At 42.3% G+C, this 144,179-nt stretch overlaps 1 protein-coding gene across 4 annotated transcripts; it reads left to right on the top strand.

The window, feature by feature from the left end:
* The first annotated feature begins 48,494 nt into the window (after nt 1–48,494).
* On the top strand, nt 48,495–143,275 carry PPARGC1B (PPARG coactivator 1 beta). 4 transcript variants are annotated; one of them, XM_044280707.1, is made up of 13 exons: nt 48,495–54,644; nt 54,742–55,989; nt 112,791–112,958; nt 114,012–114,206; nt 119,270–119,386; nt 119,663–120,719; nt 124,121–124,157; nt 125,102–125,166; nt 126,722–127,418; nt 129,901–129,979; nt 134,058–134,176; nt 134,268–134,422; nt 137,820–143,275. In XM_044280707.1, the coding sequence occupies exons 2-13, from the start codon at nt 55,918–55,920 to the stop codon at nt 137,921–137,923; spliced, it is 2,865 nt and encodes a 954-aa protein (XP_044136642.1). In that variant the 5' UTR covers nt 48,495–54,644; nt 54,742–55,917; the 3' UTR covers nt 137,924–143,275. The 4 variants fall into 4 exon arrangements, with proteins under 4 accessions (XP_044136642.1, XP_044136644.1, XP_044136641.1 ...); XM_044280709.1 differs by having other exon boundaries at nt 48,495–55,989; nt 125,105–125,166; XM_044280706.1 differs by having other exon boundaries at nt 48,495–55,989.
* Nucleotides 143,276–144,179: the final 904 nt, after the last annotated feature.

Genomic DNA, 144,179 nt, shown 5'->3' with positions numbered 1-144,179 from the left:
CAATAACTTTAATGACTCTAATTTGCAAATCATGATACTGCACTTCCTTTAAAGCTGAAAGTTCAGTGTATGTCAAAGTTTGCTTAAATGTTAAATCATGAGCATTTTTTGTTAGTTATCTCACCAGGCTGGAATTATATGTCCCTGAGTTGTCCTCTCTACTGAAATATTCTTAAAGGGTCACTGAGTTTTCAGTGGATGTTTGAAAGAGACATAGGAGAGAGAACGCAATATGTCAGTGCTTCTCTCTCCTCCTTCTAGGGATCGGTAGGTTGTCTCAGCTCTCAGACCTCCTAAAGTGTTTTCTGTGACATATCAAAAGTTTTTGGAAAACTCAATAACCTTTTAATGTTTGGTACACTTTGAAACTTTCATTTTATTGCACCAGTGCACGTAAATGGAAAAAAGGGAATTTAACTTTGCAAATAGTCTTGTCATAAGCCCCAGATGTTTTGGCCTGGTGATGCCCCTAGGGTGTACCAAGGGGTTAGAGCTTGCCCCCTGTGCTATTAACAGCTCATTTACATATTGCATAAAAACTGTTTTTTGGCAGACTGTAGCAATGGATTTAAATAAGAATGGTAGCTTTTTATTATACTTGATTTGATGTACAGAATCTTGCTGGCGGACTCTCTTTATAATAATTTACTGTTTTTTGTATACAGCTCCTATGTCTCCATGGTCAGAGGCTAAGACTATCCGGAGCCTTTGTTAAAATCATGCAACTTTTATTTCATCTTCTGAATAAAATTTGTACTACAACAGTGGTTCACCCATAACCTACTCGTTTCGGACTCCTTCCCGATTCCTTGTTCAGGGTATAATACTTAATACATGTGGAAACTATTTAAAAGCAAAAAGGGTTACACCCATGAACCAGACTCCTCTTATTTTGTGGTACGTAGAGAAAAACCTATCTGTTATTATAGAGAAGGAACACATGAGGCATCAGATGGAATTCATATTGTAGTGTGACTGAAGCACAAACAATGTGAACAGAGGCATTCGGATCAGAATCTGTCATTACAATAAAAGGACACATGAAGCATCAGATAAAATGAATAAAGCACAAGCAGCGTGAACAAGGACAAAAGGATCTAGATCTGTCATTACAATAAAGAAACATATGAGGCTTCCGATAAAATAGATGTTGTGGCTGAAAAGGGGCAGATAGAGACATGGGTAAAAGGACGTTTTAATACAATATAATTTAGAACCATCAGAAATCTACTCTCCAGAAGGCTTCTCGACTAAACGTCTTCTTATTATGATCTCCCCCTCTCAGGGGTTTATACACCCTTTCTATTCCACAGAATTTTCTGGGAGGGCGCTACATAGGGATTCCATACCGGGAGCGTATCATCGATTTAGCCCATACCATTTGATACAATGCACAAAAGGATTTGAGGATGAAAAAAATGAAAATCTCCTCCTACCAAACCCTATAGAAATTGGCTCCCCTAATTTGCAAGTAATATTTAGAATCAAAGCAAAAGGAATTATGTTTCAGAAGATATTCCACACGCTGTAAAACTCCTGTAACACAGCAGTAAAATGACAGTATTTTCTCATGTGATATTGTATAGCAACTAGGGCAGGATCACGAGTAGAGACTAATGACATCACATGAAACCCATTTGAATTTGTCAACCCCCAAAAAACGTTATTGAAGTTTTGCTATCTGAGATATCCAAGGACCCTTATTACCAACAGCTGTAACATGCTATCAATCCATAATGACATTATTGTCTGTGGCCATTTTTGGTAATGGTGCATCTGTGGTGACAATCTATGGGGACCTCCTAGTTTACCTCTTTAACCCTTTAAGTACCAAGTCTATTTTGCCATTAGAAAGATTGCCTAAGTTAAAGGGGTATTCCCATCACAGGCAATGGGGGCATATTGCAGTCAGCTGTACACAAGACATCACTGCTGAGGCCAGTGATTGGCTGCAGCGGTGACATGAATGCATAGAACATCAACACTGCATTCTGGAAAAAAAAAAAACTGGAGGGAGGATAGGAGAGCAGCACTGGAAGAGGCAAGGGAGAAAAGGGTAGGTATTGCTTCTTTTATTTTATCACAGTGCAGGTGCTGCCTGTAACGTGTTACTTTTATTCTGTGAATGTGTATGATTTAAATAATAGCATGTCATGTAGAAAAAAATATTTTTTGTCTGTTTCTGGATTCCTAGAGCCATAACTTTTTTATTTTTCCTCATCAACTAAATTATGATCAGAGTTCATTAGTGTTGATATAATAATAATTGAGTTTAGATGATTGCTCAGAAACATGCAGGAGTGGCTGGAGATCAAGTGCTCAGATCTGACTGTAAATGGCATACTGCAGCTTGCTATGTACAGTGATGCAAAGAAGCTGCAGAAGCAGTAAAAAAAAATGCCCCCCGAAGGTACTTATAGTTTTAAATGTAGTTCAGCAATGTGCTGGATGGTTTTTTAGTGCATAGTTATGAGACATGAAATATGGTACATGGCACAAAGTGATACAGATCACAAAGTGAGGAGTTACTCTTTAACTGAAATGCCCAGTTTGCACGGTTCATTTCAAACACTGATCACAACAGGTCTAAACATGAATAATGTTGTTTTACAAAGCTTTTTATTATGCCAAAAAATTGTTTGAGGGAGGAGAGGGATATAATTCTGCTTTCCATGTCCCACACAGAGAATAATATATCATATACCACTGAAAGTGCTGATACGTTAGACAGCTCACACAGTGTTCACTGAATATTTACTCTGAATACTTTCAAAATTACATTTACTATTCTGTTAACTAAATTTACAATTGCTCTTTTGTACATTTCCTAGTGATATTGCCTCCAATATCCAAGCTGTGAACTTGAATAACCCACTTATATTTGTCTGCTTTATTTATAGGCAACATGATGCCATATGTTTCAGTGTTTCTGAACTTGATATCCCCTGCACTGTTGAAGGATCACGTGGCGCACACCTTGGGCCTAGATTCCAATCTACTCCAGCTCATAGCTGACATAGATTTCATAGAAATCTGGCGTAAATGATAAATGAGGCAGTGGACCCTTCTTCACCCCACCCCCGCCACATCCACTTTTGAGAAAGTGGTGAGGGCAGAGTATAAACACCATTTGCCCTAGATTTACATGCAATGGCATTTTAAAAGACACTTTTTTACACCAGTTTCTTGCACGCAGGCCATAGAAAAAAAAAATATGTCTTTCTATATATACAGTACAGACCAAAAGTTTGGACACACCTTCTCATTCAAAGAGTTTTCTTTATTTTCATGACTATGAAAATTGTAGATTCACACTGAAGGCATCAAAACTATGAATTAACACATGTGGAATTATATACATAACAAAAAAGTGTGAAACAACTGAAAATATATCATATTCTAGGTTCTTCAAAGTAGCCACCTTTTGCTTTGATTACTGCTTTGCACACTCTTGGCATTCTCTTGATAAGCTTCAAGAGGTAGTCACCTGAAATGGTTTTCACTTCACAGGTGTGCCCTGTCAGGTTTAATAAGTGGGATTTCTTGCCTCATAAATGGGGTTGGGACCATCAGTTGCGTTGTGGAGAAGTCAGGTGGATACACAGCTGATAGTCCTACTGAATAGACTCTTAGAATTTGTATTATGGCAAGAAAAAAGCAGCTAAGTAAAGAAAAACGAGTGGCCATCAATACTTTAAGAAATGAAGGTCAGTCAGTCCGAAAAATTGGGAAAACTTTGAAAGTACAGTCACAAAAACCATCAAGCGCTACAAAGAAACTGGCTCACATGCGGACCGCCCCAGGAAAGTAAGACCAAGAGTCACCTCTGCTGGGAGGATAAGTTCATCCGAGTCACCAGCCTCAGAAATGGCAGGTTAACAGCAGCTCAGATTAGAGACCAGGTCAATGCCACACAGAGTTCTAGCAGCAGACACATCTCTAGAACAACTGTTAAGAGGAGACTGTGTGAATCAGGCCTTCATGGTAGAATATCTGCTAGGAAACCACTGCTAAGGACAGGCAACAAGCAGAAGAGACTTGTTTGGGCTAAAGAACACAAGGAATGGACATTAAACCAGTGGAAATCTGTGCTTTGGTCTGATGAGTTCAAATTTGATATTTTGGGTTCCAACCACCGTGTCTTTGTGCGACGCAGAAAAGGTGAACGGATGGACTCTACATGCCTGGTTCCAACCGTGAAGCATGGAGGAGGAGGTGTGATGGTATGGGGATGCTTTTCTGGTGACACTGTTGGGGATTTATTCAAAAATGAACCAGAATGGCTACCAAAGCATCTTGCAGCGGCATGCTATTCCATCCGGTTTGCGTTTAGTTGGACCATCATTTATTTTTCAACAGGACAATGACCCCAAACACATCTCCAGACTGTGTAAGGGCTATTTGACCATGAAGGAGAGTGATGGGGTGCTATGCCAGATGACCTGGCCTCCAAAGTCACCGGACCTGAACCCAATCGAGATGGTTTGGGGTGAGCTGGACCGCAGAGTGAAGGCAAAAGGGCCAACAAGTACTAAGCATCTCTGGGAACTCCTTCAAAACTGTTGGAAGACCATTTCAAGTGACTACCTCTTGAAGCTCATCAAGAGAATGCCAAGAGTGTGCAAAGCAGTAATCAAAGCAAAAGGTGGCTACTTTGAAGAACCTAGAATATGACATATTTTCAGTTGTTTCACACTTTTTTGTTATGTATATAATTCCACATATGTTATTTCATAGTTGTGATGCCTTCAGTGTGAATCTACAATTTTCATAGTCATGAAAATAAAGAAAACTCTTTGAATGAGAAGGTGTGTCCAAACTTTTGGTCTATACTGTATATATACACACACACACACACACACACACACATGTCTGTAATTTAAAGCTGTCAAGACACATAATAATGTGGGTTGTGTATGTAGTGCACAGACATGCTGGGTCTTCCAAAGTGGAAGACTACTCTTTGCTCAGGTTGATACAAGGGACCCCCTCTATTGACTCTGATCTGATTTTCATAATACAGTATTTCAATATAAACATTAAACACAGAAAATGCGCTAGCATAGGTCATCAGTATTTGATCAGTGGGGGTCCGACACCCGGGACCCCCACCGATCAGCTGTTTGGGAAGATACAGGCACTCATGTGAGAAGCGCTGCCTTCTTGCTGATTACCAAGCACATAGTATAGCAGCGGTGCTTGGTATTGTGCTCAGCACCATTTTTCATATGAACATAATGTCACGTGGCCAACCAGGAGTGTTGCTGCATTCTAAAACAGCTGATCAGCGTGGGTCTTGGGCGTCGGACCCCCACCCATCAGATATTGATGATCTATCCTTAAAAGGACAGTTACCACTTTAAAGGGGTTATTTAGACCTTTTCTACAGACCAGCCAGTGTGGCTGGTCCTGCAATCTTGCACTCGGAACCTGCAGAGCCAGTGGGGCAGCAAAGGAGGCAGAGCAAAGTGACAAGGGTCAAGTGAGAATGATTACCACTACAGGTCCGGCCACGATGGGGAGTCTGTAGAAAAGGTCCTCAAGGGTGAACAATCCCTTTAATGTTCTTCAAATTTTCATCTTCTCCCTAAAGTTATCTTGTAAGTAACAGCAAGAAGGCCAATGCAATACTTTAGAAGTGTCCTTCCTAAAGCTTTAGCATTTGCTTATGATTTATTTATAAGTACATAATGTTATTAGGAAGGTAATAGACAGTAATGGAAGTGACCTCATATATACCAGTGGGAAATAACTCAATACTTTGAGATCTTAAATCCTTAAAAAACGTATGCAAACGCAAGTACTAGATGACACAGGTAGGTTGACATAGTACCTGGGGCTCCTAAGGTAAAAATGTAAGAAAATAACTAAGAAAGATTTAGAGATATTTGTATCTCAAGCTGCAGCTGTTGTGTTGTGGCCACTAGCAGGTCACAACATGACCCTATCCTTTTTCATGAGTTGTGATGCAGGCAGCGCTACACTCCAGTGTTTGGCAGTGCAACACGCGTCTTGACCAAAGTCACTGTGTAGCCCTAGCCTAAGAGGTATATTGTGAAAGGGGATGGGTTTATCACGGTGACTTGCAGATAGCAACATAATCATATCCATCTTCAAGAGTCGGGATGTAAGCAACGCTACACTGCAGTCTTTGGCTCTGCAACATGTGTCTTGACCAAAGTCATTGTGTAGCCCTAGCCGAAAGGGTATATTTGGAAAGGGGTCGAGTTGCAGGCCACAAGTTGCAGCTATCGTGTTGCGGCGACTTGTAGGTGTCTCTACACAATGGAGGAGATTTATCAAAACTGGTGTAAAGGAAAACTGGCTTAGAGCCCATAGCAACCAATCAGATTCCACATTTCATTTTTAGAACTCTTTTTGAAAATGAAAGGTGGAGTCTGATTGTTTGCTATGGGCAACTAAGCAAGTTTTACTTTACATAAATTTTGTAATAAATCTCCCCCAGTGTCTTTGTGTAGCACTAGCCTTAAAAGGGTTGTCCCACAAAAAATATTCTACAGTTTTGAAACCAGCACCTGGATCTGAATTGTTTTATAATTGCATATAATTATTAAATTTCGTATAGCCGATGAGTTATTCAATAAAATGTATCTGTACAGCGCCACCTACTGTTTGTTTTTCTTATTTCTTTGTCCTGCTCACTGAGAAGGCCGCACATGCTCAGTTTCATCCTTCAGCTGCCTCCTGAGCTGTGATAGGGAGAGCATGGACAAACCCCCTGAGCTGCATCAGAAAAGACACTTCCCTTGAGCTTTTTAGCTTGATATAAATCTAGGAGAGCAATGAATGTAGAGATCTCTGGATCCATGTGAGGTACAGGGCTGGTTCTAACGTTGTTACAAAGAGGTTGTCGTGTACTATATGCAGAAGTGGATTGGCCATAGACCTTACATGGACATGTCCTGGTAGGCCGATGCCCTGGGGATGGTCCAACCCAACCACTCTTCTCTGCTGCTGGTTCGGTACATAATGATCTCTCAGCGGTAATTTACGCTTTGAGAATCAGAAACTCATGCATTCCACCAGCAACTGCACATGCCCTCCTGAATTCAACTGCCTTCTAAGCCCCCTGCTCCATATCTTACTCAGAGAAAACTGGAGGAGGACCGAAAATGGCATCTACTGATGGCCACAACAGAAGGACAGCTTTTGGTGCAATATATTGTGCTGCTCTGTGGTATATGGTTCTGTTGGGACGGTATTTTGTGCTTTGCTAGTGCTGACCCCGCCATTTGTTGCCATGCCTTGTCAGTTTGAACCCCCCCCTACAACATGGGGCCACTTTAAGTTCCCAATCTGCCCCTGGCTATATGATGTCTTATTTTCATTTTTTATATTAATCATGGGATAACTCCTTTAAGCAGTTCCTAGAATAAGGCAGTTTTTTTTTTATTGCATTTCAATATAGCAGACGAGAAATAATACTGTAATGTTTTCAGAAATGCAGACATATAAGGTTATTTCTTTAAAACACAAAAATGTAAGTGCAGCTAAAAACTCTGAGAAGGGCACAAATGGCTCAGCATAGATGCTGTTGACATAGGGTTCGCTAATCTTTATGGCAACAGTCCATGCCCTCTGTCAGCGTAGTCTGCGTTCAATGTGAATACTGTGTGAGATGCTTCTAATATCTCAAGTTTTCTTGCAATTCTGGTGAGTAGTAAAGATCATTTAGGAACATCATAGTCTATAACAGCAGTACAAATGCCGACATTCAAGTAATTGCTTCCAGTTTTGCTCTTCAATGCATGGACGTTCGAAGAGCAGCATTTCCAGTTCACACAAGCAGTTTGCAAGCAGTACCATTTCCAGTTCATAGAACCAGTTTGAAAGGCTGAGAACAGACCTCACCATGAATGGATCAGCCAAACTTATGTACTAAAGTGTAAAATTGTATTTTGTGAGGTAGATTTATCCAGTCATATCTGGAAATACAGGTTTGACTAGAGTTAAGGTGCCAACAGACATAGGATAATCCTATGCCAAACCATCACTGTGCCAAATATTCTAGATCAGCGCTCTCCAACCACCAGAGGAGCGGAGACGCCAGGCACATGCGCCCGACGTGCACGTCAGAGTGGTCAGAGTCAGTGGAGAAAGAGGGAGGGACGGAGGGACGGAATCCCTCCCTCCCTTGACGCGGCTGCCGCAGAGCCCAATAAAATGAGCAGGCTCTGACGCTGCCCGCACCACTGCCACCAATGAATGTGTGGCTAATATTAAAGTAGGAGGAGGGATGGGGGAGGGTTTACCACTGCGCCGTCTCAGATAGTTGTCCCCAACTATTAGAGTGTTGTCCAGTCCCCAGCCATTAGAGCTCTGGAAAGCAGCCGGCGCAGGTACCCGTCCCACACCCTGTCCCACACACTGCAAGATTATTAGCCTGCCTCAAGATAAAGGCAGGCAAAAAACATTTGGGGTTAATGTGACTCATTAACCGCAATGTTGCCAGTAGCCATAATTTGAGAAGATGGGATCACCTATTATTAATCTGAGGTACATGGTGCTGCTACATTAGTACCCCCATGTACCTCACATTAAAAGTAAGTGGCCCCAATCACCTCATCAAATAATGGGCAACATTGGGTTAACCATTAATGTGAGGTACACATGATGAGGTTACTTACTATTAATGTGAGGCACAGGCAGGTCCAAATTGATAAAACAATGTGCCTCATATTAACAGCAAGTTACTCCAGCGTGTACCTGATGCCATTAACCCCATCGTTATATAGTGTTATATATTTTAATATGCACCTTCAGTTTTGTTATGCGCGTGAATCAGTAAGCCCCGACCAGCACCCCCTAAGCCCTGCCCAAGAACCCCACCCCCCACCCCACCTGGTCCCTTGGAAAATTGTCTTGCATGAAACTGGTCCTTGGTGTAAAAAAGGTTGCGTTCCACTGGTCTAGATGATCAGGTGAGCCTTACTTGCAGTGTTATAAAGCCATTGGGGAAAAAATAAGTATGTGAAATATTTTTTGTGATATTCAGATTTCCACAAAGTCATGGAGATTTTGATGCAACCCCGTACTGATGGCTGGTGCTATGCTGCAGACTGAACATATTTAGACCACTGCTTAAGACACTTTCTGTAAAGTCAGAACATACAGCCAATTTGCTCTGTCCCCAAGTTCACATCTCTGTATTCAACATAGCCAGATACTGCTGCACATGGCAGGATCCCCATTGACTATCATGGGATCTGACAGGGATCTAGTGGCTTTCCAGCATAAATGCTGGCTTTAGGCTGGACAAATACCACTGAATGCAGCAGGATTTGTCCATCCAATAGCTGCCATTTATACCAGAAAGCCACAGAATTCTCTTTCGATCCTATTATAGTCAATGAGGATCCAGCGGTATGCGGCACTATCCATCTACTGTATGTCAGATATGGTTACTCCGGTAGTCTGTTCCAGATTACCTTTCGCTGAGATGAGAACCTACCCTAAGCTCCTTCCTCAACTTCTGTGTAGTGATCACCTTTATGGTTAGTGTCACTCACCTCCACTGCTAGCTAGCTACACGCAAGAATCTGCAGCATCTTACAGCTCACACTCAGGCACTCCTGCATTTGATCATGATGACCGGCAGAATTAAGTCACATGACCAAAAAGGTCCTGTGCATCTATACAACACCCTAGTGCAGCACATTTTAGGTACCTTTGCAGATGTTTCTCAGTGTTACCAGAATGGCCTTAGCACATTATTTTGCTGATGTTGCACATCAACCTAAAGGCACAATACACATGGTATATCAAACATGGATACAAGTTACATGGCACACTCAAAGGGGTTATCGAGCCCCTATAATGACCGCCCTAATGCCTGGGATAACCCCTTTAAAGAGGGCTTATAACCTCTCCTGACATGTCTGTTTACCAAATACTTGCATTTCTTATGTAACAACAATTTATGATGTGTCATTCCTTTATTATTCCTGCTAGAAGTTGTAAATTGATTACTAGCAGTTTGCAATGAAGGTCTGGATGGGTGTTAAATAGTCTGCTACTATCTAATCAGTGCTACCAGTGTCAGGCTGTGTGGGGAAACACTGCCAACTGGTAACACCCATCTGGACCTTCATTACAAAATACTAGTAATTCATTTATAAATTCTAGCAGGAATATTACAGGGATGGCACAACATAAAGTCATAAGAATTGATGATCCAGAATAGTTATTTTATGGGTAATGCAAGTCGTTACTAAAACAGACATGTCAGGAGAGGTTACAGGTTCTTTTTAAGTGCGGGGAAATATAATACCACATGCAAGAAACCATAAAATAACATCTGCATTACAAGCGTACTCTTCAGTAATTTGACAATTCAGCTTAGGTGTCTTTGCCACTGTAACATGTTCAAGGGTAACATTAACTATAAAGGATATACATTTTCTTGTAAGAGGGGGCGAACTTCATTTCAACCCCCTTACTTGATGAGGTGCAGTCAAATTGTCACATAAAATTGTGGATAAATAGGCAAGGTTCTTTCACAAATATCACAGACATTCGTTCAAGGTGGAGCACACTGGCAATTTCTTTTTATAATATGGCTTACCTCTAACCTTGTCCAACCCTTATTCATAGATGCCAACACACAGAGTGAGAATGTTCCTTTAGTGGATCCCACAACAGTAAGAATGTCTCCTTTGTTTTCCCCTCATAGTGGTGATGCCCCCATTGTGCCCACTCTATAGCCCCTTAGTGCCCACAGACAGTAACAAAGCCCACTTAGTGCCCCCACAGACAGTATAATATTTAGTGCCCTTCACACAATATGATGCCCCCTTTGTGGTCCCACAGTGTGATTCCCTTTTTGGCTCTCCAAAATAATATAATGCCCCCTTAGTGTTTACTCACACAGTATGAGTTCCCCCTTTGATGCCCCTGAGTGCTCCACACACAGTAGAATGCTCTCTAAGGGTACTTTCACACTAGCGTTGTTTGAATACGGCGTTCAATTCCGACACCGGAACTTCCCAGCCGGATCCGGAAAAACGTGTGAAAACGGATTACATTTGAATTCTGATCAGGATTTTGATCACAATGAAAAAATGCATTGGAAAAAACAGATCCGCCGTTTATGGACTTTAACTTTTTTTTTCACATTTTACGGTTTTAACATGCAAAAGCCGAATCCGGTTTGGCAGTTTGGCGTTAATGCAAGTCAATGGGAAAAAGACCGGATCCGGCGTTCAATCAAAGTGTTCAGGATTTTTGGCTGGAGGTAAAAATACAACATGCTACAGTTTTCTCAAAAAGACTGAACTGAAGACATCCTGATGCATCCTGAACGGATTACTCTCCATTCAGAATACATGGGGATAAAACTGATCAGTTATTTTCCGGATTTGAGCCCCTAGGACGGAACTCGGCGCCGGAAAAGAAAAACGCTAGTGTGAAAGTACCCTTTGTAACACCTCACAATATTATTCACCTTTAAATGCTCCTACACAGTGTATCGTCTCCTTAACTGTCCCCTGCACAGTGTGATGTCCTCTTACGTTGCCCACACACAGTATAATGTCCCCAGAAGTGCACCCTCACTGTATGAGGCCCCTTTAAAGGGATTCTGTCATCTGGGACTTTGACGGCATATCGCTAGGTTATGACATCAAAGATGATGATCAAAGGTCAGCTCCCACTTCTGAGACTTGCACTGCTCTGCAGAATGGCCCCTGAAAGTGAAGGAGACTTCATGCGTGACCAGAGATAGCCGAGCCAGGTGGCTCAGCAGCCCAACAGAAATGACAGAGGGGCGGCCATGCATGTGAAGATGCACTCTGCTTACTTCGGGGGTCCCATTCTGGAGAAGAGACACCAATCTGACATTGGTGGCATATCTATGCCACCAATGTGTCAGATGAGACCCCCTAGTACCTTTATATTGAATACTCATCGATCTCACATCCCTAGAGAGAGCACAGAAGGTCTTGGTCTGTCCTGACTGAGGCTAGGTGCAGCAGGTGCAATGATAGCACTGCATCATCACGCCAACACTGGCGGCAGGAGAATGGTGGCTAGTGCCAGTGCTACACAGCTTCATCACTAACCTGTGCTGCTTTAGAATGATAGCCACCCCAAGGATAAAAAGACATCCAATTTAATAAAATAAAGGACAAATTAAATAAATCATCTATATTTCATAAAGCACCAGCTGCGGTCCCCCGCAAGGTTTCACCCTAGGCGCTGGACCTCCATTGCCTGGTGTAAGATATGACCCTGACCCTTAATATTGTGTCATCCAGTGTTATCTTATTTGCAGTATACTGTATATACTGTATTTCAACACCCTGGCATTTTCTTTATTATGCTTTGGATTATTTTTTATTTAAATAATTAGTTATTATACAATATAATTACTTCTGCATCCCTATAGGTAACTCTAACTCTAAAAAATGAATGAATGAATGAATGAATGATAGCAAGCTTCTGAAACATCACTTCTCCATTTACTTTAATACATTGCATGGCTGTGTAACAAAATAGTACATAAAGTGGCTTTTACTTGCTCGGGATGTATAGGTTTTGTGAGTGATATCCCCCTTACAATGAAGGGGTTTTATAAATTAATAAGTAGTACCTATATATAGCTGACTTGTTTTAGAATAACTTGTTCTTGGCAATCGTTTGTTGCCTTTATCTTAGGAGCGTTCAATATTCCATAAACCTTTCTGCAAAGTAATATATTTGCTAGGTTTATGCTCCTGGTCTGTTGGTGACTCAGTAATACAATGTGTTGCTAGGTGAAAGGGTTGCTAGTGAAAGCATTGGATTGAAAGCCATTCATTAGCAAACTACTTTTGATTTCTTTGCTGTTGTGAAAGATAGAAATAAAAAAAAAACAAAAAAAAAAAAAACACACTGCTGGGTATAACTGACACTCACCATTCTATGGCAAGGATCTGTAGCAGTAAATGGTATATGCTTATATGTCTGTATGTATGGAAGGGTTATGCAGTACTTTTTCTAACTTTAAAATGAATCCAAACCTTTGCTAATTGTGCATGTCTCTTAAAATGTTGCATGTTGTTTAGATATATGCTGGAAAATAGTGCATATGCTATATATAAATGACTTTTGTCTTTCACTTTACGGACTGTCATACATGACTTTGACTTAAAATCTTTTTTATTGTAAAGGCGATGTCAATTGGCATAGCTTTGCATAATATGAATAAATGACTTTCACCATTTTCTAGACATGGTGACGGCTCTGAGATGTCATAGAGGAGTTTTCTAAGGATATATTCACACACAGCCGATTTGTTTCTGCAACTGAAAGTCAGTTACATGAGTTTTTCTGCAGCAAGAATATGCTGTTGATTTCTGCAAACCCCATTCATATTAATCAGACCATTGCAGACATTTCTGCAGCAAATCTCCCGCATGTGTATATGCCCTATAGAGTATGGACATCCCTGCACTGATTTTTGTTTTTTTATTATTATTGTTCTTTTGCTTCCTAAATGTAAAACTAAAGAACTTTCTAAATATTACTTAATAATTTTATACCATTATTGCAGGGTGAGTGTAACACTTTCACATTCAAATCTGACATTGATCCCACATCACACTACTCCTGTTTCTGAGTGCTCTCTCTCTCTCTCTCTGCTCTCCCCCTCCCTTCTCTTATGTTAAAGAGAATCTGTCAGCTCCTAAATAGCATCAGTAAGCATCATATAGTGCAGTGATTGCTGATTCCGATTATGTAATTTGTATGAGGATACTCACCCCCATTCCCCCAGTGTGCTCCAACAAACAAGCTGCAAATGCATTAAGGGGACTCACAGAGTTTTCTAAATTATGTTTGCGAGCTCCTTAAGCCCCTGTCAAGCACATTAGGGTAATGGGTGTGCAATGCTTACTGTAGTTTGGCAGCTACCTTTTCAGTTAACAGCAGGGAAGGAAGGAGCTTGTTACATAGTAACATAGTTTGTAGGGCTGAAAAAAGACATTTGTCCATCCAGTTCGGCCTGTTATCCTGCAAGTTGATCCAGAGGAAGGCAAAAACCCTGTGAGATAGAAGACAATTTTCCTTCCCAACTCCAATCAGGCAATCAGAATAACTCCCTGGATCAACGACCCCTCTCTAGAAGCTATAGCCTGTAATATTATTACACTCCAGAAATACATCCAAGCCCCTCTTGAATTCCTTTATTGTACTCACCATCACCACCTCCTCAGGCAGAGAGTTCCATAGTCTCACTGCTCTTACCGTAAAGAATCCTCTTCTATGTTTGTGTACAAACCTCCTTTCCTCCAGACGCAGAGGATGTCCCCTCGTCAGAGTCACAGTTTTGGGGATAAATAGATGATGGGATAGATCTCTGTACTGACCCCTGATATATTTATACATAGTAATTAGATCTCCCCTCAGTTGTCTTTTTTTTAAACTGAATAACCCTAATATTGATAATCTTTCAGGGTACCGTAGTCCCCCCGTTCCAGTTATTACTTTAGTTGCCCTCCTCTGAACTCTCTCCAGCTCTGCTATGTCTGCCTTGTTCACAGGAGCCCAGAACTGTACACAGTACTCCATGTGTGGTCTGACTAGTGATTTGTAAAGTGGCAGGACTATGTTCTCATAACTGGCATCTATCCCCCTTTTGATACAACCCATTATCTTATTGGCCTTGGCAGCAGCTGCCTGACACTGGTTTCTACAGTTAAGTCTGCTGTCCACTAAAAGTATTTTTCCATGTCAGTGTTACCCAGTTTTTTACCATTTAGTATGTACTGGTGACTTGCATTATTCCTTCCCATGTGCATAAACTTACATTTGTCAGTGTTAAACCTAATTTGCCACTTTTCTGCCCAAGCCTCCAATCTATCCAGATCCCTCTGTAGCAGTATACTGTCCTCTTCGTGTTAATTACTTTACACAGTTTAGTGCCATCTGCTAAAATGTATATTTTACTGTGCAGCCCCTCTACAAGATCCTTATTAAATATATTGAAGATTGAAGAGAATAGGGCCCCATAATAATTGATGGCTCCCTGCTTCACCATTGCATTCAACTGTCTCTGCATCCTCAGGATGCAGACACAGTTGAAATCGGGACATGCCTCAGCCATCCAAATTCTGGGACGGTCCTGCTGGATCCGGGACGGTTGGGAGGATATACCATGTAGTTCAGTTATGTGCTGCATCCAGCATTTATATTATTTTCATTATTCTGCTCTTGTAATGCAGCAGAACAATGAAAATTGCTAATGCTGGTGTGAAGCCGGCCTAGTTTCTATGGCATACAAACAATATATTTGTGTTGCTTTTACACATTTCTTTAGATATGGCACAAGTCCTATAAAATGTTTTTTTTAGACAATTACGAAATAAAACTTTTTGTTTGACAGACTCCGCTTACATGATCTACCGGTATTTGTCAGGGCCCTTGCTTGAATAACATCTATAAGATCTAGCCTACATAACACAAACATAATTCATTCACATCTCAGATTTCAGACCTTAATTAGAGCAGTGCTTAACAGATGACAAAAGTTGTATTATTACTAGGAATTGACAGAAGCAACTTGCCAGGTGCACATATAGTAGCCAAGAAACATGCTTCCTGCTGTCTCCTACATATTACATAACAGAGAGCTTGTATATCATGGAGTAGAATATAGGATTACAATAAGCATTCAACTATATAATATCTGCTATACATAGAAAAAACTCTTGCTTTGCTGTATGTAAAGGTTTTCTTTTGCTTTCTTGCTTTCTTTTTCTCCAGCTTTTTCCATTAATGGCTGTAATATGGCCGCATATTAGCATCTGCACTATAGCCAAAACATCTTGACTCGTAGTACTAGTGAAGCATGAAGCTTCATTTAATAAATGTCAGTAATGCACATTGCTTGGACTTAGTCACATGTCTTGTGTAAAGTGTAAAAGTCAGCTTAGACCTTCTATCTAGTCCAGGGGTGGACTGGGAACTTAAAGTCGCCCTGGAAAAAAATACTAAAAGTGTCCCCGTTTTGTAGATGGGTCCAAATTGATGTTGTGGCAATACCATGTTGTGGCACATTATACAGTCCTGATCAAAAGTTTAAGACCACTTAAAAAATGGCAAAAAATCATATTTAGCATCGCTGGATCTTAACAAGGTTCCAAGTAGAGCTTCAACATGCAAAAAGGAGAAATGGGAGTGAGACAAAACATTTTTTGAGCATTCAATTTATTGAAAACAACGACTAAACCGAAACAGGCTGTTTTTCAGCTGGTCAAAAGTTTAGGACCACACCTCCAAAAGAACCCTAAAACCCCCCAAAAACAGAAATCCAACTTCCAAACATGAACTCAGTAATGAGTAGCTCCGCCGTTATTGTTTATCACTTCCAAAATTTGTTTCGGCATGCTTGATGCAAGCGTTTCCATGAGGTGAGTGGGAACATTTCTCCAAGTGGTGAAGACGGCCGCACGAAGGCCATCTACTGTCTGGAACTGTTGTCCATTTTTGTAAACTTCCCTTGCCATCCATCCCCAAAGGTTCTCAATTGGATTTAGATCAGGGGAACACGCAGGATGGGCCAAAAGAGTGATGTTATTCTCCTGGAAGAAGTCCCTTGTCCTGCGGGCATTGTGTACTGTAGCGTTGTCCTGTTGAAAAACCCAGTCGTTACCACACAGACGAGGGCCCTCAGTCATGAGGAATGCTCTCTGCAACATCTGGACATAGCCAGCGGCCGTTTGACGCCCCTGCACTTCCTGAAGCTCCATTGTTCCACTGAAGGAAAAAGCACCCCAGACCATTATGGAGCCCCCTCCACTGTGGCGTGTAGAAAACATCTCAGGTGGGATCTGCTTGTCATGCCAGTAATGTTGGAAACCATCAGGACCATCAAGGTTAAATTTTTTGTCGTCAGAGAATAAAACTTTCTTCCACCTTTGAATGTCCCATGTTTGATGCTCTCTTGCAAAGTCCAAACGAGCAGTTCTGTGGCGTTCAAGGAGACGAGGTCTTTGAAGACGTTTTTAGTTTTTGAAGCCCTTCAGTCTCAGATGCCGTCTGATGGTTATAGGGCTGTAGTCAGCACCAGTAAGGGCCTTAATTTGGGTCGAGGATCGTCCAGTGTCTTGACGGACAGCCAATTAAATCCTCCGGCTCTGTACTGATGAATTTTTTTTGGGTCTTCCACTTGACTTTTTTGTTCCATAACCCTCAGGATCATTTAAGAAATTCCAAATGACTGTCTTACTGCGTCCCACCTCAGCAGCGATGGCGTGCTGTGAGAGACCCTGCTTATGCAGTTCAACAACCCGACCACGTTCAAAAAGGGAGAGTTTTTTTTGCCTTTGCCATCACAACGTGTGACTACCTGACAGAAAATGACAATGAATCCACATCTTTGCACAGATTTGGCCTTTTAAAGGCATGTGGTCCTAAAATTTGGATCAGCTGAAAAACAGCCTGTTTCAGTTTAATCGTTATTTTTAATTAATTGAATGCTCAAAAAATGTTTTGTCTCACTCTCATTTCTTCTTGTTGCATGTTGAAGCTCTACTTGGAACCTTGTTAAGATCCAACAATGTAAAATATGATGTTTTGCAAATTTTTAAGTGGTCTTAAACTTTTGATCAGGACTGTATCACCCCAGCAGAGCCATAAACCACAGTCCATCACAAAATACTGCCAGCAGCCCAAAATACATCCCCAAAAACTTCCACTGACCGGCCGTGATGAGGGCTCAGGTGGCCCCCTGGGCATTGGCTCACCGGGAAATTTCCGTGTAAGGTCTATGGCCAATCCGCCCCTGACCTAGCCCCTAGTTTTATTTACCTGCTGCATAAATATCCAATATTCTTTAACTAGACCACCTCCAATGAAAAACGCTTGAGCACCATGAACTGCATACAGAATAATCACTGCATTAGATCGTGTGCTATCCAGCTATCTCCTATCATGGGCTGGAGCCAGCCTGTCCCTTTACGATGATAAAATAAATTGATTTTTGCACTAAGTTTGAGCTATAATTCAGTCCACACTGTAATTCTCCTGAATGTGATGTGAATGAATAATAAGAGCATATGAGTCAAAACTCCCTTGTAATAATACACATTCTATTCAGGAGTGGCATGCAGGCTGTTTACACACTGTCTACCGGGCACAGACCTCCCCAATGGGCAGTCGTCCATACCGCACGGTTAATCTGATGATTTTTGTGAGATAAGCAAGTATTTCACTGGTACTGTATACTCCTGTGTAATATAATGGGCATTTTTCATTTTTGAATGATTAATTATTGCGGCATCATTGAGGGTCATTTTAGCAGCAACCCATCATAGTGTCTACCATTCTATGAATTTACTGGAAAGACTGAGTGCTAATAGTGAAGAATTTTGTTATTTCACAATAACCATGAACTGATTCACTTTGCTTTTTGGATATTGGACTAAATTGCTGATTAATTTGTGCTACTTTTGGTTACTTTTCTAGACTAAGTTTATTTACCTTTTTTGTTCCTAATGAACTTTGCTGTTGTGTTGACACAAGGGAACTTTATTGGGTCTCCAATTACAGTTAGGGCTCATTCACACGAACATGTGCTGCCCGTTGCCATATTGCGGACTGCATTTTCGGCTCAGCAATACACGGGCACCCTTCCGTGTGCATTCCGCATCTGTGGACTCATTCACTTCAATGGGTCCGCAAATCCGGAGATGCGGAACGGTACAGAATGGAAGCACGGAACGGAACACTACAGAAGCACTACGCAGTGCTTTCTGGGGTTCCGTTTCATGCCTCCGCACCGCAAAAAGAAAGAACTTGCTCTATCTTTTTGCGGAACGGACAGATCGCAAACCCATTCAAGTCAATAGGTCTGCAATCCCCATGCGCCTGCCCCATGGAAGGTACCCGTGCATTGCAGACCGCAATTTGCGGTCCACAGCAGGGGCACAGGCTTCACACGGTCGTGTGAACAAGCCCTTACTCAAATCGTGTTTTTGCATAGTTTGATGTATACGATCTGATTATTCATCTCTTTAGGACTTTAATTGGTATTATTACATGGTTGGTTGGATTCATATATCTGAAAGTTATTCTGTAATGCTTTTTTGTTTGTGAAAATTTGTTAAAAGGTTAGTCCTTTCTGGACATCTATGGCATAACCACAGGATGTGCCACAAATGTCCAATTGATGTGGCTCCCACCATTTCCTGTTTCAAGAACCGGCCCATTGTACGCCCCCGGGAAAGGAAAAGAGGCTGTCTCCTCTGCATTTCTGGCAAGACAGCGATTTAGAGCTGCAACTGTGCCAAGAAGAGACATATCCCTCCTTGTGTGGTACCTGGATAGACATCACTAAAAGCCACGGCAGGTGTCCACTTGCAGTTCAGCTCCATGGGGCTAAACCTTGAGGGGGTCTGAGGCATATAAAGTGAAAAATCATAAAATAAACCTTTATGGCTTCTGCTGTGGAATGCCTATAATATGTTCCACCAGTTAAAGCCAGATAGTGACACATGTAATCTGTTTTTATTTTCTGATTGTAGATTTTTTATGGGGCAGCCATCTTGCTTGAGCTGTTCTTAACAGCATTTAGAAACAATGGAAAGGAGGGAACCTCATTGACTATTAGATAGTTTTCTAAGAATGCTCTGTGACCTCTAGCAGATAGGCTTGGAAAACCACCTACTGTGAATGGTAGCATAATAATGAAAAGTGATCAGTACAGACCAAGACGTGGTGCCTATTATAAGGCTTAGTGAACATATGAAATCTGCACGATTTTAGGATTTTGTTTAATTATAGTGACATGGAAAATTAAAAATAAACAAAATTATTAAAAATAGATAAAAACTTCATTTAGACTATAGGTTATTTTTCTGATGGCGCATTCTATAAGTTAAGGCCTCTTTCACATGGGCGAGATTTCCGCGCGGGTGCAATGCGTGAGGTGAACGCAATGCACCCGCACTGAATCCGGACCCATTCATTTCTATGGGGCTGTGCACACGAGTGGTGATTTTCACGCATCACTTCTGTGTTGCGGGAAAATCGCAGCATGCTCTATTTTGTGCGTTTTTCACGCAACGCAGGCCCCATAGAAGTGAATGGGGTTGTGTGAAAATCGCAAGCATCCGCAAGCAAGTGCGGATGCGGTGCAATTTTCACGCATGGTTGCTGGGAGATGATCGGGATGGGGACCCGATCATTATATTATTTTCCCTTATAACATGGTTATAAGGGAAAATAATAGCATTCCTAATACAGAATGCTAAGTAAATTAGGGATGGAGGGGCTAAAAAAAATTATAATAATTTAACTCACCTTAATCCACTTGTTCGCACAGCCCGGCTTCTCTTCTGTCTTCTTCTTTGCTGATCTGTGAGGAAAAGGACCTGTGGTGACGGTCACTGCGCGCATCACATGATCCATCACCCTGGTGGTGGATCTGTGGTGGACCATGTGATGAGCGCAGTGATGTCATCAAAGGTCCTTTACCCAGGTCCTGAAGAAAGAAGAAAGAAGAGAAGTGGGGCTGCGCAAACAAGTGGATTAAGGTGAGTTAAATTATTATTTTCTTAACCCCTCCAGCCAACATGGTTATAAGGGAAAATAATAGCATTCTTAATACAGAATGCTATTATTTTCCCTTATAACCATGTTAGAAGGGAAAATAATTACATCTACACAACCTTGAACCCAAACCTGAACTTCAGTGAAGAAGTTTGGGTCTGGGTACCACATTCAGTTTTTTATCACGCGCGTGCAAAATGCATTGCACCTGCGCGATAAAAACTGAACAACGGAATGCAATCGCAGTCAAATCTGACTGAAATTGCGTACCTACTCACGCGGGTTTGCTGCAATGCACCCGGGACGCATCCTGAACCAAAACGTGACGCTCGTGTGAAAGAGGCCTAATGGTTCACTGAGTACCATTTCATGTGTTTGTTCTATTCATGGTCAATTTAAGGCTATGTAGACTAAGTTATTGTGTGGGTCGACTATCCCACTGTAGGCAGGATAGCATAAAGACTTGGTTGGAGTAATGTACTTTTGTGCCATCACCTTTTATGCATGATTTGAAGTGCCGTGCACAGTTTTTAATAGGTATATACTTTGGTAAAGATTATGTTTCATTGGTATTTTTTTTTCCTGAGATTCCCTAAATTCTTTGAAATTATAAGATTTTTTTGCTTGATCTTCCTATTAACATTGTATTTGTATAGCCGGTAACACATTATGAGGATGCAGTAATTCAGTATTAGATTGTGCAGCCTGCACTCTACAAAGGATGGCTCGGGCACACAGAGTACCTGTCTAGTAGACTTTACAATCTCCTTTAGATGACTACAGGACTGGTAAATAGACTGGCTTGCTTAAGGTCAGAGCAGCTGCTTTATTAGTATTGTTCTCAAACATTCTGCAGAACTGAAGAATGCTGCCAGTGTCAGAGTGGCAAGATTAGAGACAAAATGTCTTAATAAACATTAATTGAGCTTAAAATCAGTGAAGTGCACAGCCAAGTAAACATGGCAAACACAGTAAAATGGACTTCCAAATTAAGTGATCAAACAGTTGACTGCGGGTAGGGTGGTAGACAGAGATTAGGAAAGAGATGTACGGGGGTGCAGCACTGTGGAGAGCTTTGTGGGTGAGGACAAGCAGTTTAAATTGGATTCTATAGTGTACGGGTAGCCAGTGCAATGACTGGCACAGGGCGGAGGCATCAGAGTACTGGTCGGACAGATAGGTGACCCTGGCTGCTGCATTATGAATAGATTGGAGAGGGGAAAGTCTGGTGAAGGGGAGGCCATTAAATAGTGAGTTGCAGTAATCGAGGCGTTAATGGAACAGGGAAACAATGAGAACTTTTGTTGTTTCTATAGTGAGAAAGGGGCGGATTCTGGAGATGTTTTTGAGTCCAGACGACATGAGCGGGAGAGAGATGGAATATAGGCTGTGAAAGAAAGATCAGTGTCAAATGTCACCCCGAGACAGTGGGCGTGCTGCCTAGAAGTGATGATGGTGTCGCACACTGAGAGGGAGATATCAGGTTTGGGTAGGTTAGTAGATGGAGAGAACATGTCACGATCCCTCCCGTGACAGAGGTTAGAAGATCTGAGAGACTTGCATTACGTGAGGTTATCTGACAGTCTCTCGGTTTTCACTTTGCAGTGTTTTTGCTGGCATGACCACACTTCTTGTCTCAGGTGTAGCTTGTGGTCATTACTGCTCCTCTATTTAGTCTGGACTCATACTTCTTACCATGCGGTTGATATTATCTGCCTGGAGTTGGAAGAGCTGGTGTTTTTTTCCTCTTCTGAGTTCCTGCTCATCCATTTCTATTGAAAATAAGTGTATTTACCTTTGTATTTTGTTGTCCCCTTTTGCTCATTGTTTTCCTAGGCCCCAGGGAGACGCTGGTTCGTTCACCTGGGATGGGCTTTTTAGGGTTTCTAGGGCCTAGGTTTACGGTATATGAATATTCCCACCTTCAGGGTCTATTCATACTGACAGGAGTCAGGACTAGGCTTAGGGTTTCCTAGGTGGTGACCTTTTCCTTTCCCAAGCTGTGAGGCCTAGTTTTGGGTCATTTTCCTTCTGTTGTTATTCTGGTGTTCCTCCCCTCCCCCTACATTGTGACAGAACACAAGAAGTTCAGTTTTTGAACGGTTTAGTTTCAGATAAAGAGAGGACATAATGTTAGAGATGGCAGAAAGACAGTCATTGGTGTTCCATAGTACAGCAGGGGTGATGTCCGGGAATGAAGTATATAGTTTTGTTTCATCGGCATAGAGATGGTACTGGAAACCAAATCTGCTGATGGTCTGTCCAATTGTGGCTGTGTACAGAGAGAAGAGAAGAGAGCCTAGGACCAAACCCTGAGGAACAGCGAGAGGTAAAGAAGTGGATCATGAGGCGAGAGTAGACCAGACGCTCCAAGAGTTTAGAGATGAAAGAAATATTGGAAACTGGTCTGTAGTTAGTTGTGCAGGATGGGTCGAGAGATGTTTTCTTTATTTTTTATAATGGAGTAATGATAGAGTGTTTGAAAGAGGAGGGGAAGATACCAGAAGAGAGAGAGGTTGAAGAGTTTTGTTAGGTGACACAGCCACTATACATTGGATGGAGCATTTTTGTTCTGTACACTGTTTTGTTTCTGGCTAAAACAGCTATTTTGTGTGGGCATAAGACCCTGGCAAATCTATATTGATGACCTTTCCTGAGGATAAGTCATAAATATCTATATACTGGAAAAGGCCATATTACACTGCCTGTGTTTTAGACCAATTATTAGGAATTCTCTTTCCCAATAATAAGCTGCATAATTTTACTGCAGATCAACCAACAAGCAAGCAAACACTCGTTTGTTGACTGATTGAATATTTTATGCAGCATAAAAGATGCTTGAATATTGGCAGCACATCACCCTGTGTACTCAGCAATGTGCTGCCGATAATCTAAACAACTGAATGGAGACGGAACATTTGCAATATACTTTACATTGGCCAGTGTAATAGCCCATTTAAAATAAGCGTCAATCAACGCTTTTACCATTGTTTGGCACTTGTCAGAGCCCTTAGGGGGGTATTGGGTAGGCAGATCGTCTGCCAAATCATCGCTAACAAGCGTTCATAGTAACCGATTACCTGATGAATGAGAAAACTCGGCCTATCCCAATCTTTCAACAGGGTTAAAAATCGCAATTTACCTGCGGCAGATCGTGGTGTCTAATCACAATATGCTGCCAGCAAATAATGATTAAGTATAGGGACGAGCGATGGCATTAGTTATCACTCCTACCATTACTGTGGAGGAGATCACTGCATGTAATAGCAGCTGTCTCCTCCACCAGCACGCATGCGATTGACGGAAAGGAATGCTTCCTTCCCGACAACTGCATAATCTGGCTGTCTAATACAGCCTTTAAAGTAAACCAATTATAACACTCTCCACAAACACTATTCAACAAATGTACCCAGATGCTGGTTCCTGCCTGGGCAGATGACAGAGATGCACAGTACGAAACATAACCAAGTTGTACTTGAGTCCAAGGTATCCTCCCACCTTTCACCCTTAACCCACGCAAAGAGGTATGGGCTTTATCAGTCACATACATTCTGGTTGTATTCCGCAGGACAGTCCCTATTAGATGGTAGCGTGCTGGGTTACAGACATTGTTTAAATCTGGATTGGTAACGAGCAGGTAATATCACGTCCAAATTTAGTATCAGAGGATGCAGTCGAAAGAGCAAGCTAAGGTTGGTACAAAGAATATCTAAGATCAGTAAAGCAAAGTCAAACATACAAACACCACAGAATGGAAACAGGAAAGTACCAGGAAACTAACCACGGGGCTTCCTGGAGTGGTCCCCCCATAAAAGGACCCTGGAAGCTGATTTCATACTTCAGCTTGAACCACACACATCCCATAGCAGAACTATGGTGTTACCATACTGATGAGAGGCCACAGCTCCAGATGTGCCAACACATGAAGGGTGGTAGCTTGTTGGCGCATGGCTGACACCAACAGCAATCAAAGTTGTTACGTTATCTAAAAGTACATTGTGAAAATGAACCATAAACTCTGATTGGGTGCCACGGGTCACTACTGTAGGATGATTTCTGGCGTGTGGCAGTATACACTGTATGGGCAGACTAAGTAGATGAATACAGCAGCTGTGGCATGGAAGGTGTAATCATTTAAGACTGGATCAATATAGCTCTTGGCTACAGTGTCCATGATGAAGTAGAGTAAATGTTGCAGGTTATGAGTGCTCATTTGTAAGTCTGTAACATAATCTTCCACACAGTACACAACAACAGAGCTCCTCGGGCCCCCGTTTCAGAAAGGAGTGGGCAGGCAGCCGCTGTTGAGTGATGTCACCAGCTGTGCCTGTCTGCCCCATACACTAGACTGCGCTGATTACAGTAGTCAGCGGAGAAAGGTTGTAGTCTGAAAATCACTGGAACATCTACCACCATGGCTACCATCAGGATTGCACTAGTGGCTAAAAGCCACAAGTGAGATCCTATTAAAGATGTTTGGGCTGAATATATGCTCATTACATTTATCAGGCTGACTAATACGTTTTCTGTTTAGCGTGGTCCAAACAGGCAATTGTTGAACAGTGCTGGAGTTTTAGTCCATTAATTTGTTTTGACTGTGGTGCTACATAATTCACAGGGACTTAAAACAGATGTGTAGGCCATGTCGGACGAGGGTGCCTAGGGCCCACAAGAAGAGTACATTCAGGGAGCCCACTGTACAGCTACATGAAATATTACCTAACCCCCGCTAGCAAATCCCTCAAACTGTGGCAAATACTGGGGGAGAGTTATCAAAAGTGGTGTAAAGGAAAACTGGTTTAGTTACTCATTTTCAAAAGGAGCTCTGAAAAATTAAAGGCAGAATCTGATTGGTTGCTATGAGCAACTAAGCCAGTTTTCCTTTACACCAGTTTTGATAAATCTCCTCTATTTTTTCAGTAGTAGTCTTCTTCTTAGATTGTCCCTCAAACTCTTCTGTAGTGTAGCCCCTGCCAGTATGTGTGCAGTTCTCTGCACAGTGCTTGGTGCCAAAGATGCCCAAGGGGGCATAGCTACTTTATTCTGGGGATTGATGGTGGCTCTAGTAGTCGCATATGCTAGGGTATGACCGTATGACAAATCCTAGTAATATACCATAACCTGTATTGGTGTTGAAGCCCCTTTAGCCCCAAGATCATGCCTCATTTAAAGGCACTCAGTATTTCAAACATACCGACCTGAAAAGTTGTGCTCATTGCACTTTATAACTGTTTCACTGATTTCATTAGAATATTAGAACTTCAGTAATAATTCATGCACATTCACCTGCCCCAGGAAGGCTCACAAAGCACGATTCTTCATAAGCATTAGTCCCTGGAGAGCGTCGTTCCACCTGTTCATGTTAGCTGGTACTGCACCAGCTGGGATCTCTTCCTGAACAGTCAAACATTATTTTAATTGGAGTAGCAATAAGCAGCTGGTATACACCAAAGCACACCCTAGCTGCGTTACGGATGCAGTGCATACATTATCCATAATAATAAAGGATCATTCGCATTTTGCATTGTGGTGAAACACACCAGAAAGCCTTGTTTAATAGATGCAGTTGTGATATGATTTTGCTGTATCACATGTTCCAATTCAGAATACATGTAGCAGGTGAATATTGAGATTTTTCCATTCCAAAAATGTACATGGTGACGGATCTGTTTGCTCGGACACAAAAGAAAATGGACCCGTCCCCCATTGACTTACAATGGTTTTAGAGACGATCTGTCATGACTATTTTAGAGATAATACAACCGGATCCGAACGAATGCAGTCGGTTGTATTATCATGACGAAAGCACTTTTGCTGACCCATATGGGATTCAGCAAAAATGCAGATGTAAAAGTATCCCAAATAGGACTAGTCAGCTTTTCTGACATGTTTTCTGTAGTACATTGTTGCATTGCCCATAAAAAAGCTATTCTGGAGCACCATTATACCTCTTTTATTAGTAACATAGTAACATAGTTTATAAGGCAGAAAAAAGACATCCGTCCATCCAGTTCGGCCTGTTATCCTGCAACCCCTCTCTAGTAGCTATAGCCTGTAATATTATTATACTCCAGAAATACATCCAGGCCCCTCTTGAATTCCTTTATTGTGCTCACCATCACCACCTCCTCAGGCAGAGAGTTCCATAGTCTCCCTGCTCTTACCGTAAAGAATCCTCTTCTATGTTTGTGTACAACCCTTCTTTCCTCCAGACGCAGAGGATGTCCCCTTGTCACAGTCACAGTTCTGGGGATAAATAGATGATGGGATAGATCTCTGTACTGACCCCTGATATATTTATACATAGTAATTAGATCCCCCCTCAGTCGTCTTTTTTCTAAAGTGAATAACCCTAATGTTGATAATCTTTCAGGGTACTGTAGTCCCCCCATTCCAGTTATTACTTTAGTTGCACTCCTCTGTACCCTCTCCAGCTCTGCTATGTCTGCCTTGTTCACAGGAGCCCAGAACTGTACACCGTATTCCATGTGTGGTCTGACCAGTGATATGTAAAGTGGTAGTACTATGTTCTCATCACGTCAGTTGTCATCCGTTTGAGCCACTTCCGTCTTAGATACATTTTTTTAGACGGAAACAAAAGTACTGCATGCAGGACTTTTTTCCCCGTCTAGAAAAACGGATCTCAGATGGAAATGGCTCAAATGGATGACAACTGATGCAATAGGTTCCGTTTTTTTTTCTCTCTCTTCCTCTGATGGATCAGAAGAACAGAAAGCTAAACGGTGATGTGTATGCACCCTAAGACTGTTTTGACTTCACCGAGTCCTCTAGAAGGTCAAGTGTTCTTTAAAGGGGCTCTCTGCTCCATGACATTCATAATGATATAATAATGACATAAAAGAACCAGACAACCCTTGAAAATCCTCTTCCAGAGGCATAATGGCTGAAAAGGCTAAAAATAAGGTCCTTTGTAGAGCATCGCACAATAGATAGCATTACATAAACAATAATCGTGTTGGCACTTAAGACTGTATAGAATGGGTTAAACCTTCCTTCTATTTGTAATTTGTCAACTACAAAGGTTAAGGTTTTGTAACCCATCATTGCTGATGTCCTTGCGACAGCACATGTCAAAAGCAGGCCTGTCAACAGGTCTTCGTAAATTCTCCTGGTGGTATTGCCATAACATAGGAGAGGAAGTGACAGCTTTTCCAAGAGGACTGAGAAATGGGACAGGTGGTTGGAGTCAGAAGGTCAAATTAAAAGAAAATAAGAAGGAACTAAGTACAAGTCCAGAAGTAATAATGAAAGAAACATATTGAGCCTATCGGATTATCTACACCAGCATGCAGAAAGTCTTAGACGCTGTGCTTGTCACACCTCTGTCTTACTACATAGGACTGGGCAGATGGAGCAGGTTAGCAGGTCTGTGGGCCACTGTCACATTACCCCCTGCTGTGATAAACTGTTACAGAAGCGGCTTTGTGCTATGAACAAGACAGGTTCAACTAAACCTACTGGCAGTACAACACCAACGGCCAGCCACCAGCACAATGGGCTGTCAAAGGCTGCAGACACTTGAGACATACTATCAGTTACTTTCTTATTAGTTTAAGAAGGCAGTTTCTCAGCATAAGCTATTGTCACTTGCACATTATTCGCAGTAGGTGTCAAAATACACCCATGCGATTGTGTGAAAGATTTTTATTGTGTGCAGTCCAAGCCACATGCCGAAAGAATGAGGGAGATTTCCATTCACATAGACTGAATGGAAAAGCGGCTGTATCATTTAGGGCTATGTACGGTACATTCTAAAAATGAATAATCAGCATTTTGGATAGAGTGGCCATATACATTGGTCTAAAGGCCCCCATACACATTAGTGTATTGTCAGCTGAACACACCAAGAACAGCAGGTTTGGACGATAATCTAATGTGTTGGGGAGCTCCCAACTCCAAAAAAAATCACGGAAAAAAGATACAAAACATCCTGCACGATATGATAGTAAATATGCAGATGTGCATGGCTACATTTATAAAATCACGGAAAATAATGCACCAAAACAATTGCTGAAAACATAACATATGGACTAAGCCCTCACTCTAATGATAAAATCTGAGGTTTAGAGTAGGACCTGCCTGACCTGAGACCACCGTGGCACTGGGTAGGTGGGCACAGATGTGTTTTGATCAAAATATATTGGCTAAGGGTCTCAGATTTTATCATTAGGCCTCTTTCACACGGGCGTCATGTTTTTTGCCCGGATAAGAGGCGGGTGCGTTGCGGGAAAATGCACGATTTTTCCGCGCGAGTGCAAAACATTGTCATGCGTTTTGCACTCGCGTGAGAAAAGTCGCGCATGTTTGGTACCCAGACCCGAACTGCTTGGGATTGATGTTCTGTAGATTGTATTATTTTCCCTTATAACATGGTTATAAGGGAAAATAATAGCATTCTGACTACATAATGCATAGTATAATAGTGCTGGAAGGGTTAAAAATAATAAAAAAGTTAACTCACCTTCTCCTCTTGTTAGCGTAGATCCCGGTCTGTTCTTTAGCTGTGGACTGAATGACCTGAGGTGACGTCAGATCACATGCTCCAATCACATGGTCCATCACCGTGGTGATGGAGCATGTGATCTGACGTCATCAAAGGTCCTTTAGCCACAGCTAAAGAACAGACCGGCATCTACGCTAACAAGAGGAGAAGGTGAGTTAACTTTTTTATTATTTTTAACCCTTCCAGCACTATTATACTATGCATTCTGTAGTCAGAATGCTATTATTTTCCCTTATAACCATGTTATAAGGGAAAATAATACAGTGAATAGACTGTCACCTAGAACCCATGCGTGAAAATCGCACCGCATCCGCACTTGCTTGCGGATGCATGCGATTTTCACGCAACCCCATTCATTTCTATAGGGCCTGCGTTACGTGAAAAACGCACAAAGAGGAGCATGCTGCGATTTTCACGCAACGCACAAGTGATGCGTGAAAATCACCGCTCGTGTGCACGGTCCCATAGAAATGAATGGGTCAGGATTCAGTGCGGGTGCAGTGCGTTCACCGCACGCATCGCACCCGCACGGAAAACTCGCCCGTGTGAAAGGGGCCTTAGAGTGAGGGCTTAGTCCATATATAATATGGACTTAAAAGTGTATGGCCGTGTCTGAGAAATGATTGTTCACCAGATCATTGTTCAACTGCTGTTCAACCATCAACCAACTTCTGTCTAATGTGTATGGCCACCTTATTACTTTCCTTGTGGTCGTGGCAACCAGGGGAGCGTCCCTGCCCTGCCTAACTACCCTCTTCCCTAAGCGGTTAGAGTTGTGCCGCAACCGCGCCGTAGTGGGGACGCCTGAAAGAGGGCAAAAGACACACTGGTTAGCAGGAATAATTTATTACAACATAACTCACAAAACCAAACTTTGGAAAGCCATAGACATCTCAGTTGTGGGATGAGGTACATAACGACTAAAACACGCGGAGCGCCAACGCCCTAACTTCTGGATGACATGCGCTGGCACCTGATTCTTAGAGGCCGCGGACGCGGCACCTATGCGAAATGAGTGTCCTGAGATCGCAGCTGGATCACCGCCCAAACTGGCCACTAAGGAGCGTACATGGGACACGAACTGGTGAGTAGTGAGTGGCATCACTCCAAATGGCAGTAAAGGACTATCCGGCCCGTGCCCAGTTAACGCTGACTGCAACTGACGGAAGACTGCAACGGGGCACCACTGATGAGTCGTGGGGAAAAAGGACACCGGAACTGGGGGACCCGTCTGCGAGGTTTTGGAAGTCCTGAGTAGTAGCACGTAACCCTCGGTGCACTGAACCAACTGGCTGACCGTGAGAAACCTGCCACTACCAGGAGAACAAGTGAACTCCCCAGGTCTTAAGAGCCATAGAAGGCTAAATAAATGGCGGATTTAAGCACCAGGCTAGGCAAGGCCCCAAAAGGGCTCCTATCCAGGACGTCGGACAAGTTGCGGAAAAGGAGCACGGTGACAGCTTGTCTGCGCACTTGGCCTCCAGATCCACATCTGCCCAGACCCCTCAATGCAGCTTTGACGGCATGTATGGAAAAAACCGATGCCCGTTCGGGATGACTGACCGAAAGGAAATGCTGCACCCCCGACAAGTATGTCTTCACTGTGTTATGGGATAGCCTAAGCTCTGCGTGGCAGTGGCCAATGAAAGCAAGAATATACTCCACGAAACTGGACTCCCCCTGAGGACACTCCTGCTGAAACCTACAAAATGCCCTCCACCCGGTGTTATATGCCCTGGTCGTGTTTTGTGAAAGGGACTTGGCTATTAAGGCGTGGGCCGTCTCAAGGTGTCTGGTCACATTAGTATTAATGACTCGTGGGGAGGGACGGTAGCGCCCACGACATCTGCCTCTGGCATGACCTGCAAGAAAAGGGAGAAATTAGCCCTAGATAAGGCGTCAGCAGCCACGTTTTGTGAGCCTGGTATATGCGTGCTACAGACACGGAAATGATAATGAAGTGAGAGTTGAACCAAACGTCTCAAGAGACACATGACATGCAAGGATTTAGACAACCCACTATTCAAAACGTCAACCACCGCAGCGTTATCAGTAATAAACAAGACAGAGCGATTTACCCAGGTACTGCCCCACACATGGGCGGCTACCACGATGGGATACAGTTCGAACAGTGCTGAGGTTTGTAGGAAACCTGGGATCTGTCTCACCTCAGCCGGCCATTCGTCTGCGACCCAGTGGGTGCCAAAAATAGCAGCAAACCCTGAACTAGCAGCCGCATCAGAAAACACTATCAGGGATTGGCTGGACAACTCAGGGATAAACAAAGACACCCCATTCCATTGGCAAAGAAAATGGTCCCACATGTGAAGGTCTGCCAAGGCCTGACTGTCCAGACGCACTGGGCTGTCTTGTTCCGGGGCCATGGCAAGAAGCACCAGCAACCGGGAGATGAATGACCTGCCTTGCGGAATGATGCGCATGGCGAAATTCAACATGCCCAGTAGCGACTGTAAGTCCGCCTTGGTGACCACCGTTGTGACAGCAAACCTGTGGATGACCTCCCTAATCCTAACTAACTTGTCTGACGGCAACCTGGCTAACATGTCCTGCGAGTCAAGCTCAATGCCCAGGAAGGTGATGACTGTGGACGGGCCTTCGACTTTCTTGGGTGAGACTGGTACACCTAGCTGGGAGAAACACCTCAGTAACCCCTGCCACATTCTCATCCACAGACGCCTCGACAATGTCCGATGCGTGCGACATCACAGCGGTTTGGCAGACTACGGAAAGACCACCGCGGGGAGTTAGTAAACAATGCAACCTGAACGTGAGACAGTGCATGAGACACGACCCAGCTAGTACGGCCTCTTCACCCCCTACCCCCGCATGTACCCCTACTACCTTGCCGACGGCCACAACCTCAGGATGTAAGTAAGACAGACTAGGACCTAGAAGCAAAACAATAAGCATCAACTCTGGATGTGCACGCAAAGCAAATAACCAAGCGAATAAGTAAGACATGAAGACGTGGTAGTGAACCTAGTGAGCAGCCGGTAGGGGGAGGCCAGCCGACGGCTAACACCCGTTCCCCCTGACCGACCTAAGTGTAATCGGATCCCTGCCTATCTATGCGGCATGGCGGCCCGTGCCAGACTTTAATGCAGGTGAGGGGCGGGGCCACCGCGCCGCCCACGCCCCCCAAAGACAACCACGTGGGGAGCGCGAAACTCCCTGGCATCGTGGGACGGCGCGGGGGAATTCTCTCTGCTCGGTGGCCTCCGCCCCACACGAACACCGGACGTGAGCCACGTGGGGAGCACGCGCGACTCCCTGATAGAGCGCCCGGTGCAGGGAAGCCCTTCGGTGTCCATAGCCGACCCACCCGCCGGCCGGGCGCTTCTATCACGTGGGGAGCAGCGCAGCTCCCTGGCATGAACCGGTAAGGGGGGGGAGCCCAGACTAACGTGGGCCCCGCCCCCACCGGTCAGTGAAATGTTGCCACGTGGGGGGCCGTGCCGTTCCCAGGCAGAGCGCCCAGTGCGGGGGAGCCCCCCATAGCCTAAGGGGCTGACCCTCCGCCGGCTGGACACTCCACCACGTGGGGACACGGCGCAACCCCCTGACATAGAGCCGGGCAGGGGGAGGCTCTAACATCAAAGCCCCGCCCCCCGCCGGAAAATAAGCGTGCCACGAGGGGGGCAGCACTGCTCCCAGGCAGAGCGCCCAGAGCGGGGGACCCCCATTGCCTAAGGGCTGACCCTCCGCCGGCTGGGCGCTCCACCACGTGGGGACCCAGCGCAACCCCCTGACACATAGGCGGGCAGGGGAGGCCCGAACCATCCTGGCTCCGCCCCCCGCCGGACAAACGAGTATGCCACGTGGGAGGCCGCCCTGCTCCCAAGCTGAGCGCACAGTGCGGGGGAGCCCCCCTTTGCTTAAGGGGCTGGCCCGCCGCCGGCTGTGCGCTCCGCCACGTGGGGAGTCAGTGCGGCCTCCTGACACATTACCAGAGCGGAGAGCTCCCCGGCGTGCACCGCCCCCGGCTGCAAGCGGTCTCACCGGCACTCCGAGGTGGGGAGGAGAAGAGCTCCCCTCTGGTCACAAGACTGTCCGGAGCACGGGGTCCCCACTCACCAAGGGGCTGACCGTGCTGACCGGACCCAAATGCTCCTCACCCTCGCCTACAGGATCGATGCCAGGTACGTGCTCTATCAGGGAAAGCTGAACGACGTACAAGGTGGGAGGGGCGCTAGCCGTTGAAGTAGGCAGCCCAGCCCCTCCCACAAATCCAGGCCAATGAATCGGCCTTAGGCCTCTTTCACACGACAGTATGTCCATTTCAGTGTTTTGCGGTCCGTTTTTCACGGATCCGTTGTTCCGTTTTTTGCTTCCGTTGTGGTTCCGTTTCCGTTCCGTTGTTCCGTTCCGTTTTTCCGTATGGCAAATACAGTATACAGTAATTTCATATTAAAAATTGGGCTGGGCATAACATTTTCAATAGATGGTTCCGCAAAAAACGGAACGGATACGGAAGACATACGGATGCATTTCCGTATGCATTCCGTTTTTTTGCGGACCCATAGACTTTAATGGAGCCACGGAACGTGATTTGCGGCCAAATATAGGACATGTTCTATCTTTAAACGGAACGGAAAAACGGAAATACGGAAACGGAATGCACACGGAGTACATTCCGTTTTTTTTGCGGAACCATTGAAATGAATGGTTCCGTATACGGACCGTATACGGACCGCAAAAAACGGCCCGCAAAACGGAAAAAAAAAATGGTCGTGTGAAAGAGGCCTTACACATGTGCCACTTTTGCAGTCTGTAAGTCTGATGGTGCCAAAGGATGGACTTACTAGTTGGTGACAATGCAGCATATTTTGCGACAAATTTACCAAATTGGCACAACTGGCATCATGGGCCATTGCCAATAGGCCTTACAGGGAAATTTCCAGGTGGGCCAATGCCCAAGGGGCCCCAATCCCTCTCCTTTGCTGCAGGGCAGGTACTTAGGCTACTTTCACACTAGCGTTCGTCGGTCCGCTCGTGAGCTCCGTTTGAAGGGGCTCACGAGCGGACCCAAACGCAGCCGTCCAGCCCTGATGCAGTCTGAATGGAGCGGATCCGCTCAGACTGCATCAGTCTGGCGGCGTTCAGCCTCCGCTCCGCTCGCCTCCGCACGGACAGGCGGAAAGCTGAACGCTGCTTGCAGCGTTCGGGTGTCCGCCTGGCCGTACGGAGGCGTGCGGATCCGTGCGGATCCGTCCAGACTTACAATGTAAGTCAATGGGGACGGATCCGTTTGAAGATGCCACAATGTGGCTCAATCTTCAAGCGGATCCGTCCCCCATTGACTTTACATTGAAAGTCTGGACGGATCCGTCCTAGGCTATTTTCACACTTAGCTTTTTTTTTTCCATTTTAATGCAGACAGATCCGTTCTGAACGGAGCCTCCGTCTGCATTATTATGAGCGGATCCGTTCAGAACGGATCCGCCCGAACGCTAGTGTGAAAGTAGCCTAAATGAGCTCTCAGCGGTAATTAACCCTGTGAGAATCCGGAAACTCATGTAACCCACCAGCGATCACACATGCCCTCTGAATTCAACTGTTGTAGCCCGCATCTGATGGCACTGGGGGAGCTGATGGCACAGAGGACTGATGGCACTGGAGGGAGCAGATGGCACAGAGGACTGATAGCACTGGGGGAGTTGATGGCATGGAGGGGGCTGATGGCGCTGAGGACTGATGGCACGGGGCTGATGATGGCATGGGGGGGCGGATGAGTTTGTATAAAGGAAAATGTTATTTTAATTTGATTTTTCTTATTAGAGTAATCGATTAATTGTTGAAATAATCGATAGAATAATGGTACCAATAAAAACTACAGTTCGTTCTGCAAAAAACAAGCCCTCATAGAGCTCTCTAGACTGAAATATAAAAAAGTTATGGCTGTCAGAAAATGGCAATTCTAAGAAAATGTTTATTTTTTTTCAAAGGTTTTTTATTTTTTTAAAGTAATTAAACAAAATAAAATTCAATTTTATCCCACAAAGATATTTTTTCTCGATTTCCATTGTAAATCAAATGGTGGCATTAAAAATGCATCTTGTCCTGCAAAAAATAAGCCTACATATGAACGGAAAAATAAAAAAGTTATGACTATTGGAATGTGGGAAGGAAAAATAAAAATGCAAAAATGAAATTAAGCCTGGTCTTTAAGGGGTTAAAGAGTCTATTAAACCCTACTGGTTGATCATTCTGATTAAAACAGATCAGTGTATATATATCGATGATGTGGTATAAATTTCTTCAGTCTTGGAATACCCTAAATTTATATACACTACATGGGCAAAAGTATTGGCACACATCTTAATCACTGAATTCAGGTGTCTCACTCCGTCCCATTTCCACAGGTGTATAAAATCCAACACCTAGCTATGCAGTTTACCAACACCTAGCTATGCAGTTTGCCTTTACAATCATTTGTGAAACAATGGCTGGTTCTAATGAGTTCACAGAATTTGAGTATGGTACTGTAATAGGATGCTACCATTGCAACAAGTCAGTTCATGAGATTACTTCCCTCGTAGATACTCCTCTATCAACTGTGTTGTATTATTGCAAAATGGAAGCATTTAGGAACCACGGCCACTCAGCCATGGAGTGGCAGCCCACGTAAGATTACATGAATTGTTGATCGAGCACCAAACTCCTCGGGTGCCCTGATGCTCAAGTAGGTAAAAAGAAGAAGAAGTTCTGCATCGGCGCAAATCCACCAGTGTGACCAGTCTTAATTATTTTAGTTTTTAATTGGAAACAACGCGTTTCGGGGATGAAACACTCCCCTTCATCAGGTTACATATATACATAGCAAGTGTTACATTATTTATAGGTGAATAACTCCAGAAAAACCGCCAAAAACGATGTACCTGGGTAAGATTGATGGCCTGACCGTCAAAAAAACATTAGGAGCAAGGACCTGCTGGTGACCCTCTAAAACATTAGGGGTGAGGGTCTGCTGCTGAGCTGACCCTCTAAAACCTTAGAAGTGAAGGCAGCCTAATAAGCATGTTGATACGATGGAGGAGGAGAACGAGAAAAGGAAGATTGAAACATATACCCTTTTTTGTGATGGAAGGGGTGCATGGGAATAAAGTGTATTCAATACACCATAAAAGCCACATTTAAAGTGCCTTTATGTTTAGCCACTTTTCTCTGGTTGAGTGGAGAAGTCAGGGGCAATCTAGGCCTTGTTCATTTTGATAAGAGTCAACCTGCCAGCATTTTCAGTTCACAGGCGGATGCGCTTATCAGTTATTATGCCCCCAGCAGCACTAAATAACCGCTCTGACAAAACGCTGGCGGCAGGGCAGGCCAGCACCTCCAAGGCGTAGAGCGCCAGTTCGTGCCACGTGTCCAGCTTTGACACCCAATAGTTGGAAGGCACAGGGGGATCCCAGAGGATGCTGACATGGTCTGCTACGTACTCCACCATCTTCCAAAACGTTGCCCTCCTTGTGACACTAGGCCGTGCATCAGGGTGAGGGTGCTGGCGGGGTGTCATGAAACTGTTGCAGGCCTTGGAGAGTGTTGCCCTGCCTCTGTTGGAACTGCTGTGTGTTCCCCCCGTCTCCCCTCCTCGGTTGCCCAAGGAATTATGGACTCTGCCGCCAGTGTTATCAGCTGGAAAGTTATGGAGCAATTTTTCCACAAGGACCTTCTGGTATTGCACCATTTTGCTAGTCCTCTCCACCACAGGAATGAGAGATGAGAAGTTCTCTTTGTAGCGGGGGTTGAGAAGGGTGAACAACCAGTAATCGATGTTGGCCAAAATGTGTATAACGCAAGTGTCATGGGAAAGGCAGCATAACATAAAGTCAGCCATATGTGCAGAGTCCCAAAAGACAAGACTTCGCTGTCCCCATCAGGAGGATGACTTTTAATCTCCTCATCCTCTTCCTCCTCTTCAGCCCATCCACGCTGAACAGATGGAATACACCTGCTATGAGTACTTCCCTCTGTAGCAACCGCCTTGTGCTCCTCCTTATCATCATCCAATTCGCTCTGAGAAGAGGAACTGAGGGTGGTCTGGCTATCATCCTGTGTACTGTCTTCCCCCATTTCTACCTCTTCCACATGCAAAGCTCCCGCCTTCATTGTGAGCAGCGAGTGTTTCAGTAGACACAGAAGTGGGATGTTATGCTGATAATAGGGGCTTCGCTGCTTACCATCTTTGTTGATTCCTCAAAGTTGCGTAAAACCTCACAGAGGTCAGACATCCATGCCCACTCGTCTCTTGTGAATAGCGGAAGCTGACTGGAAAGGTGACGACCATGTTGCAGCTGGTCTCTGCTGCTCACAAAGCCTGGCCAACATGTGGAACGTGGAGTTCCAGCGCGTGCTCACGTCGCACAACAGTCGGTGAGCTGGCAATTGCAAGCGCTGCTGCAGCATTGTTGCCAGACCGGCGGCAGCTGTAGATGACTTTCAGAAATGGGCACACACGCAGTGCATCTTCACCAGTAGCTCAGGCAAATTAAGGTATGTTTTGAGAAACCACTGAACTGAACCACTAAGTTGAACACGTGGGCTAGGCATGGTATGTGTGTGAGCTTGCCGAGCTCCAAAGCCGACACCAAGTTACGGCCATTATCAGACACAACCATGCCTGGTTGGAGACTGAGTGTCGAGAGCCACAGCTCAGTCTGGTGCCTTATATGCCACAGCTCTGCGGCAGTGTGCTGTTTATCACCTAAGTAAATTAGTTTCAGCAGGCCTGTTGCCGCTTCCCCACTGCAGTGCTACACTGCTTCCAGCTACTGACTGATGGCTGACTGGTGCTGCAAGATGAGAATTCAGAGGTGGAAGTGGAGGAGGAGAAGGGGTGGTTGCATCCACTAATGTAGGTGGTGGCGGAAATCCTAACAGAAGTAGGGCCCGCAGTCCTTGGCGTCAGTAGCACCTGTGCCATCCCAGGGTACAACTCGCTCCCGGCCTCCACAACGTTGAGCAAGTGTGCCGTCAGGAAAATGTAGCGTCCCTGGCCAAAAGGACTGGTCCATGTGTCAGTCGTTAAGTGGACCTTCCCAATAACTGGGTTGGTCAGGGCATGGGTGATGTTACGGGACACATGCTGGTATAAGGCGGGATGGCACACCGGGAAAAATAGTGGCAACTGGGGACTGAGTAACGAGGGACGGCCGCCGCCATCAGGCTGCAGAAAGCCTCAGTATCCACAAGCCTAAATGGCAAAATTTCCAGGACCAGCAATTTGGAAAGGTGGGCATTTAGTGCTATGGCATGTGAGTGGGTATTTGCGCTTTCGTTCAAAGGCCTGGGGTATAGACATCTGTACGCTGCGCTGGGACACAGAAGTGGATGTGCTAGCTGATGGTGCTTGGGAAGATCCAGGTGCAGGGTGGGAGGCAAGGCCTGCGTCTTAGACAGGGGATTGGCCAGCACGTAACACGGGGGAAGAGGAGGCAGTGGTGTGACCAGCAAACACTGATTGTGGACCTAGGTGTTTGGCCCACCTATTAGGGTGCTTTAATGCCTGTGGTGGATCATGCTGGTTGTGGTGAGGTTGCTAGTGTTCACGCCCCTGCTCATTTTGGTACGGCACAGGTTGCAAATGACAATTCTTTTATTGTCCGCACTTTCCTCCAAAAAGCGCCAGACTGTGGAACACCTTCACCTTGGCAAGGGAGATTGCCACAAGGGGATGCTCCGGGGAACAGTTGCATGCCTGTTTGGTGTGGCCCACTTCTCCCTTTCGCCACCCCACTGCCTCTTCCAGCCTGTTGTGGTGCTGCGGATGCCTCCCCCTCTGTACTTCTGTCCTCGCTCGGCTTGCCACCTTCCCAGGTTGGGTCAGTAATTTCATCGTCCACCACCTCCCCTTCCACTTCCTCACTCTGGTCATCCTCTTGACTTGTTGACCTAACAAGAACCTTATTTATTGACAACTTGCGGGGAGGAGACTTGGGCATCGCACTCGAGCACACGCAGTGTTCAGCCGAACACCGCGATGTGCCGAGCATCACTATGCTTGAGTCAAAATGGTGTTTGGCAGAGCATGCTCGCCCAACACTAGTTACATGGTTTGCCTCTGGCATTAACATCACTAAAAAAGACTAGCAAAAGCTTTATGACATGGATATTTATGGGCGAGCAGCTGCATGCAAGCCTTACATTACCAAGCACTATGGCAAACATTGGATGGAGTAGTGGGCTGTGCAAATGCCAGGAGAACGTTACCTGCCTGACTGCATTGTGCCAACTGAAAAGTTTGATGTAGGAGGGATAATGCTATGGAGTTGTTTTTCACAGGTTGGCCTAGGCTCCTTAGTTCTAGTGAAGGAAAATCTTAGGGGGGAGATTTATCAAACTGGTGTAAAGTAGAACACGCTCAGTTGCCCATAGCGACCAATCAGATTCCACCTTTTATTTTCCAGAGGAGCTGTGAAAAATTAAAGGTGGAATTTGATTGGTTGCTGTTGGCATCTAAGCCAGTTCTACTTTATACCAGTTTGATAAATCTCCCCTTTAATGCTTCAGCATGCCCAGACATTTTGAACAATTTTATACTTTCAACTTTGTGGGAACAGTTTAGAATACTTTCACACTGGCGTTTTGGCTTTCCGTTTGTGAGATCCGTTTAGGGCTCTCACAGGCGGTCTAAAGCGGATCAGATTTGTCCTAATGCATTTTGAATGGAAAAGGATCCGCTCAGAATGCCTCAGTTTGCCTCCTTTCATTCTCCATTCCGCTTTGGAGGCGGACACCAAAACGCTGCAAGCAGCGTTTTGGTGTCCGTCCGACGAAACAGAGCCAAACGGATCCGTTCTGACACACAATGTAAGTCAAAGGGACCGGATCAGTTTTCTGTGACACAATAGACTTTCAATGGTGTTCAAGACGAATCCGTCTTGGCTATATAAAGATAGTACAAACGGATCCGTTCTGAACCGATGCAGACGTTTACATTATCTGATTATTGCATTGGTCAAAATTCCCACAGACATACTGTAAAATCTTGTAGAAAGCCTTCCCAGAAGAGTGAAAGCTGTGTTACCTGCAACTCCATATTGATGCCCATGGATTTAGAATGGGATGTCATAAAAGCTCCTTTAGGTGTAATGTTGTAGGCATTGCAATACTTTTGTCCAATTAGTATATTTTACTAGCAGAGTGTAAAGGGTGAACAAAAAGTTTTAGGGGGGAAAAAAAAGACATAAAATGCAATCATTAAAGTGTAGGATTGAGGATAATGGGGGAGATTTATCAAACTGTGTAAAGTAGAACTGGCTTTGTTGCCCATTGCAACCAATCAGATTCCACCTTTCCTTTTTTCAAAGGAGCTCTGAAAAATGAAAGGAGGAATCTGATTGGTTGCTATGGCAGCTGGGCCAGTTTACACCAGTTTGATAAATCTCCCCCAATGTTTCCTCTAATATCCCCTTCGCATGCCCAGGCTTTCCAACTGCACAAATTGTTACAAGAAGCCAGTCTGGTATGTCTCCTGCACTATACATAAAAGCACCACACAAACCCCATCGGAGGAAAAGATTGTCATTTTGGGACAATTCCTTTTACATCTGGTTGATAATTCTACCCTGCAGACAGCAGGCCACGTTTCCTGATGACAGAAAGGCCTTACTGCAACGTGACGTTCATCTCTGGCTGCTGCAATGTGACAGAGGACTGTCACCTCTTCTCTCACTGGGTCACCATAGAAACCTACAGCGTCATAATGACATCATGGGATTTCTGCTTTCGTGTGGTAAATGGGTGAATCACAAGGAGATGCTAGCTGCAAATGAGATCACTGCTATCAGTCAGTAATACGTAACACAGATGCCATCACTGCGTCCTTCATAACATTATGAAAAAGAGAAAAACAAAAGTTAGAAACATAGTAAACTAAGACAACCAAATGAATGGAATTGTACACAGGATGCTTAAAAAATTGCTGACAGATGCGGAAATCTCACATTTCTTTAATCCGACATTTAATCGTTCAGAAAGTCTGATAATCCCATGTAGTATCATGTGGATTACAAAGAACTAATTAGGAAATTCCTGGGGTAAGATTTTTGTGCTACCATTTTATTTAGGCCTCATGCACACGACCGTTGTGTGCACCCGTGGCCGTTGTGCCGTTTTCCGTTTTTTTCTGCGGCTCCATTGACTTTCAATGGGGCCGTAGAAAACTCGGCTTGTGCACCGTTTTTACACCGTGCCCGTGACCCGTGTTTCGAGGCCGTGAAAAAAATATAACCTGTCCTATTTTTTTCACGGCCAACGGTTCACGGGCCCATTCAAGTCAATGGGTCCGTGAAAATCACGGATGCACACAAGATTGTCATCCGTGTCCGTGATCCGTGTCCGTGATCCGTGTCCGTGATCCGTGTCCGTTTTTTCCTATCATTTCAATGGCAAACTTGACTTAGATTTTTTTTTCATCTTTCATGTCCGTGGATCCTCCAAAAATCACGGCAGACCCACGGAAGAAAAAACGGGCACGGATCACGGTACAACGGAACCACGTTTTGCGGGACGTTAAAAAATACGTTCGTGTGCATGAGGCCTAAAGGTAAGATGGCTCTCTACCCATACCTATGCCCTTCTGATAATGCAGAATTTGCACCGATCAGCCATAACATTAAAACTCCTGAAAGGTAAGGTGAATACCTGCTCTTGGCAGATAATGCTTCCCCCCAGCTGGCATAGGGAGTCTTACAGGTAATGCTCCCTGGGAAAAAAGAATGTATAGGCCGCCCAGAGTGTTTAGCTTGGGGGACACATACACCCTTAGGGGTTAGGGGTTTTGGGGTGCTTTGTCTTTCTCTCCCGTCCCCCCTTCCCTGCTTTATACTTGACAGGTAAATCTACCTCAGGAGAATTCCATCACAGAAGATGACTGGTTTAATCTGGCTAGAAGTGGTGCTAGCTGAAGATTTCAGGTCCCTGCTGATTGGTTGCCATCGGTTGCTGGGGGAGAAATCCAAGCTGTTGATTTGTTGATGTTGTTAAAGGCGGGAACCTGACCCCTTTATATTGTGGCATTTGGCTGAGCTGGGGTGCCAGCATGAAGAGGACCTGATCTGCGCCCGCCCTCCCTCACTCCCTAAAATAATATTATTTTCACTGTTGCATGCTTTATTAGTGTGATTTATCACTCAGCAATAGCTAAGTGGAGTGTGGTTTTTAACCCCTTCCCGACATATGACGTAATAGTACGTCATGGCGGCAGGTGCGTGCCCGATCATTGCAGGGGCCTGGCAGTCCCTGGTAGCCGGTCCCCTGCTGTATCTGCCGGCATTGCTGTACAATCCATTAACCCCTTCTATGCCGCGGTCAGCGCTGACTGCAGCATAGAAGGAATTTGGGGTAGGTGAGGGAGCCCATAGGGTCCCCGCGCTGCTGTGGCGGGAACCCGATGCGTGAGAAGGCAGCCTGATGCCGTGCAGAGGCTGCCCAATGCCTTGCACGGGATCGGGACCTGCCTTCTATGAGAGCCCAGGAGATCCAGCCTCAGGCTGGCTCTCCTAGGCAACCTGTTAGTGTATTACTCTGTGTAATACACTAACAGGCAATGCATTACAATACAGATGTATTGTAATGCATTGCAGAGGGGATCAGACCCCCCCCCCCCCCCCCCCAAAAAAAAAAAAAAAGTCCCAGAGTGGGACAGAAATAAAGTTTAAAAAAAAAATTATGTTTCAATCAAAAAAAGAAAAAAAACACCCCTTTCCCCTGATTTTATATTTAAAAAAAAGAAAGCACACACATATTAGGTATCGCCACGTCCGTAACGACAGCCTCTATAAATATATCACATGATCCACCCCGTCCGATAAACACCGTAAAAAAATAAAACAAAAAATGTTTAATAAAAAGCCATTTTTGTCACCTTACATCACAAAAAGTTCAACACCAAGCGATCAAAAAGGCGTATGGCCCCCAAAATGGTACAAATAAAACCATCACCTCATCCTGCAAAAAAAGAGCCCCCACTTAAGACAACAAAAAATAAAAAAAACTAGCTCTCAGAACATGGAGACACTAAAACATCATTTTTTTGTTTCAAAAATGCAATTATTGTGTTAAAGTAAAATAAATAAAAAATGCCGCTCTGTCCCTATTGACTATAATGGGGACGGGGGCGGAGCTCCGGTGCAGCGCGGCAGTGCGCGGTGAGAGGCCGCCGGACTAAAAAGTCAGACATTCAGTACTTTTAATCCGGCGGCCTCTTGTCGTGCACTGCCATGCTGCGCCGGAGCCCCCGCCCCCTCCCCATTATAGTCAATACATTACTTAACCCCTCAGGTGAATACAGTAAAGCGACCAAGCGATCAAAAAGGCGTATGTCCCCCCAAAATGGTACCAATCAAACCGTCATCTCATCATGCAAAATTTGAACCCCTACCTAAGACAATCGGTCAAAAAATATAAAAAACTATGGCTCTCAGACTATGGCGACACTAAAACATAATTTTTTTGTTTAAAAAATGCTATTATTGTGTAAAACTTAAATAAATAAGAAAAAGTATACATATTAAGTATTGCCACGTCCGTAACAACCTGCTCTATAACAATATTATGTGACCTAACCTCTCATGTGAACGCTGTAAAAATAAATAAATAAAAACTGTGCCAAAACAACTAATTTTTGGGGTCACCTTGCCTCATAAAGTGTAATAATGAATGATCAAAAAATCATATGTACCCCAAAATGGTACCAATAAAAACGTCAACTCTTTCTATTATATAACTACTCCTGTCTGTATACATGTCATATACATGAGGTTCTGCAGCAGCTGAGGTGTTATATAGAACCTTTATAATGTACCGTGTAATGTATTATATACCTACTCCTGTCTGTATACATGTCATATTCATGAGGTTCTGCAGCAGCTGAAGTGTTATATAGAACATTTATAATGTACCGTGTAATGTATTATATAACTACTCCTGTCTGTATACATGTCATATACATGAGGTTCTGCAGCAGCTGAAGTGTTATATAGAACATTTATAATGTACCGTGTAATGTATTATATAACTACTCCTGTCTGTATACATGTCATATACATGATGTTCTGCAGCAGCTGAGGTGTTATATGGAACATTTATAATGTACCGTGTAATGTATTATATAACTACTCCTGTCTGTATACATGTCATATACATGAGGTTCTGCAGCAGCTGAAGTGTTATATAGAACATTTATAATGTACCATGTAATGTATTATATAACTACTCCTGTCTGTATACATGTCATATACATGAGGTTCTGCAGCAGCTGAGGTGTTATATAGAACATTTATAATGTACCGTGTAATGTATTATATAACTACTCCTGTCTGTATACATGTCATATTCATGAGGTTCTGCAGCAGCTGAAGTGTTATATAGAACATTTATAATGTACCGTGTAATGTATTATATAACTACTCCTGTCTGTATACATGTCATATACATGAGGTTCTGCAGCAGCTGAAGTGTTATATAGAACATTTATAATGTACCGTGTAATGTATTATATAACTACTCCTGTCTGTATACATGTCATATATATGAGGTTCTGCAGCAGCTGATGTGTTATATGGAACCTTTATGATGTACCATGTAATGTATTATATAACTACTCCTGTCTGTATACATGTCATATATATGAGGTTCTGCAGCAGCTGAAGTGTTATATAGAACATTTATAATGTACCGTGTAATGTATTATATAACTACTCCTGTCTGTATACATGTCATATATATGAGGTTCTGCAGCAGCTGATGTGTTATATGGAACCTTTATGATGTACCATGTAATGTATTATATAACTACTCCTGTCTGTATATAAACACGCCCCCAAGAACCATACTCTGTGTTTTAAAAATAGATTCAGACAATAGATGCACTACAAACATTTTATTTAGGGGGGTTTATATGTGCTGACTTTGGACTTAAGGAAAGCAAAATTCCAGGTAACCAATTTTCCCTTTTCGTCATTTTCACACAAGAAGGGATTTGGATAGATAGCAAAGGGTGGGTACTTCAGCATAGGACTGCACTTAGTACACCCGTGCCAAAGACTGAGCTCTTAGCATCGATATCCAGCCGATAATGCTTCACAAAAGTTGATGGCGTAGACCAGGAAGCTGCATTAAAAATATCCGTTACTGAGACTTGTGCTTGCTCCGCCTATGATGCTGCTGTGGATCTTGTCGATTGGGCTCTAAGCGGAAACGGAGAGACATCACCCTCTAAGGAATAAGATTTCATAATTATGGCTTTAATCTATCTTGCGAGTGTGTATTTAGATGCTTTCTGCCCTTTTCTTGGTCCAGCAAACAAAATAAATAGATTTTCAACAGCTCTAAATTCTTCTATTCTTTGAAGATACATTTCAATAGCTCTTTTGACATCTAAGGTGTGTAGGAAAGCTTGGTCTTCATTGGAAGATTCTGAAAAGAATACCGGAAGGAAAGATTCTCTATTCATATTAGAAGAAGATGGCACTTTGGGCAAGAAGGATGGCATGGTCCGCAAAAGTACTCAATCTGGCAGAAATGTCAGATAGGGATATTTAAAAGACATAGCCTGTAATTATCCAAGTCTTTTTGCAGATGTAATGGCGACCAGGAATAATACTTTACAGGAGAGCCATTTTAGTTCAGCTTGTGCCAACAGTTCAAAACGAGGACCTGTCAGTTTTTTTTATTACCAGAGATAAGTCCCAGACAGGTATAGGGTCTCTAATTGCCGGTTTTAACCTTTTTGCTGCTTTAAAGAATATGAATATTAACAGATGATGTACAAACGCGTTATCGCGTTGATTGCTGTCATATGGACTCTCAATATATTTGGTTTGAGACCTTTCTGGAAGCTGTCTTGAAGGAATTGGAGAATGGAAGAAAACACTAATGTCTGTACAATTAGACTCCGTCAGCCAGGATGTAATTTTTTTCCATATCTTTGCATATTTAATATTTTTAGAGTCTTTACGAGCACAGAGACTCAGAGAGACCTTTTTCTTCTAATCTGGACCTTTCAGTCTCCAAGCTATAAGATGAAGTCTGTTCAGGTTTTGGTGATATAGCCCATTTTGTAATAACAGATCGGGAACCAGCAAAAGTTTCCAATACTCTCCCTTCGACAAATGAAGTAGAAGAGGGAACCAAGCCCTTCGGGGCAAAAATGGGGCTATTAGTATAGCCAGAGGCTTTTTCACTAGGATCTTCTGTAGAACTGATATGCATTGCTCTTAAGTCTAGAAGATACATTTCTGCCCAGGCAAAGCTCTCCTTGCATAACCACAGAAGGGTTTGACTTCTTGCCCCTCCTTGTTTGTTCAGGTAAAATACAGAAGGAATATTTTTCGACTGAATCATCACAGATTTTCCCATCAGATCTGCTTGAAAATGACGTAGAGCAAGCTTGACTGCTTTTAGTTATCTGAAATTTGACGACTGTTGATTCTCCAGAGTGGACCACCAACCCAGAATCTACTTGAAGATGAGCTCCCCACCCTAGGGCAGAAGCATCTGTGGTAACTACTATAGGCGAAGAGAACCAAAACATTTTCCTCCTAGATACATTTTTGTTCTGTAACCACCTGAGATTTTGAACTGTGGATTCTCTTAATCTGACCAGGGCTCCCAAGTTTTGATGAGTGTAATGCCAGACTTGAAACATGTCTTGTTGGAGATCTCTCATATCAATTCTTGCCCAGGGAACAGCATCTATCACTGCAGTTATGAATTAGGTGACCAAGAGTCTTCATCACCCTGAGGACTGAAGGTATTGGAGAAGAAATTTGAGCTTTTACTTCTTTCTTTAGAGAATTGATCTTCAGTAGAGTTAAGTAAAGGGTCATGGCACATATATCTTTATGGAATCCCAGAAACAGCTTGGAAGTGGTAGGGTGGGTGTTTACATTTTTCCAGTTGATCAGGAACGTTAATGATTGGAGAAGGTTGGTGACCACCTGAAAATGAGACTTTAACAGGCCCTCGGATGGAGCTACTATGAGCCAGTTTTCTAGATATGGGAACACTTGTAAGGCCTAGAGACGAAGACTTGCCACTGCTACGACTGCACTCTTTGTGAATATCCTGGGCGTGGAAGAGAGAACGAAAGGTAGTGCTTTCAACTGAAAATGTCCTATTTTGCCATTCTTAAGAATGGCCACTCTCAGGAATTTTAATTGAAGCTCACAGGTCCTCCAGCCTCCACATACAGTTTTACTCCAGGTTTCCATAACAACCAAGCCATTTATCTTCATTGCTGTAGGAGAGCTTTAAAAAACTACTCCTGTCTGTATACATGTCATATACATGATGTTCTGCAGCAGCTGAGGTGTTATATATAACCTTTATAATGTACCATGTAATGTTTTATATAACTACTCCTGTCTGTATACATGTCATATACATGATGTTCTGCAGCAGCTGAGGTGTTATATGGACCTTTATAATGTACCATGTAATGTTTTATATAACTACTCCTGTCTGTATACATGTCATATATATGAGGTTCTGCAGCAGCTGAGGTGTTATATAGGACCTTTATAATGTACCGTGTAATGTATTATATAACTACTCCTGTCTGTATACATGTCATATACATGATGTTATGCAGCAGCTGAGGTGTTATATATGACCTTTATGATGTACCATGTAATGTATTATATAACTACTCCTGTCTGTATACATGTCATATACACAATGTTCTGCAGCAGCTGAGGTGTTATATGGACCTTTATAATGTACCATGTAATGTATTATATAACTACTCCAGTCTGTATACACGTCATACATATGAGGTTCTGCAGCAGCTGAGGTGTTATATAGAAGCTTTATAATGTACCGTGTAATGTATTATATAACTACTCCTGTCTGCATACATGTCATATACATGATGTTCTGCAGCAGCTGAGGTGTTATATGGAACCTTTATGATGTACCATGTAATGCATTATATAACTACTCCTGTCTGTATACATGTCATATACATGATGTTCTGCAGCAGCTGAGGTGTTATATATAACCTTTATAATGTACCATGTAATGTTTTATATAACTACTCCTGTCTGTATACATGTCATATACATGATGTTCTGCAGCAGCTGAGGTGTTATATGGACCTTTATAATGTACCATGTAATGTTTTATATAACTACTCCTGTCTGTATACATGTCATATATATGAGGTTCTGCAGCAGCTGAGGTGTTATATAGAACCTTTATAATGTACCGTGTAATGTATTATATAACTACTCCTGTCGGTATACATTTCATATACATTATGTTCTGCAGCAGCTGAGGTGTTATATATAACCTTTATAATGTACCATGTAATGTTTTATATAACTACTCCTGTCTGCATACATGTCATATACATGATGTTCTGCAGCAGCTGAGGTGTTATATAGAAGCTTTAAAATGTACCGTGTAATGTATTATATAACTACTCCTGTCTGTATACATGTCATATACATGAGGTTCTGCAGCAGCTGAGGTGTTATATAGAAGCTTTATAATGTACCGTGTAATGTATTATATAACTACTCCTGTCTGTATACATGTCATATATATGATGTTCTGCAGCAGCTGAGGTGTTATATGGAACCTTTATAATGTACCGTGTAATGTATTATATAACTACTCCTGTCTGTATACATGTCATATATATGATGTTCTGCAGCAGCTGAGGTGTTATATATAACCTTTATGATGTACCATGTAATGTATTATATAACTACTCCTGTCTGTATACATGTCATATACATGATGTTCTGCAGCAGCTGAGGTGTTATATGGACCTTTATAATGTACCATGTAATGTATTATATAACTACTCCAGTCTGTATACATGTCATACATATGAGGTTCTGCAGCAGCTGAGGTGTTATATAGAACCTTTATAATGTACCATGTAATGTATTATATAACTACTCTTGTCTGTATACACGTCATATACATGAGGTTCTGCAGCAGCTGAGGTGTTATATAGAAACTTAATATAATGTACCATGTAATGTATTATATAACTACTCCTGTCTGTATACATGTCATATATATGAGGTTCTGCAGCAGCTGAGGTGTTATATAGAAGCTTTATAATGTACCATGTATTATATAACTACTCCAGTCTGTATACATGTCATACATATGAGGTTCTGCAGCAGCTGAGGTGTTATATAGAAGCTTTATAATGTACCATGTAATGTATTATATAACTACTCCTGTCTGTATACATGTCATATACATGAGGTTCTGCAGCAGCTGAGGTGTTATATAGACACCTTTATAATGTATCATGTAATGTATTATATAACTACTCCTGTCTGTATACATGTCATACATATGAGGTTCTGCAGCAGCTGAGGTGTTATATATAACCGTTATAATGTACCATGTGATGTATTATATAACTACTTCTGTCTGTATACATGTCACATACATGATGTTCTGCAGCAGCTGAGGTGTTATATGGAACCTTTATAATGTACCATGTAATGTATTATATAACTACTCCTGTCTGTATACATGTCATATACATGAGGTTCTGCAGCAGCTGAGGTGTTATATATAACCTTTATAATGTACCGTGTAATGTATTAGATAACTACTCCTGTCTGTATACATGTCATATTCATGATGTTCTGCAGCAGCTGAGGTGTTATATGGACCTTTATAATGTACCATGTAATGTATTATATAACTACTCCAGTCTGTATACACGTCATACATATGAGGTTCTGCAGCAGCTGAGGTGTTATATAGAAGCTTTATAATGTACCGTGTAATGTATTATATAACTACTCCTGTCTGCATACATGTCATATACATGATGTTCTGCAGCAGCTGAGGTGTTATATGGAACCTTTATGATGTACCATGTAATGCATTATATAACTACTCCTGTCTGTATACATGTCATATACATGATGTTCTGCAGCAGCTGAGGTGTTATATATAACCTTTATAATGTACCATGTAATGTTTTATATAACTACTCCTGTCTGTATACATGTCATATACATGATGTTCTGCAGCAGCTGAGGTGTTATATGGACCTTTATAATGTACCATGTAATGTTTTATATAACTACTCCTGTCTGTATACATGTCATATATATGAGGTTCTGCAGCAGCTGAGGTGTTATATAGAACCTTTATAATGTACCGTGTAATGTATTATATAACTACTCCTGTCGGTATACATTTCATATACATTATGTTCTGCAGCAGCTGAGGTGTTATATATAACCTTTATAATGTACCATGTAATGTTTTATATAACTACTCCTGTCTGCATACATGTCATATACATGATGTTCTGCAGCAGCTGAGGTGTTATATAGAAGCTTTATAATGTACCGTGTAATGTATTATATAACTACTCCTGTCTGTATACATGTCATATACATGAGGTTCTGCAGCAGCTGAGGTGTTATATAGAAGCTTTATAATGTACCGTGTAATGTATTATATAACTACTCCTGTCTGTATACATGTCATATATATGATGTTCTGCAGCAGCTGAGGTGTTATATGGAACCTTTATAATGTACCGTGTAATGTATTATATAACTACTCCTGTCTGTATACATGTCATATATATGATGTTCTGCAGCAGCTGAGGTGTTATATATAACCTTTATGATGTACCATGTAATGTATTATATAACTACTCCTGTCTGTATACATGTCATATACATGATGTTCTGCAGCAGCTGAGGTGTTATATGGACCTTTATAATGTACCATGTAATGTATTATATAACTACTCCAGTCTGTATACATGTCATACATATGAGGTTCTGCAGCAGCTGAGGTGTTATATAGAACCTTTATAATGTACCATGTAATGTATTATATAACTACTCTTGTCTGTATACACGTCATATACATGAGGTTCTGCAGCAGCTGAGGTGTTATATAGAAACTTAATATAATGTACCATGTAATGTATTATATAACTACTCCTGTCTGTATACATGTCATATATATGAGGTTCTGCAGCAGCTGAGGTGTTATATAGAAGCTTTATAATGTACCATGTATTATATAACTACTCCAGTCTGTATACATGTCATACATATGAGGTTCTGCAGCAGCTGAGGTGTTATATAGAAGCTTTATAATGTACCATGTAATGTATTATATAACTACTCCTGTCTGTATACATGTCATATACATGAGGTTCTGCAGCAGCTGAGGTGTTATATAGACACCTTTATAATGTATCATGTAATGTATTATATAACTACTCCTGTCTGTATACATGTCATACATATGAGGTTCTGCAGCAGCTGAGGTGTTATATATAACCGTTATAATGTACCATGTGATGTATTATATAACTACTTCTGTCTGTATACATGTCACATACATGATGTTCTGCAGCAGCTGAGGTGTTATATGGAACCTTTATAATGTACCATGTAATGTATTATATAACTACTCCTGTCTGTATACATGTCATATACATGAGGTTCTGCAGCAGCTGAGGTGTTATATATAACCTTTATAATGTACCGTGTAATGTATTAGATAACTACTCCTGTCTGTATACATGTCATATTCATGATGTTCTGCAGCAGCTGAGGTTTTATATAGACACCTTTATAATGTACCATGTAATGTATTATATAACTACTCCTGTCTGTATACATGTCATATACATGAGGTTCTGCAGCAGCTGAGGTGTTATATAGACACCTTTATAATGTACTATGTAATGTATTATATAACTACTCCTGTCTGTATACATGTCATATACATGATGTTCTGCAGTAGCTGAGGTGTTATATAGAAGCTTTATAATGTACCGTGTAATGTATTATATAACTACTCCTGTCTGCATACATGTCATATACATGATGTTCTGCAGCAGCTGAGGTGTTATATGGAACCTTTATAATGTACCATGTAATGTATTATATAACTACTCCTGTCTGTATACATGTCATATACATGATGTTCTGCAGCAGCTGAGGTGTTATATGGAACCTTTATGATGTACCATGTAATGTATTATATAACTACTCCTGTCTGTATATATGTCATATACATGAGGTTCTGCAGCAGCTGAGGTGTTATATAGAACCTTTATAATGTACCATGTAATGTTTTATATAACTACTCCTGTCTGTATACACGTCATACATATGATGTTCTGCAGCAGCTGAGGTGTTATATAGAACCTTTATAATGTACCATGTATTATATAACTACTGTCTGTATACATGTCATATACATGATGTTCTGCAGCAGCTGAGGTGTTATATAGAAGCTTTATACTGTACCATGTAATGTATTATATAACTACTCCTGTCTGCATACATGTCATATATATGAGGTTCTGCAGCAGCTGAGGTGGTATATGGAACCTTTATAATGTACCATGTAATGTATTATATAACTACTCCTGTCTGTATACATGTCATATACATGATGTTCTGCAGCAGCTGAGGTGTTATATAGAAGCTTTATACTGTACCATGTAATGTATTATATAACTACTCCTGTCTGCATACATGTCATATATATGAGGTTCTGCAGCAGCTGAGGTGGTATATGGAACCTTTATAATGTACCATGTAATGTATTATATAACTACTCCTGTCTGTATACATGTCATATACATGATGTTCTGCAGCAGCTGAGGTGTTATATAGAAGCTTTATAATGTACCGTGTAATGTATTATATAACTACTCCTGTCTGCATACATGTCATATATATGAGGTTCTGCAGCAGCTGAGGTGGTATATAGGACCTTTATAATGTACCGTGTAATGTATTATATAACTACTCCTGTCTGTATACATGTCATATATATGAGGTTCTGCAGCAGCTGAGGTGTTATATAGGACCTTTATAATGTACCGTGTAATGTATTATATAACTACTCCTGTCTGCATACATGTCATATACATGATGTTCTGCAGCAGCTGAGGTGTTATATAGAAGCTTTATAATGTACCGTGTAATGTATTATATAACTACTCCTGTCTGCATACATGTCATATACATGATGTTCTGCAGCAGCTGAGGTGTTATATATAATCTTTATAATGTACCATGTAATGTTTTATATAACTACTCCTGTCTGCATACATGTCATATACATGATGTTCTGCAGCAGCTGAGGTGTTATATGGAACCTTTATAATGTACCATGTAATGTATTATATAACTACTCCTGTCTGTATACATGTCATATACATGATGTTCTGCAGCAGCTGAGGTGTTATATGGACCTTTATAATGTACCATGTGATGTATTATATAACTACTTCTGTCTGTATACATGTCACATACATGATGTTCTGCAGCAGCTGAGGTGTTATATAGAACATTTATAATGTACCGTGTAATGTATTATATAACTACTCCTGTCTGTGTACATGTCATATACATGATGTTCTGCAGCAGCTGAGGTGTTATATAGAACCTTTATAATGTACCATGTAATGTATTATATAACTACTCCTGTCTGTATACATGTCATATACATGATGTTCTGCAGCAGCTGAGGTGTTATATGGAACCTTTATGATGTACCATGTAATGTATTATATAACTACTTCTGTCTGTATACATGTCATATACATGAGGTTCTCCAGCAGCTGAGGTGTTATATAGAAGCTTTATAATGTACCATGTAATGTATTATATAACTACTCCTGTCTGTATACATTTCATATACATTATGTTCTGCAGCAGCTGAGGTGTTATATGGAACCTTTATGATGTACCATGTAATGTATTATATAACTACTCCAGTCTGTATACATGTCATATACATGAGGTTCTCCAGCAGCTGAGGTGTTATATAGAAGCTTTATAATGTACCATGTAATGTATTATATAACTACTCCTGTCTGTATACATGTCATATACATGATGTTCTGCAGCAGCTGAGGCGTTATATAGAGGCTTTATAATGTACCATGTAATGTATTATATAACTACTCCTGTCTGTATACACGTCATATATATGAGGTTCTGCAGTAGCTGAGGTGTTATATAGAAGCTTTATAATGTACCATGTATTATATAACTACTCCTGTCTGTATACATGTCATACATATGAGGTTCTGCAGCAGCTGAGGTGTTATATAGAAGCTTTATAATGTACTATGTAATGTATTATATAACTACTCCTGTCTGTATACATGTCATATACATGATGTTCTGCAGCAGCTGAGGTGTTATATATAACCTTTATAATGTACTATGTAATGTATTATATAACTACTCCTGTCTGTATACATATCATATATATATGAGGTTCTGCAGCAGCTGAGGTGTTATATATAACCTTTATAATGTACTATGTTCTGTATTATATAACTACTCCTGTCTGTATACATGTCATATACATGAGGTTCTGCAGCAGCTGAAGTGTTATATAGAACCTTTATAATGTACTATGTAATGTATTATATAACTACTCCTGTCTGTATACATATCATATATATATGAGGTTCTGCAGCAGCTGAGGTGTTATATATAACCTTTATAATGTACTATGTTCTGTATTATATAACTACTCCTGTCTGTATACATGTCATATACATGAGGTTCTGCAGCAGCTGAGGTGTCATATAGAACCTTTATAATGTACCATGTAATGTATTATATAACTACTCCTGTCTGTATACATGTCATATACATGAGGTTCTGCAGCAGCTGAGGTGTTAGTGACTATATAATGTGTTGTGTAATGTATTATATAACTACTCTTGTCTGTATACATGTCATATACATGAGGTTCTGCAGCAGCTGAGGTGTTATAGATAATCTTTATAATGTGCCATGTATTATATAACTACTCCTGTCTGTATACATGTCATATACATGAGGTTCTGCAGCAGCTGAGGTGTTAGTGACGATATAATGTGTTGTGTAATGTATTATATAACTACTCCTGTCTGTATACATGTCATATACATGAGGTTCTGCAGCAGCTGAGGTGTTATATAGAACCTTTCTAATGTACCATGTAATGTATTATATAACTACTCCTGTCTGTATACACGTCATATATATGAGGTTCTGCAGCAGCTGAGGTGTTATATAGAACCTTTCTAATGTACCATGTAATGTATTATATAACTACTCTTGTCTGTATACATGTCATATACATGAGGTTCTGCAGCAGCTGAGGTGTTATATAGAACCTTTCTAATGTACCATGTAATGTATTATATAACTACTCCTGTCTGTATACACGTCATATATATGAGGTTCTGCAGCAGCTGAGGTGTTATATAGAACCTTTCTAATGTACCGTGTAATGTATTATATAACTACTCCTGTCTGTATACATGTCATATATATGAGGTTCTGCAGCAGCTGAGGTGTTATATAGAAGCTTTATAATGTACCATGTATTATATAACTACTCCTGTCTGTATACATGTCATATACATGAGGTTCTGCAGCAGCTGAGGTGTTAGTGACTATATAATGTGTTGTGTAATGTATTATATAACTACTCCTGTCTGTATACATGTCATATACATGATGTTCTGCAGCAGCTGAGGTGTTAGTGACTATATAATGTGTTGTGTAATGTAATATATGTAAGAAGTTCTGCTGTTATGTAACTGCTCGGTCCTTCCCGTCACGTCTAAGAGGTTGTGCAGCAGCTTCGGTGTTGGGGGCTCGTTCTCGTTAGGTAACGGCAGTGCCAAGTAATGTGGGGCAAAGGTGGCACAGTGGCAGTGTCCACCCCCAGGAGCGGCGCTGTCAGGCGGCTGTGTCCTCCCCTTTGCCGGGTCCCCCTCCCTCTCCTCCTCCTTCTTCACACTCAGCTCTCTCCTCTCAGGCTGGAAGCTGCACTCGCTGAAAATGGCGGACTGCAGCACACTGCTGGATGAAGCGCTGGAGTCATTCGTGTTCAGCTACCTGACTGACAGCCCGGTAAGAGCAGCCTGCACTGGGCACAGATGTGGGGGACTGGCACTTGTTGTTGTCTCTAGTGACAGGTCAGGTCCCCTCATTTTTTGCAGACACCCCATTTTGTGCACCCTGAGCTGCTGCATGGGTATATTTTACAAGTTGGCACTTTTTACCCTTTACAGCAGGTGCAGTGCACCCCACTCTTGGTGCGTGGTATGCACCAGTGCCCCCCACATGCCGGGAGTGCACCATGCTCTGCTAGTACCCACACCTGCCAGGCAGTCACCCCAGTGCCCACTTCTTCCCCGTCCAGCGCTCCCCGCAGCACGTGTGCCCCTCTCCTGCCCCGCATTGTCCGCATAGGCTGTCAACTCCATTCATTCCCGACACGTGGTGGGCACGGAGCCCTGGCTGTAGTGTGCCCTAATGGCACCGGTTACCCATGCGGTGTGAGCAAGATGTAACATGCGGCGCTGGAGGGGGCGTGTAGCCGGTCTCTGCCTATAGGAGCCTATCATATGATTCACTTTCGTAATCCTGTGCCCATGTGGCGTGCACGGATTGTGTGGTGCCAGGCGGCATCCTGGGCACGGATTACGCGAGTATCCAGATACATAATGACAGCAGGATGTGTGGCTGCTACTGATACTATGTGTAAGAAGCCAGCTCCGCTTACTTCCTTTCTGTGGGCACTGTGCCAGTCTATAGATAGTGGGTCATTACTATCGCTCATGATATAAGACCTAGTGTGATTGATCCGCACCTATATTCCCACATGTGCCATGGCTAACCATGCCAGTGACAGACTTTGTTTCTAGATAGTGACCTGTCACAGTCGCCTTATTCTACATACCATTCTATTCATGTGCCTGGAAGATATTACACAAGCCGTGTGTATGTGATCTGCAGACCCTGACAAGTTTCCAGTCACTGTGTAGGTGCAGCAGAGCTGGATTTGTCATTTGGTGCAGCTCATCAGGACGTCCGCCATCTGTTTACATAGGGTTGCTGAGTGACAGTGTCAGCCCTGCTACATCTGCCTGCCCCACAAGACTTGGCGCCCTGCAGAGGCGACCTTGCTGTAGAGAGATGTGTGCCCGGGCACACATGTTCTGTGTAGGATTCTCTGCAGCAGGACGTCTGTGCACTCAGTTTCATAACCGTGCCGCAGAGTAGTGCTTACAAAACAGAGCTGATCTGGGCGTGATGGTGGCGCTGCCCGCTCCAGGCTGGTATTACGGGCAGTCAAATCCTGCTCTTATTGACATTGCTAATGGATGGAGATGTGATTGCATGAATCATCTCCAGTCTGCAGCGGCAGGTAGCATCTTACTCCATGTAGACTGATCAGGCTGCCTGCACACTATAGGATGGCACGGAAGCAGTGCCAGGCGGGCTCAAACTCCGAGAAATGAACACATTTTAGTTATGCCCCATCTGTATGGGACTCATTATAGACATTGCATCTTCTCAGTAAATATGTACACCCTGTCAGTGCCCTCCTTTACCCCAATCTTGTGCCCACAATTCATGCAGCATTTACCCCTCGCTGTTGAATTGGGCATACTGTTGTAATTTCACTGGATCCATTTGGACCTCTCCAGTTTGATGTTTTTGTATTAGATTGACACTCAGAACTTCCATAGGCATCAATAGAGAAACCCACCCAAAGGATTTAGGAGACGGAAGCAAATACCTAAGGGCCTCTTTCACACGGGCAAGATTTCCGCGCGGCTGCAATCCGTGAGGTGAACGCATTGCACCCGCACTGAATCCGGACCCATTCATTTCTATAGGGCTGTGCACATGAGCGGTGATTTTCACGCATCACTTGTGCGTTGCGTGAAAATCGCTGTATGCTCTATTTTGTTCGTTTTTTACGCAACGCAGGCCCCATAGAAGTGAATGGGGAAGTGTGAAAATCGCAAGCAAGTGCGGATGCGGTGTGATTTTCACGCACGGTTGCTAGGTGACGATCGGGATGAGGACCCAATCATTATTATTTTCCCTTAAAACATGGTTATAAGGGAAAATAATAGCATTCTGAATACAGAATGCTTAGTACAATAGGGCTGGAGGGGTAAAAAAATAAAATATATATAATTTAACTCACCTTAATCCACTTGTTCAGGCAGCCCTGCTTCTCTTCTTCTTTGCTGTGCAGGAGGAAAAGGACCTGTGGTGACAACTGTGCTCATCACATGGTCCGTCACATGATCCGTCACCATGGTGATTTATCATGTGATGGACCATGTGATGAGCGCAGTGATGTCATCAAAGGTCCTTTACCCAGGTCCTGAAGAAAGAAGAGAAGCCCGGCTGCGCGAACAAGTGGATTAAGGTGAGTTAAATTATTTGTAATTTTTTTTTAACCCCCCTCCATCCCTATTTTACTAAGCATTCTGTAGTCAGAATGCTATTATTTTCCGTTATAACCATGTTATAAGGGAAAATAATACAATCTACACAACACCTAACCCAAACCTGCACTTCTGTGAAGAAGTTCGGGTTTGGGTACCAAACATGCCGATTTTTCTCACGCACGTGCAAAACGCATTAAAATGTTTTGCACTCGCACTGAAAAATTGCGCATTTTCCCGCGACGCACCCGCATCTTATCCGGCCCAAATCCATGACGCCCATGTGAAAAAGGCCTAAGTGCTGAAACGGCAGATCTACCATAATATTGTCCTGAATAGGCGGAATCTTCCACTTAATGCCAAATTTGCTCAAATGATTGCCTAGCAAGTATATCGTTGGATAATAATGACCCAAGAGCTGACACCTTTGGCCGTGGGTCAGGGCAAAACTAGATCCACCATTTGTTCCTCATCATGAGAGAGCCTGCATCAGCTCACAGTTGTGTGAATTGTGGATGCTAGCCCCCTCCAAGTAACATGGAGGGTGAGGGTAGGTTCACACCTCCATTTACCACATCCAGCATAGTTCACTGGATCCCACCGCCTTTCGGCCAGGCATAAGGCATTCCATGCTCCGTTTTTTTTTTTTATGTGTGGTCAAAAACCTGCATTTCCCATTATAGTCAATGGGTTCTGGTGGTGACTGGATCCGGTGAACTCTGGCAGGCGGTTCTCTGCCGGATCGGTGAGGTTGGAACCTACCCTAATTTAAGTTGTTTCTGTACCATCTGTTTCCTAGCTAGTATACAGTAGTTATATAGATATTCCTAGGGTCAAAATACTAACGCATGAGGGGAATTATTGAGGGCAGTTTCGTGCCGAAATTTGCACGAAGTGTATCAACTGTCTCCTGTTGTATCATAAATGTGGTTCATCTTCATTTTGCTTTTCCAGGACTTTTATAAATTGATGGTCTGTCTTTAGGGTAGGTCATGAATATGTGATCGGCAGTTTTCTGACTCCTTGAGTAGCTCCGGCACCAGAACTACACAGGTCTGTCTAGCTGGGTACTGCAACCTGCTCTGGTTTACTTTAATGGGAGCCACATTGCAGTACCAGCTGTGTCCACAACAGAGGAAGCTCCGGTACTGGAGCTACTGCCGAACAGCCGACCGGCAGGGGTGCGGAATGTCAGAACCTCACCGGATCATTGGTGGCCTATTCACCCATATAAAAGTCTAGGGCAGTGTTTCCCCACCAGCGTGCCTCCAGCTGTTGTAAAACTACAACTCCCAGCATGCCTGGACAGCCTTTGGCTGTCCGGGCATGCTGGGAGTTGTAGTTTTACAACAGCTGGAGGCACACTGGTTGGGAAACACTGGTCTAGGGAAACCCATTTAAGGGCAGTTTCACACTAGCTCTAGGGATCCGTCAGACTGTATCCAGCCGGGAAGAGCCTGCTGTATCCCAGCATTGTTCGAAGGTTGAAAGTCCCCTTCCAGCCCCTTTAACTATAATGGATAGCGGCGGAGATCCGGCCGCAACCTGGCAAATACACAGAGCCTTCCGGATCCGTAGCGCTAGTGTGAAACTAGCCCAAGTCTGAAGGTACTTCCACATTAGCGGCAGCCTTCTCCGGCAGGTGAATAGCCTGCCGGATCCATGCTGCCACTAGTACGACATGTTGTAAGTTTTATTCCGGCTGCCTCTCCGCATGCTTGCCGTGCTGTGACCGGACCTCCAGTCTACCCCCATTATAGTGAATGGGGCCAGAGCGGACTTAGGCTAGGTTTACACGACTGTCGCGCGACAATGTTTATAATGATAGTCTATGGTGTCGCACTGCAACATGCGACATGCTGCGACTGCGACACGACAATCTAAAAAAAAAACACATTCGAGATGGATTTTTCTGCGACAATCGTTTCGCGGTCGCAGCATGTCGCATGTTGCAGTATGACACATAGACTACCATTATAAAAATTGTCGCGCGACATTGGTGCAAAATGTCACTCGAAAAATGTTGCAGTGTAGTTGTGCCCTATCTGTCAATGTCGTCGTGTAGACCTAGCCTAACACTTTTGTCTTGAGCTATTACTCTACTTTTTGCACCACCTCTTTAATGGAGTAAGAATGCCAGAGTTTATAAGCAAATAAACTCAAAACTCATAAAGCCCTATTTTGCTACTTTTTGAAGCGAGGATTCTGTAGTGCAGAAGCGCAGAATTGCTAAATGTGCGTTCACATGGAAGCTTGATTTGAATGAATGGACAGTACAGAACAAATCACTTTTAATCACCACTGAGATTTGGTGAGGAAACAATTGGCAAGCAAGAAATGTCACAATGTCTCCCAGATTACACAATCTTTTGTGTCTGCTTCTAGTATCAAGGACCTAAGACTCCCTCCCTCCATTCAACAATTATGGTGAGCAAAGGTTGTGAAGTATACATCTCAAAGACCAGTAGTACTATGAACACATACTGCAAAATGAAATGGAGCTTAGCAGGCCATTGCCTGTGGTGTTTGTGACAAGTTTGCTTAAAGGGGTTGTCTGGTTTGAAGAGAAAACTGGACAACTCAGGGGATCAATCTGTAAAAAAGAATAGATGACTACTTACCTGACAAATCCCGTGCCGCTGCTTCGGTTTTCCTGGTAGCCAATCTTAGGTCTCTTCACTGAAGAGTCCAGTGATTGGCTGCTGCAGTCACACGTTGTCAATGTGGAGCGGTAGCATGGGATCTGTCATGTAAAGTAATCATCTATTCCTTATGACGGGTCAATCCCTTGAGTTGTCTGGCTTCCTATTGAAACTGGACAACCCCTTTAAAGGCATCTTAAATGGCTGTTCCCACAAAAAGTATTCTACAGTTTTTAAACTGGCACCTGGATCTGAATACATTTCTAATTGTATGTAATAAAAAATGTAGCATAGCCACCGAGCTATTCAATAAAATATATCTGTATAGTGCCACCTGCTGTTTGTTCGGTTTCTTATTTCTTTGTCTTGCTCACTGAGATGGCCGCACATGCTCAGTTTCATCCTTCAGCTGCTTCCTGAGCTGTGATAGGGAGATCATGGACACGCCCCCCTGAGCTGTCATAGGGAGAGCATGGACACGCCCCCTTAGCTGCAGCAGAAAAGACACTCCCCTTGAGCTGTCAGCGTGATATAAATCTAGCAGATCAATAAATGAGGTGATCTCTGGATCCATACCAAGTACAGGACTGGTTCTAGATTGTCATGTACTATATGATGTGTGATTATCATTTTTTACATTAATCTTGGGATAACCCCTTTAAGGTAGGGTGACCATATTTTTGTTCTAAAAAGGGAAGACACTTGGGGAGGGAAGCGTTCATTAGTAATAGTGCCCCCCCCCCCTCCTTCCCATTTGAGAATCCCAGTCATTTTTGGTAACTTATAAATCCTGTTCAGAACATTTTTTTTTAGGTCCCAGAAGGAGGACTTGTCCTGGAAAAAGAAGATTTATGGTCATCCTGTCCTAAGGCGCTTTTAACACGTGCCAATGATCCGCCATAAGAAACGCTAATTCTGACTAGTTGTCTGTCCTCCATTGTGTTTTGGGTCCAGGCAAAATCGGCACCAGTTGACTTGTATAGCGTCAATTGGTGCTTATTTTGGGCTGAAAGGGCACTTATTGGATAAGGTGGAATAAAAATGTGGCCATTTGAGCCACAGGTGTTAGACTATGTTAGCGCGGTGTGTCCAGCAATTTCCATATGTGCCGTCTATTGTGTAGGCCCGAAGCATGTCCTTTATTGCTTCTCAGCCCTACCGGCTGCAGCCACATGAAATGAGATTAGAAATCGAGTGGAAATATAACCCGGTATGTTAATCCCCTCACTGGTCTGGCTGAATGAATGTTGCAAAAGTGATTAAATAGTCTAAGCCGCCTGGTAAAATGTTACCCAGAGTACATGTGTGCTACTGCCTAGGTGCAGAAGGTGAAAGTCTATGTGGTCTCTGATGCAACTGCTGGTAAGGCATCCGGGAGCAGTCACATGCTCTGCTGTTGTAAATTATAAATGGAAGGCGTATGCCCTGACTGCCGCTGACGTCCCTCATTACTGCCTCACCGGCCCCCTTTACTCCCGCCCCTCCTTACTACTCTCTGCTGAGTGAATGGAGGCTGGTGAGCAAAGTCTGCTTGACACATGTAACATGAAGGACATGGCTCCGAGCAATGTGTTTCCTCCTGGATGTCTCTTCCTCTCTAACACGTGCTCCCTGCTGGAGAATAAGGGCTCATTTAGTGCCGCGTTTGTAGGCCGCAGCTTACAACTGCTACGCAGAATCTGTCCAGTTTATCACTACTCATTTTAACGGTACTTTCACACTAGCGTTTTTCTTTTCCGGCATAGAGTTCTGTCCTAGGGGCTCAATTCCGGAAAAGAACTGATCATTTTTATCCTAATGCATTCTGAATCCGTTCAGGATGCATCAGGATGTCTTCAGTTCAGTCTTTTTGCCTTATCAGGACGGAGATAATACCGCAGCATTCTGCGGTTTTATCTCCATCCAAAATTTCGGAACACTGGAAGGAATGCCGGTTCCGGCATTTTTTTCCATTGACGTGCATTAATGCCGGATTCAGCCACGAGTGTTCCAGCAAAACAGATCGGCATTGCGGTCTGCACATGCTCAGACCGCAAAAAATGTGAAAATAAATAAATGCCGGATCTGTTTTTCCGGGAGATGGATCCAGCATTTCAATGCATTTGTCAGACGGATCAGGATCCTGATCCGTCTGACAAATGCCATCAGTTTGCATGCGTTTTGACAGATCCGGAATCCTCGGCCGCAAGTGTGAAAGTACCCTAACTTGGACAATAACTGTTACTGAATATGAGAAAAGAACTATGCTCCAGAAGAAATTCTATAAAAGCGTTTTACAACCTCTAGTTTACTACATTTGTGCTAACATTCAGTTTGCTTACGGGACCATTTCTTTCACTTATATGGCAGTATCTTGCGGGTTAATTAATGCGTTTACACCGGCAATTCATGGTAGTCGCCCAGAGGCCATTAAAATCCAATTTGGACCCTTGGCATGGAGTAAAACGCTGATGATTTCAGATGGTTCTCGAATGGAAATCTACTTTGCTAACCTTCAGTGCTCGTTGTAATTTACCTTGGTGGCATAGAGTTCATTAAGAACTGATTAACCAGTGCATATTCCAGAGTGCGGGCCGCGCATTTATCAGGATATAGATACCACCGTGCTAGGCATTTGGGCGGTATGTCAAGCCTTTTTAATTACTTTACGAGAAGGGTAGTGATAATGCAGACCTGCAGGCGCTAGTTAACCTGTTACAGAATTGGTGTAAGCCGTGTAAGTCTGCTGAAGGGATTTACATTGTGTTTTAGAAATCTCTTTGCAGTTTATTAGTGGGAGGCTGGGGCTCCAGGGCTTATTATTCAGCCTATTAATGGTTACTCTACTTCTCAGAAGTGGTTTCAGCAGGTTATATGGAGAGGTGGCTATGGTTGACATTGCCAGGATCCGCACTGGGATGGTCTCTCTAGGATGCAGATTTGTGTAAGACCTCTTTCACACGACCGTATGGCTTTTTCAGTGTTTTGCGGTCCGTTTTAAACGGATCCGTTGTTCCGTTTTTTGTTTCCGTTGTGTTTCTGTTTCAGTTCCGTTTTTTTCTGTTCCATGGCATATACAGTATACAGTAATTTCCTAGAAAAAATTGGGCTGGGCATAACATTTTCAATAGATGGCTCCGCAAAAAAACGGAACGGATACGGAAGACATACGGATGCATTTCCGTATGTGTTCCATTTTTTTTGCGGACCCATTGACTTGAATGGAGCCACGGAACGTGATTTGCGGGCAATAATAGGACATGTTCTATCTTTTAACGGAACGGAAATACGGAATGCATACGGAGTACATTCAGTTTTTTTTGCGGAACCATTGAAATTAATGGTTCCATATACGGACCGTATACGGAACGCAAAAAAAGCCCCGCAAAACGGAAAAAAAAAACTGTCGTGTGAAAGAGGCCTAAGGTGGGGTTCACATAAACCCGGTGGGGAGAAACTGATGTCAGAATTGATCTCATGGTTTTTGATGGGATCATTCATGGCATCTGGTACATCAGTTGGATGTCTCCTAAGGCTTGTTCACACTGCCGTCACAACCTTCCGACAACTGGACAAAAAACGCTGTGTGGAGCGGTATTTTCTTAGCATATTTGCTGGATTGCGGCCGGATCACTGATAGACCCCATTAAAGATAATGGGGTCAACGGCGCTCCAACAGGCTATTCCATGCCGAAACAGCCTGCCTAACTCCAGACAGAAAAAACACTGCACGCAGGGTTTTTCTTTCAGGAGATGGATGTTGGGTTGGGGCACTAAAGGGCACTGCACATATGTCATTTAGGCAAAGCAAACAATAAAAATCAACCTCCTGGACACAATAGATCTGTGTGCCCAGCCTAATATCTAAATTTGTATACAAGAACCATATCACAGGGCATTGTGCATGCTTATGGTGGAATATAAGCAACAAAACATGACGGAAGTTCTTTCTAAGGGTGGTTTCGCATCATGTTTTATGCCTCCGTTTAACGTATACGTTAGAAGAAAAGGATACAAAAACTCAGCGCACCATGTCCAAAGTATACTTTTTTTTTTGTAATGAAACTCTATGGTGAAGGATGCCACTGTATGGCATCAGTCTGAGGCATCCGTTTAATGTAAATGTTAAAAAGATGGGAACCAAGTCCTCTTTCACATGAGCGATACGGATTGTGTCAGGATCTATTCAGAAAAAAACCTGATATTTTTTCATGAAAGTTCAATCCATTTTTCTCTGCAATTGCTTTCAGCGGATTGCATGTATTTTTCACGTGTGTGTGATGAAGAAAATCTTACAAATTGGAATCAAAATTTCCTAGCCACCATCAGTGAAAGCGCATTGCATCCGAATACGTTCTATTTTTTAATGCGTGAAAAATGCACATGCAGGAGATGATGCGTGAAAAACGGCGCTCATGTACTGTATATAGACCCTTTGAAATGAATAGGTCATGATTCAGTCCCCATGCTGTGGGATCACTACACATATCGCATATGGACGGAGAAATTAGCATAAAGTTGGGAACTGGCCGGCACGTTGTAGGATGTGCCCGCTGCTGCCACATTTCTTCCCTGTACAGGCAGAAAAAATAAGTAATTTTCACCCTCTCCATGTCGTTGGCAGCACCCCCAGCCTCCTGCTGTTTGCTTCACAGAATGTGACAAAACTGCTGAGATTTATTAGACGTCTGAACTGATAGGAATTGCCACATTTTCCTGGGCGCTTCAGTAATTAGAACCAGTCACTAAACTGTACACTGGGATGCCCTGTCACATGTTCTAATAAGCGTATGTAATGGCTCCCTCTGGGCCAAAGCTTAGGTGATCCACAGACGTGGAAAAAATAGTTTTTAAGATGATGGCAAACTACAGGCTAATTACTACTGGTGATTCCACCCACGTGACGGGCGTCAGAGACTGTGATAACTTTATCAAGCAGCGACCGAACCTTGGATGCCGTGTTTCTCTTTCCTGGAGACATCACCATCTCCAGGAAAGGTCTTGATAGGCTGTTGACTACTAGATTACTAGCTCCAGCATTTGTCCTTATGTCTGCACATTTTAATCAGTGGCCCTGCAAGGGCTGAAAATTTCTTGGAAGACCTGAGCCTTGGAAATTACAAGCTGATGCCTTCACAACCAACTCCTTGACATTTGAGCAAATGTGTTCTTTCCAACGCTGGAAGGCGGGGAGTGAACGTGGAGAAGAAGGAACGATTTTGAACTCTTCAGAGACTTTCCGAATGTTCTGAAACAACCTTTGGTAACATAATTGGAATTGGCTAAGAGCTGGAAAGGATTTGTAACATTTGCTGCAATGTCTGAACTTTGCCACTAGTGACAATGAAACCCGCTGTCGAGGCATTTTACGAAAGTTATATTTGCTAATATATTAGATTCCATTTGGTTACGGTAATGGAGCAACCTTTGTTAATTTGCCTCTTTTTTGGGCTATTGCAAAGGTCACATGGGTAGTGTACAGTGCCATTCAGAGATTTAAGCCTCTTGGTGGCGCTGTCTTTCAGTACTACCGTAATTATTACTAACATAAGAGTGTACCCATTCACTGCAGACAATATGGAGGCATCTACTTTGTGCTAAAATCCAATTTCCTGTGAGAATGTCGTGGCAAGGTTTGAGAAAGGGCTCATGCACACGACCGTGTTTTTTGTCCACATTTTTTTCGGGTTGGATGTGGACCCATTCACTTCACTGTGTGCTGTCTGCACCTGAATGTCTGTTCCGCTCCCCCGCAAAAAAATAGAACATGTCCGATAACTTGTCCACTTTACGGACAAGTATAGGACTGATCTATAGATGGCAAGACATTACACTCCGCAAAATACGGAATGCACACGGCCGGTATCCATGTTTTGCAGACTGCAAAAAATGGCTACTGCTGCGTTCTGTTCCTTCATAGAAGCAGTAAACCAAAAGCATAATGGGTGTCAGTAAGATTCCGTCATAGTGTCCATAATTTTACAGCGAAAAATGGCGCTGCAGGGTGCACTGCCTTACGTGCAGATAAGCCTTAGGCTGCTTTCACATGGTCATATTTCCTGACGTGGTCATGGCTGGTGAAGTGTAATGCTGTGAGTTCCAGCCCTACCACTCTGTGTCTGCTGCCCCATACCCATGCACCGCCACCATCTGACTGCAAGACCGTAGACCCGCGGTCGGGCTGGAACTGACAGTATCATGGATAACTAGCCTCGGTACAGGCACCACACAGCGCCATGTCATAGCAGCCTAAGGCCGATTACCATCTCAACCAGGAAATCGTATAGCAGTCATTTATATATTGAAATAGGTGTGTCAGACTTTTACGCTTTGTCTCCTAGTTGCTGCCTCTTTAGCATTGTCTCGGTTTAGGTTTGACAGGACACGGTGTAATTCTAAACTGACTGGATTAATATAGCCATAAACACAAAAGCGGGTTTCTGGGTGCAGCCACACGTCCCATCTTTAATATTTTGGGCACTGTATGTGCCTTAGGTAAATCTGTAGCAGGCTCCTTCCCCTCCACACGCTGTGTATATCAGGAAGTACAGCCATCTCTTTGTATTGTTCCTATAAACACTGCAAAATGGAGACTCTGCAGGGCCGTGCTGCAGCACTGACATGTCTCCCATCCTGCCTGCCAGAGGAGCGTGTGACTCCTTCCTAACATTGCAGAGCTATATTGGGCTAACAAATGCTACATTTCCAGACGTGACGAGCGTAACAGGACCCATGGCAATCGTCACCCAGTTTACTACAGACTGTGAAGCAAATCAATCCTGTTAGACGCTACATCTCCCACTCTGGTTCCCCCTCATCTTATCTACTTGCCAGTGATATGTTAGTTCTGACCGAAGCATGAACCAGCGGGCCCTAGATGAACAACGCTAACGTAAATTGAAATGGGAAGATGGATATCCTCCATATATCGTAATGGCTTCATGTGCACAACTGGTGTCTCGTTTAGGACAAGTCCAACCCTTATCAGATGGCTTTCTGTGGTAACGGTCCACTCCTATCCACACAAGGCAGATCTGTCCTAATCCACATGATTAGTTCCGCACAATGCCGCCATTCGCTTTAATAAATCGTATTATTTGTAGTAGTATTTGTGAATGCCATCTGGCAGCATGGATGTCCAGGGTTTGTCAGATGTACACCATGTTCCTCTATGAAGAAGACTGCAGCCATAACCCTTTCATTCCCGGGAACTATTCATGTGGTGAATGAAGGTCAGAAAAGCGAGACATTGATGTTGGTATGTGAGGAAGCGATCAGTTTATTCACTGCTTATCTGGTAATCGATCTCATAAAACCCAGGGACGAACCTGTTCTGCTGCCATGTTAACCTTATTGCTCCCTTCCACACAAGAAATCTAATAATCTCACGTGCTGTGTTTGACTTCTTGGCCCCTAAAGGCTCTAGGCACTGGGAACGACCTTGGTTAAGTAAAATATAGGTTATTCATTGAAAGCACAAGGGCAGCCAAGCATTTAACGAGATTGGTTCCCAGTATCCCCCCTGGAGACCCTCGGTGCTTTTTCATTTCCTGCAGATCATTAATGAAGACTTAAAAGGGTGTCACAGGCGAGAGCACAGGTGCTGCTGGAGCAGAGCGGCCTGATTTACCTGTTAGGTAGATGAGCTGCGTATGCAAAGCAGGCGTCCTGACCGTCTGCTAATGGTGGTGGTCATAGGAGGAAGTAGTACTGCACGTACATTGTGTGTGTTCTTCACGCATCCGCAGCAGGCAAACCACACTGAGCTCTATGGATTATTATACTGTATCTGAGAAAAAGCTGCTGCTGTTCTAATTCTATCCCACGCCTCCTCGCTCACATGAGTCCCCATCCTACACGCACATTTTTAGAAGCTGCAGCTCCAAACGTGAGCTGTGCCTATTGTGATATCCTGCGCAAGCTTGATGTCTGGATACGGTCAGCATAGCCTGCGTTAAAGAGGTTGGCCCATCTCGCACTTTGGCATATCTCTAGATCCCACTTCTATGATCCTCATCTGTTTCTAGAACAGGCCCCCAAAGCGAAAGAGAGTGCACCGAGCGAAGAGCTCTCAGTTCACTTCTATGGGAGTTCCAAAAAAAGCCAAGCGAGTGCACTCTCCTTTGCTTTGGGTGCCCAGATCTAGAGATAGGCCACCAAAGTGTGAGATGGGTCAACCCCTTTAAATTAATGTTGCATATTGTCATGGTGCTTTTTACCATCCTGCTCTTTGGCAGGGTCATGACGCAAATTAACGGGACATCAGTGTTTTAAAGTTGTGTAATGATTTATAAGACATTAGAGCAATGACTTGATCACCTTAGATATGACTACATAACCATGATCGGAAATGGTCTACCATCCAAACGTACAGGCCTTGTGGAATCAGAATCTAGTCTCCAGGGATATGGAGTCAGTATCACTTATCCGCATACAGAATCATTGTTTATGGGCAGCAGACCACTGTTAACACAGCACGATTTGCTGCCCAGAAACAATGATTTTTGTGTTCTCATAAACTATTGTTTAACCCAATGCAATTATCTTCTGGTCCGCTATTTGTTTATTTCCTCTCTGCCATGGACTTGATCATGTCCTCTGCTGCAGCCAATAAATGGATTCAGTGGTGATGTGAACCAGTTATTGATGACAGCGGAGCAGATGATCATACTGGGCCGGACCGGAAGATGGACACACAGCAGGACCGAAGTGGCAGTAAGCAGGTAAGAATAATTCTTTCCATAGCGGAGGCAGGCTACAGGCACCCATGAAAAGTAACTTGGTAAACAGCACAGGGGAGAACACAGAAGAGGTGAGAACTGATTATCTATCACCACTAGAACACCCAGCTTATCACTATTTATAGTATAAGGACTGGGGAGAACACAGGAGAGGGGAGAACTGATTATCACCACTAGAACACCCTGCTTATCAATATTTATAGTATAAGGACTGGGGAGAACACAGGAGAGGGGAGAACTGATTATCACCACTAGAACACCCTGCTTATCACTATTAATAGTATAAGGACTGGGGAGAACACAGGAGAAGGGAGAACTGATTATCACCACTAGAACACCCTGCTTATCACTATTTATAGTATAAGGACTGGGGAGAACACAGGAGAGGGGAGAACTGATTATCACCACTAGAACACCCTGCTTATTACTATTTATAGTATAAGGACTGGGGAGAGCACATGGGAGGTGAGAACTGATTATCTATCACCACTAGATCACCCTGCTTATTACTATTTATAGTATAAGGACTGGGGAGAGCACAGGGGAGGTGAGAACTGATTATCTATCACCACTAGATCACCCTGCTTATTACTATTTATAGTATAAGGACAGTAGAGAACACAGGAGAAGTTAGGGCTGATTATCTATCACCACTTGAACACCCTGTGTATCACTATTTATAGTATAAGGACTGGGGAGAACACAGGGGAGGTGAGAACTGATTATCTATCACCACTAGAGCAACCATGCTTATCACTGATTATAGTATAAGGACGGGGAGAACACAGGAGAGGTTAGGACTGATTATCACTAATGTATTAGCATTTTCTGCCACTTTCATGTTTAGAAATGTAGGGGTGAATAAAATCCAGACATCATCTTGCATTATTTGCTTTTCTTTTTGTACATGCAGTTTTTGCAGTAAAAATGCCAGCCTGACATTAGCAGGAAGTCTATGGAAAATATTAACTACAAGGCAGTGTTTTTTTTCCAAGTGGCTTATTTTTGTGTCTTTGGATTTTACAAAAATAATTTAAAATGTATGAAAAAAACTGAAACGGGAACGTCAACCACTCAAAAATGCCTTCCACACACTATACTTTTTTTTTTATAAGTGGTCTGCCGTATACGAAAGAGCTATTTGCTGTGCTTTCCTATGCAGTTGAAAGAAAAGGTATTCTGTCACATACCACTTCGATGGACTCTCTTTTAGCCTCTGATGGGTGGGGACACATGGGAGCGCACTCCATAGAAGCCAATTAATAGGTGAAGAGTTATGTTTTTTGGCAGCTTTTTTGTTTTTTTCTCCCCAATTCCCCTCTTTCTATGTATGTAAAGTCCCATTTTACAGGTATGGAGCCCTATGTGGATGGGGTCCTCCTGAGGTAAGTTGTACCGGCGTACGAGCCGGATTCCCTAATCTGCCCTTTGTTGCTAGGGGCATTTGTGGTTGCATTTATGGCCTGGAAGACTTAACAACTCTGATTTGTTTATTGGGCTAACAGTGGGAAGGAGTCCCCTTTTATAAACCCAGTCCCGTGGAGCTACATGTCAGTTTAGGTGCAGAAGAGCTGTAAAACCGTTTGCCGCCCACACTCCCTGTTTTCTAATCGTGATGTGTATTGTAGGGGTGTTGCGGCCTAACTTTTTCTTGGTATATGACATCAGTATGAACTTGTTTTTAATTATTTATGTAAAGGATAGATTTATTAATATTTTTATTTTAGTTGTTTACTTGTTTATTTAACCCTAAATAAACACTGCTGCCAATTTTATCCAAGTATCTGGTGTTTTTTATTTTTATTAATTAATGCTTTATTAGTGTCTACTATTTATTTAATGGGAGTTGTGCTGTCATGAAGCCACACGGATATGCTTGACATATCCGCCAATTGCTTGCAGTGGCTCATATTTACTAATACTAGAAAGTGTCCTATTTTCCTTTTCCTATTCTGCCGTCACCATTTTCCGACAAAGGGCGTGATTAGGGAGGGGACAGGACCAGTGGGCTCGGCACATGTATCTTCAGTTATGGGAAGAAAGGGATGCAAATGAGCTCTTAACAAGTTCTGCCTCTAATTCCCTCCAAATGTAAGGCAGCTACCCTATAAGTCAATATTGGACCCTTTAAATAGGAGTTAAATAAGCTAGCAGCTCATCTGCCAGGGGCGGATTGGACATAGACCCTACAGGGAAATTTCCCAAGGAGCCACCCAAGTCCTTCTCTCTGCGGCTGGCCGGGTACATAATGAGCCCTCAACAGTAATTAACACTGTGAGAATCGGGTACTCATCTAACTGGCTAGGGACCGCACATACCCTCTTGAGTTCAACTGCTGTGGCACGCACCTCACAACCTAAGCCCCCTGCTCTACAGCTAACTGGAGGAGGAGGTCAGAAGATGGTAGCTATTGATGGCCACTACAGAAAGCCAGCTTTTGGGGCAGAATTTATAGGATAGCTGCATTACATCTGGTGGCATTAGAGGCAGAACTTGTTAAGAGCTCATTTGCATCCCTACCTCCTAGAGTTCCACAGGAGCGTGGATGGCCTATAAGTCTCCTCACGCCAATTTAGGCGATCACTCCCCAATCTTCATTTATGGGAGAAATTTACGGCAGCTCCAAGCTGCTGTAGATTTCTGTTTAGATGCACAGACTGGCAGTGGGTGTGCCTAATTTATGACAAGGCCTGCGCCATATCATAAATTAGGACTATCATCTGGCAGCGTAGTGGAGATGATAGAATTAGGAGCATCATCTATCAGCGTAGGGAGATCATAGAACGGTGTAAAATGGTAGGCTATGATAAATTCCCAACTCCCCTGCTCCCCCAGAGATGTTATACTGTACCAGATTTATCCCAAAACTGGTGCTGGGTAATACATTTGGTGCACCTACAGACCTCTTTCTTATGAAGTTCAGTTCCGCTGATTTAGTATTTTTGTCCTCTTCTGCAAATACACACAGAGTCACTCAGAACAAAGCACAGGACAGCATTTCCCCTGTAAAACCCCCAGTGCAGAGATCTTGGGACCTAAGGAGGGTGTGAGTGAATGCTTCCTTGTATGTGGTTTGAAAGAGCGCTAGGCCAGAATTTCCAGATTTAGATTGCGTTCCATTGCTGGCTAAAGTGCTGTGTGACAAGTCTTGTGACTCTGTATCAGACTGGAATGCATGAGAGGGGTTGTAAGGCGCTGCCTCTTCTCTTTATTACTGTGTTCAGCTGGGAGAGGGTTTTTTGCCATTTCCTTTTAAAGACAAGATTCCAAACAAAACCCTCCTGATGTTCTTTGGGAGGGCGACTACTCGCATCCTTCTGCTCACTTCTTTTGTAGCAGAATTGCAACTTAACCTCTGAGTTACTTGAAGTAGACAATTGCAGCCTCCATGACGCACAATCCGGCTATTGTTCTGTAGGCTTCTCTCTGGCATGTGACAGCCTATTCTATCCCACTGCAGAGATATAATATGCAAGCCATGCGGAGCTGCATGGACGTCAGCCCCTGACACTGATGTGCAGCAGCGTTTTGCATAGAAATGAAAGCAGTGCTGCAGTGTGCTCCTTAAGGACACTATGTGCAGTCCATTCCATCCCGGGTCTGATATAGTGATTTGCACACATTTCTTCTCGTTATAGATGGCATCAGTTACATGGTGTCAGTTGCATCAGTGAGGCTTTGATGTCCATGATAGTAGGCCTAAGACAAACTGCTGACATACGCCATGAATCGTAAAGCCCAACTGGTTAGGACCTAGTACAAGATGTTACAGGCATGTGTTTGTCCTCCTGGATAGTAACGTTGCCATGTTATTACATCACAGGGTAGAAACATTGGGGCAGATTACGAATCCTAACTAGATAGTCTAAAAATGCCACAGTGACTTATACTGGATGCTACATTTGGTGCACCTTTACTGTGAAGTTTAGGTTTATATCACCTATTAGTTGGCTTACTTTGCGCCAGAATTTTGGTCTAAAATCACGACCATAGCCAAAAAGTGCCTTAATTTGCAGACGCACTCCCACAAAAGTGTTTATTCTCTGACCTGTTGGAAAGGTACATGATGTAAACTGTAGTGAAGGCAATCTTCTTACCAGTGACTGTATTTGTGATTTATAACCCCCCTCCTGAACCTCAGCTGTGTCATGTGACCAACACTTTGATCTGCATCTGACACAGGGCAGAAAGTCAGTTACTTTGCTATTTATTCCTATGAGTCTGAGAGTGAGGATCCCATAGGAATACATAGAGCAACTGGCTTCCGGTCCACATACGATGCTTTGTTATTTGGAAAGTCTGTGACACAGCTGAGTATCTGAAGGGAGGTTATAACTCACAAATATAGTCACTGGTAAAAAGAATTACCTTCACTATAGATTACATCATGTACCTTTCTAACAGGTCAGAGAATAACACTTCTTGTGGGAGTGCTTCATTAAAGTGGCGCCTGGCATGTGTTTCCAGAATTGTGGCTCACTTCTAACCAGAAGTTTTTCACATTTTCTTTACTAGATCTCGCCTGTTAATTCAGGCTGTATGACCTATAAGCCAGAAGCTATTTATGATAGTACTATTTGATGCCCATTTCTGCACCAGCTGACCATATGACTGGTAAGACATCACAACTGCCACGATGTATATAACCAGTGTCGGACTGGGATGCCTAGGGCCCACCAGTAAAATTTATTTTGGGGGCCCACCATATGGAAACATTAAAATATAATAAATAATCTAGCAAGTTTTTTATATGAAAATAGGCTGGTTGAGGTGCTGTACATTGAATATATGTATGTAGTGCAGTAAGTTTACTGTGTTATGTTCCACTTGTGCAGGGGGTGGGAGACTAGGGGCCCACCTTGCTCAGGGGCCCACTGAGGGATTCCCCTGTACCCCTGTGGGCCAGTCCAAGCCTGTATATAACACATTAGCGTCTGCAGTTAAATCACCCACACAATAAGAAGCAAGATTGATTGCAAGCTGAGCGTATTCCGACGTCATTTTAGCATCCTCGCTCTAAACATAGTCCATGCCTTGAATGCTGAAACCTAGTGTGATACCACAGCCTCTGCTTCACTGGTCAGTTAAATGAATAGTAAATCCTATTCCCGGAGGACGTACGTCTCACGGCTTAATGTGCGTTACTTTCTGTGGTTATATGACTGTCTTGCTTCTGTCAGGTGCATGTTATGAATGAAGATGGGCACAGGCTGCTATCTCTTATCTCTCCCTAATAGCTTTGTTATGTGGTGTGTCCATGGTGCCCAGGTGGATGAAGCTCGAGCTGTCAGCGTGACAGATTTATGTGTAGGTGATGGTGAAGACATCTGGACTAATGAGAGGATAACCTTTAAACCTCTTCTACTTAGGGGTACATGAGGACTGCTAGTAAAAGTCCCAAATGATCTCTAGTTGGATTGTGGAGGCATCAGATGTTTATTGCTCCACACACCTCTTTCCTTATGCATAATCCAGTCACTATGTAAATGTGGCTTATAATGTATCTGCTGAGTCTCTTTCTATGGTCTGTCCAAGAAAATAAAATAAAAAAATCTTTAAATCTACTCAGCATAAAAAAGACATATCTACCTCACTGTTCTCTTTCGGAGGCTGCCTGGTCCACCTTTCTCCTGTTTCTGTCAGGACATCGTTACTGTAGCAAGTAGAAAGCAGCCAGGGAGATATGGGATGTCAGTGAGGTAGAGCATAACGTCATGATGGGATGTTATATATAATATTTTTTTTCCCCTGGTCAACATGTTTTTTTAACGATTATTACTTTGGGAAGGAAGTGGGGCGCTAGTTCTCATTGAAGAGACCCATCAGGTGTGTAGAGACTTCTACAGGCAACGCTCCATGGAAAAAAGTAACAAATTATCCTAACCAGGTACTCTTCCAAAAGGCAGTGCGGCACATCTGTGGACAGTAGTCTCTTCCATGAGAACCAGTACACCCACACATCTCATCTAGCCAACCAGTACTCTCAACTGTTTGAGGGCCAAGAAACCCGAATCAGCTGTCTCTAGATGACTTGATCTTTCTTTTGGAGGAATCTCTGGTTTGGCAGCTCCAACTGTTAACATCCAGATGGACCTTTATTGCTAATGTCTAGCAATTCATTCATAACTTGCATAACTAGCAGGAATAATAAAGGAATGGGACATTGTAGAGTCATAAGAGTAGATGCCCCAGAAATATTATTACAAAGGGGATGCAATTGTTTCTGAACCAGATATTTTAGGAGAGGTTATAGGCCCTCCTTAACTCTTTTGTTTAACTCACTTGTTCGAACAATTGAGGGAAGACCCCTCCATCCTGCCCAGTGGCACATGCTATATACTATAGTCTCGTGCTAATCTCACGGTGTGCCCATAGGTATTGCTTAATATGCATCCAGCATTTGCGGTTCTACTCCCTGCCTGCTGCTATAGTCGGCTGGCTACGCTATCTGGAAACAGGATGCACACAGCCCTTAATGGATTCCATTTCTGGATATCTATCACTCCAGGGACCGCTACTGATTCATGCAGGTGAAATAAGTCGTTTTATTCCATTACACACTGACTAATCATCTGCAGGAATAAAGAATCTCCTGAACCTGCTTTCCACTAGGTTCATCCTTCCTTCTATGTTGTAGTACTTGCTAGTATCATACTGAATTATAGAGGTAGCTACCATAGAGCTTGAAAAGTACCTGGAAATACATGACCAAGGAGTTACAGAGGGACTTTTCCTCTACTACTCTCTCGTCTACTGCTGCCAGTATAAACTAGTGCTAGCATTCAACTCCTAGACCAGTAGGATTAAAAAAGATGTGCTTGTATGTCAGGAAAGTGCTTGATGAATACTGTTCATGTGTCCATGGCCTTCCATTGATAGACAGACGCCAAAGAGTGTCCTTTTGGCCTTTGACTTGGTAAATATCAGTATACCACAAAAAAAAGTATAAGCTATGGGCGACAGATGCCATTGCATATGGCTGCCATCAATTTAATGGGTACAGCATGAGCTTTTCAATAAGTTGCCATGACAGATCTGTTAAATGGATGCCATATTAGCGTATCAGTGATGGATGTCAGAGCCTCTGGGAGTTTTTCGCGATGCACACGCTAAACGGAAAAAAAAAACTTGGTGTGAACAGCTCCATGGATGTGCCCAAGTAATGGCAATGTTACAGGCGATTTGCCCCGAAGTGGATAGGATTGCTAGTATGTAAGGCCTGCAGGACCACCAAACGTGATGGCCACATGGGATCACGATGCCTGTGTTGGTTTATTCCACCCCTCTTTTTTGTGGTTGATTGGTTTTATCTGTAAGTTTCTCCCGAGGTCAGTGTAGCGGTCTGGACTGGCAAGCAGCAACCCCCCGGGATTCGTCTTTTTGGCAGGAAGAGTCCTCTGTTTAGGTCCGTGCTTCAGCACAGCCAGGGTCCATTTGAAGAGAAGATCCGGAGCAGCCCCCTCCCTTATAGTCGTGATATTACTATCACAAAGTTATATTTATTAAATGTTTATTGCTAACCCAGCCTTTATTTATTCAGTCTATCTTGTGTTGGTGTGTTAATGTCATTCCAGTTAGGCAGGCGTCAGATTCCGACTAGAGGTCATATATTTACTATGTGGGTGAAAGGGGATCCTGTTCAGGTAGACTGTATCATCTTCTACTATAGGACTGTATAGCCATGTTTGATACAGGTGTTACAGTAAGGCCTCTTGCACACAAACATTATCGGTCCCCAATGCACGGGCAACGTCGGTGCGGTGGCCGGGACGGATCGAGACCAACTTGAATGGGTCCATCATCCGTCCGCACCGCAAAAAAATAGAACAAGTTGTATTTTTTTGCGGTTCGGAGACGGACAGAAACACATCGGAAGCACTCCGTAGTGCTTCCATGGGGTTCCGATCCGTGCTTCCGTTCTGCATCTCTGTGATTGCGGGCCCATTCAAATGCTGGCCACAATGCGGCCACGAGCACACAACGTTCGTGTGCAAGAGGCCTAAGCCAGAGTGCACGTGCTAGAACACGTCTCTTTCATGCTCTTTACGTAGGTACTTGTGACTAGGCAAAATCTACATTTAAAAAACCTCGTTGTTCATTGTGATTGAACAGCATTCTTGGTGAACAAATTGTCCAAGGTGGGGAGAGGCAGAAAATTGTGAAAGACCCAATCCTCACCCGCCATTCCAGTGCTGCCTCTTAGGTGAACTCTGCCGATGATCTGCCTTTGTACCAGTATGAGCGCCGCAGCCAATCACTTGCCTCAGCGGTCTTGTGGTGCATATGGGGGTGATTTGTTCGATTTTTTTAGGTATATATTGGTTCTTTAATTACTTTATACCATACCCTCCCTACCCCCAACTATTTTATTTCCATAGCAAGAATATTCCTTTATATTCCAGTTTTCCCGAGTGGATGACGGTGCTCCGTAGATATACCGTACAATGTTATTTGCTCATGTCAGAGACACCATTGCTGCTTTCAGACCCATTGACTTTAAACAGTAGCCACTCTATTAGAAAACTTTGGCTTATATAACTGGTGGCGGCTGTTTATTTGCAGTCAGGGGGGAGGCATTGATGTGTGGCACAAAGCTATTAAGTAAGTCTGTTATCATACCCCAGATTCTGAAGAGAGCAGCACAAGATGTCTTATGCACCCAGTAACTCTCTTCTATGTCTTCTACGGCTTGATCCTCACATCTTCATTCTTGTCCACCTGCTACATTTTGATGCTTTAGAGCCAGGTTGTAGCTTTCCATTGCTTATGTCTTCATAAGACGCTCTGTTATACACAATATTGCGCTGTCTTCTGATTTCTTTGTTGAGATGCGAATACAAATACCACATTGTAAGTTTATTCATTTATGATTTGGCATTTAGTTTTATAGGTATCACTTCAATGATCTTTGTTTTTTATGTTGGAAAGAACTAATGCAAGACTCCAGCTGGTTACCAATATGGTCCAAATGCAACCAAAAAATATAATTTGGCCCTTACATTTTTAGAGCCAAAGGCACTCAGGTAGTTCTGCTTTTCTTTTTAGCATAAAGCCCTGCTGTATTGCCAGATTTAAGACATATCATTCTGCTACCTCAGCCATCCTGAAGAGAGCTCAACAGCTTGCTATATACTATGTTATTATGGAGCTCAAGGTAAAACAGTATGCAGTAGGCACTTGTGTGCCCTCTAATGGCAGCTGCAGGTAGCCAGAACTTAGGGCACATCCTTTTCTGTAAACACTAAGGTCGTGCAGTGGACTTTGTCCATGGATTTCTATGCAGATTCAGCCTCACATTGTTTTCAGTGGGAGTCCATACTGCCATTAATGCGGCCATGGATTGTTTCCACGCTTTGCCAATAAATGACCTTCCCTTTGTTTGAGCCGTTTCTATATGGGAACCCTTGTGGGATTCCACTCGTGGTTTAGCCCTATTGAATGAGGCTAAAGCCGCGGGCGAATCCACTGCATGCAAATTGCAAAAGAGCGGCAGATTTTTCCAGTGGAAAAATCCATCATGTGAACTTGGCCTTGGGTGAGTCAGTTAGTCATTGTACAGAAATCTAGTATAAATGCTGGGGTTGGGCAGGCCGCAGTTTACTTTAAGTTCTTTCTTTATTTTACTTTTTTTTTTTTTTCTGTAATTATGTTGATTTTTTTTGCTGGGACCTGTGGAGCTCCGGTTATTTTTAGTTTTTGGGTTATTTTTTGCCTGTGATATCATTTCGGTGGGAGTCTTTTGACCAGATCTCGACTAGAGCTAATGTTCTCTATAATGTATGGTAAAGTGAACCTGTAGACATGAAGAAATTAAAGGTAGTCTGTCAGCAGTTTTGACCAGGTGGACAGCAGGTCAAACATACCTTTATGGATGCTTTTATTATCAGCAGCACTTTGAAAGGGAACTTTCATTCCAGCATGCACTGCATCCAGAAGGTGTTCCCTCATGATGAAGTGGTCTCCGCAGTGTACTGACCCACAGCCCTTCCCCTCTGATGGATGTAGCGACCAGCAGGAGACCAGTTCAGCCATCACTGAGGGGCTTTGAAGCAGCTCACTTTGGCATGAGGGACCACCTTCTGGGCACTTGTGGAAGTGGTGTGCACCCAGTGGTTCTGCTAATAAAAATAGAAAAAACAACAACATATTTTTACCAGCAGTCCACAGCTACCACCAGCAGTTTTTGCAGTGTCAGAACTGCTGACAGATTCTCTTTTAGAAGATCTTAGATCCTCCATAGTAAATCCATGTAAATCACTATGCAGGGATGGCCAACCTGTGGCTCTCGAGCTGTTGTAAAACTAAAAGTCCCACCATGTCCTTCTGTAGGCTGATAGCTGTAGGCACTCTGGGCATGCTGGGAGTTGTAGTTTTGCAACAGCTGGAGAGCCTCAGGTTGTATGAATATTAATGATGGCTACCCCTCAAATACACCATCGAACAAGATGCTTTTAATGCAATGACATCACACAAGCATGTGAAATAGTTTTCACTGGGAATACCATTTATTTTTTCCATTCATTTGTTTCCAGCTTGAGCCAAATTGGATGTTTAAATCTCTGTGGGAATATTCAGTCTTGGCAGCGTTAAGACAAAATTACTCTCAAATTGTGTATCGTGCTGTACTGGTTATTGGTGCTTAGCTTAACATGTGAGCTAATTGTTTTGATAGCAAAATGTTCTGGTATGTAACAGGCAGTGACACACGGAGACACTAGATATCCTGGCTGCTTACAAATGGCACCAAGGATGTTTGCAGGGCAAGTGACATTTCGTTTGTGCAGCCCTATCTTTGCTAATACTCAAGGTGGAGTGGAATTCAAGCTGTTAGTCGGCTATTTTACACTGCCCCCTGGTGGGTGTATTTGCATGTACAGTACTTTATACTGCTGGTCTACTGTAAACTGGTCATTTTGATGTCACAAATCTAATTCCTAAAATCCTATAGTAATGTTTTTTCAAAGTTTGGAACGTGAGCTTTTATTATTGAGGTGTTTTTTTTCTGAAAGGTATCATCCATCAATCACGTGCGCACATTTTTACTTATTTAAGATGTAGGATCTTACCTGGTAGGGCAAGTGAGAGAAAGATGTCTTCACCGGGGTCAAATGTTGCTGAATTTCAAGCTACAGTTACAATAGGCACTTTTTAAATGAAACCTGTCTTTTAGTGTAAAGGCACAAACAGTCAAAGCCAACACGTTTTAAAGGGAACCTGTCACCAGGATTTTGTGTATAGAGCTGAGGACATGGGTTGCTAGATGGCGGCTAGCACATCTGCAATACCCAGTCCCCATAGCTCTGTGTGCTTTTATTGTGTAAAAAAAGCGATTTGATACATATGCAAAATAACCTGAGATGAGTCCTGTCCTGAGATGAGTCCCCTCTCAGGTTAACTTTCATATGTATCAAATCTGTTTTTTTACACAATAAAAGCACACAGAGCTATGGGGACTGGATATTGCGGATGTGCTAGCGGTCATCTAGCAACCCCTGTCCCCAGCTCTATACACAAAATCCCGGTGACAGGTTCCCTTTAAGCTTTATGGATGGTTTGGGATGAAGTTCTGACTAATTCCTTGTGGAGACGCAGCCTAGCCAAGTTTGCTTATCTTGATTCCAAGGAATAACTGTATCTTGCCAAGTGTTAACGAACTTTTTACAGTTAATCAATTACAGTTCTCTAAAGGTTGTGCTACAGGTTCTGTTTGGAGAATGGGTACCTTCCCTTCTTCTTTCTGTTGGTCTCTTGAATCAGGAATGTACAAAGACAGGCTAGGCAAGATCCAAGAAGGCAGTTAGTATTGCATCACAAGTTCTTCAAGCATGTCGAGACTCATAAAGTTTACATTTACTTTTAGAACATATTAGCTGTACTCCTGCTTGCCATAATCTCTGGCATCTTTCTAGGTTCACATCTCCGTTCTGCATTTTGGTAGTCTGTTCCAATAGAGGAGCAGACTAGCGAAATTACCGTATCTGCTAGCTGGGCACCACCAGATCCGGCCCACTGTTCTACTACTTGGACACACCAGCTAGATCACGTTGACTCCAGCAACAATGATTTTGTAGTCAAAAGTGCCTTAGAACAGTGTTTCCCAACCAGTGTGCCTCCAGCTGTTGCAAAACTACAACTCCCAGCATGCCCTGACAGCCTTTGGCTGTGTGGGCATGCTGGGAGTTGTAGTTTTGCAACAGCTGGAGGCACACTGGTTGGGAAACACTGCCTTAGAACGCATTTGGTAGACAACTGTTAAAGATGTATTCCCATCTTGTTGTGAGGATCTGCCATAACATTATCGGACAAAGAATAGAAGATAGAATAGAAGAAGAATAGATCATACATTGAGATTTCAGCAGTACAGTGGTGGGTGCTCCTGGCTACGTGCTGTGCTTGTCCCTGCAGCACAGCTCCACTTAGGTGAATAAGGCTGTGCTGTAGCTTCAGCACAATGCTTGGCCAGCAGTGTTACAGGGAAGATGCTGCAGTACTTAAAGGGGATGTTAAATTATTCACAAGATATACTGTATTATCGATGAGGGCAGCACCACTAGAACCTCCACTAATCACGAGACCTAGTTCCAGTGGTGGTTGAGCATGTGTTCAGATTCTATGTACACAGCTTGAAGCTCCCCATCTAGTGATAGACTGGGGGCCACCAACAATCTGATATTTAAGACCCATTATGGGGTTAGCTGATGATTGTGAGACAACTCTTTTTAACTAGCACCGTAGCCCCTTCAGTGTAAGAATTGATGGGGATCCTCGGAGATGACCTGTAACAAAAAAAACCTGCATGCAATTAGTATTTGTCCAGCCGAAACTCTGCATTTAGCAGAAACTCTGCATTATGGGCTGGATCACCACCAGACCTCATTACAATGAATGGAGATCCAGCGGTAAACTAGACAATCCGACACATTGGGTGAACTGGCGGTGTGAAGGTGGTCTCAGTGATGGCATACCCTTTTGATATTTATCTTTTTCTGCATCTTCTGCTCTGACGTTTTGTTTTTGGAGACTGAAGGTAAAGCTAGAAGCACTGACCTAGAAGACTCCACACTGATCCTTACTTCTCTCTCTAAGATGGGCACAGAGTATAAACTAGAAGGGTGCGCTCTTTTCTCAAATGGACTTAGGCTACTTTGACACTTGCTTTTTTGCCTGATCCAGCAGGGATCAGCAATAACACTTGTTGTATTATCTTTAACATACCCAAGACGGATCCGTCATGAACTCCATTTAAGTTTTGTCCCCATTGTCAATGAAAAAGCCCCTATGACGGAACTCAATACCGGAAAACTTTAACGCTAGTGTGAAAGTAGACTTTCTTAGAAATGTGTTTGCCTCATCTCTGGACAAAACAGAATTGCACCATCTTCAATAGAAACTAGAACTGAAAGGAGTTATTCCACAAATGTCATACTTTTTTCTTATTTGGACTTTCGGTGGGTGGGCAGCCCCTGCTTCTCCCTGGAGGGCTTACAATTAGCTTTTGTTAACCCCTTCCTCCCCTGTATACAAAGTAGTCCCTGACATATAGCCCCAGAGATACATATGATATGTAATGCCCTTCTACAATATCCAGAAACAGAGCTACCGGTATATATTTCTATGACTTTAGAAGTAAGGATGAATGAAAGGTGTCTGGACTGCTTCATTTGCTTCTCTGAGATCACTACGCTAGCACTGAGAGGAGGGATGGAGCAGGCAAGCTACGGTAGTATGTTAGTCCACCACTGAATGCAGGAGAAGATGGACCAGAAGGATGAACAGCTGGGGGCGCTACCAAATAGAGAAAAATGTAGCATATACAAATGGTTGGCGCCATTTCCTATAGTGTGCAAGCACGACCACCTCTGCTGGATGGCAGGGTGGTCATAACCCCTGGATATGAATAGTGTATAATGTGATACAAAAATAAATAGAGCCAGCAAAGAAGACAATATGGACAATCACAATACATTAGTAAGTGCCTTTTATTAACTTTTTCTACATGATAAATGCCACTTTCTGAAGTGAGACAACCCCTTTAAGGTTTTTGCTAACTTTAACTTGTATTTTGTCCAGAACACAAGGCTACAGTAGGCACACACTTGCCAAAATTAACCCTGAAAGACTGTAAAATGTATCCTAACTTGAAATATCAGGATTTCTTCATGACTGAGGGGTTACGACTGCCGCTGGAACCGATGATGAGACAGGAGGGGTGTCTAAGACTACCTCAGACTCTCTGTATATACTGGAGCTGAGCTGTCACCATTGTATTACCAGTATTTCCCACTGTTAGCTCTCCTGACATGCTTGTTGTGAAATAACAATGCTAGAGCACTTGTTCTTAGAACTGTCTTCTACTGTTACTCCGTTATTCCTCCTAGAAATTTGTGAATAAAGTGATAAATAGGCGTTGATAGTTGGGGGTTTACGTATCCCTACACATGACGGTGTCAGACTGTAGACTTACTGTATATCTCTTTGACTAGAGGGATGGTCATGTCCATGTCAATTTTTTCAGAAATATATTCTGGAGGAATAACAGAGGAATGGCACAATACACTGAAAATTGTTTCAGAATTATTTAATGGGGAATGAAAGTATTTCCTCAAACAGACATAGCAGTAGAACAGACGGGTCCTTTTTATAGCAAAATGGAAGGCTAGAACTTAGATCTGTGCTAGCATGTCTTCAAGATGACTTACAAGGCCGTCTCAAGAGCAACGCACAATTGATCTCCTGTAGTGGTAACAGGAAGGAGAATTGGAAGTTAATGTATGCGGAAGCCTATCTGTTTCCCAGCACCCAGTGACAATCCCGCGATAATGAGCCATGTAGACTATCATATGGCTGCCTCCAGGTTTGGTGAGGTCTGATGTATCTGGATTTTGGCACACACAGCATCCTTCATTTCTCATACGTCATAGCATTTTCAAGGATCTGGCCTGAATTCCCTAGGATGCCTTTCACTAAGACTTTCTACAGCGTGGAGATGTGGTTGTGAGGAGCTCCTCTCAGATGTAGACTCCATGCTCCGTCTGCCCTCCTTACCTTTGATAATAATGCAAAGCAGCAGATCTTAGTGATTTCCTTTTACAGTATAGCTTGGCTGCTGGCGAGCACAAGGGATGTCTGCATTCCTGCTCCTTGCCTTGTTTGGTCCTCCTTCTTATCCCCTCTGCTTTCTCTTCTTGGTCCAGCCTCATCTTCTTAGACTGAAAACTCTCTAGTAGAAATACTTTCTTTTTTTTCTTTTTCTTTCTTTTTTCTTTTTCTTTTCTTTTTCTTTTTGTGCAAAATATTTTGTTGTGCCCGCCATACATGATGTTGTAGGCTCTGGCGGCAGAGTATGGTGATAAATAGCAGGCTGCTGTGGATCAATATGAAAAATGATGTATATTCCAGTCTCATAAATCAACAATGGCTTTGTGGGTCACATGGAGAATTGGGATGGAAAATAGCACAATACAGCCTTGAAGTGCAAGGCTTTATATTATTGTAACTGAGCTCTTTATAGCAGGCATATGGTTTAGTAATGGAGGTATTCTATGGACTTCACGGAGGTGTGGTACATAGTACAGAATTGCAAGGATTCCATGTGCCATCATACATGGGCCCTAAGGATGGACATGACTAATTACCTGAATTATTATTAATTTGACCGCAAAAATCGCCATCTTGGTGACCTGCTCTGTGGTAGTGCACACTTTCTGCTGCATGTTCATCACATGAAGGGGTTATCCAGGCAGAGCTTCACCCCTTGTACTGCACGTGCACCAGACAGTGGCGATCGCAAGGTCTTTTGGGTCAGTCATGAATAAGTCTACTTTCACACTGGCTTTTTGGTTTCCGTTTCTGAGATCCGTTCAGGGCTCTCACAAGCGGTCCAAAACGGATCAGTTTTTGCCTAATGCATTCTGAATGGATAAGGATCCGCTCAGAATGCATCAGTTTGGCTTGGTTCCGTCTCCGTTCCGCTCTGGAGGTGGACACCAAAACGCTGCTTGACGAAACTGAGCCAAACGGATCCGTCCTGGCACACAATGTAAGTCAACGGGGGACCGATCCGTTTTCACTGACACAATCTGGCACAATAGAAAACTGATCCGTCCTCCATTGACTTTCAGTGGTGTTCGAGACAGATCCGTCTTGGCTATGTTACAGATAATACAAACGGATCCGTTCTGAACGGATGCATGCGGTTGTATTATCTGAACGGATCCATCTGTGCAGATCCATGATGGATCCTCACCAAACGCGAGTGTGAAAGTAACCTAAGTCTACACGCCTCGCCTTGTCAGTGAAAGAGGTGGGGGCATGGCATGTGCAATAGCAGCACCCTCGTTGCACCCAGGGGCTAATTTACATATGATTAAAAAGCAGTTTTCTCTGTAGTAAGCAAAATAGAAGTAGAATATTAGATTCAGCCGACAAGGCCTCATCGGACATGTACGCTGGTTTTATTAAGATGGATTTGATGACAGATGCCGGTTTATTATTAGAGCGCACCGAGCACATTTACTGCCATACAGTAATTTCCGTAAGTCCTATATGTTTTTCACAGTGCGTAGTCTCTTAAGATGTATTGTAGACCAAAGAAAAAGAACCTAGAAAAAAGGAAACGCAAGCTTGATTTTCTTCATCTACTCAGGTTCTTGCGTTTTACAGAGGCTGACTGGCCCACCGGATCCCACCGAGTCTGTCTGGCTGGATGTGGTGTGCAAACAGCAGTGTGTGCACAGTAAACAGGATTTGTGCCCTTTGTATACAGTGTAGACATATATCTGTTTGGTGGAAACAAACCCCAATGAATTATGAATATGTAGAGTGCATAATCACTAAGGTTCAGCCGGTCCCTGAACAGTTACAACACGAGTAATGTGGGTGCAAGTCCTGTCTGACAAGTGTGCATACCAAACATTATACATAACAAATACAGACATGTAGATCATATAACTGCTGAGGGGCTATGTGCCAAGTCTTCTGGAATCACCATTCGTGTAAAAGATATATATACATTTACTTCTTAATCAAGTTTTGATCTTGTTTTGAATGTAAAGCCAGGTGTGGAGAGACGTTCTGTAGGATCTGCCCTTTAGGGTCCATTCACATGTCCGTGGTGTATTGGGGATCCACACATTGCCGGCACTAAATAGAGAAGTCCTATTCTTGTCCGCAGCTGCTCTATTTTCTTGAGGAGCTGCGGACCGGAAGTTCGGGGCTGCGCTCCGGAAATACGGATGCGGAAAGCACATAGTGTGCTGTCTGCATCCATTCCATCCCCATAGAGAATGAATGGGTCCGCACCCGTTCTGCACAATTGCGGAACGGATGCAGACCATACTTTGCGGACGTGTGAATGGAGCCTTAGGGTTTATGCACATAGTAGTTTCCACACCTGCGGATTTTGGCCAGCTCCTCCTGCTCTATAACATGCTGCCTTCAGCTCAGACACCATGTTCAACCTGACAGGTTTTGCAGTGCTCCTTTTACTCTGTGGTTTACAAGATATATTTGTAAGGATTAGGCCTCAAGCACACGACCGCTTTTTTGATCCGCATCCGAGCCTCAGTTTTGGCGGCTTGGATGCGGACCCATTCACTTCAATGGGGCCACAAAAGATGCGGACAGCACTCCGTGTGCTGTCCGCATCTGTTGCTCCATTCCGTGGTCCGCAAAAAAACATAAACTGTCCTATTGTCCGTTTTGCGGACAAGAATAGGCAGTTATATCAATGGTTGTCCGTGCCGTTAAGCAAATTGCGGAACGCATACGGACGCCATCTGTGTTTTGCAGATCCTCAATTTGCAGACCACAAAACACACAACAGTCGTGTGCATGAGGCCTTTCATGCTAGCGTTTTTGCTGGATCCGGCAGGGTTCAGCAAAACGCTTCCGTTCAGATAATACAAGCATCTGCATCTGTTATGAGCGGATCCGGTTGTATTATGTTTAACATAGCCAAGACGGATCATGAACTCCATTGAAAGTCAGTTGAAGACGTATCCGTTTTTCTATTGTGTCTATTGTGTCATTGACTTGCATTGTGGGTCATGACGGATCCGTCTTGCTCCGCATCCCAGGATGGAAAGCAAACCGCAGCATGCAGCGGTTTGCTCTCCGGTATGAGAACGTAATGCATTTTGGAACATTCTTTTCTGTTCAGTTACGTTTTGTCCTTATTGACAATGAATGGGGACAAAACGGAAGCATTTTTTTCGGTATTGAGACCCTATGGCAGATCTAAATACCGGATAGAAACGCTAGTGTAAAAGTAGCCTTAGTTCACTTCATTTTTAGCTTTCCGTTCTTCTGATCCTTCAGAAGAAGAGAGAGAAATAAAACAGGATCCTGTAAACAAAACGGACCCTGTTGCATCAGTTATGCATAGGATTGCAACGTATCAATTTTTTGACAAGATCCAGTAAAAAAAATGCGGATCCTGTTGCATAAGTTGTCATCCGTTTGAGCCATTGCCGTCTGAGATCCGTTTTTTTAGATGATAACAAAAGTACTGCATGCAGGACTTTTTTCCCCGTCTAAAAAACTGATCTCAGACGGACATGGCTCAAACGGATGACAACTTTTGCAACAGGATCCGTTTTTTTACAGGATCCTGTTTTTTTCTTCTCTCCCTCTCTTCTTCTGACGGAACAGATAGAACGTAAAGCTAAACGGTGATGTGAATGCACCCCAACCTGTGTAGCCTGGCAGATGGATTGTGGTACATTGCATATAAAAATGGTGTAGGTATAGATAACTGTAGATGTGACATTTTCTACAACTTCTCTACATCAATATAGTCTCTTCTGCTGAACGCCTACTTAGATGCACAGATATTACTTATACTGGGGGCACTGTGTACAGATCTTCGTATTCTTTCCTATGGTATAGAGCTTTCAATCGTGTTCTTTCATCCCAGGCCTTGAGACGAAGCAGCCTGCGGCAATGCAGGTTTTCTTGAGGGAGGTGACGGAGCTGTCCTCCGCATGCGCTTCATCGGGCAGCGATAATAAATGAGCTGGCTATATTTAGACAGGCTGCGTGTAGTATGGTCACGTGCCTGTCAGCACATTTTACTATACAGTGTATACAATCTCACCCCTGCCCACCCTTGCTGCCTTCTCCATGCATCTTCTGATAGACATTTATGATTGTGTCAGTAGAACGTTAAGTGAAGGACACAAGGTTCTTCCAAGAAGTAGATGAATGCCATTCCCGTTGAGCAGCTTGGCCCGTCATGGAGTTGTACCTCTTTATTTATAGGGAACCCCCAGTGGACTTTATTGATTTTCAGCTCACACTATTGTGCTGGAACTGGCTGATTGTCTTGTGCCTACATAAAATGTTGCCAGCGTTAACAGTTAACATATGCTTAGTTATTTTTGGAGATGCAAGATTGTAATTGAGCATCATCGCCTTCCCAGCATGCCTTTTCATTGCAACCTTTGGGTTAACAAGGATGAATTATTCCCTATCAATCACACTGTCATCCTGCAGTACTTGGGTAGAGGATGCTGCGGCAGCTCATGAGGATTCCCTAGTGAAGCTTGCAGGCCAGCTCTGTAGAAGTAGATATGTCCATTAGAATTTGTAGATTGATAACGAAGAACACAATCACATGCACGGTATAAAACACAGCCAAGATGTTCTGAGCTGGAGCTAGTCTTGTGCGAGTGTCATCTGCTCCATCTGTGGAGAACCGTTATCATTTATTGAAGATGAGATCACATATCAAAATATCAGCAGTCATCTGAAACCACCATGCCTCGGTCGGAGAGTCCCGTTTCATGTGAGATCTGGCTCTTCATGACTAACGTGCTGTCTCAACAAAGGAAGCAGGGACAATGACAGAACAAGGATAATATGATAGATGGGGTGACGACCACAGGAATGGAGAACGTGGTTTAATTCTGTAGCATCAAGTATTGTAGGAGAGAACAACCAGCAAGGAGAAATGTTCAGAGTTGGGGATTTGTGGTGGAAAATGCATGGCGTATTAGAGTAGCATTACTGTAATACGCCAGTAGAAATCTCATCCACATGCTGCAGAGAACATGGTAGTTTATGTTGCAGATTTTCCCAGCGGTATTTAGCTTCTGCAAAGCATAGGGTGAAATCAATGACAAATACCTGACACAATCCGCAAGCATCCGCAGCAGATTTTATGGAGTTTACGTCCTGCGTGGAGGTAGCCTTAGACTTCTAGTTTAGTTTAGTAGTAATAGATACATTATTATAATTAGGATGCATAACTACTAGATGGGAGTCTATACTAATATACTAATTGTCCTCCACGAGCACATTATCTCAGCTTTTTTTCAAAGATGATTGCATATAGAGAGGAATTGGCAATTCACTAATGGAGAACGTCCACCAATGAATGAATCAATGGAGCGTCTAGTCTAATATGTCTGGTAGGTCAACGGGCATCCTTTGCAATTGGCTGTAATGTGGGGATAGGGCCATTAGACTAGACTGTGGGACACTGGGGACAGGGACTGATGGGATGGAGAACTGTGTTCTTTGCCCTGAGGCATATTTTGGTTATAAAAAAAGCAATGGGGAAAAAAAAGAAAAACTTCTGTTTTTTGTTCACATACGTTTTCGAGGAATATGTAGACTTCAATTGCCTGCAAAATCGGGCTTTGTTTCTTTGCTTGTTTTATAATTTGTCACCTTGAACCTTTAACAGTGGTTTAGCAGGTTCTGATATTTCCAAGTGAGGCATATTTTGATCTCATTAATTTTGTACTGCTATAGGCATTCTTCTGGTATATAAGTGATGCTGATAGCGCTATCTGAAGGACAATGCAAGGTCTGCCAATTCCACTGCCGTTTTTCTCTAGGGTTCTCAGTTAACTGCAGATGATAGTATGGTGATGATATGGTGTATAACTAGTGTAAATATGTGATATCTAAAGCTACAGTTCTCTTAACTTGTGGTTTTACAGATTTTCTTCGTATTTAACCATTCCTTGTGATTGAGACGCTCAGCTTATGTACGATATGTGGTCTACAGTATGAACAAGTCATCAGTGCCACTGTCTGGTACTTTATGAAAACCAAAAGAGAACAAAATGGAAGTGGATCAGATTGAAACATCAAGGCCTCTGCGATGTTGAGCATAGAGTCTTTGTGGAGTGAGCTCGGCTTTCAGTCTCTTCAAGAAAAGGACAATAAGGAAAATTGGTTTGAAGAATCTGCAGCAATAGATGTAAGAGAGTCACTTCTGACCTCTTTTTTTTTTTCTTTTTCCTTTTTTTTAAGCCACTCTGCTCTGAAAGTACTCACTTTTCCGCGTCCATTAAACTGAGCAGATAGTATGGACATTGTGTAACTTGAAGCCAGCTCTTTCAGCACTGCTCTTTTTCATTTTGAGCCATCCCTTTGAATACACATTTTTTTCCATCTCTAAGTACAGAAATACATTAGTACCTTACAAATACATACTTACATACAAATAATTTAGAGAGATGTTGAGAATATGCAGTATCTATATATGTCAAACCACTACAGATGGTAAGCTCCTGATGGCAGCATTCCATCTTGGCAGTCAAGTACTGAGATGGTAATAGTTTGCACATTAGTATATTGTTGAGATATTTGTATCTGCTACATGATTTGAAAAAACATGATTTAAAAAAAATAATGCTGCACAGTAAATACGTACATAGATGAAAATCAGTCTTAAAGGAGAAGCTTTGTTGATTGGCAAGGTCTCCTAGGTTCCTGGAGGAGCAACTGTTATAGTATCCACAGAAAGGGGAATGGTTCTGTCAGGTGCCAGGAGCAATAGAGATCATCCCAACACCCTCCAATGATGTTCCCATTTGATATCTAGAATTCAATTTCTCGTTGTCTATTACATCAGTATCGGTAAGTGCATTACCTACAAAAATAGCAAATCTATTCAATAATCTGATCGATTCAAGCCGAATAATCTCTGGACCTAGGTGACCTTTTCAGAGCAATTAGTCATATTTTGCTTGATATGTGGTCAGCATTTCCTCACCACAACACAGAAGTCTGCTTGTTTTCATAGGATCATGATTTTTTGCTTGCTTGGGTCCTGTAGCAGCTTGATGTGAATTCAAAGTGACTTGCTATAAGATGCCCAGACCGCCAGTCTTCTGTGCTCGCCGCTTTTCATTGACACATTTCAATTTAAAGTGGTTTCTCAATTAAATATTTTTAGCATCCAATTCCATACATGTGAGGGAATCATTATCTAATAACCTTTTTCTAGGAGCCTAATGTAGAAAAGTAATTTCTGGAGATGGTGGAAGCACCTAGTCGCCACATACGACTTGTGGGAAATAAAAAGAATGCTGATTGCTCTACCTGTAAGCTTCCATCAGAAGATATATATATAGATAGATATTGCTCTCCATGCTGCACCTGCATAGCACATGGTTCTACTAGCATACTTACCAACGTTTAGGTTGGTAAAATCGGGGCATTCCCTAGAAATGCCCACTTATTGTTAGCTCGGCCCAGAAAAGCCAGAATTTGCTAGGACTATGCGCCAGGGCTAGTTAAAAGGCATCTGTCAGTGGATTTGTACCTATGAAACGTGTTGACCTGTTGCATGTGCACTTGGCAGCTGTATATATATATATATATATATATATATGCCGCAGTGGTCATATTCACACGTGTAGCTGACTAAGGACGCTCTATACTACTGAAATGCGTAGGTTCTGTACTGTTTCCTTTGATGTTGGCTTATACCCCCTTCTTTTATTGCACGGCAGCATGCACCGTTCTTGTCAGGGATCATATGTCTATTCAGTAGTCTTTTACCAAATTATATAGATATATAAAAAAATAATTGGTACTGACCAGTGTTCCCTCTAAGCTGCGCGGGTGCATGGCTGCGCAGCAATTATAGTACCCCCGCTCACAAGTTTTTAAAGTCCGCTCAGCGCTTTCCCTACTGGCAAAATGCCCACATTTATTTCTCCTACGTCCTACTCTTACAGGACATTCTGTGTAAGGTTCAGAGGCTCGCCGCCTACCCCATATTGCCGACCTACTGATGCCTCCTCCTCCTTTTTACGACCGGAAGAGGAGGACTGAGCACGCAGCAGCAGGGTGAGGTAACATGAAGGCGGCGGTGCCATCTTAGAGGCTAGAGTGAGTCTTGTTGTAACGTAAAAACGCACTGGCAGTATTGCTGTTTTTTCCCATCTCCCTCCCAGAAAGAGTTAATAAAAGTTAATCAGAAAGTTATGTGTACCCCAAAATGGCGCCATCAAAAACTACAACTTGTCCCGCAAAAAACAAGCATTCATAAAGCTATATAGATGGCAAAATAAAAAAGGTATAGCTCTTGGAACGCAACGATGAAAAAAAGGAAGAAAAACGCTTGGTCAGTAAGGCCCAAATCAGGCCTGTCACTAAAGGGTTAATATAGATGGAGCCTGCTAGTGAAATACTTCAGGCAGCTAGTTTTGGTTGGTTTGTAATCCAGGAGAAGAATGGTGCTTGGTTTAACAAGGGCAAACTAGAAATGACTGGCTAGGCTCCAGGGGTGACCTCAAGGAGATACATGCTAGGCTTGTTACGTTTGGAACAGTACTGTGTAGGGTCACGGTCTGCAAAGGGATTCTCATTGTTCTTGACATTGAACTTGTAGAGATCTGAGCTCTGAATTTAGGACTGTGACTGTAGGTGGGGTAATGTTAAAATCAGTTTTGGGATTATGATACTCCATCCGTAGAGGTGTGTCTGTGGCGTGCCTGGTCATTGCGCCAGACCAGGCATGCTCAACCTGCTGTAAAACTACAACTCCCACAATGCCCTGCTGTAGGCTGTTCGGGCATGCTGGGAGTTGTAGTTTTGCAACAGCTAGAGGGCCGCAGGTTGAGCATGCCTGCGCTAGACCCTCCATCATGGCAACGTAGAGCTGAATATAGCAAAAATGCAATGTATCGGCCATCAAGTGGCCTTTCTCAAGCCTGCTCGGAATGGATTTTATGTTGAGGTATGTTCACATGTAAAAATCCATGTATGTACATGCTGTCCTTTTACATATAAGACATTCAGCCAGAGAAACGTTTTTAATGCATTATTTTTCGGGTGTATACTCCTGGAAACAGTCACCTGTATGTAAGCATATGTCCCACAATCTCCTGTAAAGGTGTGTAGGATGTGTAGGAGTAGACGTGTGATGAAAGCGCAGTTCCCGTTTTGTAACCCTTCCTTTTGTTCCTCTGGGGGAGAGGACAGCTGCACATGCAGCAGCCTGAGAAATGGAGTGTGTCATACACCACACACCCACTCCAGCCTGAGAAAGGAAGTTCTTCTCAAATGACTAGTTTCTAGGCTGTGCAGATTCTGAATATCCTTTATCGTACCTTTTTTCTTCTTCTTGTGATGTCTTATATATAGCACATGCCCCTGCCAAATGTGCAGGCTTGGGATAATATCGAGGAAATAATTGATGCATTTAATGTGGCAGTAGAAGTTGTAGTACTGTATGACATTGGTGATTTATTTTTAAGGCATGATATTTTCTGAGTCACAGAATTGATCAGTAAGCGCTTCTTGATATGCTGAGGGTTAAATGTTACAGCTGTTGTTCAGCTCCAGTTGTTTTACAGAACTCCTTTCAGGATTTATTTTTAAGAGGATATCGATGTTATCTCATCTCAAGGGCAGACGTGATATTGACTGGTTTCACTGTGGCAGGAAGGAAACCCATGACCAAATGCCAGTGATTTGAGACATCTTTTTTTTTGCCATGAATTGCCAATTATAAGGCTGTTTTATAGACTAATCCAGATTGATAATCTGCATGATGGCACCATGCAGAGATCAACCAACTGGTGCTCAATGCTGCAGAGCCGGCCTAGCAACGGAAATTGGCATCACTGTATACCATTCACAAGACTCCCCTGCTCCCTAATACTAAACTGTCCACCATGACTACCTCGGAAGCCTATTTCAGGACAATTTACTTCATGGCCCATGTACTGATCAGTATGCTGGTCCATCTGGCATCTCCACAGATCCTAGGGTCCTGCCTGTACCTCTAAACTTAAAAAAAACTCCACTTGAAAAAAATAAAAACTGTCCATAGTCTCACTGCTGCTCCGTTCTTAACCGCTTTTAGGCTACGAACAGGAAGGAGCTTTGTCCCATGACTTCTGTGGCCATTCACAGGCCTCAGCAGTCACAGCAGCTTGAATGGTACATCACTGTGACTGCTGAGGCCTTTGGTTACAGTGGGCAGTGGTTAGACCATGGACAGGGGAGTGTTTTTTTTAATCTTCAGGAGCACAGGTTAGAACCTTAGGGACTGTTATTTCCAAGGCTGGACTACCTCGTTAAAGGTGTTGTCTGAGTTATAAAAATATATGCCCCTGTGCCTTATAACCGATCTAATAATACCTTTGTAACGTAGTCTTTTTATCTAAAATATCTTGTTTCTGTGGCGCTGATGCAGGTCATGTGACCTTTCGACATCATCCACCAGGCTCCCTGTGGTGACGTTTCGTGTACAGGCTTATCCCTGCCTTAGGGAGTGGCCAGGCTCTGTACACGAATCGTCAGAGCCTGGGTGCCCACCCCCCTCTCTCTGATCTGGCTGCCGGCCGGCTTCTGTGAGGGATCGTGCATGCGTGATTGTTACCAGTGCCGGCAGCCCTATGAAAACAGCAGTGCCTTGACCCACTGGCGATCGGACCCCAAAGCCACCCCCCATGACCACAAAAAAGTAAATCCATGCCCAGTGGTGTAGCTATCAGGGAAATCAGCTGCTTTGGGGCCCAGCTCAGAAGGGGCCCGAAAGCAGTCACTGTACTTCGTCACCCCGGGCCCCTGTCAGAGCAGCTGACTTCTGCACCAGGTCCAGAGTCCCGCACTTGCACCTCTGACCTGACATCAGTGACATTGCTCTGCCTCTCCTCAGTTCTGTTGATGGACAGTGGTGACCAGCAACAGGACGGCCTGATGTGGGCGGGGCTATAATAGCCTCGCCCCTTTGCTACCCACAATTTCTGCAGCCTGAACCTTCCCTGCCCAGCATGCTGAACATCAGTTGGATTTCCACAACTGCGCCAGTGATGTGAGTGGCAGGGGAACTGGGGTTATATTCAGCTTTCCCAGACTGTGCACATGTCTCTGCACACGTGACCTGCAGTACAGTAGGAAAGCTGAGTGACATTACATCATGAGATGTCATCCAGCTTTCTTGCTTTCTCATTAGAGTATGGGGGAGAGGCACAGCAGGAAAGCTGGGTGTCTATATATGTGTATAAATGCATCCATGTATGTGGAGAGGTCGACCATGTATGTGGTGAGTGTGTGTATAAGTGCATCTATGTATATGGTGAGCACATGTATGAGTGCGTCCATGTATGTGGTGAGTGTGTGTGAGTGCATCTGTGTATATGGTGAGTGTGTGTATGAGTATGTCCATTTAATTGGAGAATGCATGTGTAAGTGGTGCATTCATGTATGTGGAGATTGCGTGTACGACTGCGTCCATATATGTGGAGAATGCGTGTATGACTGCATCTATGTATGTGGAGAATGCGTCCATGTATGTGGAGAGTGTATCCATGTATCTGGTGACTGTGTCCATGTATGTGGAGAGTGCGTGTATGAGTGCTTCCATGGCTGCAGTATGAAAGTTACATGGGCTAAAATACTTGTGGATATGTAGAGGTAAATTTATTTATTATACACACTTATATAGCGCTACTAATTCCGCAGCGCTTTACAGACATTATCATCCAACTGTCCTTAATGGGGCTCACAATCTAAGTTCCCTATCAGTATGTCTTTGGAGTGTAGGTACCTGAAGGAACTCACACAAACACGGGGAGAACATACAAGCTCCATGCAGATGTTGCCCATGGTCGGATTCGAGCCTAGGACCCCAGCACTGCAAGGCACCAGTGCTAACCACTGAGCCACCGTGCTGCCCCATCAGACATTATTACAATTGCAGCACAGGTTTTAAAGGGGTTGAGTTGAATATAAACTCCGTCAGCAACTGGAAATGTTAAAAATAAAGTCGTGCTAAAAATGACAGGCAAATAAATACAGTAAATAAAAAAATCACAAAATAGCCATATGAGAGGGGTTTGCACAGGAGGTGGGGTGGGGGCGTACAAAAATTTGCTGTGGGGCCCTGTCAGTTCTAGCTACGCCTCTGTCCATGCCCATGATTAAAGATATATACCGGGTATGCAAAGGTGTAAGTATGTTTTGTTTGTTTTTTTAAGAAATCAAGCTTAACTAATGTATATGTAAGTCCTGCTGAGTTTTATAATGTTTTTTTTTTTCCCCATTGCTCGGATAACTTCTTTAAACTAGTTGAGGTCTGAAACTAGTTCTTGGAGGTTGTAGTTTCACAACAGCTGGAGTGCCAGATGTTGCTGACCCTGTAAATTTCTTTTTAGGGTCCATTCACACGTCCGCAAAACACGGACACCGACAATGTGCGTTCCGTATTTTGTAGACCGCACATCGCCGGCACTCTCATAGAAAATGCCTTTTCTTGTCCGCAATTGCTGACAAGAATAGGACATGTTCTATTTTTTTGCGGAAGTGCGGATCCGCAAATGCGGATGCAGACAGCACATTCCAGCCCTATTGATAATGAATGGGTCCTCACCTGTTCTGCTAAATTGCGGAACGGATGCGGACCCATTTTGCGGACGTGTGAATGGACCCTTATAGGAAATATAATGGAGAGCACTGATGTAAGGAAGTTTACCATAGGGACTTACTTTTCCCTATAGGGATTGCATCAGCTGGAACGTTGCATAGAGGTTAGACTGATGCTCGGTTTACTTTTCACCTGCATTTCAAATAGTTGAAAACTTTACTAAGAAGCAAATTGACTGCAAAAAAGGTAATGGGTAAATCGGAGATAAGTGCCCCCAGAAATATCTTGTTTTAAGCTCTCGTTAATGGAAATGTTTGTGCCGTGGACCTTTTTGCACCTGTTTTCCTGAACTCTGTGGGAGAAGGGCTTACTGCTTCCTTCTAAGCATTAAATATTTATACATGGGAGAGCTCTTCCCCCCGGAGAGCCACATCGGCTCTGCTTATAATTGTAATTCAATGGCTGGTGGCATTCAGACAAAGGAGCCAGGATATTCCTATTCACTCTGACATTTTATTCAATACCCTAGCAGGAGGTCCCACTGCATTTAGTCAGTATTTGCATGTATGTGACATTAAAAAGCCGACAACAGTGGCGTATTTTTATCAAGCCGGTGGGTGTAGTAAGTGTTAGCCAGACAGGTAAAGCTGCGAAGAACTAAGTATTTGCCCTAGTTTCAGGTATATTGGTTTGACGGGTAGGTTTCTGAGAGATTTTCCGTCTTGTAAGTTGCCGGTAACTGTATGAGTATGGCAGAGTTGCACCTTTTGTTTGGCCTGCCTTTTTTTGAAGAATATGATTCCAGAGGGATCAAACATGATATTAGTTGTCGCGGGTCTTTCAAAGCCCATGCCTATGTGGAAGGAAGAATAAGTAGGACATCGGCAAACTTCTTCTGTACACCACGAAGCTTATGTTGTGTCAATGGGGGGAGGGCAGTAGGAAAATAAAAAATTGTGATCTGGACTCCATATCTGCAGTACTATGCATGTATTACTGTAGATAAAGGGGACAGATTCCCTTTAAGGAGATGGCTACAAGGCGATTTTGGGCACAACATGTGGCGCTTGCCCATGTGTCCCAGTGTAGCAGGACAGCCATCGAAATGAATGGGGCCGCAGTGTGACTCGAACATTTGCCAAAACCCCAGAATCCCCAAAAATCTAGCAGTATTGGATATTTAGCAATTCTGGGATTGCGGCAAATGTGCGAGTCACACTGCGGCCCCATTCATTTCAATGGCTGCCCTGCTAGACTGGGATACTTAGTTTTGCGAGAGCTGTCTTTCTTAAAATCATTGTGTAGGTGAACCCCTGGTTTCTTGCACCCAATCAGCTCCGAACCATAATTGTCAAAGCGGGGTTTATGGCATTGGTCAGGTCGCCTGATGGAACTGAACTAGTGTAGGTTTTGCTGATTCGAGTGCATAGTTACTGTCGCGTATTGCCTCTCCCTAGTGCAGAGTCCAACATGGAGGCATTTCTCAAGAAAACGTGCCCGCCAGGTTTACCATTAGAACAAATACCACTTTATCAATGGTATAACGTAATGATAAGTCAGTGTTTTCAGGCAGTAAATTCTTGATTATGATTCAGGCATCATGTAGTATCTTAAAGGGATTCTGTCACCAGGATTTCACTTACTGAGCTGGTAACATGACCGCATCAGTCTCCATGATTTATGTTACAATATACTAGTATTACTGCCCTGTGTCTTGTAATATAATGTTTGTCTATAAAATCGCTTTTATTAATATGCAAATTACCTTAATAAGTAGCCCAAGGGGCTGGCCCTCTGTCTGTTGGAGCCCAGCCGCACCCCTTCTCCTTGAGCCCAGCACCGCCCCACTGCTAATTTATTCACTCCTGATCGCCGACCTCATATGCCTGCGTAATGTGTTCTGTGAGGCCGATGCCAGGACACCGCACAGACACTGAAAGGTCTATCCACAGCGCATGCGCAAGATTATGGCGCACCAGGCATATGAGGTTTGCTGATGAGGAGTGAATAAATTAGCAGTGGGGCGGTGCTGGGCTCAAGGAGAAGGGGTACGGCTGGGCTCCATCGGACAGCCCCTTGCGCTCCTTATTTAGGTAATTTGTATATTAATAAAAGCGATTTTATAGACAAATTACAAGACACAGGGCAGTAATACTAGTATATTGTAATATAAATCATGGAGACTGATGTGGTCATGTTACCAGCTCAGTAAGTGAAAGCCTGGTGACAGAATCCCTTTAACTAAGGTGACACATATCTTGATTAGAAACTAATTCTGAGAGTGTGTGCGCGGCTATTACGTCCTTTACGGAGAAATGTTCGGAGTCCATGGTCCAGAGTTGTACTATTTTTACGCTTTATTGCAGCCAGTGTGTTGCTCCGATGACCAGTGAAGCCAATGAGCCAGTTACACGTTGGTGGTCTTGTTAAGGATTTACTCGCTACCCGAGCATTTGGCTAGCAAATTGATAAAACTTTGAATGCGCTGACACAGTACAGTCCAAATGTCCAGTTTTTATGAAGCATTTGGGTGATTTTTTTTCCATGTATGTGTGCAGTTTGCAGGTTGTATTTTTTTCTTTAAATTCAACCCCTGAAATTCCCCAGCAATGTCCGTGCTGGATTCAGCCTATGTTTCTAAGAGGGTTGATGGCAGTCAGTGCTGCATTTATTCCGGTGGACCAAATGGTTACATTACAAATCACCATAATGTCTTTCCCATCCTTCATCCGTCTAATGAGAGTTCTTGCTGGGTAATGTGGGCATTTTGTAAGCTTTAAAACCAAGCAGATGGTTTGTAGGCTGCATTAACAAGGCTTTCAGAAAAAGCCGTCCTGGACACTTTGCTCAGCTATACATCATAGTGATGTCTATGGTCTGACTTCTTTTCTTCCCGTTATACAGGGGATATTGTTTTCAGGGTAATCAGTACTGTAGTATTAATTACATTGCCTTGCTAAGCTGATTTGGATCAGGCACATTTGGCCTACATTGCATGGACTATATGGGTGCTGGTCATTTCTGCTGGCGGCAGTCAGATGAATGGGAAGGTTGCAGAAATATCTGCAGCAAACTGCCGCATGTTAATATACTTTCAAAGGGGTTGTCCAGTTTCGCAATATTTATGGCCTACCCTCAGGATTAAGCCTAAATCTTCAGGTGGGAATAACCCTTTAAAGGCCTTTAGTGGGCACAGCTATGCTCTATGTGACCACTAAAATGTTTATATAAAACACACATAAAAATATACCTATTCCTCAACTTTCACATCAACCAGGGTTTCTTTCCACTTTGAAACTTCTGTCTCAGAGGTGATATTATCAGATGATTGTGTTCCTTGTATCTGGATACCATGTCGTGTACAGGCTTAAAATAACTTGTGGCTCTGGGGACAATTCCATATTGCTGGTTATAGAAAATGTATTTAGACAGGCCTTTACGTATCAAAGGTGAACACTCATTTCTATGTTCCTGACCAAACGTGCGGCCACGTCTGTGCTAGGGAGTTTGTCAGATGCAATAAAGTTTGCACCTCGCAATGGATTTGCAGAAGAGCTACTAATATATTCTGGTAGTTCTAAAGTGGTTGTCCAACCCTTTACAAGTGATGGCCTATCATCAGGATAGTCCATCACTATATGATCAGTGGTGGTCCAACACCCTGAACCTCCACCAATCGGCTGTTTTGCAGCTCCAGGGCCAGGACTACACGGCTCTGTCTGTTGTGTAGTGAATGGAGATACTATACAGTGGATGGAATCTTTTGTCCCCTGTATAGTTTCCGGTGCCAGTGACTACCTGAAACAGTTGATCGGTGCGTAGTGTCAGACCCCCACTTATCTGAGGTGATGAGGTCATCAGTATCTAAGTTCTGGAAAAACCTTTTAAGCTCCTTAAAAATCACACTGAAGCCAATGTAGTTTATATTGTAGGTCTTGTAGGTAGTGGCATTTTCTAAATTTCCTTCTATAAATTGATGGTGATGTGATTGATAAGCAACACATGATGATGTGATGGTCCACCCTTAAGCAGAAGTGGCCGCAATTTTCATCTTATTTCTTTGTCTGTCAGTGTACAGTATATTTATCCAGTAGACAAGTCAAAAGACTAGTTTGAACATGGTGGACCTCCACCGACATTATAGCTGTCACATCTGGCTGAAGAAATCCCAAACTCGTTTTACTGCCAAGAAATTTTGTTAGAAGCACAGAAACGATGTGCAAATGTAAAATATTTCACCGTTGCTTCTTTCGCAGAAAACAGAGCATAAAATCCTTTGCCAGAAGGACTTGGCCAAGATGAGAGACAAATGAGTTCACCTGGCACAGGAGCGCCATGCCCTCAACAGCAAGGACATGGATCTTGTTTGATATATTCTTCTTGTAGCTTCTCTGTAGTTAATGGAGTAAATATTGCTAAGTTAGTAATCCAGCCAATCAGATTTCATTTTTTTATTTTTTTTATTTTATCATGTACTATGTGTTAACGGTTGCCAGGTTTTCTTCCCACTGTGTAGAACCCTGACAGAGACGTAAATTAGGAGCAATCTTCAGCAGTCCATGGCTGGCGTAGATTTCAGTCTTCTTCTAGGCCTCTAGCCTTGCCCTCTTTTCAGGAAAGTGGCAAAGGAAAATTTTTGCGCAAGGGGTTTTGAAAAAGCTGCAGACACGCAGGTTGCAACCGTTTTCTTGACAGAAAAATGGCATATATTAATGATAAAATAGACCCTTTGTATTTATGCTTGTAGTAAGTTGTCAAATGCCAGACACTGTTTTGGAAAATGCTGTTTGCATCCGACATTTTATGAATGTAGCTCTGGATGACTGAAGGAAATGAAGGTTAGTGACACTATTAATCACTGGCCGTTTCTTCACTATTTCAGGCAACTTTATCACTGCCGCTCTGGCAGAGCTTTCTTGTCATCAGTATAGTACTGCACTGCTAGGCCCTTCAGCTGTTGTCTGAGGAAACTGGGTCAAAGTTCACCTGGGCTACACTAAGCCTCCAGCTAATGTTCTTATTACTCTAACCGTATATCTTCAAATAACCCTTTAGGGCTCTTCAACCCACCTATGGAGACAAGTAAAGAGGCCTTGCTGCTTGTTCAGGGGCTTGGAATAACCTCTGAAAACACAATGTTGATTGCTTTGTGTTTTGTTTCTCCTTCATTTCTAGGTTTGGTGTTTCTCTGTTTTGTTTCTCTATGCAATGTGCATTTACCCTGGGCACATTTTCTACTGGATCTTGAACCACAAAGTACTTCAGCATGCCAAACACACTTCTAGGCAGGTACTTCTAATCAATTGATTAAAGCCGTACAATTTCAGCTTTCACATTACATTAAAAACGTAATTTAATTTGGTCAAATCAACCAGGCCACTTACTGGATAAACTGTATCAGAGCGAAGTGATTGCCTCTAGTCCTCTCATCTATCCAACCTACCAGAGCTAGAATCGTTAGTCATCCCATCATAGGTTTTTCACATACCCTCCAAAAAAATAACCGTAATTAAAAAAAAAAACACAGTAATGAGCCCTGAAAGGGCATGCAATAAGCATAGCGGTATATGGCGTACATATAACAATACACACTAATAAATAACCCTGGAGAATTGGAGGTAAAATGGCCATGGGATACTTTATTAACTAAAATTGTTACCAGTTAACAAATACAACCGATAGTAATCAGTCCATCCAAAACAGGACAACTTTACCCACACTAGACTGTGAACGGTAACAACATCAACAAATGGGAGGACGGGCGGGTGCAGCTCCAGCTGTACCAGAATAGGCACAGCCAGCTTGAGAAGCCACTTTAAATATCCCTAAAGCTCACATGCTGACCCAACCTCCAATGACTCCACTGTTACTAAGGCCACCTGGATAACCAATCACTAACCCAGAAAATCTGCCTAGTGATGCAGGACCTAAAAAGAGCAGGAGATTTTCCCACCAAATACCTCTAATAAAGATGTCAATAATACCTTGCGGATCCCTCCTAAATGTCCAGGATCCCGTATTCCAGTCAATGCTCCCCTGATATTCTGCTGTGGTTGTCATAGAGTGGGGATGTGGAGTGTGCTAGTAGAGTAGGTGATAGTAGCATTTGTATCGTGCAAGTGTCCTGTATACTTCTTTTCGAGAGCTGTGCAATCTACTAGTGCGTGAGGATGTTTCAAATATTTCCATTCAAATCGTACCATAGCAGTAAGACATGAAAGGATAATTCCATCTTAAATTACCACAGAAACTTATACATGGATTGATAACATAAGTATGGTAGTTAGGCAGTTCCCAGGGGCTAGGTAGATCAAGTGCTTAAATGATTTTCTTTCCTTTTTTGAGTTTTCTTTTCCCATTTGTATTCTAGAGAATCTGTCAGCTCCTACACAGCTCACAAGATACTCAGCCCCCGTTCCTCCACTCTGCTCCTGCAAACCGGCGGTAAAATCTATTGAGAGGACTGCCAAGCTTGTGCGTTAATGGAGAGGACTCGAGGAGGAGTCCTCTGAAAGCTTCTTATTGCTAGTTTGTGGGAGCCTAGCAGGGGAATGGTGACATAATTTAGTACAATTAAATACAGGCCATGAGTTATGGATATACAATACTTTACACAATGACCTGTAACTTGGACCAAAGCCAAACAAAGAACCAAAGTGATATTTTTAGGTAGGTGGTGTCTAAAATGAGTTGACAATTTGGTACAACCCTGTCATAGACTGCTCCACCCTGTGTTGTAAGCTATGGGTGGGTTTGTAGGTTTTGGTGCTGGGAACTGACCTTTGAACTGCAGTATTTGGTATGACGTCCACGTCCACCACATGCCACATTTTTTGTTTTATATCTTTATACGTTTGGTTTGCGTATCTTTCATTTGCGTGAATAGGCGGTCTTCCGGCATTTTATCTGTTATCAATATGAATGTATATCCTGTAATTATATACATCGTATCCCTGTGTCATTTGCATTTTAAGTGTGTGTGAGCTGTTAGTCACAGTTTTAACACAACTTGATAGTTTATATATAGAAGTTTATTTCTAGGTCCTAATTGAGCTGAGTGGGAGAATTTTGTGAAGACTGTCACAGCGAGTTTTCGCAGTGATTTTCAATGAATATAGTACGTACCTGCAGAAAATACGGCCTCTTATAATTACGCATGGGGATGCATTTTGTGTAGACATGAATTTGTTGCTAGGCACTTGAAGTGGTCTTGATTTTTCCTAGGAATCTGTAACCATATGGGGAAGTTGTGCTTGGTAAAAAAAAGTAATCAGAAACCAAAAGGACATCAACTTTTAAACTCCAAGCAGGGTATCATTTTCATGCAATCGGATTTCACAGACCTCTTGATGAAGGGATGCATATACTGTACAGATTACTAAAAGTAAAGTTTAGCGGTTCGAAGAGCTACTTCCTCTAGGGTAAGATGGTAAAATAATGGAGTGCTGTGTGCAGATAATGTACTCACCCATACACTTGTACGACAGGATGGCAAGATTCAAACTTGTTCTGGATAATATAAAAAAAATAAGTGGTTAATAAAAAATCAAATCCCTCTTTAAAATACAAGAAACAAATTATGCAAAAACAAATTATGCAAAAAAAAGAAAAGTAATTTCTGTAGAAAGCCTTGGATTTTATCATCTTAGCGGAGCTGTCCTCTAACAAGTTCATTCTCCTGCCACGGCAATCAATATGGAAGATGTTCCTGTGAATGACTTTCTGATACCAGCTGCAATCACAGACCACACATTGTAGAGTCGAGACTTTACGGTAAATTGGAAATAGTATATCAAATAATTAATGTAACAAAGGTTATACGGATATTTCCAGTTTACTGCAGTTTCTGAACTGAAAAACAGTCTAGTGTACAGATTTAACACAGTCACAAGTGTAATAAACCTGCCAACTAAAAAGTACCGTATGTCTTGTCCTCCCCTCTTGTAGCTGGATCCAGGAAATATCTAAGGTACAGCGACCATTTCTAGTGCTTTGTAGTTGTAATTGTATCACAGAGTGACAAATTCTCATTAGGATCACTTTGATTTGGGTCAAAATTACATGTCGTCATGGTTATGCATCTTAAACATACTGATCAGCCATAGCCTAAAAAAACACTTAAAGGGATTATGCCATGGTTGATGTAAGAAATGAAAATTAGACATCATCTAGTACATGATAATACCTTTCTAACAAAGCTAGAACCAGCCCTGTACCTCACATGGATCCAGAGATCTCCACAGTCACTGCTCCGATTGCTCTGCTAAATTATCTTCAGCCTGGCAGCTCAGAGGGTATGTCCTTTCTCTGGGCATGTGTCCTTTCTGCTGTAGATCTCTCCCTGTAACTCCCACAGCTTCTAACTGAACTTATGGATGGTGGCAGTTGAAGATTTAAAATGAGCGTGTGCGACCAGCTCAGTGAGACGGACAAAAATTAAGGAAAAGAAGAAACAGCAGGTGGCACTATACAGATACATTTTATTGAATAACTCAGTGGCTATGCCAGATTTGTAATTAGATGCAATTATAAAAGTATTCACATCCAGATGCTGGTTTGAAAACTGTAGAATATTTTTTGTAGAGCAACCCCTTTAGCATTTTGTGCCTTGCAGATCCTTATGCTGTTTTATACCCATTATAGATGATTTTGCTATTGAATGGGTCAGCATGGGCAGCTATACAGCCCCATACATAGCAAGCTTCAATGCACTTTTAGTTATGAGCCCATTTTATCACAGCCGGTATTAACTTTTTGCTCTCTGCGTTCCTTACACACCTATGACCCCATGTCGTAGCGGTTCAGTGGTTGTCCTTCCTTGGATCACTTTTGGTAGATACTAACCACTGCATACTGGGAACATCTCACAAGACTGTCCATTTTGGAGATGTCCTGACCCCGTTGTCTAGTCATCACAACTTGACCTTGTCAAAGTGGCTTAGATTCTTACGTTTGCCCATTTTTTATGCTCTCAACACATCAACTTCAAGAACTGACTGTTCACCTGATATAGCTCACCCCTTGCTATGTGATGGTATTTGGTTTTAATGTTAAGTCTTTCCTGCTTGGGGATTCGTCTAAAGAGTAAACACCTACATACATGGGTAGGTTAAGGCTAATTTTGAAGGTGATTGTCGTGAAGGAAGCGTTCCATTTCCACTGAGCGCCTGGTCATCAGTAAAGGAGACCACTCCATTTACATAAAGCGATCTCCTCCACAGTATTGGGAGGATCAATCACTAATGCCATTACTCGTCCTCATACAGAATCATTTAGGTCTGTGAAGGTGCCTGCACAAACGATCCAATTATCTGACAAACAAGCATTTGACTTGTTCATTGGGTCATTGGCGGCACCTTTACACTGCCCAATCATTGCTAACCTATGAATGCTTATTCACGATTATCTGGCGGATTCTCGGCCCCTGTAAAGGGCCCTAAATTTGACTCTTTAATCAATGGATACCTATACCTTCCCTCTGAGTTTAATAATGGGATATGTAATAAATACTCCGAATCCTGCTGTCATTTTTCTCTGTTTTAGTGGGGAATGGATGCTGCTTATGTGGGTAAGTGACTCCTGAAAACTTGTATCATTTACCTCCCGCTTTACGTAATACAAACAGACAGCGAGAGTGTCGAGAAAACAGCCACTGTAGGTACCAGCTGCTTTCTGTAATTAGAGAGATATATTTAGCTTGTGTTCCCAGAGCATGGAGCTAAGTCCTACGCACATCACACGGAGGGAGGGAAGCGAGATGTGATACACAGGACCGAGCTCGGGCCCCCTCTTTGTGCTGTGTGAATAGTGGAGCCTGCATTAACACCTCTGCTGCCAGTGCCCGCGCCTGTCATGTGGAAATGATCAGGTTAAAAAGATCAGAGAGGTGATGCTAGAAGAGGACCATCCCTGGAAATGTACAAGAACATTATCCGAGATGTGATTTCTTCTTAGATAAAGAAAAGGCCTCTTTTCCCTGTTATTAGATTACCCATAATGAAGTGGCCCTTTCTGGTAAACATCAAGTGCATCTTAATGAGCGAGAAGGATGGCCATGAATGACAAACCCAACTTGTAAACGGCTTCATTACATGCCCAGCTAGTAATATTACATATATCCCTAGAAGGTTTGTACATGTTTTTTAATTTTTTATCACAAATTAGTAGTCGATCTAGTTGTGCTGTCAGCTCAGGCTCAGATTTCTAGTATTGTTTGCTATGATCATTTATTTAATAATGTGCTATCATAGCTACAATCACAATGTGTTGCAATCCATAAAAAGTTCCCCAATATGATCAGTTACCATTACAGCCATATCATGTCAGCTATAGCTAAGGAAGAGCACATTAGATTTATGTCACTGGCCCTTGCTGACAATCTAAGGCTAGTAGCACACAGAACACAACAGCCTGCCGGACTTCTGAACACTCCAGCATTGCCAGAGGTTTGTAAGGCTCCACCAGCCCCATTCACTATAATGGGGACTGGTGGAGAACTGGCCGCATTCCGGCAAATATGCAGATAATCAGCCCGGAAAAAACTGCTGCGTTACTGTACTTCAACGGCAGATATGGGGCCAAACTAGGATAAATGCCTACGTCTACAACTGCCTTCTTCTCAGAGATAATGCTCTCTCAGTGTTTGACAGCAGTTTGTGTTCCCCTAATTTAAGGGGTTTTCTGGGTTCAAGATATTGATGGCATAGGCCACAAATATCAGAAAAGTGAAGGCCAACTCTCGGTATCCCCTTCACTTAGCTCTTTGAAAGGGCATGAAAATACCACAGTGCTTGCACAAGCGCCACTGCATTTGATTGGTGCGGATGCCAAGAGTTGGCCTCCACCGATATCAGTAATCAATAACCTTATAGGGATTATGTTATGACTAATGTTAAAAGTGAAAATCAGACACCATATAGTACATAACAACCTCTTACTAACAAAGCTAGAACCAGCTCTATACCTCACATGGATCCAGAGATCTCCCCATTCAATGCTCTGCTAGATTTAAATCCAGCTGACAGCTCAGGGGGTGTGTCTTTTCTGTTGCAACTAAGGGGGCGTGCCATGCTCTCCCTATCACAGCTCAGGGGGTGTGTCCATGCTCTCCCTATCACAGCTCAGGAGGCAGTTGAAGGATGAAACTGAGCATGTGCAGCCTTCTCAGTGAGCAGGACAAAGAAATAAGAAAAGAAAACAGCAGGTGGCGCTATACACATACATTTTATTGAATAACTCAGTGGCTACGCTAAGGTTTTAATTACATGCAATTACAAAAGAATTCACATCCAGGTGCTGGTTTGAAAACTGTAGAATATTTTTCATAGGACAACAGCTTTAACATGGAAAATCCATTTAACCCCTAAAAGACAATTGACCTCTTTTTCCCAGTGGACATTGATGGTGTTTAGGTATTTATGGTTTTGGGTAGACTGGTTTCTTTATATCATGAGGGTAAATCTCTACCCACAGTGTCTGTGTGGCAGAAAATAAATGGACTTGCCATACAACATAACCGTATTCCATTAGGTCAGAGCGAAATCCACTAGAGGTTAAGAGAAGATTAGCCTTTGCAAGGGAGAAGACTTTGTTGGTAATTGAAAGTGTCCGCCTTGCTCCTATTCTGGAGCTTTGGGAGTAGTTTCTATGTTAATTGATTAATCAGCTTTTTGGTTCATGACTTGTTCATCCCAGCCTTGTGAAAAACAATTCTAGTGTATATCAGAAATGGCTGGCCAGATTGTGGTCATGGTCTTTCAGGTGACCCTTGCACTGTTTAATGAAAAAAATATATTATTTAAGTCAAGTTGGCACTAGAAGTTTGCCTAATCCCTCTTGGCAATATTCTGAGTATTTTAGCTAATTTCCCAGACTAGGAAAGTTTGGCATTGTTCTCGGTGTACCTCCTCCTCCGTACCTTGCGCAGGTAGGTATGAAAGGTCTTATTCATTACTAACAACAACCCTCTGCACATTGCCCAGCCAAACAGATCTTTAATCAAGGTAATGACAGAGCTCTTAAAACCGTACGTTGGGATTGTTCTCCTGAATATTGAAGTGAATCGATTTTTAATACAGGGTGTTCTGAGCCCTATATTTTCTGATATAATGTGAAGGCACAAATGTAATTTCGATTGATCTTCAATGTCATTTTTTCCTTGGGCTTTCTAAAATCAAATTTGTTTTCTTATCTTGGCACAAATTCATTTAAAATGTACATTTTTAGCAAGAGATGAGAAAATGAATGAAACCAAGATCATATTGCTTGGTGTAAAATGTTGTACATTAACCTGCTGAAAAGATAAGATTTGCAGCAAGCACTGACCATTTTTCTATTGTGCATTATCTTGGGGAGAGAGTCTGTAAATAAGCCTAAAATAGAGGTAGATGAGGAAGATGTATGTCTTGTTTTATCTTTTGACATGTCATGTGTCAGAAGAAACCATCTGTGAATCCATTAAATGTTCTCACAAAGAAGCTACAGCTAAAACATAATGCCGTTTTGTCCTGCTTGTGTGTGAAGGGTTGTGCCAGACAATATTATCCGGGTCTGTGGTTGGCATAATATAAAAAATGATAATCAGACATCATATAGTACTTGTCTCTTTCTAACAAAGCTAGAAACAACCCTCTGCCTCACATGGATCCTGGGGAGTGTCTTTTCTGCTGCAGCTAAGGGGGCGTGTCTCAGTTCTCCCTATCACAGCTCAGGAGAAAGATGAGGGATGAAACTGAGCATGTGCGGCCTTCTCAGTGAGCAGGTCAAATAAGAAACAGAACAAACAGCAGGTGGAGCTATACAGATACATTTTATTGAATAACTCAGTGGCTATGCAAAATTTTTAATTACTGTGTACATGCAATTACAAAAGTACTAAGATCGATGTGCTGGTTTGAGAACTGTAGAAAACATTTTTTTGTGGAGCAACCCCTTTAAGCTAGTCAGACACACCGATTGTATGACGATCTTCCAACTCTCCCCCAATTGCAGTTGACGAAGAAGATAAAGATCTGACCATTTGATTTCAACTGTCCAGTCCTTTTATTCTCTGGGGAACTATGGTATCTGGCAGAGTCTTTCTTCCCTCTTGTATTCACACCGTATTCATTCTTGACTGAACTGATCATGCATGTGTATGGGAGGATCGGACATGATAGTTGTCGCTTTACAAGCGCAACAGATATTTCGAGTATAGCCAACCTTAGATTTTGGCTACACAAGGTGCAGTTTGATATACAGACAAATGTCTTATGGGGTTCTGAATAATTTTCTATTTTAATAGTAGGAATAGTTCACACAGAGTTTTCCCAGTCTGACAAGCTGCAATAATACATAAATGCCTATGAATGCATTCCGAGCCTTTCATGCCCTAGACAACTGCAGGGGTTGCCTTTGGAGAGTATAACCGCGCATAGCATGCCTTGCATACCCAGTGTGCTTCTCATGTCTCCAGAGGCTTTAGTGCAGCATATGTTCGGAGTAGGGACTGAGGACCACCGTTTTGCTGCTGCATCCCGACATTGATTGCATATACAGTACAGACCAAAAGTTTGGACACACCTTCTCATTGAAAGAGTTTTCTTTATTTTCATGACCATGAAAATTGTAGATTCACACTGAAGGCATCAAAACTATGAATTAACACGATAAATGGAATTATATACATAACAAAAAAGTGTGAAACAACTGAAAATATGTCATATTCTAGGTTCTTCAAAGTAGCCACCTTTTGCTTTGATTACTGCTTTGCACACTCTTGGCATTCTCTTGATGAGCTTCAAGAGGTAGTCACCTGAAATGGTTCAGAGGTGTGCCCTGTCAGGTTCAATAAGTGGGATTTCTTGCCTTATAAATGGGGTTGGGACCATCAGTTGCGTTGTGGAGAAGTCAGGTGGATACACAGCTGATAGTCCTACTGAATAGACTGTTAGAATTTGTATTATGGAAAGAAAAACGAGTGGCCATCATTACTTTAAAAAATTAAGGTCAGTCAGTCCGAAAAATCAGGAAAACTTTGTAAGTGTCCCCAAGTGCAGTCACAAAAACCATCAAGCGCTACAAAGAAACTGGCTCACATGCGGACCGCCCCAGGAAAGGAGGACCAAGAGTCACATCTGCTGCGGAGGATAAGTTCATCCGAGTCACCAGCCTCAGAAATCGCAGGTTAACAGCAGCTCAGATTAGAGACCAGGTCAATGCCACACAGAGTTCTAGCAGCAGACACATCTCTAGAACAACTGTTAGGAGGAGACTGTGTGAATCAGGCCTTCATGGTAGAATCTGCTAGGAAACCACTGCTAAGGACAGGCAACAAGCAAAAGAGACTTGTTTGGGATAAAGAACACAATGAATGGACATTAGACCAGTGGAAATCTGTGCTTTAGTCTGATGAGTCCAAATTTGAGATCTTTGGTTCCAACCACCGTGTCTTTGTGCAATGCAGAAAAGGTGAACGGATGGACTCTACATGCCTGGTTCCCACCGTGAAGCATGGAGGAGGAGGTGTGATGGTGTGGGGGTGCTTTGCTGGTGGCACTGTTGGGGATTTATTCAAAATTGAAGGCATACTGAACCAGCATGGCTACCACAGCATCTTGCAGCAGCATGCTATTCCATCCAGTTTGCGTTTAGTTGGACCATCATTTATTTTTCAACAATGACCCCAAACACACCTCCAGGCTGTGTACGGGCTATTTGACCATGAAGGAGAGTGATGAAGTGCTGCGCCAGATGACCTGGCCTCCACAGTCACCGGACCTGAACCCAATCAAGATGGTTTGGGGTGAGCTGGACCGCAGAGTGAAGGCAAAAGGGCCAACAAGTGCTAAGCATCTCTGGGAACTCCTTCAAGACTGTTGGAAGACCATTTTAGGTGACTACTTCTTGAAGCTCATCAAGAGAATGCCAAGAGTGTGCAAAGCAGTAATCAAAGAAAATGGTGGCTACTTTGAAGAACCTAGAATATGACATATTTTCAGTTGTTTCACACTTTTTTGTTATGTATATAATTCCACATGTGTTAATTCATAGTTTTGATGCCTTCAGTGTGAATCTACAATTTTCATAGTCATGAAAATAAAGAAAACTCTTTGAATGAGAAGGTGTGTCCAAACTTTTGGTCTGTGCTGTAGGTCTAGTCAACTTTTGGCTTCCTTCTATGCAAATTAGCTCATGCATACCTTTTTCTCATGGAGCTTTGTTCTCTTCAATCAGAACCGGTACCCCTCCGTTTTTTATAGAGGATGGCCAGAATAATGTTCTGTGCACAAGATCGTGTGGAATAATAGTGTCCAGTAGTTTTTCAAGCTATTTAGGCTTTCAAGGTGCAAGCTTGACATTTAGAACATGTATTATTTGTTTCTGTGGTAGATGTCGGAGGCCTACAAACCATTCATTTGTGCTGCCAATAATGGGATTTTCCCGATGCCCTGTAGTGCAAGTCATTTTGCTTAGCATCATGTGTTCTTTGCCTCTCTTTCAGGAGCCTGGTGTGGAGCCTCTGTCACTGGACTTTCCCGAGATCGATCTGTCCCAGTTGGACGCCAGCGATTTTGACACGAACAGCTGTTTTAATGAGTTACAGTGGTGTAACGATCAGTCGGAGAATGAGTCCAGCCAGTTCAGCACCGATGACTCTGAGCTGTTTCAGGTGACTACAGCCTTTTCATCTACCCATTTCTACTAGATAACTCACTGAGTGGCTCATGAGCTTGAGAAGCTTTATGGTCCATAGATCTACTAATACATGTCAACACTCTTGTGGACATGGACTCGTTATTTGTGGGCAACACTAAGAAACGTCAGTGCTGATCAGTCCTTCCCCCTTCATTATCTTTCTCTACCTAGTCCCTTAGGGATTTACTAAGTATATCATAATTTTATGTTCCCAATTAGTTTTTTTTCCTTGTCCAGTTTGTATTACACCTAGGACATGAATATAATTTTCCATCTAGATTTAAGGTTATCGTTTGTCAGCATGGATTTAGATTCTCTTGGGGCCTGTTAAATACAGGATGTTTGGGAGTTTGTTTTTAACCACCTCAGATGTCTCAGAGACTGCACAAAGTCTGTGAGAGGACTAAGGGGATTTGGGAGCTAGGTTACCAGCAGGTTATAGCAAACTCAAGTGCCAGAGTCTGGAATTGGCTTGAATCTTGCAATGAAAGTGCAGAAGTAGCAGAAAGCTTTTCCTCTTTGTGGAATAATCAATCAATTCCATCTCGATTTCTCGCTAAACCCAGAGTGAACTTCAGATAGCTCAGTCAGTTGGGTATGGAGAGACATAAACATCAAGCGGTTTGAAAGTCAACATAAAACAAGTGTTCTGCTCATTTCCGGAGAGTTTTCTGTTGTCATCTTTCTTGATCTAATACTCTGTATGACAGAATGTCTAATACCTACAACCTATAAATATGTTGCTGTGGGTCAGATGTCCCACAGTAGTGTATTTTAGACATTGATTTTCTCTTAGCCATCTCTAGCCATGAATGAAATTCATGTTTACTCTTCTCTTTACACTTCTTTTTTTAATTGAATATAAAAATGAAGTAGAAGAATATAACCACCACCACACGTTAGTAGACGTACATATGTTAAGATCACATAGCTGTCAGCCAAATTAGCTTTCAGTCCTTTTTTTTTCTTTTGGTGAGACAACCCCCTCACTCAGAGTTTTACCATATGTCACCATTTTTCTTTTCAGATTGATGGGGAAAATGAGGCCTTACTGGCAGCCCTCACACAGACACTGGATGATATTCAGGAAGATGATATCAACTTTTCAGCCTTCATATCCTCTGGAGATGGGGACATCTACCCCGCACCTGCCCTTTCGCCAAAACCCAGCCGCCCAGCTGAATTCCCTAAGAGTCTAGAAACTGAAGATGAGCTGTCTATAGTAAGAACCACTTCCTACTGTTTAAAGTGGAAATGGATGAGGCCCTGAATAGCCGCCTGCATGGGTATGATAGGCACCAAAGGTCTGAATTTTTTCATTTAAGGCTTTAAAAATATACAAAACTCATCCATATGTTGTTTGTGTAACATGTGCTTACTAGTATCCAGGACACACGTTTTCTTTTAAAGGGCAAATCACAGAATGTCCAGAGTTAGTTCCAAGATAAGAGGCCATTCTTATTACAGGTTACATCTTATTACAGGTTACAACTAAGCTGAGCAGCAGGACTCAGTGTCAAGCACCGGCTGCAAAAGCAAATTAGATTTTAGCGTGAATAAAATTTTAAAAGCGGTGACCCCAGTGTAATATTACCTCTCCATAAATCCCTTGTAAGGCCACACCTTAAATATCAAAAACTTTTTTTGGGCTGTACATTCTAAAACATATGTAGGAGAGCTGAAAAGTGGGACCAAATTGATCATTTAATGTGATGGAAGCATCTCTTATAGTTGGAGGCTTAAAAAGTTGTACTTGTTCAGAGTGGGAAAAAAGACACCTTAGAGTTCATCTCAACGTACAAATACATGTATGATCAATGCAAAGAACTGGCACATGATTTATTTATTCCAAGTACAAGGGAGCAATCTTTACATGTGAAAGGAGTATTATACATTAATGTAGGAAAGGATTATTTACTGTTAGGGCTGTATTACATTGCCTGATGTCCAAGCAGTGCAAGCGCGGATGGATGAGAACACATCCATAGGCACTTATTTTCCGTGACCTGATTGACCAGGCCGATGCAAACTAAATGTGGAAGGAATGATTGCTAACACAGTTGTTCCTCCAAAAATCTTTCTGCCTTATAAGGCCCTAAGGGCTGATTCACATGATCGTGTTCAGTCTGGAAAACGCAGCCCGCGTGTTGGCTGCATCTCCTGGACCCACCGTGGCTCCCCTGACCCGTACTGACTGCATCATAGTGTTTTATGATGTAGTCAGCTCTTATCTGATCCCGGGTCTAATGTACGGGGTACTCAAATTATCATCAGGGAAGCCGTGGACGTTCTGGGAGATGCATCCAACACATGGACCATGTTTCCTGGAGCTATCACATTTGTGTGAATCAGCCCTTAGAGTAGTTAGACTAGGAAAGCCCTACCCCAAGAGGTAGTAATGACAAATACTATGTCGGCAATTAAAAATAGGTAGATCCTTATCTAATAGCAAATGGAACTGATGGTTACAATTAAGGGTGAAGGACCTGTGTAACCCTAGAGGCCATACAGTACTGACTGCTTGAAATTTAAAGTGTGGTATTTCATTGCAACGAACACTGTTCTTTGGAGATAAACTCTGAAGTCTAGTTCTATTGTCATTTTTTAATTGTATTTGTAAGAAGCAGAGACCTTTCCATTGTCCACTTACATGTTAGATTTACCATAAGCCCGTTATCATGTCATAAGCTGTATGAGAGCCATACTGGTTACAGATTTATTATGTTTTATTTTTTACCTTGTCATTCTCCTCCAACATCTGGTCATGTTTCTATAGGTATTATAGAAAAGGCTGCAACTAATGAATATAACCTATGGTTATATTCACTTTTTCCCTTACCATTCAAATCCTTGGTATATTTCATTTGTGTATGGAATGAATTTAACAATATCACCATTATATCTGCCTTTTCCTTATGATGTGACTTACAGGATCCACTGTAAACAGTCATATTAAAATGACTACACAGTTTTAGAGTCATGGAAGGGATTTGGATGTACATTTCTTGGATCAAATTTGCATAGTTCTTTTATTTTTGTTTCTATTATTATATTTTAATACAGTATATTTTTATATTATGTTATATTAGTTTTATTATGTTTATATTGGTTATATATATATACTGCAGTGTAGGAATATGATTTTATTTATTTATATATCTTTTTACAAGAAAATAAAAAAATGGTGATGGTTGGTGGTGCATGCAAGTGATATAGTACTTATTACACAGACGAGCAGGCTGGTGAAAAGGATCATTTATTAGGAGATTGCAAATGACATACATGCTTAATGGATGCCGTTTTGCCCATACGTGCAGCATCTATTTTAAATCTAAGATTCTTTGAACTTTTGCAGGGACAGTTAGAATAATCATGTATGCATTAATTCCAAGGGTTCTCAAGCTATGTTAAAGAGATTATCAAGACTTTAAACATTAATGGCTTCTCCTAAGGACTGGCCATCAATATTAGATCACTGGCGATCTGACTCTCAGCACCCCCACTGATCAGTTGTTTGAACGGGTCATGGAGCTTAGGCAACAAAGCTGCAATATCCAGAACAATCTAAAATAACTCCATTCTGAGTATGACCAGCTTCCAGAGCCACGTAGACAATGTGGAGGCTGTAGCACTCTTCCAAACACCTTAGCCCCTTCAAATAGCTAATTGGGGGGGGGAGTGGCAAGGGTGGATCAATACTGATCTTATATTTATTGCCTATCCTAGGGACAAGCCATCTGTTTTAAAAAAGTAGATAACCCCATTATTATAAAACTAAATAGATGGCTTACTGCTAACATACCAAGTGGTATACTGCAATCATACAAGTTAGAAATTCTGGTTGTTATATATTGAATTCATTTATGACACTTTCCACATTGCATCAGAATAGAGAAAATGGCATGGAGAAAACTCTATATCCCGATCATGTTTTAAAGGGGTTGTGCAGCCGTTAATATTGATGAGCTATCATCAGGATAGGTGATCAACATCTTATCGACGGTGGTCGGGATCCATGCCGATCAGCTGTTTGAAGAGGAGGTGGTGCCCCATGCAAATGTTGCTTCCTGTTCATTACGCTACATGTTGTCTTGGAAGCAGGGGCGTCGTTAGGTCAAAACATTCGGGGCTTGAGCCCCGGATGTTTTGATCAGTGCCCCGAATGTTATGCTGGCAGTCATTTCCACACAATCTCCTGCACAGCCCGGAGCCTGACTCCGCCCACTCATGTGACTGATCATGTGCTCCTGACATCATGAAAGGTCCTTTTGCCCATTAGGAACTATCATCTCCTGAGGTAGGACATGTAAATGGAGCATTTCTAGGTGCATGTTTTGGTTGCATTCTGCCCCCTGCCCTGTACTGTGCACCCCATGCTGTATTCTGCCCCCTGCCCTATGCTGCACTGTGTGCCTCCTGCCCTGTACTGTACCCCCTATAATGCACTGTGCCCCCTATGTTGCACTGTGTGTGCCACCTGCCATATACTGTACCCCCTATAATGCACTGTGCCCCCTGCCCTGTATTGTGCCTGCTATGCTGTACTGTCCCCCCTGCCCTTTAGTGTGCCCCCTATGCTGCATTGTACCCCCTATGCTGCACTGTGCGTCCCCCCCCCTTGCCCTGTACTGTACCCCCTATACTATACTGTGCCCTGTACATTGCAGCCTCCCTTCTCTGTCTCTAGTGCTTGCCACTTGGCACTATCATGGCACACTAAGGCCGGTTTCACATCACGTTTTGCCATTCGTCTAATGCAGGGGTAGGCAACCTACGGCACTCCAGCTGTTGTGAAACTACAACTCCCAGCATGCATTATTTCTCTACTCTTCTCATAGCTCCCATAGAAATGAATGGAACATGCTGGGAATTGTGGTTTCGCAACAGCTGGAGTGCCGAAGATTTCTGACCCCCGGTAATGTATGCATAAAATGTATATGTTAACAGGTGACATTATACGTTAATGTATATGTTTTTTTTTCTTTATTTTTACAGACTTTGCAGGATAGAAATACGCAGTGTGCTGCGCTTTTGTATCCCATTTTCCAACGTAAACATCAAACGGATGGCAAAAATGTGATGTGAACTCTCCCTTACATATGCACATATAGGATGCCAGGATAGTCATGGAGGGGGGCCCCATCCAAAATTTTGTTGTGGGGCCCAGTCAGTTCTAGCTACTCCCCTGGCTGGCAGGGCCGGCCACTTTGACTCTTCTGCGCTGCGCAGCCCCGCCATCCTAATCCGTATCCTGCAGTAACTGAACTTTAAAACAGCGCCTATGATCTCATTACTATCTTACACACTCAGCTCTGGAAACATACAGTGCTCACTGACGTTACGCGCCTGCTCCTCCCACTAGGCGGCGCAGGCTCATGACGTCAGTGAGTGAGCGCCGCCCGCACTGCCTGTTACTGGAGCTGAGTGTCTAAGTCAAGATAGTCATGAAATGAGCGCTGATTTAAAGTTCAGTTACTGCAGGATACGGATTAATGAGGGGATGATCTGTGGGGTTGTCCAGATGGCTAGGCAATTCACAGTAGTAATTAACCCCTTTCAGAAGTCCTCCATTCACTGAAGGGGGGACTGCTGAAAGGGGTTAATAACTACTGTGAAGGGAGGACTGCTGAAAAGGGTTAATAACTACTGTGAAGGGGGGACTGCTAAAAAGGGGTTAATAACTACTGTGAATGCCCCTGGGGGCGTGGCTTCATGGGATGGGGGCATGGCTTCACAGAAGGGGCATGATACAATGGGCTTGTGCCCCGGATGTTTTCAGACCCTAGCAACGCCCCTGCTTGGAAGTGCAGTATAATTACAAGTACTTGCTATATTAACTTGAATGGAGCACATATAATTACACTAGGCCACCACTACAGGGAAGACACCTCGTAGTGTGAAGACCACAAAGCAGCGCTCGCATGGAGAGCCGCCTCCTCGTTCTACAGCTGATCGGCAATGTGCCAGGTGTCAGATCCCCACCAATCAGATATCCTGATGATAGGTCATAAGTATTAATGGCTGGACAACCCTTTTAATCTAGGTATTGGTTTCAGCAAGATATGTTGTGGTCCCTGCAATCTTCTGTTGCCGCTCATAAGACATGCTGATATGTACTACTAGAGAGTGGATGATGTCTTGTGTTGTGTTCAGAGGAATCTACTAGAGCACACTTATGTATTGAAAGCCATGCTAGTATTTTAATGGTGTGTTAATTGTATATACTTAAGCTTGTTTTATTGTCAATGTATGGTCTCTGATGTGTCTTCACCTCATCTCTTACAGCTTAAGAAGTTGCTTCTTTCTCCAGCACAGACACCCACAGGCTTTGATACACACAATGAGAGCAGCTCTCGACATCAAGGAACCTCAAAGGTCCGTCTTCAGCGTCAGTGTTTGAAGGTAAAGTCAGTTTGTGCATGTTCTTGTTAACATTGGCAATGTGATGGGTGTGAGTGTAGTTCATTTTCTTTGTATGTACTTTTGGGAGAATGTATAGTTCTAGGAAGATCATCAGTGTATGCCAGACCTTTCAGCATTCATCAATTTGGCCATAGGCATACAGTATATCCACAGTACTTGCCATTCTGACAGTTTGTGTAGTATTTGAACTTTGGAGAGTGGAACCAGTTGTGCCCAAGGATACTTGGTCATTACTGATTATGAGTTGTTTTGCAGGTGGAGAGTTCAACAGAAAGACCTGCTGGCATTGCTCAAGCACTGGACAGAAGCTGTAGTGAACTGCACAGGCATTTGGTATCAACCACATGTGTCCCTCAACCTGCAGCTAAGAATGAAAGCAATAACGAAGAACACCAAACAAATGAAGAGGAGCACAGTGAAGATGAATCTGCGAGCTCTTCAGCAGTGTTTGCTTTACAAGGTCAAGAGCCACAGTTCACCTGTGAGAAGGAAAAGCAAGTGGTGGTAGACCTCATTCGGTATATGCACACCTACTGCCTTCCACTCAAAAAGCATCATAGTGATGAAAAACACCAGCAATCTAACAGTCTCTTGAAGAGACGTAAAAGCGATTCCACACAGTCCTTGCATACTTTTGAAAATAAAGTAAACTTGGCAAATGCCAAAGGGAGCTGTCTTGCATTGGGCATGGTTAAAAGGACAAGGCGAACCCGGTCTGGGTCCTCCATTCTGAAAGAACTCCTAGCAAGAGACATTTGTGAGGACGTGAGCAAGCCATACCGGCTGGCACAGCCAGTATATGCAGCATTCTCTCATTTATCTTGTAGCCATTTGCTCCAAGATAAAATAGAAGGAGGGTTGGGGAAGGGGATCAGACCTGTGCTTGAAAAAACTGTAAAGCCATATCTGGCTCTCAGGAAAGAGGGCCAATGTATAGGGGCAGATTGTGGAAGCCCAGCACAAAATGCTCTAGAGCCGGTGACCAATAAATCTGCTTCTAAACAGGAATGCTCTGTTTATGTGAGACGTTCGAGCAGACTAAACCCAGAGTTCTGGTTTAATGAAGAAGCATCCCCACAGACATGTACAGCACGGAGAGATGCTGACAGCCAGCCCCCAGACGCACAGAACCTCTGTTTGACATTGGAACCTTTTGTTGATGAAGAGCAGGTTGCTGAAATAGAAGTTGATGAGTCAAATCAAACAAATGGCCAGATAGAACTGGACAGAGCACTACTGGAGTTGGATATCCTTGAGAGTGATGCCCTTGAAGCACACAGTGACATTGTCAACCAACAGTATCATCCCCTAGGTAAGACAGACCTGAAAACTGGTTTTGACTAGAATAGCAGTTTGAGATTATTTGTATCCATATTGAAGATTTCACACACTAGAATCGCAGGTATATAGTGTAAGGGATTGCTCTCAAGCAGGGCGGCGATGACAGATATCTTCTCAGACAACGGGTTTAATGTCCAAACTGTGCTTTACTTTCTTTGGCACCACAGCAAATACAGGTTATTCCTTCCCAGTTATAACTCACTGGGTGAGGTGAGGTTCCAGCACCACCAAAACATAAACAAAACAAAGTAAACCCCTGCCTGTCTGGGCTCTAACTAACACAAAGTTCTGAGCTAGCTCACCTATTGAGCGCAGGTCACACTTAGGGAATCAGACTTCCATAGCTAGCAAGCAAGCCAGCTTCCTAGGCTTCTTCAGGCATAACTCCTCAGACTGACAGCCTGGGATGTGCTTTTATTTCCCCCTAACGATCCCAGCTGGACTACACCTGGGGATCGCACATGCCCTGGAATGGGGGGTGGATTGGGGAGGTTCCTTCTATCAAATCTACCTTCCCAGTCCAAATAAAATCCAGCCCTTGAACTTTAACCAAAATAGCTCCAGCAACTACGTTTGCTGAAGCCAGGGCCATCTTCCTGGATGTTACTTATCTCACCCAGTTGAGGAACCTGGGTGGGATATACACCCCTTCCCTTTACCGTACCACAATAGCTTTGGTAAACCTGCATCAATACCCTCTTATGTTTTTTGGACTTGCATCTTTTAGTGAGAATGCCAGCTCCCCTCTTTTTTTATGTCAGCATATCAGCAGACACGGATAATATAAAAGAGCCAATGCCTTTTCTACGATAGGCAGATTACAGATGGTCATAAACTACAACCCGCATCTGATTTACTTCTGAATTTTAGGTTAAGAGCATCCATTAAATATTCCATTGTTTATGACCGAAAGAATAGCACTGTGCCCGTGGGGTCCGTTAGTCACTGCTGATGTGCCTTAAAGGAGTTGTTGCTTTGTGGACTTTTTCTACAGACCCCACAGTGTGGCTAGATCCACTATGGTAATCATACTTATCTGACCTCTGCCATGGGGTTCCAAATCCATCGCTGCCCCACCAGGTCAAACATCAGGTTTGACGCCAGGTCATGTCACTAGGTCACTGCTTTGGCCAGTCTTTAGCTGCAAAGCTCACGTGACCCAGCTTCAAACCAGATGTTGACTTAAAGACCCACAGAGCCAGAGGAGCAGCAATGCAGTCGGAACCCAATGGATGAAATCAGGTAAGTATGACTACCATCACAGGTCTGCTGCGTTCTGTAGAAAAAATCCACAAAGGTGTACCACCCCTTTAAGTATATATTTTTTACTTAAAAAAATGCATAGACAACAGTCTGGTGGGGCAAAAGGTTTAACCCCTGTGGATGTTGGGAGTTTAAATTTGACGCTGGCTCAGCAGTCACCCACCATAGCCGACGGATGACTACTGTGATCAAAGATAATGGTAATCACTGATACATAACCCCTTAAATGCTGCAATCAGTAGTGACTGAACCCTCATCACTCCCCTGCGGCAAAATCGCAGGGTGCCAATCTGTTGTCATGGCAGCCTTGGGTTTTGTGAAGGCTCCAGGCAAGCCATTGTAGTCTATCTATGAGACGGAAGACGCCACAAAGTATTTTTTGTATAAGTGATTAAACAATCGCATGTTCAAGTCCCCTAAGGGGACTAAATCTAAGTATAGTATAGGTATTTTATCATTGATGGTGTAAAATATCAAAGTGCCATTTTTTGGTCACCTTGCTACCTAAATAGAATAAGAAATTGTCAAACAGTCGTATGAACTCTAAAATTGTAGCAATAAACCTACAACTTGCACCACAAAAAACATGACTTATACAGCCCTGTAGATGGAAATATAAAAAAAAGTTATGGGTGTTAGAATATGGTAATGCAAAATGATTTCTTCAATGTTTATTTAATTTTTTTCAAGTTGTATTTTGTAAGAAAACGATCTATATATGGTATTGTTATTATCGTACTGACCTGCACAAAAAAGGTAATATGTCTTTTTTACCACACAGTGAACATGGTAAAAATAAAACCCAGTAAATACAGGGCCTAAATACATAATATGATAGATTAAATGGTGCCATTAAAAAGACAACTTGCCCATGTCATATAGCTATGTGAATGGAAAAGCTAAAAGGTTATGGCTCTTGGAAGGAAGGAAGAAATAAACGAAAAGTATTTATGGTGCAAAGAAGTTGAAGATTTAATCTTTCACATAGTTTGAATTTAAATTAGTCAGCGGCCTTAAATATTACATTCTAAGCACTTTATGAGTGATATATCAGTCATACGCACATGGTGTGTATATGGAGTAGGCTCGGATACCCACTCTGTAATACAGGTGCCACCTGCCGGGATTGGAAAAAAACTCCAAATCTCATCATTTAACCTCTCAGATGCTGCGACCACAGCATCTGAGCTGTTATGCCTCATGCACATGACTGTGTCTGTTTTACAGTCCACAAACGATGTATTCCGTCCATGTTGCATCCTAATTTTTGCCGAACCATTGACTTTAATGGGTCCGCGGTCCGCATTTTGCGGACATATATAGGATGTGTTCTATGTTTTTGCAGAAAGCACACAAATTATACATCAGTTCCATCAAACCAGAAGACTACATAAATCTTAATATCTCAGTCCTCCACTGACTGAGGGTTGTATGTACCCCTTAAATCTTTTTGGCACTGTACAGAGATTTGTTACCAAAGATCTGCCACAATCATATGAGCAAAAGTCCATTCTAATCAGTGTGCGTAGAATGTTGTCAGATTTTCAGGAACAGAAATCTCCAAGCAGTGCCAGTGGGCAGTTACTTCACCATTGTGATATTCTCATGATAAATCAGAATAGGATTTTGAATGACCGTACCTTTCTATGTTTCAGTATTTTCACCAAGTGATATGCCTTCCTTGACAGTCTAGGCAGTCAGCCCTAAAGGATACATGCATACATCTGCGTCCATGTACTCCATGTGAAATATGCACTGTGATTTGATTAGTAAATGTGTAGAAACAAGATGTGAAGTATTGGTAATACTGTGTATATATACAAAGTAGCATGTGTTGGCGGAGCTTCTACAAATTTTACAGTGAAAGTTCCTATTGAAGCAAAGAACAGTGTGTTTTTCAGCATACACATTTCATAATCATCTCTCGTATGGTACAAATAATTGGTATTTCAGCATTCTGGTCAGAGCAAGTGTTTTATCACTAGGACAGCTTTTAGTTTTCTGTAGGCTGTAGCACCATCAGGTGGGGAGACTTAGTATTGCACATATGACATGAATGTATTTTGTTATATACCAATACTTCTATAATTTTTACTTTTATATTTTCAGATAATACCAGATGCTCTCCATTGACTTTGACTGAAACGTAAGCATAAATTATATACATACAAATATGCATATATATCTTTTTTTTTTTTTTTATTATAATTTTTTTCTTAATTTTATTTTTTTGTTTTGATGGGGAACGCATAGTTTAATGGTATGCCACTGGTTAGGAGGCACATACACCTTTACAAGCCCATTCATAAATTTGTAGGCAATGCAATTGTAGTAATACCATAAGATTTTTTGTTGTATTGTACATGCACAATGCTTCCTACCGCCACCTTGTGGAACGTTAAGTACCGTATATCTCCTACCTGTTTTTATGCTGGGATGTGCTATTGTCAAACAATTTGTAGTCCATATAAAAGATATGATTAAGAACAAACAAGCACGTTTTTGTTCATTGTGCACTCGCTAGACCATGGGTGCAATCGCTTGGGTTACTGTTGCCTCATGTAAAAGGCTCTTGACTTCTTGATTTGATCATCTTAAAGTAGTATTCTGGCCTTTTAATTCAGACATTGCATAAACGTGCTCATGATAGCAAAGTAAATCTCCTATATGCTTAATGACATCATATTCTTCAATATTTGCATATAATTTGCCCCATCTGCGCAAAGTCAGCCTTCTCAATATACTGTATTGAAACTATGGATTTAAGTCTGATAACACAATAAAGAAAGACCCCACTTTGATGTACCTCATGGTCGTAAGTGGTGATTCTGTGCTCACTTGGAAATATGAAATTAACTATGTGATTGCTATGCTGTGGTTTCTATGCATAGTATGATTTGGAATGTGGGGAGGCTCCGCAGCAAACACCTTAAGATTATTATGTGTGTGGATATTGGTTTATTGGAGTGGGTCATATTCTTCAGGCACATCTGTGTTCAAAAACCCTAAAAGCATAGCCGATGCCTGAGGAATGATGGGAAAGCTAGGAATCTTTGACACAGAAAATCGCTTACCTGTGTTATTTTACAGCAGCTCTGCATTTGAGAAGAGAACTTTTGAGCAAGGACTTACTGTTGAGCTGTGTGGGACTGCAGGTACGAATCTGTTTGTTACTATGCACTTCCCCTTTATTGAGTCGTGTTGCAGTATTTTAGCAAATTGTTATATGAATAGAATTACCACTGCAGGACAGCCTAGTGAATTTCTGTGTGGTGGTCTTAAAGCGGTTGTGCACTGCAATAATATCGATGACCTATTCTTAGGATAGGTCATCAATATCAGATTGGCGGTGCAGTGTAATTACTGCTCATTCCATTAAAGTGAATGGGACAAGAAGTTGTAATTATACTTCACTGCTGCTACTGTACAAGTTAGACAGGTTGCAGGTAAAAACTGAACATGAACCGTACTCTCACGAGCTTGACGGTCTCTTCAAACACTGACCGGTGGGGCTGCTGGGAGTCAGATTGATAACCTATTCTGAGGGCACATCATCTGTATCATTACAGCGCACAACCACTTTAAACTGAAAACATACAATAAGTCTTAAAAGTCTGATCTTAAACCACAATGATTTATTCAGACTGTTGCATAGAGAATAAGGCAGAGCTCAACATTAGGTGATACACCAAAAACCCACAATTAGCACAATTACATGCTTACCTGGTGGTGTTAAGCAAGCCACAACAACGGAAGAGGGGTATAGCAAGGGCTTCAGAAATGGAAGAGTGGGTCAGCCGCAGGGTCCACATGATCCTCGTCACTGGATGAAACCAGATGTATAAACAGTGAAGCCAACTAAAAAGATCACTGGAACCCGCTCTTGGTCGAATAAAAGCGGTCTTCATTCAAGTGATGATTAAAAGACATAAAACGTTTTGAGGTCCTGCCCCTTCCTCAGTTACAAAGCATGTACTGATTGTTCTTTGTAACTGATGAAGGGACAGCACCCTGAAACGCGTTTTATATCTCGACTTTTAATCATCACTTCAATAAAAAAACAAAAACTTTTATTTGATCAAGCGCAGGTTCTAGTGATCTGTTTAGTTGCCTTTACTATTTATTCAGAATGTTGTCAGGTGTTCAGTAGAGCGATGCTTAGAGCCCTTTTGTTCTGGAAGTCTTTGAGATCAGGCTACACTGGTCTAATCTTCTTACTAGTGATGAGCGAATTTCAATCGAAAATGATTCAATCTCCCTGAAAAGCTGTCAATTACATTCTGGTGTCTTTGAAAAGATTTGGCTTTAATTTTTATTCTACAGAATCAGTTCTCTCATCTCTACTTCCTACATATATCTTGGATCTGTTATCTGGAAGACCCAACTAAGCTTTACAGTTCCTTCTTTTTTTCAGTGAGGTGTGTCCCGACATAGTCTGCCATTGTTAGCACTGATTTGGGCAACTTTAAAGTTCGTATCGTCAACCTCCAACTGGTAACACCCTGAAGTCAGTTTATTCATAGGAATAACAGAGGAAAAACACAGCACAGAGTGCTAAATACATATGAGAGTGCTAGAATTGTTATTTAATGCAGAATGAGGCAGATCGGGTCTTTCCGATCTATCTTTTTGATTAAGCATGCTCAGTATGGATTGCATATACTATATAGACTGTTAACAATGCTAACATTTATCTTTTCCCCCCCATAGGACTAACCCCACCCACTACTCCCCCATACAAGCCTGCAGAAGAAGACATGTACAAACCAGAGATAAGTCCGGAATCTGTAAATAAAGGTCCAATCATGAAAGAACCTGCTGAAGAACCTCTGTCTGTAAATAGGAAGCTTTCAAAGAAGCAGCCAGAGAGGACTGAACTATTTGCACATCTGAGTCGAACGGAGTCCCTTGCAGCAAACTCTCTGTCCCTGGGAATTAAAAGGCCATTTTCCCGGTCTTTTGGAGACCATGATTATTGCCAGGTTAATAAATCCGAAACTCTGGTCCAGAGAAAAGTACTGAAGTCTCTAGATATCCCAAGATATAGTGAAAAGAAAAAGAAGCAGCCGGTACCTCAAGTACCACAGAGAAAAATCACTAAAGGGTCTTTAACCCAAGACAGTAAAGTGTTAAAAGACCATGAGATTCGAGCAAGTCTCACCAAGCATTTTGGGTTTCCAGATAATACTCTTAAAGAAGAGGATGATGTTACATGTATTAACCCTGAGTATGACTCTGTTTTTGAGGACAGTGACAGTGACTGCAGCTCTGCTGATGAGGTCTGCCTGTCACCTATTAGAACAAAGTCGTGTTCTAGAAGGAGTCCCCAACCCAAGCTACAGAGCTATCGTCCGAGTCAGACCTCTGCTAGAATCATAAGCTTGTCTGACAGCAAGAGGACAAACAGGTACACTTATACTAACCAACTTATCTAATGATGTGGAACCATCCCAACTTTCCCCACAATGGCAGAAATAAGGGGACACTATGCACTTGATCCTCTGTTACTTTTTTATACTTTAAGTGTTACTTAGGTGGTCTCTGTACTTTCAACAAACTTTGAATAAAACAGTAGTGGAGGTGACTATAAGAAACTTTGTATTATATTTTATAACTGTTCCTCCCACTTTGCCCATTTCTTAATGAACATTCTTTGATAAGTCAATCCTAGGAGACAGGTCTGACTGGTAGCTCACTAAAGGAACAGATTAGGAGGGGCCTTCCAGGCTTGAAAGTTAGGATACTATTATAAACAGATGGTGTTCCTTTGTTTTTGGACAATTTTAGTAAAGGCGTTAGAAAAGCAAGGTATATTTTTTAAGAATATGGTCTGTTCTCTGGAATGAGATAAACTGCGCAAAATCTGGCCTATATACACTTGGATATAGATATATATGGGTGAAATGCCTTGGTCCCTGAGATATAAGGGATTGTATGAATCTGAACGTGGCCCAGATTTTGGATAGCTTCCCAGTAGAATTATGATAGTAAAAATGTTTATTTTGCCACTGTGGCTACATGTTCTAATAGCCCAGTATCATCAGGTACCTGATAAGATGTATAATTCTTTGGATTCTATAATTTTGGAAGTCATCTGGAAGGGGAAGCATGCACGATTCAGTTTTAAGAAGCTAAACGTACCCATGCACATTAGTCTAAATTTGATCAAAATGGACCATTTCAAACAAAATGATCATTCATCAGGTGAAATTTTACAATGGATGATCATTTTAGCCGACCCATGACAGACAATCATTGTCTGAAGAGGCATCGAAAGATTTTTCATTCAGCGAAAGATCCTCTATGGACAAAGGATCGTTCTTTTGGAAGAACATCCCCAAAACGATCTTTCATCTGTCGCCCAGTTTCACGGAGTGTCTAGGGGCAGTAAAACGTGTATGGCCGTGTCTGAGAAATAATCGTCCACAAGATGATTGTTCAACCATTAACCAACTTCTATCTAATATGTATGGCCACCTTTAGGATGAGTAAAGATTAAGGCACCATGGATGTACTGTAGTTTAATTACTTTTCTTCCTCTTAGGTCACTTAATTAATGAATATAGGTAATCGAAGAGATACATACAGTAAAGGGTAAAATTTGTGAATCTGTAATAGCATGGTATAATGTGTATATGGTTTTGAAGGCTGGGATATTTCAAGGAAGCAATGTGCCCACTTTGTGAAAAATATGGGAAAAAAGTGGAAACGGTAGGGGAAGGGGATTAATAACACTATCAGGTATAGAAGCATGGGGATATATATTATATAATATAGAATAAACATATAACAAAATATTCCAGCTCACCGCTCCACTCCATAGTCGTGCAAGGAACCCCAGGCAAGGGAAACAATTGTAGAAAAAAGAAAAAAAAAGATCCAGCACGCAAACTATGGATAAAATCCAGTTTCTTTATTGTAGTCTTTTTAAAATTCCATAGGCTGACCGGAGTATGTTGCTGTCTACGTGTTTCGACAATCTGTCTTATTAATGACTATGGAATTTTAAAAAGACTACAATAAAGAAACTGGATTTTATCCATAGTTTGTGTGCTGGATCTTTTTTCCTTTTTTAGATAATATAGTGTATTACATGCTAAAGTGTCTGTTTAAAGGGGTTGTCTAATATTGCCATTACTAAGGTGAGATGAGACTAAACCCCGACGACCAGCTGTACGGAAAACAGCCTTGAGCATCGGCAATGGATGTACTGTAGTGTGCTGAGAAGCGCAACCTCATGGCAATGAAAGGTATAAAAGAATTCTAAATGAAAAAAAGGATCTGCTTACATTCTGCCCATAGAAGACTATGGAGAGGTGAAGAGGAAGGATGAAGTGCAGAAATAGACAAAATACACAGACATGTTGACTATAGAATTCTTTACAGAGAGTAGGGGTGAGCTGTTAGAGGGAGAAAGGAGCATATTCCTAATATACCGTATATTATAAAGTTTTTTCCTGTATATTGACCTATACTGTTGATTATTGCAAAGTTTGTTGAAAGCATATTGACCATTTAAGTCTACTTTTTCTTGGGTATATAGACATATTTAGTGAAAGTAGCAGATGAAATAAATGCTAGGTGGCATCAGCTTTCTTTCTCTAACAATGCTTAGTTTGCAATAACCTTTCAGTCGGCCATATTTTATGTTCTCCAGTGCCGATACTTGGGCTGGATGCCTAGTATCTGGTCACAGTAGATGAGATGGCCCAGGGGTTTTCTGCAATAGCAGGAGTTACTACTTTAAATTATTCATTTCTGTGACATTTATTTTTTGCATAATCCACTTTATGGCTTCTCTGTGGGTGACAATAGGAAATGAATGTATGAATATATATACATATAAATATTACCAATTTTGATGTATGTTTCTTGTATCTGTTCTTAAGCAGATATGAAAGCAATGAGCAGAGACAGACTGGAAACTTGAGCCAGAGGCAAATCCAAGGGCGGAGGCAAAAGGCAATTGTGAGTAGTGAAGCATTCTATACATTCTGCTTTAACTCAGCCTTCACCTCAATGCAGCAAAGCAAGGAAAAAACACTTGCTTTTCAAACATCGTATGGGATCCTAAAATAGTCCATTTCTACCAGCCTAAAAGCTCAGCCTGTGAAGTACACCTGCATTAAATGCATGGCCTCTGACTACTCATAGTTGCTTGTCTACTGTGGAAGGCATACGATTCCCTTGTGTTAAACCAATGCTGGTAACTTGTATGCTGAAAATGCTTTTACATTGCAAAGGTGTTGTATACAGGGTCAGGCTGTAACAAAGGCCTTGGGGATATGATCTACTAGGTAAGCAAGAGAAATGCTCTGGAGGTCAGTGAACCTTCCTGACACAGCAGCTTTCCAGAAAAGTTCTCTATACATCAGTTGACCCAGCAGCAACAAGGCCAGCTGTAAAATTGCATGTGTGTATATATAGATATATAAATATATATCTATATATATATATATATATATATATATATATATATATTACTCCTAGGTAGTGTTATAAGAAGCCTATGTAAATACCTAGTGCATCTACAGATCACAGAAGTTGCTACTATAAAAAGAGGTCCTCAAGTCTACTGAGAAGCTATTTACTCCTGGATTGTTAAATCTAAGCCGGGCAGATTTTTCATAGCTGGCCACATTATTCTGCGTATGGGCTGGTCACATCGAGAGCTGCTTTTTTCATAGTTGCCTCATTTTATATGCAATGAGAGAATAAAGAACAATCACCACCAAAGATGTACATGGCCTTTAGGCCGCTAAAACTCAAATTCCGTAAGCCCAGCAAGCCTTCCTTGTCAGGAAAATATATGTCAGCTCTGCATCCCCTCCATGTCTTGTTTCCCCTGTCATATACCCCTTCAAGGCCAAGTGCACAAATTTCTTTTATATATCAGCCTTTTCTCCATTAAGTGCTCAGTGAACTGAAGGTTGTTCACGAAATTGGTGCCGGCCAAAGGCAAGTGTCATCGAAGATGAGGGGAAAATTGAACATGCCTTATATTCTCTCATCTCCGTTCTGATATTTTCCTATTTATAGTGCATGTGTCAACACTGTTACGTCTTCCTTTAAGTTCAGCCTGTGTTAATTTTTTTCCAAATATGTCACTAGTTCCTGGTCATCTACATATCTAACAAGTATTTTCTCAATTGAAGATGCTGCTACTTACTGTATATTGTGAAAAATAAATAGAACCAGGCGTTTGTACTACTTATTTACTATGAAGTGCTAGTAGACCACCATTCTCCCTTAAACCACCCTCTAAAAAAAAGTTTCATCTGTCCACTTACACAACCTGCTGAATGTACAGATTGGATCTTTGCCTCAGAAAGAGAACACCCAAAATTTACCTTGAAGGGGTTATCAGAGATCATATAGCACATAGAAATCTCTTTCTAACAAAGCTAGAACCAGCCCTGTACCTCACATGGATCCAGAGATCTCCCCATTCATTGCTCTGCTAGATTTATCAAGCTGACAGCTCAGGGGTGTGTCTTTTCTTCTGCAGCTCAGGGGGCGTGTCCATGATCTCCCTATCACAGCTCAGGAGGCATGTCTCAGCTCTCCCCATCAGCTCTGGAAGTATTGTAGTTGTAGGATGAAACTGAGCATGTGCGGCCATCTTAGTGAGCAGGATAAAGAAATAATAAAAAAAAAAACAGCAGGTGGCGCTATACAGATACATTTTATTGAATAAATCAGTGGCTATGCTAAATTTTTAATTGCATGCAATTACAAAAGAATTCACATCCAGGTGCTGGTTTTAAAACTAAAATATTTTTCGTGGGACAACCCCTTGTGTGAGGCTAAAAAGTGGATCTATACCAAAAAAGAAAACCAAAAAAGAAATTGTTTCTATAGAACGGTACATTTTTTATGCAATATTGAGCCAATTACTTTCATCATTACTGATGCAGTTTTACGGTACGTCCTCCCCGTAGTCAGATATCTGTAGGTTGCAGATTTTGACATTACTCATGTGGACATTGTGGAATAAAATGCTTCTTACCTAAGAGCCAACAGGCTCCACTGCTGCCTGGGTTTAAATGGACCACAATGTCTTTCAAAATTACACCGCTACCAGCCAAATTTATTGGAAATTCAATAAAGGAAGAGTGGTGCAAACGCTTCAAATTTTTAATGCGTGTTACATAATTCAGCAGGTTTAAATAGGATTTGTCATTTTGATTTTGGGAAGCGCCGACCAGCTGATCATATTAAATACATAATATATACATAATATATGTTGTACTTGGGTACGAGATGCTTCTACATGTCTGATGATTGGATATAGCAGTGCAGGAAATAATTGCACATTTAGGTACTAGTAACCGGTATAAAGAGTGGCTCCCTTGAATGTATGGTCTCACATGCAGATTATATTGATATACTTTGTAATGCTTGGCTATATTGTTTAGACTTTTGTAATGGTGTCCAAATAACACATTGAACCTTATGCTATGTGACTGGGGCCTGCCGACCCCTTTCCTCAAAGAAATTGTAGCGTAGGGTGGCAGAGTAAAATTATGTTATAATTAGGGATGAGCGAATGGACTTCGGGTGAAACATCCGAAGTCGATTCGCATAAAACTTTGTTCTAATACTGTACGGAGCAGGAGCTCCCTACAGTATTAGAATGTATTGGCTCAGATGAGCCGAAGTTATTACCTCTCGAAGTACCTTGGAACCGAACCCGAGTTTAGGAAATGTTTTTTTACAGTACAAATTAATTTATGAATCTCTCGAGACTTCCCGTAGCAATAACTTCGGCTCATCAGAGCCAATACATTGTTATACTGTAGGGAGCTCCTGCTCCGTACAGTATTAGAACGAAGTTTTATGCGAATCAACTTCAAATGTTTCATCCGAAGTTAATTCGCTCATCCCTAGTTATAATCTATGCTGTAAAAATGACTTCAGGGGATGAACTATAGACAGGCAGTCTAAAGATGCCAATAAAATTAATACAACAGCTCAGGCTTGATGATAAATGTAGTGCTTGGCTATATAATTTGTCTACCTTTATACCACCTATTAGTTGGCTTACACTGTGGCAGAATTTAGTGTTAATATAATGGTGTACCTTTTAAGACGTTGTACAGTATTTTTATATTGAAGGCCTTTCCCTAGGGATAGGCCATCAATATCTGATCGAGAGGGGTCAAACCCCTCACACCCCCACCGATGTGGCTCCAGCATCAAAACTACACTGCTGTGTCCATACTTCAGTGGGAGCAGCGCGGCAGTAATCAGCTCCGTCCACTACACAAGAGAAAGAGCCGCAATGTTCTGTTGTGTTGGAGCTGCTCCAGAACAGCTGATCACAAGGGTGCAAGGCGTTGGACCCCCACCAATCTGATATTGATGACATCGAATTAGTAGACAACCCCATTAGGCCAAGCGACTTTCCTGCTACGTTATGGGGGTCATGTCGTTGGCTTAATGGGGTTGTCTAGTGGAGGCATGGTGCAATGGCTTATTCATTTTTGCTCGCTTCTTACATAAATAGCTCATGCTTGCAAACTGCACCATAAATGTATCAAACATTAGTGCAAATTATACCACAATTCAGGCGCAGCCACAATAGTAAATGAGGGCTGATGTCTGTAAAATTATTAAAAGATAGACAATAATAGAAGGTGAATCACCAGGGGTTTAAGGATTTTTACTTCTCCCAAGTTACATTTGTAGCTTACATTTGTTCTTCTGCAGCTTGCTGTGAAGATCTTCCCTGGAACCTCTCTTAAGGTTATATTAGAGAGTTGCATCATCAGCGCTTTGTACAATACACATTTGTCATCACATGCTTCATGGGTGAGGGTGATTCAGATGATCTAGCAGCTCAGCAGCAGATCCCTTCACTCACCTTTACCAGAACATAGGTTACATAATAATTGGAGCCTGTATTCCACTAATGCCACCGGGCCGGCATTCACAGGAACTTTCGCTCCGCTCTGAGCTGCTGCTCTCTAGCATAATGTTTAGTGGCTCCCTTGTAACACTCATACAACTGACATTCTGACTTGGATTGTCCTCTGTGTTACAGGATGAAGGGCGCCTCATCTGCATCAGAAACCTTTCCAACAGCATTAATGCTAATGAGCTGAAGAGGAGGTTTGAAGTCTTTGGAGAGATCACTGAATGTCTCGTCCTTAGCAGAAACAGGTACAAGCCAAGTCTAGTAACTGTCCTCACCCGACCATACATATCATTTTAGTAAAGTCTTGAAGTTTTTCCTTCCTGTTTTGTATTCCAGGGGAGATAAATACGGTTTAATCACATATCGTTGTCATGAGGACGCTGTGTTGTCCCTAAAGAAGGGCACTTCCCTGAGAAAAAGGAATGAGCCTGCATTTTATATGAGCAGCGGAGGTCTCAGGCACTTTTTTTGGACTAAATACACTGATCTAGGTAAATTTATTGGCCATGTCTGTGAGAAACCTATGTCGTGTCCTGAATTTTCTTCCTTCCTCAAATTGTGGACCTAGCACACATATTGAGAACCTTAAAATCAACTTAATTTGATAGAAAACAATAATTTAGGCCTTTTTCTCAGTCATACTTCTCATGGTACTATTGAACTATATACAGGTCCTTCTCAAAAAATTAGCATATTGTGATAAAGTTCATTATTTTCTGTAATGTACTGATAAACATTAGACTTTCATATATTTTAGATTCATTACACACCAACTGAAGTAGTTCAAGCCTTTTATTGTTTTAATATTGATGATTTTGGCATACAGCTCATGAAAACCCAAATTTCCTATCTCAAAAAATTAGCATATTTCATCCGACCAATAAAAGAAAAGTGTTTTTAATACAAAAAAAGTCAACCTTCAAATAATTATGTTCAGTTATGCACTCAATACTTGGTCAGGAATCCTTTTGCAGAAATGACTGCTTCAATGCGGCGTGGCATGGAGGCAATCAGCCTGTGGCACTGCTGAGGTGTTATGGAGGCCCAGGATGCTTCGATAGCGGCCTTAAGCTCATCCAGAGTGTTGGGTCTTGCGTCTCTCAACTTTCTCTTCCCAATATCCCACAGATTCTCTATGGGGTTCAGGTCAGGAGAGTTGGCAGGCCAATTGAGCCCAGTAATACCATGGTCAGTAAACCATTTACCAGTGGTTTTGGCACTGTGAGCAGGTGCCAGGTCGTGCTGAAAAATGAAATCTTCATCTCCATAAAGCTTTTCAGCAGATGGAAGCATGAAGTGCTCCAAAATCTCCTGATAGCTAGCTGCATTGACCCTGCCCTTGATAAAACACAGTGGACCAACACCAGCAGCTGACATGGCACCCCAGACCATCACTGACTGTGGGTACTTGACACTGGACTTCAGGCATTTTGGCATTTCCCTCTCCCCAGTCTTCCTCCAGACTCTGGCACCTTGATTTCCGAATGACATGCAAAATTTGCTTTCATCCGAAAAAAGTACTTTGGACCACTGAGCAACAGTCCAGTGCTGCTTCTCTGTAGCCCAGGTCAGGCGCTTCTGCCGCTGTTTCTGGTTCAAAAGTGGCTTGACCTGGGGAATGCGGCACCTGTGGCTCTGGATGTTTCTACTCCAGACTCAGTCCACTGCTTCCGCAGGTCCCCCAAGGTCTGGAATCGGTCCTTCTCCACAATCTTCCTCAGGGTCCGGTCACCTCTTCTCGTTGTGCAGCGTTTTCTGCCACACTTTTTCCTTCCCACAGACTTCCCACTGAGGTGCCTTGATACAGCACTCTGGGAACAGCCTATTCGTTCAGAAATTTCTTTCTGTGTCTTACCCTCTTGCTTGAGGGTGTCAATGATGGCCTTCTGGACAGCAGTCAGGTCGGCAGTCTTACCCATGATTGCGGTTTGGAGTAATGAACCAGGCTGGGAGTTTTTTAAAGCCTCAGGAATCTTTTGCAGGTGTTTAGAGTTAATTAGTTGATTCAGATGATTAGGTTAATAGCTTGTTTAGAGAACCTTTTCATGATATGCTAATTTTATGAGATAGGAAATTTGGGTTTTCATGAGCTGTATGCCAAAATCATCAATATTAAAACAATAAAAGGCTTGAACTACTTCAGTTGGTGTGTAATGAATCTAAAATATATGAAAGTCTAATGTTTATCGGTACATTACAGAAAATAATGAACTTTATCACAATATGCTAATTTTTTGAGAAGGACCTGTATATGATCTTCTTTAAGGCAGAGTACTCATTAGTTAGTGAGTTTCCGATTATGTCAATGTTAACACCTTAAACATGTTACTTGCTTATTAAACGGAATGCATCCTCAGGAAATAGCCTTCTATATTAAAGAGGACCTGTCACCACTCCTGACAGGTCTGTTATGGTAACTACTTGCATTCCCCATGTAATGATAATTTTGGAGAATCTTTTATTATAACACTATGTTGTGCCATTCCAGTATAATTCCTACTGGTAGTTTATGAATGAATTGCCTGTGGCCGTCATTAAATATCCATCTGGGTGTTACCAGTTGGGGGCATGCCCTACCTAGCTTGCCACTGTCCAAACAGTGCTGCCAGTGGTAGGCTGTGCAAGGACACTTCCCCAACTGGTAACACCCAGTTGGACATTTATTGTAGACTGCTGGCAATTGATTCATAAGGAGAAGAAATAATAGACGAATGGCACAACATAGAGTTATGTGAAAAGATGTTCCAGAACTTTTATTGTAAGTGGGATGCAAGTAGACATCAGGAGAGGTGACAGATCCTTGCAGTTTTGATTCCACTTAGCTTAAAGGGGTTGTCCGGGTTCAGAGCTGAACCTGGACATACCCCCATTTTCACCCAGACAGTACCCCTGATATTAGCATCAGAGCATTTCATGTTCCAATGCTCTCCCTTGCCCTAGAAGGAGGCTTCCGCCCACCGATTTATAGGCTAGGGCAGCGCTAAAGCCCGCCCATTAGTGCCAGTGACATCACTGGGCTCACTGCTGGGCGGAAGCCTCTCCCTAGCAGTCCCTATGGCGAGCCCTGTATGTCAGTAGATCTACAAAAAATGCCTTTGCCCTGCGCGGTTTAGTGCAGGGCAAAGGAGAGCATCGGAGCATTAAATATTAGGGGGGCTGCCTGGGTGAAAATATGGGTATGTCTGGGTTTGGCTCTGAACCCGGACAACCACTTTAATAGACAAGCACTTACTGTTCTGTAGAGATCACTTTTCAGCAGTCATCTCATTGTCATCACTGGTAGGATTACAATTATAGATAAAACCACTGCATAGATAACACACGATCTACCATTCACAACAGGTGATGTCACAGCTTATCCACCTCCACTGCACAAGTCATAAATCATGCCTAAAAAAAACTCTCCCATAGAAGTCAATAAGTCATCTCCTGTCTACAGATTCCAGTGGTCCATGTGGCTGCTATTAAACATGTTAAGTGCTGTTAAAAACTGCTCAGGCAAGATGGCCGCCCCCATAATCATGTTTAGAAAACAGATTTTAAAAAATCTATGATCAGAAAATAACAATAGAAAAAATCCTATTTATTAGTATCTGGTTTTATTTACAAAAAAATATATTGGTATCTGATATTCGTTTTACCAACACTGAAACAAAGCATTGGGACAGGAGATTGTTCTGCTGGAGCGTCCAGAAGATTGTCTGGAGGAAAGTCTAGATTCCGATTTAAACAAGAATGTGTCCATTCGCTGGTAGCAAGGAGAACAAATAAAAATACATTTAGTAGGCTTCAGAACAGCGTAAATAAAGTCCCTTTTTACATGAAAGGAATTGATTTTACACATTTGACTGACTGCTGTAACTTTTTTCTTCCTTGTTTGATCATCAGATTCAAATGCAGTGGAGCCATCGTCGGATGGACTGAAGAGCAAGTACGAGTCCATGGATTTTGACAGCTTGCTGCAGGAGGCACAGAGAAGTCTGCATCGATGACAGCCTTATTTTGGAGGAGTACCTCAATACCTCAGTCAAGGCACTTCCAACATGTTTACGTTTTCGAAACAAAGTGGAATACAGATACAAAAAGACGTTATCCTTTTGAATTGATGTTTACATTGAACAAAGCTGCTTCTGTATGTGATCTTCCCATGGTGTTGCTGTCTCACTGCCGCATTTGAGTATCCTTGCATTTTTCGGGTGCATCTGTAGACATAACATCCTTTGCCCTCCCCTCGTGATTGCAGCTGTGTTCTCCAAAACATTTTTGTCTGTAGTGTGTAAAATGAACCACCACAAAGTCTTTTGTGAATAGTCTGTATTACAAAACTACTTTTAATAGAAAGAAATATATATTCTTTAAAAAAAAAAATTAATGTATTTATGGTTCACATGTACTGTATTTCATATTGTCGTTTGCTTCATTTTGAACTATGCACTCTAGTGAGGTGTTTGCAAAAGATGCGATTTAATCCTTGGCACGGACTGTACAGGTGGACAATCTGAAGGGGGGGCGTTGAAAACGTAGATGACCTTGAAGATAAAATCAAGTCAATGTGTCAGAATATTGGATCTCACCGTCTGGAGAGCCTCTTGTCCTTGTTGGTTTTTCCTCCTGCCTTTCCCACAGTTTTCTTTCTAGAATTTTAACCTCTCCTTTTATATTAGTTCAAATCCAGTCGGAAACTCGCACAAAAAAAATGAACTTAATACTATCTGACGTTCACATTCCTTTCTCAGAGTTGATGCTGAAGATGAGAACGTTTGTGCAGCAGGTATCAGTCCACCAGGCCCGTAAAGAAAATACAGTTTCTAGATCTGATCACCTTGGCATATGGTCCAGCAAATCGGAACGACTGACTTGCAGGCAGGATTTAATTTTGCATTTCAGGTGTCCCATAAATCCAGTATTCACCATCTAGGGTTGTATGTAAGTGCCCTGTATCCTCAAGTACCATACGTTCAGTGGATAATGTTTCCTGTTACATGCTTTCCCAAAGATTACCAATGAGATAAGCCTCCTTCACACCTTATGGTATGCATTGATTTCACGATATCATGATGTGACTGACAGCAATATACAGCTGGAATAATGCCCGCCATATCCTGACCCAGACAGCAATGTTCCTTGGTTAACATTTTAGCTTAGTATATAAAAGCCATTCTTTTTAGTGACTTGGAAGCGTTGTAAATAGCATCATCTACACTTGAGAACTGGGACTGCTGAAGCCGCTTTATATATGTTTACCAGGGTAGATTAGAATGTAGGATTAAGCCATTATGTGTAGTTTAGGAAACATAGCCTTATATAGTTACCGGTAGATACCGCCGGTCTTATTTTTTTATGTTTTGCCAAAGTTTCCAGCAGCTCCCGCAAACCCCAGGATTGAACATACCTCTTTGGCAAACACCTTATTGTAGATCTGCCTTTCTCTGTCATAGTATTCCCATACAACAATGATGTTTACATGTGATTGCTATATAGTTTACTGTAGGATACAATATAAATATCTATATATAAAGAAATATATATGAATATGATGTTGCCCTTAGGGTGAATCGTTACGTTTTGTGCTGTGCTGATAGATTTGAGAACAGTGTATGGAATAGTCTCAGAATAGACGTCTACAGTTTACACAAAGCACATGTTGCATTGGGGATTCAGTTGCGCAAGGATTAAAAATGGCAGTGGAAGGTGGGCGACTCCTTGGAGCTTATGCGTGGCCAGTGAATCCCCTGCTTCTAATGTCCTAGTAGTGCTTCCTTTTGCTGACCGACTTTGTCTTGCTCTTTATTCTGACAGTGGACATGATGGCAGAAGCTTTCATGAATATTGAGTCATAACTTGGTGTTTTGAGGGATTTAACTATTAAGAATTTATTTCCATGAGGCCTTTAGATATTGTTTAGCAAGCTTCTTGTCCAGCAATTATGCAAAGCATACACGCACAGGTAGTCTTATAGCGGGTCCACCACTAGTATCTGCATTAATAGACCATGTTCAATTATCGTTGTTTATTACATGGTGTGCACTTAACACCTATGAATGTATTTCATGGTAGCTTGTGGCCTGTGATAACGGTGACAAGGATATCGTTTGTGATTGTTGTATTATAAAAATTCTTTCATTTATGGGATATGCTTATAGTCTGCTCAGTTAGGTTATACAGTTTATTTCCAGATGGCTTGTCCTTTTTTGAATTGGGTTGGGCAAGTTTTTGCAAGTTTTAAACAAAGTACTTTGCAAGTTTTAAACAAAGGTTGATGCTAAAGGCTTATTTCCATCTGGACATTTTTGACATATGCACAAGATATCCCGTGAATGTCCGATAGGTGTAGATCTCATCTCGAAAACGGCATCCGCTAGATGGGGTCTCATTCTTGAGATATGTGTGGGTCCCACCTCTGAGACCTGCACCTGTTGGATATTTATTGCGAATGTCAAGATGTGAATATGTATGCTATGTTCTCTTGAAAAATTCTAGAACTGAAGGCTAAATGCCAAAATCAGTGAGTAGAAACTGTCTCGGAAAGCATCAGATTTGGGGGTGAGGTGGCATTGCTGGGCCTTCTATCTGTTTATGCAAAAAGCAATAGCCTTTGTGACTGCTTAATTGCCCGACCACTCAATCAACGACCATAGTGTTCAGATAATATCCTTTGGAAATTATAGGGATTTTCCAGGATTTTACTACTGATGACCTGTCCTCAGGATCCATAGGTCATCAGTATCTGGTCGATGGGGAACCCCCACCAATCAGATGTTTGAGAAGGCACCAGAGCTCCAGGCCTTTTTGCAGCTTACCAAGCACAGCGCCCTACATTGTCTAGCAGCTGTGCTTGGTATCATGCTCAGCCCCATTCACTTCAAGGATCATTGGGACCCAACAGTATTTCCATTAAGTATGTTATTAACCTTCTCAATGTAAGTTCTAGAAATTTGGGAATCCTTCAAGATAATTCAAGATCACAAATTATATATAGCAAAGTATTAAATATATGTCCGGACTGACATAATAGGTAACATTTTAGTTGAACTACAAATGAAATAAAAAAATATCTCATACATTAACAACATGGTTTGTTTAAATAAGAAAAATAAAGTATGTTCCAGTAGCTGATGAAAGTGAAACCAAACAGACTTTATTGATACAACTCCATAAAATCCATCATAAACACCATTGGTCACCGCTTACACATTTCAATAACTTTGAAACGCGTAAGCAGTCACTATGAAGGATTTTATGGTGTTGCATTCATAAAGCCTGGATTGTCTTTTCTTTCATTGAATAGTGAAGTGTACTTCTATTTGAACTGCTGCTTATAGCCTTACATGTCTGTGCATCCGCCATCACCGAGATGAGTTGACTGTATACCTTTGTATATGTTAAGTACTTACACTACTACATACATATGTATGTAAAGACTTGCCTAATGTATTATAGGTGTTATCTGACTGATGCTATTCTCCATAATGGACTGTTATTTTAGGATAATGTTGTCAACATCTCGCCCTGTATGATAGCATCTGGGGAAGCCATAACCATGTGAGCACATCAAAGGTAGTTAGCTTTGTTGCATCTTCACAAACATGATGTTTTAGCTTATTCAAATCATAAAAGCACCGTGAAGCTGTATATGGCAAATGGTGGAGTATTATTTTATAGTTCTTCGGGATCTATATTTTTTGCTAATCTCATTCATTAAATATCAGTAATATCTTCTTCATAAAGAAATCCTTTCTGTCCAATTTAAGAAAAAGCAATATGTCAGCTCCATTAATATGTGGGCTATGATGGTGGTAGTTCATCTAACTGAGCTAACAATCATTTGTAGTTCTGGCTGGTCAGAGATACTATTTCCTTAGGGCTCATGCACACGACCGTATTTTGCATCCGTGTGCGATCCACATATTTTTTTTTTCCAGATAGAACCAAGACTAATTCATTTCTATAGATTTGCAAAAAAATAAAAATAAAAATCTGTGTGCTGTCTGCATCCGTATGTCCGTTCCGCAACTTATAGAACATGTCCTAGCCTTGTCCTTATTGTGGACAAGAACAGTCATTTCTACTATATAGGAGTAAGAAAAATGTGCAGTACACGCGAAAGGTATCCGTATTTTGCAGATCCATGGTTTGTGGACAACAATACTGACACAGTCATGTGCATGAGGCCTTAAGCAGACAAAGTTTTTTATGTTCATATTATGGGGTAGCTAAGAAAATAAAAAATAAGAAATCTATTAATAATTTGTTTTTAAAATACACTATAACATCTGTTCACACTCATTGGGGACAGTTGTCTTATTCCTTTTTTTGTCCATTGTTTTGATGTGGTGTTGTTTTTTTTATTGTAATATAGAATGTAATTGTTTTCTACAGATTGGTTTATTTTCACCATGTACATACATTCCTGTTTCTTGCTTTGTTTGCCCTGTTTTTAAGGAGTGTCTAGTAGGACTTTGCCTTCTTATTCATCACCAATCATAAGCAATAGTATAGAAGAACTGGTTGCCCCCCTCCCTTATTGATGTTGGTATGACCATGCATTTGCATTTTGGAGTTACCTTGTTTAGCTTTCCAACCACAACTGTCTATTGGACCATGTTAGGAAGATTGTTGGTTTGGTGCTTTATGCTGGGTAGATGTGCTCCTAAGCTTTTACTCTAGAATGTAATAATCTAGATCATGGTGCATGGGGCATTACTATGAATAACATAAGGATGATGGATATTTTGTATATAATTTAATACATTTTAATAGGACGGTGTATGGTTTTTGCCACACCACATCAGCTGTGTTATTTATAATTACAGGATAAATCTATTTTTTTTAAAGAACACTGCTAATTATTGAATTAATGGTTAATATGTATGAATGATTTGTTTGTTGTTTTATTCATGGTAGAGGGTTATTTTTTCTTTTTATATTTCACTTTTTAATTTTAGTTGTATCTTTTTATTTATGTACCATACATTTATTTTCAGATGGTATGTATTGCCATGCCATTTCCTTTATTTTTTATTTTTAGTGTGATTTAACTGTCTACCTTATAAAGAAGAGAATGTTTTACTGTATTTTTACATTGTCAGATCCTATAGTTTCATAGATGATAATTTAACCAAAATCACTCAGTGTATTATCCAGTGAATATAAAATATATTTTAAATTGTGTAAATACTTTCTGGACTGGCTTATTTTACTCGAGTTCTATTCCTCTGGATAAGGAGTTTCTTGTTTACATTACAAAATAAACTGTAGAATCTCTACATTCATGTACTGTAAATAGCAATTGTGTTCAGCCTATGAATAAAACTAAACCGTGGATGGTAAAAGATTATCCACTACATCTGTGTCTTAAGTGTGCTTTGTTCTGTCTTTTTTGCATTTAAAAATGAGTCATATTCAGTAGTAGTGTTAAAGGAAGTATTAGATGTATATGTATATGCCCTTACATATATGCATATATATTGGCCCTTTTGCATGGGCCGGTCCAGGTGGTATAGGTGTATACATAGAGATGTATGTATGCCCCCTTGTCAGCATACATCTCTATGTATATAATATATATTTGTAGGTGGGCTTATTGCTGCCCATTCAGACCCCCAGTTTTATATATATATGTAGTTATATGTATACATCTTTATAGATGTGCCCCAAGCATCTATGAGTATATATATATATATATATATTTATCCCCCAGTTTTATATCTATGTAGATATATATATATATATATATATATATATATAGATGTGCCCCAAGCATCTATAAATATATATGTACAGTTAAACTGTGGCCAGAAGCTCCCATGGTTGCCCCCCCTCCCGGAATGTACTTGCTGGAGGGGAGAGACCGACAACTGGACAAGGACAGAGGATCCTCTTCAAAGGACAGAGGATCAATAAAGATCCTCTGCCCTTTGTCACCATCTCCGGCAGCGCCAGAGATGGTGTGCCTAACAGGGACATGGGAACAAAGAGTGCCCATGCCCCTGTGTGTCCCTTACCTCCGGCGCTCTAATCACAGCGCGAGAGGTATGCATCATCTTCACAGGCGGGAGGATCAAAGGATCCCCCCACCTGGAACCGTGCTCCAGGATGCGTGTGCTGCCGCTGTGACGTCATATCACCGCGCCGGCCCGCATAGATTGGGCGGAAGCGCGGGAAGACGGGAGCAAGCGCGGCAGTTCAAGCCATGCCACCCCAAGAGACTCAACCCCTGGACAGTGAGCAAGAGAATCAACCCCTGGA

Source organism: Bufo gargarizans, chromosome 2 (assembly GCF_014858855.1).
Source record: "Bufo gargarizans isolate SCDJY-AF-19 chromosome 2, ASM1485885v1, whole genome shotgun sequence".
Classification (NCBI taxonomy): Eukaryota; Metazoa; Chordata; class Amphibia; order Anura; family Bufonidae; genus Bufo; species Bufo gargarizans.
Note: the sequence above shows the minus strand (reverse complement) of the source record. Positions and strands in the feature narration are given on the sequence as shown.

Bases quoted from the DNA above. Each gene is read 5' to 3' on its own strand.
- PPARGC1B (XM_044280707.1), top strand. From the start codon at position 55,918: ATGGCGGACTGCAGCACACTGCTGGATGAAGCGCTGGAGTCATTCGTG. The intron at 127,419-129,900 runs GTACACTTATAC...TCTGTTCTTAAG, and splicing joins GACAGCAAGAGGACAAACAG to CAGATATGAAAGCAATGAGC. The intron at 134,177-134,267 runs GTACAAGCCAAG...TTTGTATTCCAG, and splicing joins CTCGTCCTTAGCAGAAACAG to GGGAGATAAATACGGTTTAA.